The sequence below is a fragment of the Diadema setosum genome, chromosome 1, assembly GCF_964275005.1.
Source record: "Diadema setosum chromosome 1, eeDiaSeto1, whole genome shotgun sequence".
NCBI lineage: Eukaryota > Metazoa > Echinodermata > Echinoidea > Diadematoida > Diadematidae > Diadema > Diadema setosum.
This window is the reverse complement of record NC_092685.1, coordinates 26,369,243-26,513,421: the sequence shown is the minus strand read 5'-3', so window position 1 is coordinate 26,513,421 and position 144,179 is coordinate 26,369,243. Positions and strand designations below refer to the sequence as shown.

Here is a 144,179-nt window from a genome sequence, read left to right as displayed (position 1 = left end):
ATAACCTTTTTAATAGATTGTCCAATTTTACTCAAACTTCACCGATGTCTTCCACCAAAATTTCTAATAATATGCAATTTTTACGACTGATATTTCTGCATTTTGCTCAATCAACATGATTTATGTTTTGGGTTTCATTCCACTTTAACCGCTTTCAGTGAAACTCACCTTGACCCTGCAGTGGTGCCAATGCACTTTCTCTGGCTTTATGGTAATGGGTGCATGTAGAAGCTTTTTGGTCGTTAAATGAACAGGGTGCTGACATTTCAGCTCATTATATCCCGATCATCCCCGCAACACAAAATGTCCTCTTCTTGTTGTTTTTCTCAGTAATAAGAAAGATTTCTCAGTCCATATCATTCTCAAAAAACGACAGACCAATCTACTTATTATAATACGTCCATTCAAATCGTACGCACGCATCATTGGGTAAGTTATTCATGAAAACTAAAAAGGTAACCCCTGGCTACCGTCGTCTATTGAGAATGAGAAGGGCGTTAAGTGGTCTTGAACACTATGGGTTTTGTGGCAACTGAACGCCCTTATCATTATCAACAGACGCCGTCATATTTCACGGTCACAAAATGGTGTTGGCGGAAAAAACCCAAAAAAGTCCTTGAGTGACTTCAGAGAATTGGAAGGGGAAGGCTTTGCTGTGAATTGATAGCTAATCACTCGCACTAGCGCTAGACAAAGTGAAAAGATATGAATGACTTTTAGTTGTCTGATCTCTCAGTATTAGCTACCATGCGCAGATGGTATGAAACACGTGAACATTGGCCTCCTTGTTTATTCTGCTCAATGCCGTCACAATACAAGATATTGGCAAGAAAAAGCCATGCAGTGGATGTTGACCGAATTCAGTTCTGACAAAACAACGGACATTAATTATGTTGTTCTCACTTATTGTGCGTCCCTTTTCCTTTTTTCTCTCTCTTTCTCCTCTCTCTTTTTCTCTTTCTCATGTCTCCCGGCTGTCCCCTTACCACACACACACGCACACACACGCACACACACATACACTTCATATGTACATATATGTATATATATATATATATATATATATATATATGTATATATGTAATTATATATGATTATATATGCATATAATTTATGTTTACATTGTATCTTTGTTTTCTTTTAGGCTTCACTTTTAACTATAATGAGCATTAATAGCGGTGAGTATTGGCAAACTCCAACTGATGAACAATATACACCAGATTCAAATAATATGAACATCGTTTTCCACATATCGGTAGATGAAATGAAGTAAGTGTGTGTCTGTATGTGTTATTTGAGTGTGTGTGTGTGTGTGTGTGTGTGTGTGTGTATGTGTGTGTGTGTGTGTGTGTGTGTGTGTGTGTGTGTGCATGTGTGTGTATTAAAGGGAGGGGTAGCAAGTGACTGATTTTAGCGTAGAAGTGACGTTCTTAAATACAGTCTGCAACATGGTGAGCAAAGGGGTGTAGGATTCTACAGAATCTCTGTTTCCCAGTGCTATGTTCTCCACTCCCCTTATCATCTTTCAAGCTTGTCATCTCCTCTTACTGCCTAACACACCGCGACTCAACAAGGACGACATGCAGACAGTGAGGGATGTGGAACGTTAAAGGGATGGAGTAGTGATTGAGGTGAGGATTCAGCTTTCAACTTTTTGCGAGATACTTATCTGCTTATAGAAATCACATTATGAAAATGTAAAAAGAGCATAAAAGTCTAGAGGAATTCAAAGTTTATTTGATGAAAATTGGCTTTGAAATGGCCGAGATATCCACAAACAGCAAAGCGATCCCAATAAAAGGTGGTTCCCACCTTTTACTAGAATCGCTTTGTTTTGGATATCTCTGCCATTTCAAAACCAATATTTATCAAATAAACTTTGAACTCCTCTTTAGAATAATAAGTTTTCTTATTCTATAAGAGGTTTCATCATAAAATACGATGGAAACCTGAAACTCCATCTCAACCGAAAACTGTACCATCCCTTTAAAAGATACTATACTCTTATTCTCTTTTCAATCAATGTAGGAGACGAGGGGGAGTTTCTGGGGGGCCCGTCTTTCCTGCTCCCTGTGGGATCCAGGGACAACGCCGGGGGGGGGGGGGGGGGATGAAAAAGGGTGGGAACCAGCGAATACATGTATTTACGGTCTTAGTGGTTTGTAAGTGTCCCCCCCCCCTCCCCGAGTTTACATGTGTTTTCTCTTTTTCTAGTCAAGAAATATTCGTTATTTTTCATAGCCAAAATATGGGCGAAGGCTGGGATCACGGCCTCAGCCCTTTTTTCCCTTTCAGTTTTCCTAGGCAAAACATGTTATACACAAACATGCACTGTGTAGGACTCATGATATACAACTCACAATAAGCACATCAATATCGGTGTATGTGACGACGCAGAGCATGATATGCATAGCGTAAACGAGATAAACAAAACAATACAAAAACACAAAAAACGAACAAAATACTCGGATCACTTAATAATTATTCCAACATCGGCCTTGACGGCTTATTTTGATTGAATTCATGTCCTCTGAAATTAAACATTCTCCTTCTTGCTGGGACGAGGATATATTGTATCTTTGGGAAAGAAATTGCATCAACAGCGACAAATTGCACACTGCTATAATATGAACATGCCATTATTAATACAGGCTAATGATAATCCATAATGCTCGAACTGTCATTACTGTTAGACGCAAACATAGTTCCCTGTTGCATGCGATGTGACGCAGGCTGTAAATGCGGTATATGAAATAATCCTATGTTTAGACGTGATGTCGCATGACTTTAGAAGAACGAGAACAACAACAACAAGCGACCAAGAAAAAGGACAAACACCCTCAAACGTGTATTACGCTAGAGTCTTGCTTCAATTCGCTTACGCATGCCACTTTTGTTTTTATTCTTTTTTGTTTTAGCGAAATGTGAGCTGTGTACGGCTTTTGACGTTCTTTTAATCGTAAGTCCTATTTTAGTGATATGATCGATTCTCATTTAAACGCCCCCACAACCTCATAGCGTAAACCACTGATATGTTAGTAATTTAAAGCTTATTGACGGCGATTCTTCTGTCATCACCTTATAGCCGGAAAATAAAATGAGAGATTATTGAACGATAGTCCTTGTGGTCCCCTGATATCACTTGGGAGAGAGCACCTGGGAACTGTACATTGAAAGGTATTAGCATCCTAATACAAGCACGTGAAATTTTCACGGCTGCCTGCTGGCTCTTATAATTTAAACGCCATTATGATATTATGTTTTTGTGTTTTATTTTGCTGAATAAGTGGCCTGAATTGGCCTCAATCAAAAATCAAAATGCAACGGTGTTTAGCACGGTTCCTACAAAACAAGAACAACTATAACACAGTGGGTGGCCAAGGAGTTGTTGTTGTTGTTTTTTTTTTTTCTTATAAGTAGGTCTACCGGTATTCATAACTGTAAAAAGATATATTTACATACATTATTTTGATAAAGATATGTGGTTAGGTAGGGACCTAAGATGATGCGTCAATTAATCAATTATTAAACTTTGTCAAATATTATGTCTATAATGTAACTCAATAGAATCAGCCATCTTTTTTTTTTTTAACTGGGTACGCAGTTTTGATCTGAGACAATCTCTAATAATACATTATGTATGCGTGTGTCTGTGTGTGTGTGTGTGTGGGGGGGGGGTTGTATAGCAATAGTCCATGGGAGTGCAAAGAGCGTTGCTGTTCTATTGTCTTAGCTCTGTTATGATTTCCTATAAGCTATTGGGTTATGAAAATGTGCAAAGACCAGCTCTCTTCCCTACTGAAGCATGTGTTCTGTCTATAGGTATTTAGGTTCTCTCAGTATTTTTCCTCTCGTGAATAAAACCCCTGAATAACCTAACTTTCTTAACAGCCATACGAAGATCTCTTCTGCTTTCTGTTTTCTTCCTACTCATCATTCATGCGCATAATATACCGTAGCTCAGGACACGCAATAAATTTTAGCGATATGGTATGTCCTTAAGATAACTTTTGCTTTAAAACGCACCTACCGGACTATTTTTTTTTTAGGTGTCTCACCATCCTATAAATGGACACGGGGCATCTGGATCTGCAGTAAGCGGACGTGGAAGCTAATGACACTCGAATCTCTCATGTGGCGTTAGCTGGCGTTGTATGATAAAAGGCTCTCGTAATTTTGCATGTGAATTTCGAAGAGAGTGTCAAACAGAGGCCAAAGTTAGACGTGGCAAAACGTCATTAAGTCATCGGGGAATTCCGGGCTCTGAGGCTATATCCATCAAACACCGAACTCGAATGGTGGTTATTTTAATCATGGACTATGAAGGACAGATATGACCAAAACAGAGACTAAAAGGGTACAACTTAAAAACAAAAGTGGGGGGAGAAAAAATAATTTCCTATTCATGAATAAGTTGTTTTCTTAAATGTGATATGATTTATCTTTTTCAGTTCTTCTTATTCATTAATTCTTTACTGTTGAAGCAGAATTTATGTCAGACAAAATTTAATTCACATGACAGATAGTAGGTGTCTCAGAAACCCTGTGGGCATAGTTGTATCATATATAGATCGGCATTTTGGTTTTGTCTTTTTGCACACCAGAACTCACCACAATCCAAGAAACAGTATGCGTGCAAGAAGGAGGAGAAAAAGAAGAAAGAAACGTTTGAGATGTCGGTATTCAGAGAGTTAAATTACTTCTTGACGGGCCAAAGAGCGATGATCGCAAAATGTTCCCTCGCCAACACTGCACGTAAATTTGGACACTAACGTGCACCCCTTTGCTGGAGCATAAAGTAGCCATTGGCATTTGCAACAAGCAATTCACTTCGGGGCGGGTTATTTCGAGTATAAATTGCGTTCGCAGATGCGCTCAAGAAAGGCTAAATGGCTTCTTTTCTGGCTCCTGATATTCTCGACCATGTTAACACAAGTCGGATGATACCTGTAAGAAGGATTCGTAGAGGGACGATCAAGGGCTGTAAATCATTCCCTGAAGTTTCTCGATCGTAGTAGACATCTAAGGTGACTAAAAGACAAAAACAGAGTGAAGCATGATTACACTGTATAATAATGTGTTGCCTATTTCCTACGGATCTCCATCAATAGTACATTGAGATTACTAGAGTATACTAAGAAGACAAAGATTTTTTTTTTTTGCATGGAGGACTATCATACCGAAATGTCCTCAAGGGGGATGTCGGAGGTTGAAAGGTTTCACTTCCGGTCTTTGCCTTGCTCCTTCACTCATCCTATAATTAGGCTCATTATGCTTCCATTCTACTCGTCTGAATATCAATCATGTTTAATTGATCCGGATGACAGTTGATATTTGCGGATTTCTTTAGGTTCTTTAGGTGGTTACGTCTTTATACCTGTGGAACTTTTTTTTTCTTGGCTTGCGGACGGTTTTCTTTTGCTCTGCCTTTGATTCCTTTGTTTCTTCTTGTCTTTGAGGACGCATAATTCACTCCACAAAGCGGTGTGTACGTGCCCGATGGGTTTGTGATTTCACTATGCAAAGAACCGATGATTATGTCGTCTGAGAAGCACGCATGCCGGGATGTGTTTATGAAATACTAGCCGTCCTCGGGATATCGAACTCCCCTCTCAAGGCGCTGCCATCTCTCTGTCGCATACAAATTGCTGCAGGATGAATATGCACCAACTCGCCCTTGATGGATGTTCCCGGTACACGTCGTAGCCTAGAATCGCTTTCTTGGAATATATCAATGCCTCCTGCCAACTAACCCCATTGCCATCTAAAGAAAAAACAAACAAAGAATTAATATCCATAAATCAGAAAAATCAAAGAAACAAACAGACAAACGAAGTGATAATGATGGTACTATGATCTCAGTCCAATAAAATGCCCCCCCCCCCCTAAAACAAAGACCGTCGGTTCGATTTCAGATTCTATATCGATGTTTTCACGCTTCGGAGGAGTGCCGCCAGCGAGCTAATATAAATACTTCGGAGAAATTTGCCTGCCCTTGTCCTCCGGTGCAGGATGCACTAATAATTATTGATTATATATTACATTTTCCCTTCTTCAGGTTAAACTGAGTCGTCAGGTGTCACCTATAGCATCCTTCCCTCAACACTGATGGAATTAAATCGTCTACTTTATGATACTCTCCTTGAGTAGAGAGAAGTGTAATGCGCATTATGCCAATCAAAATTCTATGAACACAGAATTGCTGGGTAAACGGCGTTAGTTGAGTTTCGTTTGTTTTACAAATATGTTTGGCTTATAAATAAAAGACATTGCCTCACTTTGACTTGTGAGTGGGGAATTGAGTCACTCGTAATCTTATGTATCATTGAAATATTCTTTATATATGACCGTAAAAAAATCAAACTTTTCATAGTATACACAGTAAATAGCCGATTATCATCATCATCATCATCACCACCACCAACACAATCATCATCATCATGATCATCATCACCACCACCACCACCACCATCATCACCATCACCATCATCATCATGATCATGATCATGATCATCATCGCAATCATGGTCTTTCTAAGCCAGGGCAGCCTCTTCAGTATTGCCACTATGCTGTTTACCAGATAGCCCTGTCATTATTATCATTATATCACCCTATCATATAGCTTTGACACGTATATACCAATTTTTACACCGGAGTGGACAGGGGATATGGTGAGTAAAAACAAATTGTCCAATAATAAGGGCGTAGGCTCTTGACTCGACGGGATTCGAACTCGGGACGTGTGATTTAAAGTTAAGAGTCTTATCTGGTCATTATACACATAAAGCCACTGACAGACTGAGAAGGCAAGAAATGATAACCAAACATTGATAATAATCTATCGATTCTTAACCAAAGCTTTTTCTAGTGATCATTGTGAGGCTCATTAAAAAACACACACAAAGGGATAGAGCAGAAGAGGAAGAAAGGAGTAAGTACTTGAGATCATAAATGAATGGCTCAAGAAAAGGGAATCAGTGAAAGTGGCACATAAAGCTTTTAAAACGAGAGAAAAGAGTAAGCCTATTACGTATAGGAGACAGGGCTAGACAGGGAGGGGAGCGGAGACCTTAAATTAAGCAAGAAAAGGAGTTAGACGAAGAAAAATAAAGAGGATAGAAGGAAAAGAGGAGAAGGAGGAGATTGATCAGAAAATGTAAATGAGATATGTCAATGTTACATGAAACACAAGGGAGAGAAGACGAAGAACAAAGAGTGAGACGAGAGGGGAAAATTACATAGATGCAGGCAGAAACTGAGTGAATGATAAGCACGAATGGACAAAGCGAATGGAAAACGGGTTACATCTTATGCAGATGCATTATACCGCGGCCTGAGGTTCCATTGTTATTGCGAAGACGAGGGCTGTGTCTTTACTTATAACACGATAATTTCAGAGTCTCATTTATAATGTACAAATTTTGGAAATTCTATCGTCATCTTAAATGATACTGATTGAGTAAAACTCCTGAGGGATTGTTCGATGAGTTTTGACATGCCAAACTGAAATGCAGACAGGAAACTGAAAACAAAGCATCCCCACTAACTCCATTATAATACATACAAGCCACTCTTTCCATACAGTAAAACCATGTATAGGGGTTTGCTTAATGACATACAATATTGTTAGCATAATACCTCTCCTGTGCATTTTACATTACCCGTATCAATGGAGAAAAAGAGTACAATATTGTTTCCAATATTGTACTCTGCTGTCAATATCGCACTCAAATGTTTCTTTATACGCATGCGCAGTATCGCTTGCAAAGAAAGCAAAGTGCAGTGGCATTGCGCGATGAGGTTGAGAATTGCGCGATGAGGTTGAGAAATGCCATAGGAGTACACGTAAATCGTCTGTGCTGTCTGCGGCAGTCGCTTGCTGGTACTGTACTGTACTGTGCGTAGATACACGTCCGTATACAAGTTGAAAGGTTACATTTTGTAAACAATATAATGGTGAGTGAAACCCTTTTCATTTTTTTTTTGTTGGAAATTGAATGTGGTGTTGTCGTGGAAAGTGGTTTGTATGTATAATAATAAAAATACTGGATTTCTTTCGTGGTATATCAGATATATTGCATTTATCAACATGAATATATCTGATATATAAATATTGAACAAGGCAAACAGGTATGGTCATTATCGCATGTTGTAGTGTACAGCATTCTGTGTGTGTGTGTGTGTGTGTGTGTGTGTAGACATACAACAGTTGAAAATACAAGATATCGACTGATCACACATCAAAATAATTTAACCAGGAAGCCATTTAGTAGCATTTTTTTTTTTTTTTACACAGATCCATGCAACGACATGAGAGGATTAGGTGGAGGAGTTCGAAACCCTTTAAGAGTTGAACCACATACCTCCCGCTGCATCTCCACTTGAGAGTGATTTGTGACTATATCTAAACTCGTTATTTTACATACATTGCAATTTACCCAAAACGAATGAGCATGAACGAATGCATCTACGTAAGATGTGAACCTATTTCGCGAATGATGCAGCGATATTAAATCGTTTTCAGTTGAGGATCCTTGCGCATCGCAAACGGATTATTTTCATGAATTATTCACATATCCCCAACCGGTTGATATCTGTAAATGTAATTTTGATGGATTATTAATTTGTTTAGTTTGGTTTTGTGGCTTGCTTTTGGCAATAGCGAGAGTTAGACTTGAGAGACGCACGCTAAGACGACGCAATATCCTGGGCCCATTTCATAAAACTTGTCATCAGAGACAACTGCCACATTTCTATGACAAATTTGCTCTCAGCCATTCAGATGCAAGGATATCAGTAGCTTGTCACATCTATGACAATTTGTCACTGATGACAAGTTTTATGAAACGGGCCCCAGACAATGGAAACAGTTGTTTCGCGCATGTGCAGAACACCATTCACCCCCCTTCCCCCATTAGCGTCGTCCTGGCGTTCGCGTCGTAGATCTAAAGCTCGCTATTAATTTTCATAGCGGGGAAGTAAAGTGGAACAGTATAGCCAAGTTCGGTTTGATGGCGCGTGAACTCGCTATACTCTTCTGCTAACACGAAACTTGAGCAGACACATTCCGTTCTCGCTCTTACGGCTCTGTGATTGGACAGCGTGTCATAGAAAATAGATGGTTTGCCTCATGGCATTTTAAGACACTATCAATGTGTCATGAAGTGGGTATAGCCTATGAGTAAGCTTGGTGTGCACTCCGCCTCACCCATCAGTTGAAGGGTGGATGTAACGCCTGTAAGATAGCTTTGTTTTCATAGTCGTGGGAGTAGTTCACTGGAGCCCATGTTGGGCTCATCTTCAGTTTGAATTTCCAGGGTGATGTCAAAGTCAGAGATGGAGCTCGTGTTTACGATAACTCGTAAGCGGAATCATTCATCGTAACGGAGGAGTACCATAACAGTATGTCAATCGTGATAAATATCAAAGAGCACCTATCTTATCTAAGGCTACGGTCACAACTCAGAGGGGCGACCGACCAATTTGTAGCCTGCTCGGTCGCCGCTGAAATTTTGGCACCGCCAAGCAGTTTTTGAAGATGTCGAGCATACTGTAAAATCCAAGCGATGCCTTAGCAATGCCCCGTTGATTTCCCCTCGGTCACCGGTCGATTTTAGGTTAAAAAAAAATGCGAAATACGGGGATCTTCTCCGCGCAGAGTCCGATCAGTCACCGAATGATGCCCCATCGGCAACTGGACGATCTCCCACCGGCCATCGCCCGATTTTAAAGAAATCGCTCTGCCACTGACGGGTGATCGATGGTCATCTACCGGTTTCCCAACGGCGTACCGGCGGCGGCCCGCAGATCTCTGCCGGATATTTCTCACGAGCTACCTGGGTATATACCTATGTGACTTGGCCATCAACAACAATGCTTTTGCTTTCCATCAGACAGAGCAACGAGGCCTACGATGCTGTTAATTCTACCTTAACGACCACGACAGTGAGGCTTACAAGCCCATTACTTTTGTGAAGACATGAATACATGAAATTCTGTATGCAAATTAACAAATAACTTTCGCCGCCGAAATTTTAACTCCGCGTCCAAAATTCAGCGGTGACCGACCGATGCCCTAAAAATCAGTGGTGCCTGGTCGGTCACCGGTCGGTCATCGGTCGGTGTCCATCGAAATTGGCTAAAAATTCGCCGACCGGTCGCCGAGCAGGCTGATTTTGGGCCTAAAAGGGTAGAATCACAAAGAATGATAACGTTGATGAAGAAAAAGATATCGTGTACACGTGTTTGCATTTGATTTGCAAAACCGCGGGTCCGATATGGCAAAAAGGGGCAGTTGCATGTTTACTGCGCTGAATGTAAATAATATTAGTACATGATGTTCACTGCAGGACTTTAGCAGCATAACCTCATGTATGAGCTGAAGTAATACTTGCTTAATTTCCTCTCGTTTCATCAATTTCTCTCTTTCCAACAAAAATACTAAGTATTTTCTCTTGTAAAAGTACAATTCAATCTAAATACTTCGAATGCGTGTTGCCCGTGTGCACACAAGAAGGACTATTTCAAAAATTATACCTTCTTATGTAATAAGTTATGTATTTATTATAATGTTTACGCAACAAACTAGTCCAGGCCTGTCTACTGTAGTTAGAGGAAGCTCCGGTTGTAAGGCGAAGAAAAGCCTCAAACCTATAACGAATACAAGTTTGATGCATTACTCTTTGAGCTTGCACCATCAGCAACTTGATCAGTTCTAGCTATCTGTTTTCTTGCATTATGATATTTTCCGAAATCAATTGGAAGTCTAACGACTTAACGGGCAATTTTTAATCAAATTTTTACTGTTTTGCTTATCAAGCTTTACTTTTCAGGCTGACTTTTAACGAGACTGGAATTACTTTTTGAATTCCTCGGCAGTCATACATAATAATTATAATGTATTCGCAGTTCCACGACATTTGCTCGTGAGACAATACTTGTTCCCATGAAAGTTATATCTGCACGCCAAGTCAAGCATAAATTCTACCCACAAACATAACCCTAACCCCAATCCTAATCCTCGCATCAAAATAAACCTAAAACCCGATCACAACCCTAATCCTTACCCTAAGTCCTTGGAAAAAAAAATAAGACCGGCGGAGCAATTGTCGCAGGAGCAAATGTCGTGTCACCAATTTCGCACCTATTCCCAGATCAGCACCAGCTTGAAGCTATAACTGAACCGCACACACAAACAATCACAATACATTCATGCACAGCCAGTGGAGCTCGGTGCAGACAAGCGATTGTTAGTATAGGTCATAAACAGCGGTTGTGAAAAGTAAATTCGGGCTTTACCAATATTGTACACAAAAATAAAAGATTAGCCGGGCGCGATAGAACTCAAGCCAACATTTTGACAATGGTCCGTATCACCATTCTTTTATAACTTGACCGATATCACGGCCGCCACACCACATCATCTCCTCATCCGAGCCCATGCTACGCATGACACGCAATTACAGCAATTAGTGATCAACAAAAAGTAGGGGTTATTTTTTTTTCTTACACGTGATATTATTCTTTAGCATGCGATGCACATAGAAAGTATAGGTTTAATTTACATGGTCTGACGATGTATAGGCTTCCGTGAAAAGGATAAACTGTATTGGAAACCATTCTATATCAGAAATCAAAACACATGTTTTGATCATAATGTTTGACCTATCATTTGATGGAAATGATAATGAATTTGAACTTTGAACTTTGAACCTTCCTCAGCGTTGATGTCTGTTACGAGCAAGAGGTGTATCGCCGGGTTCCCCCCCCCCTTTTTTTTTTTTTTATAATAGACAACCCTTCAAGAGGGTCTCTTGAACCTGTTTATATTATGTCAATTATCTTGGGAACCAAACAAGCATAATCACGGAAATAACCGGTTTAATTAAGAGACCGATAAGTGGATAATGTCCTCTGCGATATTGAGTTGTTTCTCATTGCCCGCAATGATTGTTGGTTGACTGAACGATTTACTTGTTTGTGTCATTCGTGCCGCCCATGGTGCGATAAAACCGTCTCACAGAGCGATCGAGCAAACAAAACTTCAAGGAAATCGGGCAGGCGGGGACGGTTTCCGGGATGTCGGGACTGCAGACACCCGCGTGATTACCAGGGACCGCATAATTATAATGTTGGCAATCAAATCTGGATTGTAAGCAATATGCTGCATAGGATTACTAGTATTCGGCTTTTTATATTTTTCCCGCACTGCTGCTTTGTTTCTCATGTTGTGTCCTTACATTAAACTTGATGATGCCAACCAGTGGCGTATCTAGGGGGGGGCAAGGGGGGCACGTGCCCCGGGCGCCACTCCTTGGGGGCGCAAAAAAAAAAGAAGAAGAAAAAAAAAGAAAAGGAGAAGAAGAAGAAAAAAAAAGAAAAGGAGAAGAAGAAGGAAAAAAAGAACCAAAAACTCGCCCGGAAGGCGGATGGGGGGGGGGGCAGAAAACCAAATAAAACAAGATAAAAACAAAGCATGATGATGACGCGGACAAAATGACAATGTTTATTGTGTTCACACAAAAATTCCATGTTCTGTGAGCTGAAATACAAAAATTTTCGGCTCGCTCGCTGCGCTCGCTCGCCAAAATTTACATAGAAAAGAAGGTAAGAACAAAACGTGATGATAACAAAATGACAGTGTCTATTGTGTTCACACATGTCATTTTATATTTAGCAGGCAAAATGTTTCACGGAGCAGCGGCTGCAATTTCTTTCATTCTGAAGCGATCGCCAAATGGATCAAAAGAAGGCGCCAACGGTTTCGAACATACGGGGGGGGGGGGGGCGCAAAAAAACCCCGAATCAAACAAGATAACAACAAAACGTAATGATGACGCGGAAATATACAAATTTCAGCTCACTCGCTCGTACTAATTCAGAGTATTTTTTCAAGTCCTCAGTTTATTGGTATAAATCGCTATCTATAAGGCCGTCGCTATATCTTGATTAGAATTGTAAGATTTAATAAGCAAAAAATGACAAGAGTTTCATGATTTGTAAGCTGAAATACAAAAATTTTCGGCTCGCTCGCTGCGCTCGCTCCCCAAAATTTGTATAAAAAAAAAGAGAAGATAAGAACAAAACGTGACGATTACGCGGACAAAATGATGATGTCTATTGTGTTCACTCATGTCATTTTATATATAGCAGGAAAAATGTTACACGGAGCAGCGACTGCAATTTCATTCGTTCTGAAGCGATCGCCGATTGGATCAAAAGAGGACGCCAACGGTTTCGAACATACGGGGGAGGGGGGCGCCAAAAAAAAAATAAAAAAGATAAGAAAAAAAAAACCCGTAATGATGGCGCAGAAATATACAAATTTCGGCTCACTCGCTCGTACTAATTTAGAGTATTTTTTTAAGTCCTCAGTTTGTTGGTATAAATCGTTATCTATAGGGTCGTCACTATAACTGTGAGATTTAATAAGCAAAAAATGACAAAAATTCCATGTTTTGTAAGCTGAAATACAACAATTTTCGGCTCGCTCGCTGCGCTCGCTCGCCAAAATTTATATAAAAAAAGGTAAGAACAATACGTGATGATGACGAGGACATATACAAATTTCAGCTCACTCGCTCGTACTAATTTAGAGTACTTCTTAAAGTCCTCAGTTTTTTGGTATAAATCGTTATCTATAAGGCCGTCACTATATCTTGATTAGAATTGTAAGATTTGGTAAGCAAAAAATAACAAGAATTCCATGTTTTGTAAGCTGAAATACAAAAATTTTCGGCTCGCTCGCTGCGCTCGCTCGCCAAAATCTATCAAAATTCATTACATTTAAATCGCCCTCAAAAGATCCCTTTTAAGTGCTTGAAAAAACATCATGTGGACTTTGTTTAAAGTCCCTACCGGGATGGTGTTGGGGTTGAACACTTTTTCAGAAATTAGGGGCGCAATTTTCGTGCTTGCCCCGGGCGCCGTTTTCCCTAGATACGCCACTGATGCCAACTTTGATGTGTTTTTACTCAATTTGGCAAGAAATGCCATGCAATAGTAAATTACTCGTCGGGCAATACCAACTAAAGTCCCAAGCTTGAAGGCAAGCTTCTAACCTGTCATTAACCTTGATAATCTGAGGTATGACCGTAAATGCTCCATTTATTTTGAATTCAACTAAAGAGAATGAAATCCAAACATTATGTGGATTCGGGTGAATGCAGTAGAACACATCGGTGACGTTTTAGGAAAAGAGGACAATCCGTTCAAAAGTTGTGATTTTAAAAAATTTCGGCGCTGCCATCACTGGATGAGACGACTACAAGTGTTAGTGACGTCACCACAGGAAAACGATAAGAAGAAAATTCGCAGAGAATTCAACATGCTTTAACTTTTCAAGCATAAGGAAAGAGCACTTGATTTACCTCTTTCAGAAAGAATGGGAATAATATTACCCTTAACAAATGTCAGTAACAAGTCGAAAGACATTTTGTGGAAAACTCTTTATTCTCTCTTGTTATCGTTGTCCTGTGGTGACGTCAAAAAATGTTGTAGTCTTCTCATCCAGCGGTTACGGTACAGAAACGTTTTAAAATTCATAACTTCTGAACGGATTGTCCAATTTTCCTCAAATTTCACTGATGTGTACTGCTACTACAATAACGTTATACATTCACTTGATTCACATGTTTATTTGGGTTCTATTCCCCTTTAAGCAAACTCTTATTTTCTACATGTGACGCATGGCATGCATGACTTCAGTGAGTGGTGCCATCAGGTACATGCATTCTGGTGGCGTCACAGAAATTGACATAAGATGCCAATACAAATATGGATTTTTCAATTTCGTGCAAAGTTGGCCCCGAACATGGTCAAAAGCCGATCAAACAGCCGAAGCAAGTACAGAAGATTACACGATGGTACCTGAACACTCATAAGAAGGCTATATACTAGTACATGAAGATATGCATCTTTATTAAGAAGTTTATACCCGAAGTATATACGAAAGGAAACGAAGTTACTACCAAAGATTTTGCCACCGCACGAAAGTTGGGAGTTGGAGCCTGAGAAACTCCATCGGCGGTCATGCGATGGGCTAGATGGTTTCACGAATGACGGTATGTTGAAATACGATTAGAACCGCGAATTTGAACATGTTCTTTATCGTGTTCACTTCTTTGCTCTATGGACCCCGTCACATCTATGTTGCTAGAGTTGGTATAATTATGCTTTCTGGCATAATTTTAGACGCTTCAGCATCTGCCCATAATGATGGGCATGATTTGTCTATTTTTAGCATATTATCGCAGGCGCTTTGTGTACTGTGCTACCTCTTTTTTTTTGGGGGGGGGGGATGGGGGAGGGGGTTGGTTTGTTAGTTTGTCAGGTGATTTATTGACGAAATTGACAATAAAAAGTTGTGAAGACCTGTTTTTCGTGTTTTTTTGTGTGTTTTGTTTTGCCGATTAGAGCGACACAGATCGGTTTGGAGCATAGAACTTGAGAACCTTTGTTTTTTCTTTTTGCTTGTTAGCTGATTGGGCACCACAATGCACCACAATCTATTTTATTTGTACATTTTTTTCCCTTGTCAGTTGATTGCGTGTGACATAATTTCATGGCAATTTAACATAATTTTAGGCCGCTTCAAGCACAATCCCACTTTTTACGCTGGTCACACTCATCCATGAATGAAATATGCACCGGTGTTACCTCTGTATTTTGCACTGAACACAACATTCGTCCCATGAGAGAAGGAATCCACTTGAAATTATTTCCTAAATTTGAAAGGATCTACGCTGGAATACGGCTGACAAAAACCGCCGAGTCAAAGGCCGCTGAAAGATTCAACTCGCGGTTTAAAGGCATAATTTACCATTTGCTGATAAAACAAAAACCCAGCATTAGTGCTTTTCTATAGTTTTAAAATGTGAGTTACGGATAGAAACAACCACTGTAAAAATTTGAATCCGTATCATCGATGTTAAGTATTGTTAAATACACAAGATGTGAACAATACTTAATGTTTCCAGACTAAACCGTCTACAGTTACGGTTTATTAAGAAAATACCGATATCTCCTTATATTTTAGGCTTTATTGCGAAAACTTTATATCGTAGGAGGCTTTGTGATACAACAGACCTTCACATATGCATCAAATGTGATATCTTATTTTTTTTTTTTAAATCACTGCTCCAAAAGGTAAATTGGACCTTTAATCTGCTAGTTCACCATTTCTGGTGTGAGACGCAGAGTTTTTTTTGCACTGAAGGCTATCTCGGGTATTGCTTTCCCATCTCACTTATGATTATAACAGGCAATGTTGCTTCTTCGGTAGACGATAAAATAAAAATGGCATGTTTACACGCAGTGACGACGGTCTATTGTGAAATCGATCATTCCTACAATACGTATCCTTTGCTTAGCTGTGTCTTTTGTCTTCTATGTCCAGAGAGAAAATAATGCTAAAATAAAACAAAATTAAAGCAATCCAAACCAAACCAATTGGTGGAAATGTCCCGACGAGCACAACAAAAAAACAAAAACAAAAAAACAAAAACAAAAACAAAACCAAAACACGAAAATAACCGCAGAAATTAGCAGAAAAGGTCGATGATGGATTGAAATGCTCTACAGTGATACTTACATTCTCATCCTTACGAAAAGGAAATAGTATGTCCTTTTCGTATGTCATTCTTCCTCTGCTAAATAGATAAACAGACAAAAACAGGGAAGACAGCTGCACCCTAGTTTCCATCATCGTCAATGTTCGTTAATTGTTTATAGTTTCATACTGCTACCCAATTACATTAATTGAATAATACTACAAATTCTTGTAAGCATGGTAAAGGACAGGTTTCTTATCTCCATACTTCTTGTGCACTCTCAAACCACCTGAGAAATAATCTTCAAGATTGCCGAATCCAAGAAGAAAAGAAGACCCAAAAAGCAAAATGCAAAGAAAAGAGAAAGAAGGAAAAACATCAATATTAGAGCGCGACTCACATCATTCACATCATAATATTATACGGAACGTTCCGAGGAAATAACGCAGCATGCCTATAGGAAAATTTCACATCTACAAGAAATCTTATCCGGACAATATACAGTGTGCTTTTTCATTGCATTAGCGTGCAATTAGGTATTACGTCAGGAGCCTTATTGTTTGACCTTATCTCTGACTCTTGCATGGCGGAATGTAATTGCCGTGTCTCAGCAGCAGGAGGTCACAAGTCGACATTGCTCCGTTTCCAAGGAGTGATTAGGCATCCCTTGCTATATATCTTGAAATTGGATCATCTTGGACTTTAGAAAAAGAAGGACGGCCGTTGCCGAGAGATGATGTTCGTTAAATCCGGATGTTAGTTGTTCCGGAGCACGCAAATTCCCGAAACTTACAGATGTTCGGAGGTTATTACTTCAAGAAATGAAATAAGGTTCGTTATTCCGAAGGTTCGGTAATCCGAAAATGAAGTAAGGTTCGATAAAATGAAACGGATTAAGGTGCGTATTAACGAACCTTCGGAATGACGTACCTTCGGAGTTACGACCTTTTTTTTTTTAATTTTCGGATGAACGAACCTTCGGAATAACGAACCTGATTTCATTTCGGATTAACGAAATTTCGGAATAACGAACTGTAACCCGGGGGTGTCAAGAAGGGGCATGTTGTGTGCAAAGAGCTGGGAGAAAGACTCTCATCTCCTCGGTATATTACATGGAAGAAAGGAAGAATGAAGCTGTTGATAAAACCACATCTTCTTTGCCTCAACTATGACAATCGCAGTAATGATGATAATGATGACGATGATGATGATGATGATGATAATAATGATGATGATGATAATAATTATGATGATAATAATGATAATAATAATATCATTATTATTATCATCATCATCATCATCATTACTATGGTAAGAGTAGCAAGGATCATAACAATAAGAATAGTGATAGCAATAACACTTGCAATAATAATGTTTATCGTAATAATAATAATAATGACTAAACTTCTTTAAGAATGAGAATGATAAAAGTTATTGTGATGATAAGATCAATGAGTTTATTTACTATCGTAACAATGACGATACCTACAATGCAATGGAAATAATATCATTTGAATTGAATTGAATGCCATTCCCATGGCTAATATCAGTTACAGTGTAATTGTTGTTTGTTACCATCACTTCCTCTTTTTTCCAATCATTTGTCATTTTTAGAGTTTGGTTTATATCTCTATTGCTCCTATTCTCATCATATTATCATGACGCTAAAGAATAACATGTCGTGCCCTTAAAAGGATTGCATTAAAGAGTTTTTGTTCTGAGGGTTCTGTTTTTGCTTCTGTTTTTCCGAATAATGTTGATCATGATGGGCAATGCTGTTTGCCTTCTGAGAACAGCCTAGCCTGGCCCAGACATTGATAAGTCATATCTCCTTCTTCTTTTCGGGGAAGTCCCTGAAGTGCACAGTGCGTGAGAAACAATAGCATTATTGCGATATCGGGTCGTTGTTGTCTTTTTTTTTCACTTCCGACATTGACTTTTCCGGGAAGCATGTATTCCGACTCCGTTCGCACACACCGGCAAGTCATTACAGCTCACCGGATATTCTGTCGCCCGATTTTATGTATAGTTCCCCTTGTCTTTCCCCTTTTTCCCCGTTAATAAAATTACAACTTCCGTCTCAGTTATATCATGCGCCTGTTATGTGTGAGCCAAGGTCTGCAGGTAAGGTCCCTTTATTGACGTACTCCCCAAACACATACACACATACACGCATGCACACACACACACACACACACACACACACACACACACACACTTTTTTATGATATTCTTTATTTGAATTTCATGCGATATCAGGCTATTTTCACAATGGAATTAATATGAAAAACACACACACACAGAGACACTCGCACACACACGGACAAACACATTTAGAAACTTGAGGACATAACATGAGGGCTCAACATAACGTAAAGCAAACACATTACAAACTACACAAATGAACGCGTGTTAATCATAGGATTGTGTCCACACAAAAGGCTATCACGAGTAGATAACAAAAAAACTGACCGAGGATGTGAGCATTTGCTTATACCCCCATTCCACATAGATTTTCTCTCATCGGTCACTCATCGGAAGCTAAGTTTATCGATTCCGGCTACCCACCGAAGTGTACGTATCGGATCGCACTCAGATGAATCCGACTTATGTTGGTCAGTGTCAGACATGTCGGGCGGTGATCCGATGAGGCAAGATCGTCCAATGAGGATCACGCGCGACATGTCTGACACTCACCTGATAGTCGACCAAACGAGTCGGATTCAACAGACTGCGATCCGATACACTTCGGTGGGTGGCTGGAAGCAACAATCTTTTGCTTCCGATAAGTGACCGATGAGAAAGATTATCTGTGGAATGGGGGTATAACTGAGTGTGTGTATTATTCTATGTTTGCCAGAGATAGAGATAGAGAGAGAGGGAGAGAGAGGGGGGGGGGGGGGGACTAGATTGCACACATAATACCATGCCATCTCCAGTGCCATCTATATACTTTCCACCGATTTGATATGCGCTTTATTACAAGGAATAACATTCCAATGAGGGCAAATAGTCGTTCGAATCGCCCTTTCCGAGCATACCACGCATTCCCGCATCGTCGTAAAGCTTGCACGAGGTCGCGATTTGTGCCCAGCAGTTGTCTTTGTCAATCCTGGGATTATGTGCACAGACAATGATGGCTCATTTATTGTATACGCAATGGAACAGAGAGGGAGTCTGCGGTTAAAATGTATTTCAGTTTCGGTCATATTGCTGTTCAGTATATCCTGCATGAAATATTATATCCAAGAGCGACGCGCGGAGCGGCGCTAGTTTCCTTCTACGAATCCCAAGTATGTAGGGTAGAAGTCAGACCAAAGTGTTTCCGTCGTTTTAAACGAACATCAATGATCAATGAGAGAGAGCGTGAAACATAAATGAAAGAAATCTGTACACGTGTAGAGAGAGAGAGAGAGAGAGAGAGAGAAAGAAAGAGAAAGAGAGAAAGGGAGAGAGAGTGTGAAGGTGGGGGAGGGGAGAGAATGGTGAAGTGCAGGCATGTGAGTTACAATTTCGATCCTGTTTGCCATAAATCCGTCCCCGGTTTCATTAAGGCTTGAGATTTAGGGTTTGTGTATGCACCGTGATGATGACGCAAGCTTTCGACGAATTGCGTGGCGAGCGCAGTCTATACCAGATACGCCATTTCACGTCATTTTTATTTATATGTCATCTTTTGGAGTTTGGGAATACGCGTTTGCTATGACGTTTAAGCTGTAGTGGTGATTTGTTTTCATATTTTTCTCCATTGTATATGATCCATGACTATGGAATATCATGAAATAGATAGATGAAGCAAAAACAAAAAACAAAAACAAAAAAACCCATACACAAAACGACTGTTTCATCAAAATATAGCATCCTAAACAGAATGGATATTCTTGGAATGATGTAATGCCGGATATAACGTAGCGATGCATACCAGCCTACGGCAAAAAAGAAAAAAAAAGAAAAAAAGAGAGAAAGCACAGGAAATGTTTGTTCTATCTCTACCTAGAAGTAATTATATATCAAGAACTTTAGAGCATGTACTCTTCCCCGTCATAGTTGTGGACCCAACTGTCTACGAAACACTATTTATAATATTTTTTTCGATAATATACGATGATGGATTTTTTTTTAAATCTCCTCCCTGAAGTAATCTCTAATCTGCTTACTGAGGAACTAGAAAACGACCGAATATAATGCATATTGCTTATGCATGAATAAACTATTGTTTACTTACAAATCTTGTGAAAAAGAAAATGGTGATGCAAGGATATGTTAGTGAGCACGAAGAAATATATATATATATATATATATATATATATATATATATATATATATATATTTCGCATGGTTAGGAAGTATCAAGGATAATTATATAAGTTAACTAATGATATTAACCGAATGAAGAATGTCTGCTTTTGTCTTGCCAAAATTTGTATATGAAACTATTTGATCTTTCGTATGTTCAATTCATTGTACAGTGTACATGTACATGTTCATATATACGCGTGAAAATTGTGAGCGTTATCATCATCTTACAGCATTCGGTTTTTTTAAGATATCTTCAAACAACGGCACCACACTTTCACAGAATTTGAATAAAACGGATGACCCCGATGGTCTACGTACAAAAGAAAGAACAAGTCAGAATCATCACTACTTTACTGCATCTCTGCGGTAATTTTGCTTTCTGCTCTTAGTTTTCATTTCCATCCGTACTTTCTTTTCTGGTAGTCTTTCAAAATGCCTAATTCACCACAATCTATTAAAAGTATTTCGTACGGCTGGGTTTCCCCCACCAATTTCATTCATTTGTTATTCAATTTCATTTTAGAAGCATTCATTTTCGTCAAATTGCTGAGGCATCGAAATCCCGTCACTCAAAATTCACTTTTCTTCGTTCAAATTGACAAATTCGGCAACCAATTTCACATTTGCGCACTTTAAATCACTGAATGCGCATATATTTTCGGGAATGTTATTCAACTTTGGTCTCCGTCTGTCGTCAGCCTTTCCGAGCATTCAAATTGGCATATGAGCAAACAAGTCCATAAAAGAAGCATTCAAATTGAACCTGTGCGATGTGCATTCAAAAGCATATAACTTGTACTGCATTTTAAATTTAGTATCAAGAACGTCTACCTGTGGATCACACATGATGATGCAAATAAGTATGTAAATTTAAATGAAGATCACAAATCAGTATGATGATCATGGTTAGAATAAAGTTGTAAAATGAAACACAATATGATGATTTTAATGAAAATAAAGATGTAAATTAGAGATAAAGAAAGCCATGTGGTGACATGACGATAAGAGGATTTTATATTCAAGTTTATTTAACATGTTTAGCAAAAGGAAAAAATCTGGATATTCAAATGAACAAATGCTGATAATAATGATGAAATTTAAGATAAAAAAACAAAAGTCATATTCAATGATTAGCTGGACATGATCACTCTTGCTTATTTGTAATAAACGCGCATTACAGAACTGAATGCTCAAATGTGAATATCGCTTGCTTAAAAACGAAATTGAAAGTGCTTATCGAGCCCCTCGTACTAACTTGAATGCAAAAACTTGGAATTCCATGCCCAAAACACGAAACTGAATACTTACATAAGAATTTGAACTTGTGACCACTGAATTTGAAAGCATTAAAAGTGAAATCGTTTGACTAAAGTCACTACACTGCTTCAAACATACGAATTTGAATGCACATGAAATTAAAATGATAGGCATTTTCACAAAATGTTATCACTAAATATTCAATAATGGTAATATTGGTGATACTCTATATAAGGATGCTTAATCATGTTTTACAATCTTTAATTAGCCATTTAGCTCGCTTAGACATATATATATATAGCAGTGCAGCACTGAAATAAGAACAAAAAAGTACCGTTCATTAGAGAAGGAGCATTTGTAACTAGAAAAGCTTGCGTTGAGGAGTAAAATAAATAAAAGAAGACACAAGGCACAGACACAGACGCAAACACAATCATGTTGGAAACAGTTGATAGGTTTGATGTGCAATTATGTATCACATATCACTTGAAACTTAGATAAGGCTAATAATCATATTCGCCTACTCCTAGCAGAGAGCAGTGATTTGTTTTATTCAAATCCAATTCGAAAATTGATTGACTAGACAAGACATGCAGAGACAGGGAGAAAGAGAGATCGAAAGGACGGGAGGGAGATAGAGGGATAGACGAAGAATTATCTTCAGAGAAGGAAAAAAAGGGGGAGAAGTGAAAAGGACTGGTAGACATGTTCGAGACAGACAGACAGACAGACAGAAACAGACAAACAGACAGAGATGGAGGGGGGGGATGGAGAGGGAGATTTCTCTGCATGAGCCTCATGCAGAGCGGATTCGAGAATGTAATTCCATCTCTCATCCATCCAATACATCAGCACAGAGCAATATTCTCTCGAAGATAATAATATCGCCGCGTAAGTCGTATATGAGCGTGGAAGTATATTACATAAAAGGCGAAACCACGCGTCGAAGCGTGCACGCTGACATCTCACAAGTGGCTCCGCGTGTAAAAACCCACTGTAAATCCAACTAAAGCAACAGGTGTTAAAATACAACCAAACGTATGTCATTTAGAGGCCCTTAATGTCAATGGTGATGCCAGTGATTTAGTTCATTAAGTATAAAAATCCATGATGCACGATTTTCATCCCCCGCCTATCTACTTCAGATAGTAACTTAGAAATAGAATGGTATGATATGAAGAGAGTATCATCACTGCATACGTCAATTAGTGCATAAATCTACGAGGGTGTTTGAATACTGCACGAGCGTGAGTAAGTGTGATGTGTACATGAGCCTGTTTTTCTGTGTAGGGCCTTTATATGATAACAATTACTTAATGGATTGTCGTAATTTCCACGGCATTTTTTTTTTCTTTTCATATTAGAGGACGTTCCTTTCTAAGTTATACCTTTGTATCGCACAATATTCATCTGCCGATTCAGTTAATAATTGCGTATGTTTGTGTGTATGTACGTGTCAGAGAGAAAGAAGATGCGTGTATGTGTGTGTGTGCGTGCGTTTTTGTGTGTGTCTCTGACTTGACTACTGAGCTGTTTAGGGCATCTGTTCTAAGAAAAATTCCCAATTACTTTTCATCGAAATCAGTTTGTTTTGTGTAAAGGAGGAGACGGAAAGGAGAAAGATGAATGATAAGTTTTATTTTAACAAAATAATAATTGCTCGGACATTGGTGGGAAAATGCGAGAGCAACGCCTTTGCTTTAGACTTTGCGTTGTACACACAATCATGCCGATTGAATCATCATCAATTCATTGATTTGTTGGGGTGGGCGACCGTGTCTGTGCGCGCGTCTGCATGTATTTTAACAAGCATGCAATATGAGGGAATGCCAACACAAGACTTCGCCAGTGCATAAGGTGAGGGTTAGGATGCTGGGCTTCACCTTACTCATACCAAGACAGAAAATTTGTTGTCATTCATTAATGTCCTCCAAATATCATGTTCGTCGATACCTTTCAATCAAACAAAGTGCTTTCTTCAACTGCGTGGTTTCCTCCTGTCTCTGTTTGATTTTCTCTCTCTCTTCTTCCTCCCTCATCACATTATCTCCTTTATTCTCTCTTTCTTCTTTTTTTTTTTTACATTTAGAGGCCCTTAATGTCAATGGTGACGCCAGTGATTTAGTTCATTAAGTATAAAAATCCATGATGCACGATTTTCATCCCCCGCCTATCTACTTTAGATAGTAACTTAGAAATAGAATGGTATGATATGAAGAGAGTATCATCACTGCATACGTCAATTAGTGCATAAATCTACGAGGGTGTTTGAATACTGCACGAGCGTGAGTAAGTGTGATCTGTGCATGAGCCTGTTTTTCTGTGTAGGGCCTTTATATTATGATAACAATTACTTAATAGATTGTCGTAATTTCCACGGCATTTTTTTTTCTTTTCATATTAGAGGACGTTCCTTTCTAAGTTATACCTTTGTATCGCACAATATTCATCTGCCGATTCAGTTAATAATTGCGTATGTTTGTGTGTATGTACGTGTCAGAGAGAAAGAAGATGTGTGTATGTGTGTGTGCGTGCGTTTTTGTGTGTGTCTCTGACTTGACTACAGAGCTGTGTAGGGCATCTGTTCTGAGAAAAATTCCCAATTACTTTTCATCGAAATCAATTTGTTTTGTGTAAAGGAGAAGACGAAAAGGAGAAAGATGAATGATAAATTTTATTTTAACAAAATAATAATTGCTCGGACATCGGTGGAAAAAGGCGAGAGCAACGCCCTTGCTTTAGACTTTGCGTTGTACACAAAACCATGCCGATAGAATCATCATCTTGATTTGTTGTGGTGGGCGACCGTGTCTGTGCACGCGTCTGCATGTGCTTATTCTAACAAGCATGCAATATGAGGGAATGCCAACACAAAACTTCGCCAGTGCATTATAGGGTGAGGGTTATGATGCTGGGCTTCACCTTACTCATACCAAGACAGAAAATCTGTTGTCATTCATTAATGTCCTCCAAATATCATGTTCGTCAATACCTTTCAATCAAACAAAGTGCTTTCTTCCCCTGCGTGGTTTCCTCCTGTCTCTGTTTGACTTTCTCTCTCTCTTCTTCCTCCCTCATCACATTATCTCGTTTATTCTCTCTCTTGTTTTTTTACCCTATCTTTTCACAGAGGTGAATCTATGAAAATGTGAATGAGAGAATTGCTCTTGACATGCACGGTGTTATAGTGTTGTTGTTGGTGTTTTTTTTTTTTTTTTTTTTTTGCACACAGGAACGATAGGCAACAGTAGGAACATAACGCTAATACATGTATAGGTACAGTAAAAGGTATAACCTGAATATATGTAGATTCATTTCATTTTTTTTTTTGCCCCTGATGAAAGCGTAAATGAAGATGTATCATTACTAAATACCATACAGAATTGTTTGTTGATTTTTTTAAAGGAAATGAAAATGAATTTTCTCGGAATATCATGTTTATATTATTCTATGTTATGCCCTAAGAAACTAGCAAACTTAATACCATGTTAACCAAAATGATCAACGTCGTTCTCTCTCAAATTCGCTCTGGATGAAAGGAAAGTTACAGCATACTCTCAATATCATGTAAATATTTTCTTATGTTATGCCCTAAACAACAAACAGCGAACATAACAAACCCATGCGAGCAGCGTCGTCATAGGCCCTTGAGCTTACTCAACTGAGTAGATCATTATTTCAGGTTGTCAAGAAATTGTTTGAAAAAAAAACCCAACTCTGATGTGTAAACGATTTGACAAGTGATGTTGTCATAATTCGATACACGCGTCAAATTATAGGACAAAATCATTTACAACTATGTTAGATATGTAACCGATGTCGATATATAGTTGTTATATATATATATATACAGGTATATATATATATATATATATATATATATATATATATATACAGGTATATATATATATATATATATATATATATATATATATATATAAACACGCAGGTAGACAGTTTTAGAGAGAAAGAAGAAGGGAAATGATAGAAGAGGAAGAAGAAAAGAGTGGGAGATCGGACGAAGAATTAAGTGTACAGTGTGTGCATTTGTGTGACGTACACGTTAAGAGTCTGTTTCTGGGCAGCATAATAATGACTGATACGGCACAAAGCAGTGTTATGAATATCACAATTAAAGAGCTTAGCGCCTGATAATGCTTTCCAGTCCATACAAGTGTTCACGATAGGTGTGGTAAAAATTTTCTCTAGAATTAAGATCATTTCCATTTTTTTCTTTACGTATTTTTAGCTCATGTGTTGCGTGTGTGCTTTGTTCAAGAGCGCATTATACCCAAGACTGTTCGCACCCATTCCAAACATCTGGAAAGTATGATTGTAATACAAGTATATACACCCAAGCCGTCATAATCTCTCGTATAGATTTATTCATGTTCATTTTAGTAGAAAAGAAATGATAACAACTTTAATTCATTTATGGACATACAATCACGCATAGCAGAAATATTGTAACCATTGTAGCTGATATGATAAGCTTACCACCTATTACGACTTCTTTTTACAGAATTTTCTCATTTATATCAAACGATGTTTGCCGTGTCTTACGAATAATCGCCATTTTAGCAGTTGTAATATCTGTCCGATTACAAGGTGGCAAAATATATAGGATGTATGATGTAACTCGTATACGTCTTTGCTTCTATCCAGAACATCATTTATTTGAATCTTCTTCACTCCAGAGGATGCCTATAGCATATCAATACAAGCTGGATATTTTCTTCACAAACTGCCGAGACAGCGAGATGAGAGAAAGACGATTACTCTATAAGAAATCCATCAAGTCGAAAGCTTGCATGCCAAAGAACAGACTAATTTCTTGTTTATGACACAGAGGCGATCAACGAAGTCTCATGAAACGACAATCGTTCTGCTAGTTGGTTTAAGTGTCAGCCAAACCCACACAATCTCTGTCCAGCCGTTTTCGTTTAATACGCCCATTTGCGTCCATCATGTGCGCATGCTCGGCAGAAAACCGACGTAATTATAACCCTTTGATAACGTGACTGTCTCGTTACCTGCAAGTTACTGCGTAAAACTGCTGTTGGCGTTGCTTTTGTTTTGACAAGTAAAAACCTGACCATGGGATGAGCGTGTTCCGCATCTTATTATAGCCATCATATTCTCACGGTCTTGATTGATTCAGAAACTAATCTAATTACCATTCCTTTTATGCTCAGCGCTGTTTTGTGCGATGAATGTGAATCATTTCTGCATAATTCCACGCATGCCAAGGAGTAAAAGATCTCACTGAGAATTCTATAGCAAATAACTACTCTATGGCTCAAACTACGTGTATATACCCACCAAAATAAAACTAATTTGATCGACGAATTTTGTCCACTGTATTACGTCAGATAAAAATACCACGTAATAAAATTCATTTACTGGGAAACAGTTACGATATTCAATCATTTTAGTATAATGATTCGGTAAGGTGGTAATTATGGACTCGACGTTCCTATACAGGAAGAAACAAGTCATTCAGCGTAAGTAGATTAGCAAATATATTTTCTTTCTGAGAGAGAGAGAGAAAAAAAAAAGAATATTACATCAAGAAAGAGAGAACCGGCTTTTGTCATAAATATAATCATGAATATCATTTTACCTGTAAAAAACGGACATATGGTTTGGTTGCTTCATCTGTAGCAGCAATTCAAATCAAATCAAACTGATATAAATGCGCGTCAATATACAACAGGATTTGATCTGAATTTTTATGCAACCGAATACAAGAGGACTGCGGCAGGGTTACAAAAACAGAAGGATGGTGTTATACTAAAACAGAGCGAGCAACCTTATATCGAACATTTTCCCGAAGCTCCAGTTCCCACGCCGGAGGCATTCTTTTCTTAATCATACGCAAGATGAAAATTATTTACTCGAAATTTATCACATGAGTTATTTATTATGCTTTTTTATATTCATTTTTATGCACAATAGTTGATTTTCAAGAACAGCAGTGCCACCGAAGAATCAAAGCCGGAGTTTCTCTTGCTCTACCAAATTCATAATGGAAATTGTGACATTAGGAAAAGACAAAGAAGGAAATAAAAGAGTATGCAATTTTATAAAAATATTTGAACATGATCCAATGCATCAGGTGAAGAGTTTGTCATGTAATTTCTAATTATCATCACGTATAAAATGATATGCTAAGAGTATGATTTAGAATAACTGACTGATCACGTCGCATAAAATACAAAGAAAAATATGCAATCTTAAAATAGCATTGTCTACATCAAATGGTCATGTAGAAAGAATTGTTGCCGCGATTGAACGACTTCTACCTTATAAAAAAAAAAAAGGTCTGTTGACAGCAGACGTGCTCTAGAGATACTTTATCGTAATGATCTATATGGAAGGGGATAATTGCTCTTGCAGCTCATACATACGACATCTATGAGTGCACACCATTGACGGATACCATCCTTTACCTGTCGTATAGACATTCGGCCCACAAATACCGTCGAAGGGCAATTGACTGTGATCACCGCTAAGCAATCAAGTAGGATCCAGCCTACCATTAGCCCGTCACATCGTATTAATTGGGATAATACGTGATCAATACCTCGTTACTCGATATAAAAGCTTCGGACATGTCCAGCATGTCGGCTGTATAGAAGTACAACAGCTAGGACCTAATGAGTTCGCAATTAGCGACGGCCCTCTTAAAACTGTCAGCCGAGGATGAATCTGCCTCGTAAAGCGAACATTATAAATATAGATCCACTGGCAGGCTGGGCGGGGGTGGGGGACTGCAGTGTTATTTTTGCAACACGCGCACGGAGCAAGGTTTGCTTTGATTAAGGTAATATACAACTCTTCATCTTCATTAGTTTGATTTCTATGGAGCGTTGAGACAACAAGAAAAAAGAGATAGGAGGGGGTTAGCATTTCTGTCCAGTGTGAAACCACATATTACCTAATACAAACCAGAGCTATTTTCGTCAACTTTGGCATGTCATACAAAAACAAGACGTTTTCAAGCCAGCCAACCTGTCGAATATACGTTGTATTATAATATAATGGACCATGTGTAAATTCCCAGATATCTAATCACATCTATCAACCGTCGATTTTGGCTTACTTAATGCATTGATCTTCTTTGTGATTTTTTTGCGTCGTTTACTTGACCACCGTCGAGGTTACACCTCTCATTTGCCAGCAACGGCAAATATCCGCTGCCATCAGCGGCTTTGTCGAAATAACCCCTATCCGAGGAAACATTGGACTGCTTCGTGTTGTAACAATGACCCACGTGTTTATGACAATTTTCTTGCAGTTCTTCGAGTATTTGTACTCACCTTTAGGATTAACATTTATCATGCAGCTTACATTATGGCCATTGATGACCCTAAATTGAAACAAACTATAATTACATTTGCCAGCAAGTTGTTTTGCTCAGTTTTTTGTTCAGTTTTTACATTTTGATAAATTGTTAAGAAGACTTTTTTTTTCACTTGCTATTTTCCCCAGACAACAACGAGGAAGACAATTAGGTAACAAAATGGTTTCGAATTGTACAATAATAAGTTAAAGTGACATTTGACATTGCCAATATAGAGAAACATACTGTAGGAAGTATCAAGAAGTATTTGTTTTTTCCTGGCATGACATCTACAGACAGGAGTATCAACTTCGAGTCTATACTACAATCCCTTTAAAACACGCTTAGGTGAAAGTGGCGGGAGTCTAGGCGTCAAATCGCTCTGGCCATTCATCTCGACTTTCAGCATTTGGTCCGAGGAGGGCGTGTCCTTACGATGAGGGTCGATGTCGACATTGATCTGCGTGGTGCTATTGATGCTGATCCGCAGAGATGCCTGATCCGGGCAGGTGTCGGATTTGCATGGAATTGGAGAGAGCGTCTCCGTGCTGCGGCTTAGGAACGTCAAATTTAGCAGATTCTTCGCCGTTGGGTTAGCCAGGTAGTTCATGGAAAGTGATTTGCTGATGTGTTCCTCCGGCCTTAACTCCTCCGCAGAGTTGGAGCTGTGCTGGTAAGTTGCTCCGTCGAAACTTTTTGACTGCCTGTGGTTTGATCGACGATTGATTGCGGACAACGGGCGCCTCTGCACGGTGATTGCAGAGGGTTTTGTCCGCTTAACGAAGGCTGCGCTGACAGGACGTGAAGTGGAATCGCGAGCGCATAAATCCTGTTCGTCGTCATGGCAACACAAAATCTCCGAGGTAGTCACCTCGGGGAGGCTGGCTCTCTTATTATCTTTAAAGTGCTGCTTCATACTGGAAATATCGTGTATGTCTTTGATCGGATGCAGAGCGTGAAAGCGGCGAGATAAAACCTCAATGTGAGGTTGTGGATTCTTACGGTACGTCGGAGGGGTGGGGACCGCTATCTGTCCACTCTGAGACTCTTGTCGGGGAAACACCTCTTCGGTTGAACTGTTCTTGGTTGTTCTGCGAGGACTACAGCCATCCGAGCTAGAACAATTGGACTCGAAACTTTCGTGTTTGTGAATTTTTGATTGTTCTTCCTCTGCACCTGCACTTGAAGGACTCGTTTCTGTTGGCTTCGATTGCCGTCGAATTTTGGGCAGAAATACCTCCATATCAGGAGTTGAACATCCGCTCTCTCTGGCCCACTCTGCAGCAGTCATATTTCGAATTTGATCTCTCTGCTCAAGCGAAGCTTTACCCTCGTGAGTCAACAATTTAACGCACTCCATGAACCCACCTTTTGCCGCAATCAACAACGCACTCATCCCTTCCGCGTTTAGCTTGTCGACGTCGAGTCCCAGGCGGCGGAACGATTTAGTCAATATGGCGATCCCAGCGGCGTTCCCGACCGACGCGCAGTACACTAGAGGTGTGTTCCCATTATTATCCACCAAGTTCGGATCGACGTTATTTTTCACCAACGCCTTGATAACATCGTTGTATTGCATCTCTGCTGCGTAACTGAGTGCAGTCCTTCCCATGTTGTCCTTGTGGTTGACATTAGCCCCGTGTTTGATCAAGAGATTTGTCGCTTTCATTCGCGTTTCGCTGTCGTCAAGTTTGGCAGCTCTGATGAGCGGCGTTTTGCCATGGGCATCGCGAGAGTTCACGACGTTGTGGCTCTCAACTGCGTCGAGGATGAATTTTGCAAGGTGTATTTTGCCCTTAGCCACGGCGTCGTGGATAGCAGCCCCGCCGGATACTTGTCCGAGGCTCCCGCGACGTGCTCGCTCGCGCACCGAAGGTATGCGACGAAAGATAGAGGACATGGTGGGGGAGCCACCGTCTGTATGACTAGACATTCTAAAAGTGGGAGAAATCAGGCTTCTCATTCACTCAAATGGGGCTGAAAACAGCGCTGGCTTCTCCGAATTCCAGTGATAACACCAGTATCCTCATCGATGGACTGTAAGATTGTATATCCCCCAGATGCCCAAGAGCAAATATTGATTCAGTTCGTTATCGGGCAAGTTATCCTCTAAAAACGTGCTCCGTCTGGAATTAGACAATTCAGCCGAAAAAAAGGAAATACGTCAGTCCCTATACCCAATCAAATGAAGAATGCACTAAAACATCGAACAGCGAGTAGATGATTAATTGTTCCGCTCAGAAAATGCACAGTGCTTTGGCTCTTCTCGTGTTTGCCAGCTAGTAATTCTCGAACGGATGATGGTAATGCTGCTTGCCTGTGTGCTGCAAGCTAACGCAGTTTCCCCTCAGCAAAAGGCAACCGAAAGTGATGTCCATCTTCGCTCTACTGATACAACTCGAGTCGAGCGCGAGAAGTTGACTTGAAAGGCAGAGGCTGAGTGAGTGTCGCGCGCATGCGAGAGGCTATACGACGTGAGAGATGCTTTCTTCGCGCGCGTGCGACACGCTTCCGCGACACCGAATAATTCATTCCCGTTCTTCCGCGGTGAATATCATTATCAACATCGATTTGGCGATCCAATTTGTTTTCCGGAAACGAAACCGCCTTCATAACAAATACACCTGGCTCTTACCTGCCTGATCAGGTATTGACACTTTGATCGCCGATTATAGATGAAGACATCAAATTGGAATCGATTCTACGATCGTTTTCTGGTAAAATGATAGATTTCGAACCAAAGATAACATTTCCAGATAGGAAATACAAGTGGCCATTTTCGATTTTGAAGAGAGGCCACGGCAAGCGCAAGGCGTGTAGCCGCATCTTCTAATCTTCACCGAAATAACAGTGTAATATCATGCCTCAAACTCTTGCACGTCGCGTTATAAATGTGAGGGAAATATGTGTGTGTGTGTGTGTGTATGTGTGTGTGTGTGTGCGTTTCTGTGCGTGTGTTGGTACTGTGAGTTGGTAAATATATGCATGTTTGTACGCTGTACATAAATGCAATGTGTGTGTGTGTGTGTCTTATAGAATCAGTTGTCTACGGAATTATTTGAGCAGAAACATTTAATTTTTAATCATTTTTTTTTTCCGGGAAAAAGCACATACGCATTAACATCGATTGTAATGATTGTCATCTTTTATACAAGGATTTTCTCAGTGCACTATACAAAATCTATCTTATCACAACTGCGTCTGGCTACTTCGAATCTTGACGACACATGAAAAAGGCACTGCGTTTCTTTATGGCTGTGCATGCATACGTAAAAAGATTATTCACCTCCAAGACAAGATCCGATATTTTTCAAGAGACAACCGAGGCATTAACTCTGTGTTTACAATAAATAATACACTTGAATATTCGCCTGGGCATTGCAGCATCTGAACTGGTAACACAACTAATGTGTCTGCTTACACTCCCTCTATGTTTATATGAATGCATGTGTATGTACGTACTTATATATATCTATATTATCTATAGTGAAATATATTAATGTATATATATATATATATATATATATATATATATATAAACTATAATGTGTCGTTTTATTAGATGTGCAGTAATATTACATGTTTATGTATATGAAGTGCTTCAAATTCTTGAAATTCTTCCGTCGAGACGTTTTCATTGCAACTGATTGACTAATTGCCATACATCGACGCAAGGGCGCCGGAAGCGGGGGGGCAGGGGTGGCACTTGCCCCCCCAAACAAAATGTTGGGGGGGCAAAACGAGTTTTTGCCCCCCCAAAGTGCCCCCTGTAACAAATAATCAATCACTGATTTAAAGACCAAAATGAACAATAAAGGCATATTTCTTGTCTAAATGTTGTAATTTCATAACTGAAAATGCAAAAATTTTCGCCCCTAACGGGGCGAAAATAATACACTAACAACATACATTATTGTATCTATACACTAATAGTAACTTATGAGTAAATTTAGTGTATACTAGTAGATGGTAGCCTCGTGTCCTCGAGTGTGCCCGCTGAAACATACCTTTAGTAAACCTTACATTTTTCATTTTCTTCTTTGCTTTCTAGTAGTATAAGAATAGTTTGTTATTGTTCGAACGATGCGATCACGTTTAAGCTTTTAATGAGTACATTTCAGATAAATTGAAAAGTGAGAGTGGCTCGCTCTATAAAAGCGACGTTTAGACTCTGTTTTTACAAAAAGTCCCTACCGTGGGAGGGGGTATCCCCCTCCACACCCTCCCCCCCCCCTCGGTCGCTTCGCTCCCTCGACGAGGATCTCACACCATCACATAATATACCCCCGTATGTTAAGATCATGGTCCTTCCAACGGATTTTTTTCAATATGTTAATTCCCTAGAAATTTGCTTTTAAATGTTCTATAAAGGCGACTTTTATACTCTGTTTTTACAAAAAGTCCCTACCGTGGGAGGGGGTATCCCCCTCCCACCCCCCCCCCTCGGTCGCTTCGCTCCCTCGACGAGGATCTCACACCATCACATAATATACCCCCGTATGTTAAGATCATGGTCCTTCCAACTGATTTTTTTCAATATGTTAATTCCCTAGAAATTTGCTTTTAAATGTTCTATAAAGGCGACTTTTATACTCTGTTTTTACAAAAAGTCCCTACCGTGGGAGGGGGTATCCCCCTCCCACACCCTCCCCCCCCCCCCCTCGGTCGCTTCGCTCCCTCGACGAGGATCTCACACCATCACATAATATACCCCCGTATGTTAAGATCATGGTCCTTCCAACTGATTTTTTTCAATATGTTAATTCCCTAGAAATTTGCTTTTAAATGTTCTATAAAGGCGACTTTTATACTCTGTTTTTACAAAAAGTCCCCACCGTGGAGGGGGTATCCCCCCTCCCACACCCTCCCCCCGCTCGGTCACTTCGCTCCCTCGTCGAGGATCTCACACCATCACATTATTATGTACTCCCGTATGTAATGATCACAGTCCTTCGCACTGATTATTTTCACTATGTTTAATTCCTTCGAAATTTGGTCTATAAACGCGACTTTTGTACCCTGTTTTACAAAAGCTCCCTACAGTGGGGGGGGGGGGGGGGGGGGGAATCCCCCTTTCCACCCCACCCCCCCCCCCCCCCCGCTCACTCGCTTCGCTCACGCGCCGAGGATCTCACATCGTCACAAGGTGCCCCCGTTGAGATTTTGCCCCCCCAAAACCAGAAGTGTTCCGGCGCGCTTGTGCGTGTGTGTGTGTGTGTGTGTGTGTGCGTGTGCGTGTGTGTGTGTGTGTGTGCGTGCGTGTGCGTGTGTGTGTTTGCGTGTGTGTTTTCTTGCGGGTGTCGTGCTTTTTATTTCTATATGGGAATACAATTCAAATTGTCTTTGTTCATCATGCATTTTTCATTAACATGTCATAACATTTCAGTTTCTACTCCATGGTTCAAATGGGGTCCTGTAAACTGAATGTCATGCAGCTCACAACGTTATTCTCCGGTAATGACTCTTTCTAATAAGCAGTCTCGTCGCCAAAGTGGTGTTCATTTATTTCAAAGATTCCAGCAAGGGATATGGAAGCTCTCCGATGAATCTCCAAAAGTATTTATTTGTCATTTAAAATGAAGAGGTCATAATGGTTTTCTCTCTCTCTCTACTCTTTTCTTTTGAGTCAAATGAGTTTTCTTTTTCTTGTTCTACTCGCAGCCCAGATGATGGGGCATCTTCTTCTTCGAACAGACCAGCGACCGTGAGGCCCTTAGTACCTTTCCTTCCCGGAGACATCCCCCATCAGCCATCCCCGCGAGACGAGTTGCACTACCGCTTACCCCCATCGCCATTAATCAGCACTTCGCATTTATTCATTCATTCTTCTTTTTCTCCCCCTTCCATCCAAGCGATTTAGAATTTCTCATTAAGTGGACATCATCCAATTTTCTTCAGTTCCGCTGAGCACCCCGGGAGGTTTAGTGTCCTGGATGAACGTTTATTCACTGACGGAAGCAAAATTCTACATGGGGGGGGGGGGGGGGGGTCGTTTTGATTTGCTATTAGTCCCATACAAAATGCACAATTAAAATGCACAAACACGTGTTCTCCCAAATTTCCCACTGATCGATTAGCAAGGTAAATGCAGAAACAATATGTAGAGTCATTTTTTTTTTTTCATAATCGGAGAAAACACTATACACACGGTGGTTCAGAATGATAAAGTATATACGTACATAATGTCACAATTTTCATCTAAGTGTATACCAGCATAAGCTGGTATACTATACGTTTGTGAACTTGATTACCGTTTCATTAGATGAGACGCCGTCAAGGGAAATAAGAAGAACACGTATGAATGCACCATGAAGAATACAAAATTATAGGCCTACATGATAGTGCCTGATAATACATTTTTTCAGTAAATTAAATTCATAAGATTGACGACGACATGATCAAATGAATTCATTGGATGTAAATTATTTTTAATTTGCGATTCTGATACACTTCGACAATAGAGATTTTGTTGTCTTGTTATAAAAAAAAAGAAACAACATCAGTTGAAGATTTCAAATCAGCGTTCTGATGAGACGGCAAATTTAAAAGGGAGCATTGCTTGGTGGTAAAAAAAGTGCAAAATGTATTTCCTCTTTATTCAATTCTGTTCATCTCCGTCCACGTGTTTTGCTAATGAAGGTACACAAAATACACAACAGTATAATTATTGATGAAATGTAGTGAACATGAATACAGATGGTCGATAACAGAGTGTAGTGTGGAGATATCAAAGTAGACCAGAGGCATGATGGGACTAGATGGTTTGCTTGTTAAAGGGCCCCTTCAAAATAGCTGATGTCGTAGCGTTACGGAGATGGGATAGAAAAATAGGAGTACTGGCCAGATACTTAATAACAAACGACTAAAGAAAAAGGATAGAATACTTAAAAAAAAAACTAAATAAAACAAAACCCGATCGATTATAGAGAATGAATCGAATCTTTATTTTCCAATTTGAATATGACATACTCTAGAATGATGATTCAAATCTATTCTGTATCATGGAATATTATTTCAATCTCAGTCTGTTAAATACATTCAATTCTCAAACGAATTGTTATACTGTTCATTGATCTCTGTAGATGTATGTCACAAAAGTAACTTGTGTGAAAACTGAATACAACTAATCAAATGAAGACAAAGCCCATCTGGACCTGAAAACAAGAGATTGTGGATTCTCAGGTCAAAGTCCTACAATATTGTCCTGCTTTCCTGCAATGTTGGGTTAACTGTATCGCAAACGGACACTTTGAATGAGAACTGTGTAACTGGACACATAGATAAGACTATGAATCTTATATGAGAATGATCAGCATCATTATTATTTGTATCATCAGTTTCAGAAACACATCTATAAGAAGATTTTCGCCACTCTTCTTTCGTGATGACCAAGAACTCTATGAAATCTAGCTGCTCAAAAGAGGACCCGTTTGTAGCTATAAGAACACAAGAGCAAAAACAACTTCTGAATAACAGCAATCGAGTAAGAACAAGGAAGGGGAAATAGAATAAAATAATATATCAAGGAAAGCAGTCAACAGACATTCAATAAGACAGTAATCTGAAGAAAGAGTGGTAGTCCTACAGTGGTGGTCTGATCAAAAATGAAATTGAACCGATCTGTTTCTCATACTGAAAAATGCCTTATGTACATATAGCTCTTGTCAAGCTTGTTTTGTCAGATGAAATACGCAAATCCACTATGATTAGTGTCTCTTTTATTTTGCTTGTTCTATAGGAACGCACAGTAATACAACATTTAAATCCTTCTTAGCTCGAAATGCATCCGCCAATTTCCATCAGACAGGAATCTCACGGGGTTTGAGACTGTTTAAACGACGGGGTATAGCCTTCTCGGTAAGGGTTGATTTGCGCTTGCTCGCTAATAAGTGTATATTGCATATGCATGAACGAAGTGCGTTCTTTATTGATTCAGGCGGTTCGTATCAAATGCATGTCTCTGCAATCTTATCGCATCAGCTTCAAGCGTTGCCTGGCAACCCAGGAGAAGGTGGCAACATAAGAGGGTAATTGCATGGGAGGAAGCCTTGAGCTATACAAATTAACGTTTGTTGTGTTAATAATAGGAACATGGACAATTCCATCCTGATTGTAACATGGGCAGACTGAAAGGATGAATGCTTATCTTATAATTTTCATCTGAGTTCTGTCCTCACCCCACCCCCTCAGCTCTTAGAGGAGGAAAAGAAAAGAACGCATGCTATTTTGGTAAAGCGACTGATTTATTTGGTTTGCTCATCATTTTATGTGCCTTGTTTGTGAGTGATTGTGTGTGTATGTGTGTATGTGTGTGCGTGCGGGTGAGTGTTTGTCTTCATTCTTGCAGTCTTTCCACAAAATTAGTACTGAAATAGCTAACACACAATACTGCCCAACTACTCGTACGCTGTTGCACCAGTGAAAAAAAAAAAGTAATTTTGAATGAAACTGAATGAAAACGTGCACATTATTTTGTAAGGAGATGTACATTAAAATCCACCCAGAAGACGAGTCGAGTCAATCTTTATTGGCCCCTAACACTGCATCTGTGAACATACGACAGACAATAGTGATGACAATAATACCGCTGACGTACTTACGTAGATCGCTTTTTCAGCAATGACAGTCACCCGACCATCATAGCTGGAAGAACATTTTCAGAGCTGATGACATGTCGCCCACATTCTGCCTATGGAAAACAGAATCAACAATGCGGAAGTGAGTCCCACACTCTTTCCCGCTAATAATGAAATCCCGTCCCCCGTCAAGACACTTGATTATTTTCCCGGGGAGAATTTTACCTCTTGGTGATGGGATTTTTTTTTTCTTCTAACCGCTAAAGCGTCACCCCCGCCGAATTGCTGTCTATAAGCCCGGTGACGAACAACTGCTAAGCCAAATTTATCTGGAACTGATCTTCAGCCCCGAAAAAAACCCTATTTTTTACTTTCATTTCTTGTTCCGTTGGATGTTGGAGGATTTATAGCTATTTTAGAATGTTTCCAAAGGAGGTAGAAGTAGAAGTTATTGCAAATTCCAGCGTGAGGTTTGCAAGAAAATGTAGGGCTGTCTGCTGGGTCAAGTGCGGAGCGTTATTGGTACGGTAAGATATTGGTGGCGTGATCATGAATTTGGGCTGTCCCGCTTACTTCAGGAGTCGCGAGCATGGATGACTTCCTAAACCTGCTTTAATACGGTCTGACTTATTTATGGTACATCATTTGAGTATATTCCTCCTCTTTTCTTGGGGGGGGGGGCAAGATGGAGAAAGAACGATGGATTTTATTTCAAATTGAATTGCAAAACCGTACAGGTGCAGAGGATGTGAGGCATGCTGTCCGATGCAGAAGAATAAAAAGAAGAAGGAGAAGGAGAAGGAAAAGGGGAAGACAGACAAAATAGAACATCAATAACGTTAATGTATGAAGCGCTTGCTACGTGCATAAAACATCGATGCAAAATAATGTCGCCTAGACGCTATCATATTACATCAGCACATCATAGTCAATACGGCAGAGATCTCTCACTCAATAAGGCAGAGATCACGCATTTGTATTTTTATGGTTGACCATGTACCACATCATCATCAGAAACGAAGAACTGGCAATTGATTATATGCCTCCGAGAGAGCTCTGTATTCAGGTTTATACTCTTCTGTAAAATCAGTCTAGCATTATGTTATGGAAATTGGACGCAGTGAATACGAAAATAATGACTTGTTTTGTTGCTGTTGTTATTTTTATTGTTGTTGTTATTTTTGTTGTACGCCAAGGGCGTAGTAACCAAGTATAGGAATCAGATAATGCGATTATGGTAATCGCCTCTCTAGTCTTTTTATCAGTTGTTTTTTTTTCTTTTGCATGAAAGGCATAATAACGTATACATATACATGTATATACGATGATATTACTGGATTGATTGACAGACATAAATATGAAGTGAACTTTTTAATGTGCATTAAGGTATTGACGATTTTTCTTTCCAACTACAAGGACCTGTCCCTATCATATACGTCACAATTCCAATACAAGTTATTACAGCTTCAACGTAAGCGATTTCAATGAAGATGACTATCAATAATGGGAGACATGTTAAGCGATGACATCATTACCACATCTAATGCACATGACATGTGATTGTGATACTTCATGTACAAGTAAATATAAATATGTGAGGGCGTGCGTGCGTATGTGTGCAGGGCCCTGTTTCATAAAGCTGTTCGTAAAGTTACGAACAACTTACGAGCGACTGGTGATCAGTTCTGATGTGCTATACTTATCAGAATTTCCATAATTTAGCACAAGAACTGATCACCAGTTGCTCGTAAGTCATTCGTAACTTTACGAACAGCTTTATGAAACACCCCCCAGGTGTGTGAAAACCCGACGGAGCTACATTAGGGTAACTTGCGCTTTCTCTCGATTCAACTCATCTGGTTGAGCTGTTTATGTTTTCTGTGCATCAAAGTCAAGTTAATTGAACATGGGTACATGGCTTGCAGTACGCGTCTGTGTAACAGTACAGACTCTGTACTATTGTTCGAGATGCCAATACATGATGGACAAACAGGGGCAAGCATTGTTCTATCAGCGACAAGGAGATAATATTAATCATTCGTCTTCAAACATAATACTGTCAGAGTTATCTTTATACGAAAACACAACAACAAATCTGCTTCAGTCTTGATTCAATCTGGTTCCCTATAGGAGACTGACAATCGATAACGTCTATGTAGGCCTACTTCAGCTGGGTACGTGACGTGCTTCAAAACTCTGGTCATACCATACCCCCTCTCCCTTCATTAAGGAATGTAAGCGATTAAGTCATCAGGCTCCTGTAATGTTGCTATCTTCCCCGGTCTCTGCTGGCATACTTTGTTCTTGAAGATTCGTTCTTGCCAATTGTGTCATTCCAAGAAATGAAATCCCCACCATCATGTTTATTTACTTTGTCTATTTCAGTTGCATGACAGTGGGCAAATGAAAACGAATGGGATTATGACATCATGATTGTGTATTATCATGTAGTCTGTAGATTGACAGCCTCACGTAAAGTCGTGGGATAAAACCGTATAAGCTCTGCTATGTCGTTTAATTATTGTCAGGAGAAACTGCGCCTTCCTTTGACTATCTTGCATGTCAAGTTTATCAATGTAGGTATGATAGCTGTTGTTTCTGCACAATGATGATGTTGCACATCCCGTACGTAATGCGCCTATATCTGAGAAAACCGGTATTTCTAATAATCAATCCGAAAAACTAGGTTAGAGAAATTATGATTAACACTTGATCATTCTGCGATAAATTACATGATAAATATCTCCACATCATCTTTAGATCGTTGCTAATCTTCATGTCACAGTAATACTGAGAGAGGACACATTTTCATCATTGTGGCATTGACCTTGTGTTGGTCTGTCTAAAAAATTAACGGTTCATAAGGCAAAGTGTGCAAAAACAGGCAAATGCCAGTGGGCTTCGTCGTCACCAGAGAAAGGCTGACAGTAATCTTTATGGAGGTGGGGCAAGGCAGATACTATGTGCCACTTATAAGAGAAAGGTATCACTACAGCAGGAAAGGGATGAAAATGTGTGCCACTTTTACAAACTTTCATGCATAAAATAGTACTCAAATCCAGTGGACCACGTGTCAGAATCCTACCGCTGGGAATACAATATGCTCTATTTTTACACACAGGCCCGGCCAACTCGACTGAGAGCAAAATGCTCCAGCGGTGAGCCAGTGGGATTGATCACCGTCTTTTATTGTTTACGACTGTCGTCTGCTTTTACTCCTACGAGTGTCGTTTACGGCGCGCTTGCAATTTTCCTTTCGAAATTTTTTACGGACGAAACGCTACGTCACAATGCCTTTGCGCCCCTTATCTATAGTTACAAAAAAAGAACAAAAACAAATGGCGCAAGCCGAAATGATTGTCCGTCTGTAACCTAGGGTTGATGAAGAGATGGACCCTGAGCTGTTCCCAGAGCCAACAAATTCACAACCCTACCGCCCTCAACGGTGATAACTTTCATTATTTTGCATGTTGGGTTGCAAATGGGTTAGAAAACAAAAACAAACACAAAAACAGACAAACAGGCGTGTTCTTGAACTGTTATGTGGCTGACTTGTACTTTGTACTCATTTCTGTCATCTTTGAAGTTTGTTTAATTAGAGAACGTGTTAGATTGCCCAAAACTATAAAATCATATAGGGTGATAGCCACGAAGAAATTACGACTTTACCCAATTTCATCTTTTGTTTATGTAACTTTGTTTGGGAAGCTTTCCAAAATAAGCTGCACAAGATGGTGAGCTGGTCCTAACATGGCAGAAGAATAGTATTTTTGTTACGATTTATTTTTGATGTGGTAGGCCTGCGTTTCTCACAATCATAAGGCTGCATACGCAGACTGACAAAGTATAACAGCAATACAGTAACGTTGATTTCTAGCAGCCTGCTAACAGCAATACAGCAACGTTGATGTCTAGCAGCCTGCGTTTCATAATCAGTGTGCCAATTATTATTAAAGGCTAAATGAAAGAGAAATTTTTAAGTATGAATGTAGGTATAACAAAATGAGTATAGGTTAAAATCTCAAATTTTTAAGCAGAATGTGATTTGCTCAGAAACTGTTTTGTTGTTGTTTTTTGTTGTTGTTGTTTGTGTCATTCAAGTGAATATAACAGTGACCATCCGCATTATCAGCTAGAGCCATTTAAGATATCCTGCTTGCCATTTTAAAATTTCAATTTCATTTTTTTTTCAATTTCAATTTTATTTCCATTTCCATTGAATAAACAGGAAAAATCATATACAATACATTTACAGAACATATTTGTAACAATTTCAAAGAAAACGTACAAGTGAGGCGTAGGACAAGAAGAGGCGTAGGAAGAGGAAGGAGAGCTACGGCATCTACATCTACATCTACAATCTAAAACGATAAACCCTTAAAATGACGACATGGCAAGGTTCGATTGAAGAGCAGCGCTAGCACTAAAGAGGCTAATCTGGGTAAGTAAGCTCATGAGTTTTGCTGTTGTTGTCTTTGTTTTTGTTAACAAGATCGAATACTATCATGTAGACAGTATGAGTTATAGCGGACGTGACGCATTCGACCTGCGCCACATCACACTGGGCTTACCTGGAGAGGTTACACTTCGTTATTCAGAAGGAACGTTATTCCGAAGGTTCTTTAGTCCGAAGGTTCGTTATTTCGAAGGTTCGTTATTCCGAAGATTCGTTATTCCGAAGATTCGTTATTCTGAAGGTTCGTTAATCCGAAAATGTGATAAGGTTTAATATTCCGAAGGTTCATTAATCCGAAAATGAAATAAGGTTCATTATTCCGAATCTCGTTAATCTGAAAATGAAACAAAGCTCGTTATTCCGAAGGTTCGTTAATGACCCTATTTCATTTCGGATCAACGAACCTTCGGAATAACGAATCCTATTTCATTTTCGGATTAACGAACCTTCGGAATAACGAACCCTATTTCATTTTCAGATAAACGAGCCTTCGGAATAGCGAACCCTATATTTCATTTTCGGTCTAACGAACCTTCGGAATAACGCCACATAATGTTTGGATTAACGAACCTTCGGTATAACGAACAGCATCCGAATTTATTCCCTTCCACTCCTTTTTTCCCATCTACAAAATTTGACGAGAACGAGAACCTTGTTTTTTTTTTTTTTTTTTTTGCATGCTTGAGAAAATACTGCGCCCTATGCTGCGCCCATATGAAAGGGAATGATTAACGGGATCGTGTAGTTTTGGTTGAGACCTAACTTAAGGTTTCTATAAACATTTTTGGTGAGATAATGAGAAACCTGTTATGAATATCAAAGAGCATGTCATCCTTAAAAAAAAAAGCATTCAATTGGTTTTGAAATGGCTGAGATAGCCAAGACAGAGCAATCCTGATAAAAGGTGAGTCCCACCTTTTATCACGATCGCTTTGTTTTACTTTGTTTTGGGATGTCTCAGCCATTCCAAAACCGATTTTCATCAAATAAACTTTGAATTCCTTCTAGAATGGTATGCTCTGTAATATTTCATAAGTGTTTTCTTTGTATTTCGCAAAAACTTAAAAACCCAATCCTCATCCCCACCAATACTATACCATCCCTTTAAGGTTTTTTTTTGTTGTTGTTGTTGCTATCTCACTACAACAAAGTCCACACTGTTCCCAAGTTGACATTAACACGGCAGAATCAAGCCAGAAAGTTTAATTAAAACCAAATTTCATATTACATTTCGTTCTTTTTGATTTCTGATTTACTTTACGTTAAAGTTATACTGTTAATACAACACAATGCGTGGGGAAAAATCACCATCGCAGATTGCCGGTCTAGCAAGGTGCCCCCTGCTTCACACAAGACAATGAGGAGTATAATGTCATTGTATAGAATCATGATGACTTGGACGTTTAATAAATAGGCACTTAAATCAGAACATAACACGAATATGGTCATAATACAGTGTACATGATTATAGATATTGTACTTTTTGCACGAAAACGAGAATGAAAGTTAGAGGTGAGCTATAAGGAGATAATCCAAGCATAAGACACTAAGCTTGAATTAGTACTTGTTGGTAATAGACTTTGTCTATCCGGTGGGAAAATGCATGAAAACGGGAAATAATACGCGTGTGTATTGATTATACTCGGTAATGTCTATAGAGGGCGCGATTACTATTGAATTATCAGAGCCTAAGGCTCTGTGAATCATCAGTGATAGTAACATGAGATGAGACTGTTTCAGCTTTGAATAAGGCACCATCGCTCACACGGATCTTTGTAGAAATGTTTTCTACTAGTATTGTATGCTGAACCCTTTGCCAACAATTTCATGTTCAATAGTGACACCTAAGATATAGGTATACACCCAGGCCAAATGCTCACTTTCATGTCTTTTCTCATAAGACTGCATGGTTTGGTAACACATAGTCTTTTAGCAACAAACAGCATGAACTTTGTTACTGCAACAAAAAGATATTATGGCCGAGGTCATTTGTTCTAAGCCCAAATGAAAATTTTTAGTAGCAGTCAGCGATAATGACCTGATGTTCTTATTGGGAAGGCAAATTTAACGCACTTGCTGTCGATTTACACAAGATTATGATGAAAAGGTCAGGCACGTTCTCGATGTTAGTAATTTCATTTCATTCTCACATTCATTTATTTTCAGTATCCAATAATAAAAAATTATTACAAAAAGCCAATATTGATTTCCGCAAAACAAAGGAAAACGTATGTTAAGATAATACAAGTGAGTAATTACGGAAATGTAAATGACAATAACATAAATAACAATAAGCCAGTGCTGCTCAACCAGTGGGCCGGAATTTCTTCCCATGGAAAAAAGAAAAGAAAAGAAAGAACAAAAAAAAAAAAGAAGTATTCGATCTACACATACCTTAAAAAAAACAACAACAACAACAACAAAACAACAACAACAAACAAACAAACAAACAAACAACAACAACAACAAACTTTGTAGGAGCCAAAGTGGGCCTCGGGTAAGAGAGCTGAGAGGCGCCGACGTAAGAAAACATCACACTCTCTTTTGCGTTTTTCACACTAAAGGTTGATGTCTATCGCCTTGAGTAATTTGTTATGAAATGTAAACTTTTGTTATTTTGTTTTCTTCATAACATGCATTCGCTTTCAAGGGGAATTCCACCGTGCGAACCCCATACAGGTAAGTTTCAAAGAATTGGGAATGTGACGCACTTCCCTTTTCTCAGAACTCGGCCTTCGTTGCGTAACTCTCGTAGATGGCGCTCGTTCGCTGTCTTGCCAGCTCTGAAGTTATCGGTCAATAATTCTCGACATTATTAATGTTCCAGATGTGACGCGCCCTCTACGGGAGTATGCGTCCATTAAATTTTACGAAGCGGGTCAACCCCACAGAACAGGTATTTTATATTATGAATAACATTTATAGATGTGGGGCCCATCACTGGTTGAATAACATTTTCAAAAAATATGGGCTTATTGTATGCATAGGTATGGGTTTTGCTGTGAACTGCTGAAGTATATTTCACAAACAGTGTAGGCCTAAGCGATGTCGCTACCACTTCCCCCATGCACAGTGTATAGGCCTACTATTTTTTTTTCACAATATACATGTGTATAACAATTCCATAGTAGGCCTACTTTCCTCCCACAGTCATCAAGATCTGAATTAAATGTGGAGGAGGTTGAAATAGTAGGCCTATAGGGTACTGAGATGACCACAAATTGAGTTCAGTAAAATTCAAATCAAATCTTATTCGAGATCCAATCAAAGCTCAAATCAAATTTTCAAGATTCTAACTAACGCACTCATGTATTCAGTACCCGCTGATCGTCCCTTTTTTATTTCCTTTTGTATAGACAGGATTAGCTTTCCAGTCTTGGTTGTTGAGTAGGGGGGGGGGGGGGACATTTCATGAAGCATTTTGTCCGACAAAGTTGTTGGACAAATTTTCTCTCAGCCAATCACATGCAAGGATTTCAGTAGCTTGTAACAGTTTGTCAGAAAAATATCCGACCAAACTGCCTCATGAAATGCCCCCAGGGGTAATTGCGTGGGCTGATGTAATTCATTGGATATGAAACGAAGAGAGCAAAATGCTTAGTGTGTCCAAATCCAGTGGCGGATCGGTGGGGTGGGGGGGGGGGGGGGGGGGGAGGCACCGGACCGCGCATCCCCTTTGGGTTTTGCTAAAATGAAATTGTGCTGAAGTTGCACCAAATTTTTAGGTGATCCGAGTATCCTCTCGGATCACCTTCTGTATCTGTACGGATTCTTTCTTCTTCTTTCTTTCTTTCTGGACAAAAGTTGTGTTTCGATTAGCTCAGAAAGTGTTCCTCCTATCAATTTCAAAATTATACCATATATGTATCGTGTCCCAAAGTCGACAAATTTTATAAAATCATAGTGATCAGTCAACCGTGACGTCACTATGACGTCATTATATGAAAACACATTTTCATGCATATCTCATTAATGGAAAGGAATTTTTCAATGAAATTTACGTCATATATATTTCAAGTCAAGCGCATTCTACTCATATTATCAAAATTCACATTTATTATTAAAAAGTGCGCGTACGCGCGCGTTGAAATATTTGTATGCTCAAATCGACCTCAATTTTTTTTTGCACACGTTTCAGACCATTTGGAGCATTTTTTGAAAAATTGAAAAAATTGGACGGACGCGTACGCGCGCGCACATATACGCACGCACAGCTCATATGCAATAGAAATTTCCCGTTTTTTCACACGGATCGAATGTCTGAAATGTCAAGGAATGTTTCTACCAAGTTTCAAGTCAATTCGACTCAATATGACGTCATACGGGCCCGTCAAAGTTGAAATGCCGCGCGCGCGTCAATGGCGATATACAGTGCAACAATGCCAAAAAACTGCCAATTTTAAATCCGATTTTACTCGTCAGGATGGACGGTGACCCCCCATTTTCTTTACATATTTTGAAAGCTGATGAGTTGTACATATCATTTCATGGGTTGGCGATACTGAAAAAATGATTAAAAGATATCAAATTTCTTAATAAAGTAAAAAAAGTAAATTTTCAAAATGACGTCATCAAATTTCAAGTTCATTCGAGCTTATCTCACTTATCCTTTGCCAATTTTCACACAAATTTCAGTATGTTGTAGCTTATTAAATGATCTTTCATTGATATAATAACAGCATTTTGATTGGATGACGGCATCACCTCGTAAAAATGGATTCAAAGTAATCTTGTCAAATTTGACCAGTTTACGTGTTATCTCTATGGGAGTGCAGTTTTTCTGGAATTGAAAATTGATATGACTATATTTCTCGAGCACTATCTCACTTATGCTTCGGTGAATTTCTCCCAAATTTTAGTATGTTGTAGCTGAGACTTTGGGCTATCGTAAGTGTGCCCTTTATTTTTTCATACGACGTCGGCATCACGTCAAAAAATTTGGTTGAAATTAAAGCTTATCTTCGATGTATTGAGATATTTCTTCCTTTCTGCAACTTTCTTTGCAATAACTCAAGAAAGACAGCCTCTATCACCCCCATATTTTGCACATGTTTAGTTCATGTTACGTACATTATTTCATAAAATAACAACTACTTGATCGGACACCATCTTGGGTATGTACATTAGGCTCAAAGGTCATAAATATTTCATCCTGTATCTTAGTAAATACATGTCCTATCTTTCCCATATTTTGCACACGTAAAGACCATGTTACAAGGATCATTTCACAAAATAACCACTTTTTGCTCAGATGCCATCTTGTCTGTGCAAAGTGGGGTCAAATGTCATATGTACTTTTTTCTGTATCTTCGTTATGACGTGTTATCTCTATGGGAGGGATTTTTTCTAGATGTGAAAGTTGACATGATTGTCTTTATCGAGCACTAGCTCACTTACCCTTCGGTGAATTTCTCCCAGATTTTAATATGTTGTAGCTGAGACTTTGCGCTATCAGAAAAATGCCTTATGTTTTTCATACGATGTCTGGATCATGCCAAAAAACTTGGTTGAAATTAAAGCTTATCTTCGATGTATTGAGCTATTTCTTTCTTTCTGCAACTTTCTTTGCAATAACTCAAGAAAAACAGCCTCTATCACCCCCATATTTTGCACATGTTTAGTTCATGTCACGTACATTATTTCATAAAATAACAACTACTTGATCGGACACCATCTTGGGTATGTAAATTAGGGTCAAAGGTCATAAATGATTCATCCTGTATCTTGGTGAATACTTGTCCTATCTTTCCCATATTTTGTACACGCAAGGACCATTTTACAAGAATCATTTCACAAAATAACTACTTTTTGCTCAGATGCCATCTTTGGTGTGCAAAATGGGGTCAAAGGTCAAATATACTTCATTCTGTATCTTCGTTAGTGCATACGGAATTCGGTACCAAAGATGGCAGGTCTGACTCCCTTTTCTAAATGAGACTCCAAACATCACATGGCCAATGTCCTCTCAACACAGATGAAACCTGTATGGTCATGCCTATTGGGATCAGTACTCAAATCATTGATTTCCCAATAGATCGGATCACCTAATTTGTCAGTGTTGACAAATTCCGAGTCTAGTTATTTTTGCTTGTCAGCTGAGGAAACACGGAAGTGACTTTTTTTTTTTCTTCTTACTTGCTTGTAAGCTGATTAAACCTAGTGGAGCTACAAAATAGCTCCATGATTAAACCCAGAAACAGGGCACCCCTTTTTACGGAATTCCTGGATCCACCCCTGGAATGAAACTGTTCATAAAATTGTTTTATCCGTCTCTTCTGAAACAACCTATTGCTAACCATATAGGCCCAATCAATAGGGGGTTCCTACACATCCTGTGGGCATGTAAGATGATACACCAGTGTAGCCTTTTTCATTCACAATTATACCTTTAAGATTTCTTCTTCTTCTTCCAGTAAAGTACAGACCGCCGTTGGCGTATCATCGTACTTGTGCTTGTCAAGTGCCCAGATGAAAAGTGCGAGTAAAAAGATGAGATTCTATATGTGCAGTTAAAAAAGACAGAAGAGGCTTAACGAGAGCCTGATCTGTTGCACCCCCTGTTTGAAGATCTGTAGAGAGGTGCTTCTACTTATACTTGGTGGTAAAGAGTTCCATAGTTTAATTGCGTCAGGAAATAATGTCTTCTGATATGTCTGGGTTCTGGCATACAGGATTTGAGATTTGTTTGGATTCCCTCGTGTAGATGCTCCAGTGGCTGGTAAGAAGTGATCATCCGGAATGTCAATCAGCCTGTGGATTATGGAGTATACACTCTCTGCTGAGCCCTTCTCTCCTGAAGAGTGGCCCACTGAAGTTGCGTCAACATGTCAGTTACGCTGCTTGTACGGCTAAAATCTCCTACAGCAAAGCGAGCGTAGCAGCGTTGCACCATTTCCAATTTCATTTAGTTTCTATTTTGTGTCGGTGGAATGCCTTATTAACTTAAGATAATAACTTTAAAGCCTATTTTAATGATGACTAAGATAACTATGATAAAGATTTTTGCAGAATGCTTTGGAAAAAAAAACCCTCAAGTTATCATCGCTGTCATTTTGCATCGGTATTGATGATTATATCAGCTATCAATAATTTGAGAAAATTTTCTTAACTGGCGTGTCGATGCATTGACATAATCAACGCAACGAAACAAACAGTAATCATCGGTAGGTTCTCTGCATAATAATGGTTAGTCATGAAATTAGGTCCTGCAGACTTTTTATTAGTCATTTACTTATAACGACTACCATACTGATACCAGCCCTCAATGGGCGAATGGTTCAACTGCCAGTCTGTCCTCGTCCTATCGAATCTGCGCCTTCGACGTGCGTTGTTGATCGACGACTAACGACTGGCCTCTGTGTGCATAGTGTGTGCAGTGTTACGGTACCGTGTCCGTGTATTGCATTTTGTACATGCCTTTTTCATTCACAATTATACCTTTAAGATTTCTTCTTCTTCTTCCAGTAAAGTACAGACCGCCGTTGGCGTATCATCGTACTTGTGCTTGTCAAGTGCCCAGATGAAAAGTGCGAGTAAAAAGATGAGATTCTATATGTGCAGTTAAAAAAGACAGAAGAGGCTTAACGAGAGCCTGATCTGTTGCACCCCCTGTTTGAAGATCTGTAGAGAGGTGCTTCTACTTATACTTGGTGGTAAAGAGTTCCATAGTTTAATTGCGTCAGGAAATAATGTCTTCTGATATGTCTGGGTTCTGGCATACAGGATTTGAGATTTGTTTGGATTCCCTCGTGTAGATGCTCCAGTGGCTGGTAAGAAGTGATCATCCGGAATGTCAATCAGCCTGTGGATTATGGAGTATACACTCTCTGCTGAGCCCTTCTCTCCTGAAGAGTGGCCCACTGAAGTTGCGTCAACATGTCAGTTACGCTGCTTGTACGGCTAAAATCTCCTACAGCAAAGCGAGCGTAGCAGCGTTGCACCATTTCCAATTTCATTTAGTTTCTATTTTGTGTCGGTGGAATGCCTTATTAACTTAAGATAATAACTTTAAAGCCTATTTTAATGATGACTAAGATAACTATGATAAAGATTTTTGCAGAATGCTTTGGAAAAAAAAACCCTCAAGTTATCATCGCTGTCATTTTGCATCGGTATTGATGATTATATCAGCTATCAATAATTTGAGAAAATTTTCTTAACTGGCGTGTCGATGCATTGACATAATCAACGCAACGAAACAAACAGTAATCATCGGTAGGTTCTCTGCATAATAATGGTTAGTCATGAAATTAGGTCCTGCAGACTTTTTATTAGTCATTTACTTATAACGACTACCATACTGATACCAGCCCTCAATGGGCGAATGGTTCAACTGCCAGTCTGTCCTCGTCCTATCGAATCTGCGCCTTCGACGTGCGTTGTTGATCGACGACTAACGACTGGCCTCTGTGTGCATAGTGTGTGCAGTGTTACGGTACCGTGTCCGTGTATTGTATTTTGTACATGTATACAGTATTACGTGAATCGAATACGAGGAGGAATCTTCATTGTTCGCGAAGTTGAAGAGCGCACGAATGTGGTAGAGCTCTAACGTTATAATTTACCCGAATGTTTGGATAACTGGATTTCGGTAAATTCTGTGCCGTTGATCCAAACTGTTTCAGCGAGTAGAGTTTCTTCTGGATCAACTTATATGTTCACTTTTCACGACGATACTTTGCAGTATTCAGATGTTTGATCAATTTGTGAAGGCGGGATTGATCGTCCGTAGTCAGGTCACAGCACAGAACACGTCTTGCGATCTTGTCTAGCATGTTGCTTGCATGGTAAATGTTACACTTCATAACAGACGTTTTACGTGCTGTGGTCGTATTCGGAGGCACTGCAGGAACGGCGGATACATCGACTTCTTGCAGATATTTACGACAACAGAGCAGCGCATGAAAGGGATTGGAAGCAGCGGATAAACCTCTCACAGAGTTTGACGGAATGTCGAATTCCAGGTGAATTTATAGACGAGCTCGAGTCTAACGTTACACTACAGCCTAACGTTAGATCATGAGATCTAACGCAGTAACAATTAACTTTGCTCCATTCTAGACTCCAGTAGATTGCTAGGAAGTCCACTTTTAAACATTAGCTGTAGAGTCTAACATTAACAAACAAAGCCTAGGTTAGCATTGTTAGGTCTAACGTACATGCGACCAGCAGCAGCCCCAAACGCGCAGCGTAGGGGCTGCGTACTGACTGTCTGTAGCATTTCAGGATCAAGGAAAAACTAGGACTTAAGGAGTAATTTCTAGATCTACCGGCGCGAGAGGGGCGATATGATTCAAGTTTTCAAAATTCTTCATGGTATTGACAGATTAAACCCAGAACATTTCTTCAAGAAACCAGAGTATCAGCGTACCCGTGGTCATTCATTTAAACTCTTCAATACCCACCGGAAACTTAATGTGAGAAGTTGTTTCTTTAGTATACGTACTATCGAGTCTTGGAACAAATTGCCGGAATCTCTTGTGACTGTGCCAAATATTGATATTTTTAAGTCTGGATTAGATAAACTCTGGCTAGACAAAAAATTTTATGTAATCTGACATCCACGCACTTATGCATACACTGTATTAAGTCGCGAACCAACGACGAGATTATCCTGATGTCGACCGGGAGATCACAGGACTACCTCACTCCCGTATACCAGATGATGATGATGATAGGGTGTAAATTTACAGTGTAACAGTTTTCTAACCATCCCAGATGTCTTTCAAAACTAAGTTTCCCGAGGTACCTTTGTAGACTTCACCGTACATCTATGGTACACTGTAGTAACGGTTAAATCATCAGTTGTCATCGACTGTAAATTTACTGTACATAGAATCACATCACATAAAAGCAAGCTGCCCATGATTCAATCATAACACCATCCAAAATTTGACCGCCTGCTACTGTAGTGGCACATGTAAAACCTTTAGATGCATTTGCGTGTGGTCTAATTTGGCACAGGAGGTCAAACCTTGGCATTTTTGCTTTAATATACTTTTTATTTCGTCTGTTAATTTCTTACCCTTCAAATCGGGGATGCAGTAGGAACAGAAGCTCCTAACCATGCTAACATAAGTCTGTTTATCAGAGTAAGATTAAAGGAATTCACTCGGGGACAATGCATGAACATGAATAGACTGGTGTTACATCACCCATGGTGTCTATTTTTTTCTTCAGCAGTGCTGTCCAACACCCACTGATGTTGACTGCGCAGAGAGAGAAGTCAGAAGTTTGGCCTAGACGTAGAACTCTAGTTGTTTTGCTGTTGAATGTAGTGGAGTATCTTTGCCTTTAACTATACACAGCCATGTCATGTGCATGTCGCTGTACATACACCTTTGCATGGCACGGTCTCTTGTCAGGCTACCGTGTTTTTAATGTCTGTGAGACGGAGAGTGTGATTGCTGATGGATATTGGAACTAAAGTTTTACATGTATGTTTTATAATCCACTCTGTGATGGTCCTGACCTTGGTATACAATGTTTATGAGTGCTTGTGAAATGTAGCACTTTAGACTAGCAGTTTTCATTTGCTGCGATTGGGATGTACCGGTACATTGTACATTGTAGCAGGGAGGTACCTCCCTGATTGTAGCTGGTACTTGTAGAATGGAGACAATTATATGTAGAATCTTTCTGGCTGGACATAGGACTTAATGTACTCTGATGGATAGGCGGCCCGTAAGTGCCTTGCAAAATGTAGCAATGCGTCTTACAACTGCATGGCAGTTGCAATGTTTCCTAGCCCAGCTAAGGTTTCATCCCCCTTTATTAACTGGCTTTCATACTTTCAATTCTCATTTGACCTGTTCTTCATCTACAACTTAACCAAGGCTGTGAGTCCTTTGGGAGTAGTGGCTTGGCATGATTTCAGGAAAGGCACTTTTTATTTTAATACATTGATGAAGGTCTAGGAGGGGATTTCAGGCAGTCTCGTGTGATTGATCACTTACAACCATTAAATTCTTCCTTAGCGAACTAGCAAAATAGATCATTTATAAGTCAAATGAATGCAAGTAGAAATGCATGCACAGAGGGAAAACAGAATAGGCTAGGAGGATGGATGTAAGTTTCTATTGAGAAGTATGCACTATCTTGTGTTAGTGTTGTACAATGTACACCGTACATTGTAGAATTTTGAGTGGTCAACATTAAGATATTGGTATATTACACTGTTGTTAAAATACCATACCATTACCAAGAGATCATTGTGACAACTGCATATTACCCTTTTTTTTTGGGGGGGGGGGGGGGGAAGGGGGGGGGTGGGAGGGGGCAAGATCAGAAAGTGTGAGTCACAGTTGCTTGGTGAGAAGGCCATGAGTAGTTTCTGCTGTGCAGCAATAGTCAGGTGTGTGTGCTCATGCACATACACACACGCACACCCAACTTTGTATAGCATTCCTTGTGAGTGAGGAAAATCAACTCACAATGCCTGCACTGCTGTGTATTACCGAAGAAATGTAAGGAGCTTTCCACAATGTGTACACTCAACAAAGAAAAGGGAATGTGTGATGACTATGTCAAAAGTACATGTACAGCTGTTTATGCACAAAACTGTGGCTATAGAAACTTGGTTGTGAATTGACATAGAATTATGTACAGTGTACAATGTAAGGAAATCATTCAATGATTTTATGCAGATATGTGAAGTCAGTCAGGACTGCAAGAATGAGGCTTTTCACCGAGACACTCATTTTGAAGACTTACACCATTTCTTACAGTCTATGAGTGATGCAGACTTACACTTCGTACACTTATTTTGCAAGAATTGCACCACTTCTCTCTTATTTTCCTCTGACATTTTTCTGCATCTGACTTTTTGAACATTGGATGTACATGTACATTGTAGGGTGCAGTATTGCTTGACTTTAAAAACTTGTACATTCTGAAAATTTTATTTTCAAATAACATTTTCCTTCTTGTTCACTTCCTTGCTTTGTCCACCATCTAGCCCAGAGTCTTCCACAACCAAGAAGACCTACGGCATCACCTCGGCCATCAGCCTTTCGGGTCCCCGCCCTGAGGACACCAGGCAGACTAAGGAGTTGATTGAGGCTCTGAAACCTCACGGAGTCTTTGAAAATGAAGAAGAACTTAATCACCGGTATGTTGTACATGTATACACACCTGTACATGTGCCAAAGTTTCTTACCCGCGTTGGATGAAAATGTGGAGCTAGTTTTGAACCTTTGAAGGAGTCAGTCCTATACATGTACATTTCTTCAGACAGAGAAGACGTACAACGTACTGTAGTCTGCAGTCTTTATGTGAATTATTCCTGAAGAACTACCACGTATGCTTGTGATAGGGGAATGCATGGTTACATTGCACTCTTCTTTCAACCGTTTTGTCAGTTGATTTTAAACTTCACACATCCTTGATGATCATTTCTCTTAATAAGCCAGTTCATAATTAGCTCGTGTACACATTGGTACAAACTATGTGACTGTGCACCTCAAAACGAACATAAAGTCGCACACACTGATTTTGCGTGAGGACTGAAAATAAGTGAAATGGGTCAACCTAGCCGAACTTGACTTTTTCATATTTTCTGAAAGAGCGGGTCTTCTTTTACATTATGCTAAAATTTGGTATCATAAAACGGGCAGGAAAGTGTGTTTTTTTAGCAGTTTATCTTGAACATTTTTGGTAGAATAGTGTGATTAGGTGTGTCTTTAGAATCCCTTTTTCATTTATCCTTTTTTTCAAGTTAATGAGGCATGCTTAATTTCAGTTTAATCTGATAATCCCTTCATTGCTGTTACTCTGGTGGTTTACTTCCTGTTTTTTTGTCCCATTCATCGCACAGCCAGCACGGTTTGGTAAAGATTAAGCGCTTGAATAGACCTGTACTTCAGAGCCTCTTTTCTCAGTTCGCACTTTTCCTGAGTTTGTGCTTTCTTTCCAATATTTAGATAGGTTAGGAGAGTCCATTTGATTTGAGTTATACATCATTTTAAAGCTTAAAGTCTGCTCTTTCAGAATATGGTCTTAACTAAAAATTCATGTCTGGCGACTTTTTGTTTGTTTTGAGGTGCAGGGTCTCAAATGACCTCTCTTTTTCTCAGTTGGTTAGGTACTTCGCTCGTTTTCAAAGCGGCATAATGCATAAGTTTGCCTGATGTATGAAATCAATTTATGGAATTCACGTTCAAACAAAGGATGAGCTTGCGTTTAGAGCAGGTGATCAGAATACTCCATCTGCTGACAATTTAGCAGGCATCCATTTCATTGTTTTGTATTGAATGCAATAACAGCCTACAAAATTCCCTTTATATTGCGAAATACCATTCTTGCTGTCCAGTGGATGTACTGGCAAGCACCATTTAGATAAGGATCACATGAATAATCATCGCATTACAGATGCTTATCTCAGTGAATTTACAGACCAAAATGCCTGTTGGTACAAATGACCTTTTTCTACTCATGTGCAAAGTGGAATTACGAATTGGTCTTTTGTCAACTTATGCTCTATGCATACTATAGAGATCGTTACATGTATGATTCAATTTACTTTTGACTGTCATTTGGGAAGGCTGCTCAGGTTTGATGATGTCTTTCTCACTCTTTTGCAACATAATGTAGGCTTGTGGTCCTTGGAAAGTTGGACCGCATTGTCAAAGACTGGATACGGCAGGTAGCAGAGGACAAGAACATTCCACCCAATATTGCCGACACAGTGGGCGGCAAGATATACACATTCGGCTCCTACCGTCTTGGGGTTCACACTAAAGGTTTGTTACAGTCCTTTGTGATGGAGGGTCAGTGACAACTGCTCAAAGGTGGACACAGCATTAGCAAAAATGATGTGAATGTTACATGATTTTTTATTATGACATCATTATTTCACATGCAGTGTTGGAATAGAGAGCATGTTAACCCATATTTTGTGACGTGATGGTACAAAGTTAATCCAGATGATGAAGTCTAGTGGTGATGGCAAAGATAAAGGCAGTGATGATATGGAATGATAATTGCAGGGGTCTGTTAGTTATTTTTGTCACTGCATAATTGTGACTCCTTGTCGAAAGTTTAAACAAAGGAATTAAATCTTACTGACTCTTGGATGGTTTTTTTAAATTGGCATCACAGTATGCATTGTGCAGTAATGTTTTAATTTTACAGGGTTCATAACACTTTGACATTTATATGCCAGTCTCGTTAATGGCTATAAATCCTCCAGTGTTTGTGCTTAGGATGAAATAGTGTGTTTCTGTAGTCATGATAAATTGAGATTTTGGACGAGAAAGTTAACTTTTTTTTTCTTTCTCAGTTAAAAGATGTTATCTTCCTCGAAGTGTTCGTGTGGAAGCATTCATTGCTAACCTTTTGGAGAAAAGTGGAAAATCTGTCTTGGCTGAACATGCTTTTTTCAAACTGAAATATAAAGAGGCACTGTCTGTAATATATCATGACTGTGGATTCAGAGAACCACTTTTCCACTTGATCACACAGGTGCCGATATAGACACTCTTTGTGTGGCTCCCATCCACGTAGAAAGGGCCGACTTCTTCAAGTCTTTCTATGACATCATCAGGGGATTGCCGGAGACTAAAGACTGCAGGGTGAGTAGTAAAGGGTATTGCTCTCCACAATTTGAGAAGAATGAGTACTGGTAGGGAGTTTATAGTTAGTTGTACAGATACATCCCTTAAAGTTGAGTTAGTATGTATGTAAAATAATCAGCTGGGAATTATTGTGTGTTAAATGATTAATAGATGTAGGTAGCACATTGGGACTTGTAAAAGTGGAACTTTTCATGCATTTCGTGCAGTTAATGTAGTACAAAAAAAAAGTGCACACATATGCAGTATTTTGCTTGTTACTGTATATGTAATATTACATATACTTTATATCTTTGATTTCAAACTAGGTATATCTTAGGTATAAATGCCATGTCATTTGTAGTATTCTTCATGCTTTCTAGTTCTGTAGCTTGAGTGAATTCGTTGTTGTAATGCTGACCAGTTACCGTTTACTGTAGTATGTGCTTGTCAAAGTCATTGACCACTGTGGCAGCAGTTAGCTGTTTGATGTGCTCACTTATTCAGTGTGATTGTCCGTGAAATTAAAAATGAGCGAAATTCATCTTGCCCAGTTGAGTGCGAAAAATTACTTGTGCAAATATTTCCACTTTTACAGCTTACTGTATCATTCTTGATGCTAACCTAATTCCTGCTTTCATGTGGTAGATATCGCCCAAGAACATGCTATCATCACACCGAATGCTACTTATTATTTACTGTACACAGTGTATTCTACTTTGGCTGGATGAGATTTGAAAAACGTTCCAACCCCCTAGTTAACATACATTGTAAGTGATGAGATGTAGGACAGGACATATTTAAATGAGAGGTCCTGGTTTACAAATACATTACAATTGCCACATGCTTTTATTCACAATTTTGAAAAGTGATACGGTTTCTGTAGCGCACATATGTTACCTGATGGCTTTTGCAGTTTCATATTGAGTCAAAATTTATGTGGCTGTCCAGTGTGAAACTTTTATTAAAAATGCCAATGATACAGTGTACATGTACATTTATTGAATTATTTGTTTCAGGGTCATTATCAATGTGCAAGTTAGTTGTTGTTATTTAGTCTGTGTATATTTTATTTTCCTCCTCTTCCTCTGCCAGGCTGTGGAAGAAGCCTTTGTACCGGTCATCAAACTTGTATTCGATGGCATTGAGGTGAGAAGCAGCTACAGCGTTATTATTCTCTTTCTGAAAATTAATGTACTAGTAACTGACTGAATTCACCTTTAGCAACTGGTAATCATTGGAGGGTAAACCACTTAAATTTGTCATGCAAGATCTTTACTTGTACTGGAGTTGCAATGCTGGCCATGCAGAGTTTCTCCGTATTGGCAGGAGGCTCCCTGAAGAATGTGATATCTCGTGGCAAGAGAAAAGTTTTATGTACTATTTAAAAAAGATTCCTTGATCTGAGAATTCTGCCGACTGAAATGTGTGTAACTTGCAAATTACAGAAGGTGAAGCATGGGGATCAGGGGCAGAGCTCACAAGACCCACAATGGCGTGAAGTTCAAAGATCTTTGAATTTGGGAGGAATCATCCACAAGGGTAGAGAATGCAGAGTTATTCAAGAGCTACATGTGATCCCCCTTTGGGATCTTTGGGTTCAGCTACATAGAACTGGAATACTGAATTGGAGTCATTATTTCTGCATCAAGGAGAATGGGTAAAGTGCATCGTGTGTACATACCTACATAGGACAACTACATTGTAATTACTTAAAGGCTCCAAGAGACAGTTACAGTTCATTTAATGACATGCCATCAATGGCACTTCAAAGGAGTTGAGATTGGATTTATCTCGAAGGACTGCTGACCCGTTATGCCCAGGAGGCTCTTGTTTGTTGCACCATCTAGATCGAAATTGCTTGTTTGTGTGTTTTCCAATATGATGTTTTTTATTGATACCTGTAATATTCTGTTGTGTAATGAGGGTGAAAAGAAATTCATTTTGCTGTGGATCATGCAGAAATGGACTCTTCATCTTGTTTAAAGAATGGTTTGGAATAATAGCATTACTTCTGCTACCTTCTTTGTGACTGAATTGCCTCCTCCAGATGGATATACTGTTTGCCCGCCTGGCTCTCCGTGTCGTGCCTGAGAACCTAGACCTCACCAATGATTCCATTCTCAAGAACCTCGATCAGAAGTGTGTACGCAGTTTGAATGGTACGTGGCACATCCTTACTACAATCACCTTGCTCTCCACAAAACTGTGTACCCATTGTGGAGAGATGTCGGAGTCAGCACATGGGAATTTTTGGCTGTTGTGATACTGCTGAAGCATCAAAAATTCACATTGTTGTGGGAGTAAGATTTTGTATGCACAGGGATATTATTGATATTTTTATTTAGCTGAATAGATAGGCTCAATCTTGGTATCCATTGTGTGCTTTTGCTTCAAAACTATGAAGAGCAATGCTTGTGAATGTCAGTACAGCCCTTGAGACTTCCTTTGCCTAAAACAATAATGAATGACCTTTCTTAGCTTCCTTCTTGTCAGCGGAGTCACCTGTGCAAAAGCATTGCTTGGTATTTAAACGTCCAGGTTGTGGACTGGAAATAATTTCCCAGTAAGCATTTCATTATTTGAGCAGTGCTCTATCAAAAAAGAAAAAGAAAAAAAGGGAAAAAAAGAAACCAGAAAAACAGAAAAAAAAAAAAAAAAAAATGCTTTCAGTGAATGGTATTATTAGCTTGAAGGTTTTGCCCTGCTCTTCAATCTGAATTGTCCTGTATCAATCAGATGCTTGATTAATGTCATTTAAACATATTCACAATACATACATCAAAGTAAAACTGTTGAGAACAGGGATTCAAACTGAATTGTGCAACATGAAGCTACATTACTCTTAATTTTTGTGGTCGTACAAGTAATTCCTTTTGCAGTGACAATATTTGTGAAGGTTATATAGCAAAATAATGTTGACTAATGTGCTGTTTCTTTTGATTTGCAGGTTGCCGTGTCACGGATGAAATTCTGAATGTAGTCCCGAACAAAGAGAATTTCAGATTGACGCTACGAGCAATCAAACTTTGGGCCAAAAGTAAGCTTGCTGTACAGCATTTAAAATTATTTGCTTCTTGGGACAGCAGAGTTTAAGTTCTCTTTTACTTCTAAAAATCTTGAACTTCTTTTTAAAAAACTCTGTGGCATTATGTATAGGACTTGATTTATTTCAGATACTTAGTAATTGTACTTCTTGGAGTTCTCAAAAGTGACTTACGTAAACCTTCAAAGCAATTCTTTTTTTTTTTTTGATGACTAATGGTGTTATGATAAAGTATTGTGTGAATTTAGGTGGACATACAATTCTGAAACAATACAGTAGTATAACATAATGAAGGATGAGCACTGTGTACTCCATACAAAATTTGTTTGGATGAACCGCTGTGTCGAATATGCCCGCCTGTACTATTAAGATATCAACGTAGTGACAAAACATTAGGAACATATATGCTGTCAGGGCACAAGACCACACCATGCTGGCATATGCTAAGTTCAAGCTGTCTTTTCAAATGATGAAAATAAATTGCAATGATGACACTTAGAAATGCACTATTCTTTACATAGTCAGATAGCATTATGATGGTCAGTGTTGACCTAACTGATATGAAAGGAAAGAAGTGAAAGAAACAAAAAGCTAAACCATTTATCTGTAGGTGAAAAGGTGCTCTGAAATGTGTCTCTCTGCTTGACAGGTAAAAGAAAAAACACACAAAGGAGTAAAATATATTGCATATAATATTGCACATTAATATATTGTACAAGTATTTACTTACGAATGCTTTTCTGAAGTTGCATTGTATATACAGACTAAAGACTTCTGTGGCATATTGTATGATTGTAATCCTTATGGTGTAATGAGAATGTTTTAATATGTAAGCACATATCAGAGAAGATTAAATGCACTGCTGAATCCATGTGAATACCATGCATGTCAAAGTTGAATACACATGAAAGTCTGTAAGTACCAAGACATCACCTTTGTGATATTCACTTAGATATTACCTAACATACAATGGTTCTTTCTCTTTTTCCGTCAACCCCCCCCCCAAAAAAAACAACAACAACAACAAACATGACAATAATTTGAAATACAACCTCAAACCCAATCTCACAAAACAGAGAAAGGTGTGTATTCCAATGCTCTAGGATTCCTTGGTGGGGTGTCATGGGCCATGCTGGTGGCAAGAACTTGTCAGCTGTACCCCAATGCTGCCGCATCCACTCTAGTCAACAAGTTTTTCCTTGTCTTCACAAAATGGTGAGTTTTGGGGCCCAATAACAGTCCAAGAGGGATTAGAAACAGTCCAGCAAGTTCATTCACTTCTGTTCGTTTTTTTGGAATTGGAAATTTGCACCAAGTTATTTTGTCTACATATGAAAATGTGACACTACATCACAAAACTGCCAAAAAGTTGCCAGACATCGATTTATAGTTAAGGCCAGATTCTGAAAGAGCAGATTGTAAGCTTTGCAATGATCTATAACTCAATACAAATGGACTCTCCCAACCTATCAAAGTAATGGAAAGAAAGTATGCATTCTGGACAAGTGTTTACTGAGGATAGAGACTTTGAAATGTAGGGTCTACTCAAGTGCGTAGTCTCACCATGCTGTGCTCTGTGCAATGAATTGAACAATAAACAGGATGTAAAACTCTGCAGCAACCACAGTGAAGGGATTATCAGATTAAGCAGATTATCTCAGTTAAGCACATTCTATTCATGACTGATACCAACTTTAAACACAGTAGCACCATCTTTTCAAAAGTTATTCAGTGTTGAAAGTGAAGAGGATGTAAACGTTTTAACCCTAACTAGGCCGGGGGGGGGCCTCCGAGGCCCCCCCCCCCTCGACGTTCCGCGCGATGTATCGCTAACGCGAAAAGCTATCGCCGCGACGTTTCATGACTTTTTTCTTTCAAGTCTCCCGCATCTTTTGACACCAAATTTGCGATGCCCGGGCGCGCCGTTCCGAAGTTGCGCATAAATATGTATGTGCATGTCAGACCAAAAATTGCTCAAAAATGTGAATTCGTGTACAATTTCAATGCAAACTGTGCTTTCAGGCAAATTTCATAAAAGCATGATTATTTTGGGGTTTTATTGATTGAAATCAATTCATAACATGTTTTCTTGTTCGGAACAATGTCGCGGACAAGTTTCATCGAAAAAACAATGAAAAACATAAAGTCGAAAAAACAAAGAAATACATAAGAAATTCAAAAAACAATAAAATACTTAAGAAATTTTTTCTAATGGCGCAATTTTTTTCTCTTATATTTGCTCAGGACACTAAAAAGAATATTTGCACAAAAAATGTGCCCATTTTGAGCTTTATTTAGGGATTTATACCAAATTGTCTTATTCATGCATCATTATGCATAAATTAGCATAATTTAGCATAAATGATAATTTTCAAAAAATCTAACTTCGTGGTACTTTAGATTACATCACAGGCAATGTGTGTGCCAATTTTCATCGCGATCGCGCGGTCGACGGCCGAGATCTGGAGGGGGGGGCCTGGGAGGCCCCCCCCCCCCCCCCCCCCCCCCCCCCCCCCCCCAGCTCTATGATCTACCTAAATAGCCCGGCCTAGTTAGGGTTAAAAGAATGAAAAGGGTCCTCTTTGACATACGTAATCACATTAGCTGTTCGCCAAAAGTGTTCTGGGAAAACTGCAAAAACAAACAAACAAACAAAAACAGTATCCCATTCATGTCATGATCCCAAATTGTAGTATAATGTAGAAGAAGAAACAAACAAACAAAAACAATATCCCATACATGTCATGATCCCAAATTGTAGTATAATGTGGAAGAAGAATTGCTCTTTCAGAAAAAAAAAAAATTAAGATTGACTAGGTTGACCTATTTCACCTATTTTGAGTTCTTGCATGAGTTCAGGGTGTGCAACTTTTTGTTGGTTTTGTGATGCAAGGTCACATTCATCAATAAAAAAGAATTTAGATCCTGACAAGTATTTAGAAGTAAGTGTTCAGACAAGTTTCTGTTGTAAGCATGCGATTTGTTCACTTCTTCACGTAGTGTCAGATAATCTTAGCCTTATGGAATGATGTAGTTTTGACCATATGAGGTGTGAAAGCAATCCTACATTTCACAGGTATGTGTTATACTGGGCTATATTGACATGAGGGACCCTGCCTAATTTTAAATATCAGGGTTCCCACAGTCATGGAAAATCCTGGAAAAATTTGTGGTCATGGAAAGTCAGGGAAAAGTCAGGGAATTTGGAAAATTTGTGAAAAGTCATGGAAAAGTCATGGAATTGCATTTACCTCTTGGCTATGGCAGCTTTCCAGTTTGTCGTGTCTCGCAACTCTCATACTCTGTGGTCATACTCTGCTAGTATAATTGGTGTTCATGATTTCCATTTTTCCCAGTTTTGTGACATCCCAAATTTTACATAACTCCCGGGACATATACTAATGATAATAGATGTACATGTCATGAGTAAGATAGTGGGTGGAACGGATGGCTGCGAGGGGAGGTGGAGGCCATCATAACGTGTCTTGATTTTGGAAACCGTGCCAGAAAGGAAGTCTTGGAAAGCAGCAATTTAGTCATGGAAAAGTCATGGAAAAGTCATGGAATTCTGTTTTCAAATTTCTGTGGGAACCCTGAATGTTCTCAATAAGTTTGGAAAAAAAAACCACAGAACCACCAAAAATCCAAAGGCATACATTGCAACTACAGTGCTCACAGCCAGTCAGGTGCAAAGAGTTATTCAACATTCTTCTTTGTGACAGATTGTGTAATTTGATCATACAACATGTAACCTTTCAATGATTAGACGAACAATTTCTCTTTCCATTCGTCACTGGACTAGAATAATCATTCACATTGTCATTTATCATTATTTTTTCCCCAGGGCGTGGCCGCAACCAGTGTTACTGAAATCTCCGAATACATCCACTGACCTCGGCTTCCCAGAATGGGATCCAAGGGTGAGGATATTTACCTCATCTTCAATATTCTCAGTTTTTGTTTTTCAAAGACACTCTTCTCTGTGTTAGTTAAAGGTCAGAATCCTAAATAAAAATTCAAGCAGGCCCCCATCAGATAACATCAATAGGCGTTTTCACATCAGCCCGATGTTTCCAAATAGCGCGCTATTTTCTGACTTGGGAAATTAACCCGAACATGAAATAGCGCGCTATTTGATAATGTGAACACAAATTAGCGCGCTAATTGTATCGCTGTGATCGAGAAAATTTCTCGAGTCCAACTCGGGAAATTTCTGAAATAGCGGGATAGTAGCGCGTTATTTGATAATGTGAAAACGACTTGAGAAATTAGCGCGATGCATCCCATCATGCCTAGCGTGTGTGACCCGATCGATCGAGGCATACTGCACACAAATCATGAGGAATTTTTGAGAGGGCACACACATTACTGATGCTGTTTGCACATACTCAGCTGTCGAATTAGCTCGAAAAAAATTCGGGCTAATTCTCTTCGGGCTGATGTGAATAAGAAATGAAATGGCGCTCTAATTCGCAATCGCGAAAAATATCTCGAGCTTGGATTTTTATCGGGCTGATGTGAAAATGACTATTATTTTTTTCATCATGCTCATTTCTTTGTTATTACAATATGATTAGTAGTATCCAACATTTTCTTTGAGAGGTAATTAGACTTGCAGGTGATAGACTTATGCAACATTGATACATTGTCATTTAAGACCAGAAAAGTGGTGTAAACTTGCTGACCTTGTCAAGTTTTGACATGCCGTGGCTACTCGGCTGACAGTGTAGCTGCAGCTTTATGTAGAGTGACCAGCCACAGAGGGTAGGCATTGAGCATCTGAATGAAATGCAGTTGACTGTTATCATAGTGTTGATGTGCAGTGTACATGCACCATACAAATTTAGATGTAGTGCGAGGTATGGAGGGAATGCTAAAGACAACATTCAAAGCTATAACAAATCTGTGCTCCAGTGGCCATCTTGCCCAATACAGACTCAGTATTCATCGCATAATCGGGCATCTGATAATCGGGAACCTCGCTTAAATGACGTACGCTTCCCAGAAACATTTCCAATGCATGTTATTTTCACTGGATAATCGGGCGGGGACCTCTGATAAACGGGACAATTTTTCTTCAAGCGATCTTTGATTTTTTTGATATTTTACACAAAAAATCTACCAAAATACCACAACAATTTTTCAAAGATTCCCTATCAGTTGTCATTTACATCGAACTTACAAAGCAAGCTTCGGACTGGTGTGTTTTGACCTCCGTCCATCCAGTACACGTACATGCATAGCCACGAAAGCACCGTGTATAAGTATCCATGCCATTGCGAAACACATGCTTTCGCGAACATTCTTCTCCCCTACATAAGCAAAGCCATGTGCTCGCTTGCAATTCCTCCTCAGAGAGTTGACAGAAGAAGAACCCAGTTGCGATTACTCTACAGTACATCATTGCGAGAATGCAGGGAGAGCTAGAGGGTCGCGCCGAGGGGTAGCGTGGTTGTGTATTCATGTACATGTACAGTACGTCAGTATGCATGTGTGTGTGTGTGTGTGTGTGTGTGTGTGCATTACATGTACATGTCATATGCAGTTAGTGTATGGTGAGTGCTCATCGCGAAATCAGGCACCCCGCTCAAAGGGGCCGTGTTTGCTACTTCCAACCTGTCCCGATTATGCGATGAATACTGTATTCAAAGTTCTCTTGGAAATGTCTTGTGTCACAAGGTGAACGTGAACGACAGGTTCCACCTGATGCCCATCATCACCCCAGCCTACCCACAACAGAATTCCACCTACAATGTCTCTGTGTCAACCAAGACTGTCATCGAGCAAGAACTCCAAGCAGGTCTGTGTTAATTAACGTCATACCTTCCAGAATGTACAGACTTTGAAAAGCTTTGAGGTCCGTAACTTTGATTTACCTATACTTGCCACTTCCAATATGAAAGTTCAAGTTTGTAAAAAAACAAAAACAAAAAAAACCCTCCACAGTATTGATGAAATATTAAGGCACCCTACTGTAGTTTGAAATGTATATCATTAGAATGCAGAGATCATGGGCTTGAATATTTGATGAGAACATCAAACACTTACAAGCAGTCATTGCTTCCATAGCAGCAACACATAAAACTCACAATTTGATTTATTTGATATGTATACAATGATAACAATGAGTTTGCGTCAAATTAAGACAACTGTCACTTCGTCACCAGGTCCATGTAACATGGGTTACAGAATAACTGTTTGAAATTGCAGTGCCACATCACAAAGAACAGATACATAGTATAGTAATAATACTGAAAATTATAGATTACTTCTGTTATAAGCATCATGTAGTAATTACATATTCAGCATCTCTTGTAGTTAAACATATTGGATACCTATTTAACTCCTAAAATAATTATATTTGTCATTTTATTTAACTCAAAATGTCTGTGGATAACAATACCATGGTAATACAGTGGCAACAATAATATATTCTTACTTGGACATCACAGTGATTATTCTAAATATAAATGCAAATAAAATGACGCATGCATGTTTGTACCTTTATTGCCTCAGTCATTATCATTTAACATTAGTATCTGAAGTAAAATCCTGTAATTGTATCCATTTTCTGTTGAAAATAAAATTACAAATTATGGCTCAAGTAAATGAAATATAATTTGGTAAATGTTAATATTAACAAATGGACCACTGTGGATCTGAGTGTCATACTCCCCCCCCCCCCCCCCCATGCTTGCTATTTTCTGGCGTAGAATATTGAAAAAACAAATGTATGGTGAGTTTAGAAAGAGTCTGAAAAATGAAATCGGATTGACTTTGAGCTTGCTGTTTGGAGGATTTGTTTTAGGCAGTATCTATCTTTCTGGTCTAACGGTATTAGGCCCCATCCCCCAACTTCTGTTGCATAGAAAGATGCTGAGTACCCCTTGTCCTGAATGTCCCTCATGATTGAACAATACTTTTCAACTTTCCTTTGTTATGCATTTTCTGATTGATTGATTGATAGGAAACGTATCTCATTAAGAATCATCCATGGCAACCCACAGGCTGAGTTGCAGACATAAAAGAAACATAGCTTGGTCGGATTTGAAAGGGATAGTTGACTTGATAAGAGTGATATTTTTTTCTTCTTCCTGTAGGATGACTGAATCTCCGTTCAGACTTTAACACAGAATATGGGGAGGTATTGTGCCTCCAACAATTTGAATGCCCATCTTAGTGAGTGTATATGTTCCTGTTAGGTTTTCAAGGAAAGTTTTGTGCATGTACCTCAGTGTGTTATTATGTTGGCACTGGTATCTGCCTAAAAAGACTGGACAATTTGAGAATATAATGTTGAAGGGTGCCTCTGGTGCCATGGCAGGGTATGCATGCATTTATCACTTTGGCATTTACCTCGGGTGTGCCGGTTTGTTTAGGAGGGAAGCAGCCTGTTTCTGCTTTAGCGATAAAACTTGTAACTTGTTTTGAAAGGTTTTACGTAATCGACTTCCAAGGTAAGTTCTCATTTTCCAATAACAGCAATGATGCAAATTTTCCCTGTACTAAGCAGTGTGCTACTCGAGCAGACCAATATTTCACTGTATCTTCCTGTTACCTGTTTAACAGTTTTCTTTACAGTGTGCCTTGGGCCTGTCTGAACACTGATTGAGTTTGCAACTTTACAATGAGTAACATTACATTGTGCAGCAGTTGACTGTTTATGTGACCATGACTCTTTCAATAGCAGAGTCAACTGCCTGATTAACAACAAAATCATCTCTCGCCCTCAATCTGCTGATAGTGAGAGATTGAGATTGACGGCAGATGTCAGATAGTCCGGGATATTGAGACCTATCATTTATGTAGATTTGTATTGTGTTGCCTTGCTTCATGCTAGGTCTGGCAGTAACCCAGGAGATCATGCAGGGAAAAGCAACGTGGGAAAAGCTCTTCGAACCCTCCAACTTCTTTCAGAAGTACAAGTGAGTAGGGAAAAGGCGTGTGGTCATGGGGCTAAGGATCCCGTCCATTCTAACTACAAGCTTTGATTACCATGGCATCCAGTGCTTCACTTTTCATTATTCATATTTTTACTTACGAGCGTGCTTTGATTGCTATCAATCCTCAGCAATACATACCTTTTTTAAAATTTTGTTCAGAAATGAAATCAAATGTTTACTTTGAGGTTTTTTGCCTTAGCAATCAAATTGCCAATACAGGATTTTCAAGAACAGCTGCATAATGGTCCTATCATTCTATACTTACAGTATTTGTAGAAGTTCGAGCCAAAGAATATTCCACTCTGTGTGTGTATAGCTTTACATTAAGGCTTACATGTTTGCCTCTTATGCTACCAGAGCTATTTATTTCAACTCTTATTTCAGTTGACTGGGTGAGGAAATTAGCTGGCGCTTCAGTCTTTTACTTACCTAGTACAAAGATGGAATTAACTCTGCAACAAAACAGTGTGGTTGCAAAAATTGTTCCTGATTTTTAACAATGTCCCCACATTACATGTTTCTGTTTTAATGTTACCTTTGAGCCTTGCAAGTGCTTATAGGCTGTGTTTGAACAATGTATGTTAAGATCTATTTGTTATTTATTTTCACCTAGGCAGCAATCATCTTTTTCTGTTGAAGGAACGACCAGTAAAGAACATCTCTTTCTGTATCTGGGTTCTCTTCTCTCCCGCTGAGAGCACGTATGCGTGATTTTTGTTTTCCTTTTTGTTCCCCCCACAGACACTACATAGTCTTAATAGCGAGTGCAGGGAACGAAGACCATCATCTCAAGTGGTGAGGACATGATGCTCTGGCTGTCATTTGTGTTGGCCACAAACACATAGGACTGTTTGAAATGTGCTGCAATTGAATAGCCACTGATGAAAAAAGCTAAAACAAAAAACAACCATAAGGTTATCTTGTGCAAATTCAAACGCAGGCAAAAAAGAAAAAAAGAAAAGAAAAAAAAGAAAAAAAAAAAGATGAGTGTAAAGCAATTGCTGAAATGCAAAACATTCTGCACAGAAATTCGCAGTAGCCACATAACACGCCCATGAAAGTTAACATTAAAACAACTTTGTATGAGATACATTCTTCTGATGAGTGTAATGCACATGACCTTCATTTGTCATTGTGTGTAGAATGGTTTACGACCTGCCCACCCACTGTCTGGAGTGAGGAGGTGGTGGGAATTTGTGGGAATTCCTGCATCAGACTTTTCTGCTGGTATACTGCTACGCTAAACAGTGCGTGCTATGGCAGGTGTGACTGTATAGGGAAACTAAATGCTTTGTTCTTTGTAGACTTGTATTTGAACAAAAAATGATTGACTATTCTATATAAAGAGAATAGTGGGGTCATGACAGAATACTATATACAATTGAAGATGATATTTTGTGGTGTATTTAATGTCTATAGCAATCAAACCAAATGTGAAGCCTTTTTTTCCTGACAAATATACAGTGTGTGTGCAAGGCACAAATGTTTTGCTTTATGTGTATGCTTTGAAATTTCTGTATGACAGGGTTGGTCTGGTGGAATCCAAGATCAGAGTTTTGGTAGGTAACCTGGAGAGGAATCCGCACATCAAGCTGGCCCACGTCTACCCCAAGTCCATATCACAAAGCCCGGAAGCTGGATCAGAGGAGGAAAAGTGAGTCTCTTGCATTCTAAGCATGTCATTCTCGGCACGGGCATCTTCTGTTGAGATGGGTTTTTAGTGCAGAGATGAACCCGGGCAGTGTGATACGTTAACTGCTTTGTGGCTCACAAGAGCCAAAGGCTATACAGTCTGACCTCTCCGATCCAGCATGCCTTTATCTGGATCTATCTGTTATGCGGATGCCATCTCGGCGTGTTTTTCTTTTTTTTTCAATCTGATAATTACAGGTAAAAGTGGGACTTCAAACTCAAAAATTCCTACACAAACTCACATGAATTACAGTTTGAGTTGTGTATATTATTCCTAAACTGACTAAGATATATTAACATTTAATTTTCATCTAAATAACATGCTTTCAGACATTCACTACCCCCAAATCACCGCAGGAACATGGACAGAAAAGTTTTCATCAAATCAGGGCCTGGTACAGGCGATCGTTCATTGAGCAAATTATCACAGAATTCTGAATGCAGAGCAGCTGACGAGGATGTGCCATGTTCATGCAAAATTAATACATGTAAGGATGACCTCGATTATCCGGCCTCCTTTTATCCGGAAATCTCTATTATCCGGACCGGACGCTTTCATGCAGTGAAGGACTTTTTTTCTATCCAAAAATTGAGAAAAAAACAGTGACTTTCATGGATCTATTTCACTAATTTCATAAGATGTGCATGATAGGTTTGTCAATATCTAATGAGGTAAAACATGTATGATTTTCACATAAAGATATACTTTATTTTTGTGAAGAAGGGACTACAATTTTGCACAGGCTAGCATAGATTACACCACCATTGCGGGGTACGCTACCTGCCTAGCTGCCCAGTGCACTGGGACGGCAGCTTGGACGGCAGCTATATGCATTAACATTGTGTCTCCCTTTTCCGGCCAATGATTTGCTTATCCGGATGAGCGCTGGTCCCGACATGGCCGGATAATCGATAGTCGAACTGTACATGTAGCTACCATTAGGTAGGCAGCTGTGTGTATCAAACACTGAGTCTCCCATATCCGGCCAGATACCTTATTCGGATGAGCGCCAGTCCCGAAATGTCCAGATAGGAGAGGTCAGACTGTATTGATCTGGGCAGGAATCATTCCTCAGATGAGGAGGTACATTTATATTTGAGTGATACAGGTGGCCCCCATCAGGCCATTGGGAAGAGTTGTAAGTGTGTGATTTTGAGAGATTTTCTCCAGCCTGAGAAGTCGTATTGAGCACTGAAGTTCAAACCATCATATCTCTGCCCAGAAATACAGGTTAAATATTGTACTTCAAGATACCTCTATTGGTACAGTGTAATGGGTAGTATCTTGATTTCATTGGCAAATTAAATATTTGTGAGGATTTAAGATCAGTCTAACCAAAACTCATGTTTTTAATCCTTTATCCCCATCACCCCCCCCCCAAAAAAAAAAAAAAAAAAAAAACCCACCAAAACCCCAAACAAAACATAGGCCCGATGAGTATTCTACACTGTGGTTCATTGGACTGGAGTTCCAGCCGCTCGGCCCATCCACCAACGTGAACCTGACCCTGGACATTCAGTTCTTTGTCAACACGGTTCACCGCATGTCAGTCAACATCAAACTCCTTCAAGAGGGCATGAAGATTGAGGCCAAGCATGTCAAGAGGTGGGAATGAACTCTGTACAGGCAGGCTAACAGCATTTCCGTCTCACTCTAGGGAAAAACATAGATAGCTGATGGCTAATCATATATTCACAATAAAGTAATAGCTCTCTCAGTGACATAATGGTGTAGAAGAGCATTAGTGTTGTAACATTCGTGGGATTAAATCACGGTAAAGATGCAGAGCTTGTATATTATGCTGACTAGCTCATAAGTTACTAGCTATTGAAGATGAATCATCCTTTTGGGCCAAACTGAAAAGTAGCAAGGGTCACTTCATCTGAGGGGTCACAAGCTGCAAAGCCAAAGATCACAAGCTGAATGCTGGGTAGTGTTCTTCAATTAACTTTGTTACACATGCACCACTGTTGTGCATTTTATGTTTTTTTTTTTTCCTTTTGTTGTTATTGTGTGGCAAGACATTTTACAGAGTGCAATGTAAATTAGATTGAATGTTAATAATGTCTTTAAACAAGTGTTTGATAACAGAACAACTTTTTTTTTTTGGGGGGGGGGTGGGCTTTGTCTCGAAAACAGTTTATCACTGTGACTCATTGGAGTGCTGCTTTTGCTCCAAATGATATAACAGAGATATCAACTCAGGTTAATCAGATTCCCTGAGAATATTTTATTTAGTATAATGAGGAGACGATATGGTTTCTTTTTTTTTCTTTTTCTTTTTTTTGTTGTTATCTCAATTAATGATTTACCCTACATTTACACACCAGGAAACAACTGAGCCAGTATGTCCCTGCCAGCATGCTGAAAAGTAAGAAGAAGTCCCTCCCTTCCACCGATGGTGGCAGTAGGGGGAACACCCCCAAGAACTCTTCCTCCTCCGACGTACCCTCCTTGCGCCTCACCCCGTCTCCGTTCAGGACTCAAGGCAGCATCAGTGATGACGAGTTCCTCTACGGTGCCTCGCCCACCCTGCCCTCCCCTTCCACCACCAGCCTGGAGCGTCAGGGCCGTGACAGCCCCAATGTCATATCCACCGAATTTGACCTGTCTGGGGGCCAAGCCAACTCACCAGACACTCAAGGAGAGGGTGAGGAGCCACCCCAGGTGTTTCAGTCCCCCAAGTCGAGCAGGACACAGCCCACCGTGGAGCAAACCAGTACTGAAGTGGGCATCGAAGGACCAAAGACAGAAGAACCATCATCTCAGGTGAGCTGTAACCCGAGCGTATTCCATGCCAGTGTGAATCCTCTGGAAAGTGAGTAGTGTATAATCATTTGCAACATGATGAATGAAGTTCAGTAACTGTTACTATGAAAAAAGTGGATATTTTTGCGCAACTAATTTTTCACGCTCAGTCGGGTAAGATGAGTTTCGCATGTTCTCAATTCCGCGAAATCAAGACATGAACTACTGGAACATATGGCAAGCAAAAATATTTGTTTGCTTTTATTTTCGGGCTGGTTTGTGGTTGTGCAAAATGCACAAAAATTTCAACACTGAAAATTTCCACTTTTACAGTATTTTGCAAGAAAACAAGAACAAATATTTTTGGTGATAGTTATGTCAGGTTTCATACAGACTTTGTTTGTTTTTTATTATACCTGTGTCAAAATGCTTGGTCAAAATGCTTTATTTTCAAAGTATATTTTTGGTAGAGACTAAGGGGAGCTCTTCTTTGGGAGATTTCTCAATGCCAATAAGGATGAAAAGATTTCATGTGATATCACTGTATGTGGGTCGTGAAAAGACATTGAATTTTATTGTTTACATTTCTCAAGTAATGTACATATCTTCAGTTACTTTAGAAGGTAAGCAAACACGATTTTTTTCTTTTTCGTGTTGAAAATAATTTCTGTCCTGTAATCACTTCTTGAGATATCTGCAAATATGATATGTCAGCTTTGATGCACACAGGCTTGGCAACTTGAATAAAAGTATCTTAAAAGGGTGCAGAATTAAATTACAAGATACCCTGCAAAGACCATTATGCCATGATTGATTCTTGTGTAACAACATGTAAAATATCATTTGGCAGGAACAACAAATCTCTACTACAAGTGATCCCCAGGTACCAGTCATTGAGGTCACAGGACCAACGGATCATCCCGAAAGGCCAGAGGCGCCCTCACAAACTTTCAAGCGCCCGTCGTCCCCAACCCCCATCCCCACAGAATCTCCTTCCAAGAAAGTGAAGACGGAAGGGGAGGAGGAGGAGGAGGAGGTTACAGCGGGCCATGATGACCAGGTCACCAAGGAAGGGGAAGCCCAACCATTGGAAGACAGCCAACCATTCAAGCGCCCCTCCTCTCCCGTGCCAACGTCGGAGTCCCCTCCCAAGAAGCTGAAGACGGACAACGGCTTCAAGGGGGGCGGAGAGCCCACCCAGCTGACAACTGACTGCAGTGAGGTAGGGTGATTGCTTGTTGGGCATGAGCTCATTTTTGACCCTGCATCACAAAATCAACAAAAGTGGCCAGACATTGATTTTTTGTTGAGGACAGATTCTGAAAGAGCACACTTTAAGCTTTAAATTGATGTACAGAATTCTCCTAACCTATTAAAAAACAACAACAAACAAACAAACAAACAACAACAACTGGAAAGAATACTGTAGCACACACTCTCTCTAAAAGTGTGTAATGAGAAAAGAGGCTCTGAATTATAGGGTCTATTCAAGTGCTTAATCTTACCAAGCTGTGGTCTGTGCAATGAATGGGACAAAAACAAAAACAAAAACAGGATGTAAAAGTAATTAGCAACAACGAGGGGATTATTAGATTAAACTGAAATTGAGCATGCTCTGTTAGCACATTCTATTCATGACTAATACCAACTTTAAATGCAATGTCATCATCCTTTCAAAAGTTACTAGAGTTGAAAGTGAAGAGTGTGAGCAGCGTTTTAAGAACTGAAAGAAGGCCTCTAGGAAATACCTAATCACATTAGTCTACAAAAACATGTTCTAGAAAAACTGCTAAAAGCACAATTTCCCATTCACTTTATGATCCTAAACTTCAGAATAATGTAGAAGAATTGTCCTTCAGAAAATATTCAAAACTAAAGATTTACTAGGTTGACCCGTTCCACCTACTTTTGCATCCTCACGTAAAATCGAGCGTGTGACTGTTTGTTGGTTTTGTGATAAATAAGCAAAGAGAGATTCATAATGCCCTAACATACATTTTCCTTGCATACGTTTTGTGCTTCAGGTTCCGTTCTTCAGGAAAAATGCTTGTCATTGCTACATTTTGCTACGAAATGTACTCTCCACAAGAAACAACTGAACAAGAGTCAGAAGATTTAACTCTGTATCACCAAAGCTATAAATATTTGCTTCTGTGATATTACAACCTTTTCCCAGCTTTGTTTTAATATCCAATACACCTTTATGCTCAGGATTTGCATTTTGATTTTCTTATGCAACAGAATGGTCAGCAGAGTGAAGATGCCTGTAGTCCTCAAGCACTACCTCGATTGGTGATACGACAGGTAAATGGCCAGTGAACATTACTTACTTTTGTCCAAGTTTTGAACAGCAGTATGTGCATTTAGCGTCAAGTATTCTGTAATTTCAGGGTTTTTTCTGTCATTATGTATGATATAGTTACTGTATACGCCATATATTTCGCAAGTCTAAATTTTTGCGAATCTGGAATTCCCGACGATTTCGCGAGTGGTTAAATTCGCGATCGTGGAGTCCTGTACTCAACGGAGAAATGTACATGCGTACGTCACATCCACATCGGGATCAGAGGCAATATTTTCGTGTGTCTTTAATTTCGCGAATAGCACCCAACTCGCGAAATTAGTGAAAATAAAAACCTTGCGAAATATTTGGCGTATACAGTACCTCTGCCAAGGGAGGAGGTTGAAAATGACACAAAGAACAGAATATTGAATTTTGGTAGTGATCCAGAAATCTTTCTTGATTTTATGAAGGATTTTCGATATTTTGGCAGGTAGGGTCAATGAACTTGGGAGTTCAAGCTGCATATTTTTGAGGTTTTCATACGCACACTAGAGTGCGTGCTCTAGTTTCTACATAACTGGTCCTAGGCGAGGCGTGCCATGCAGCTGGTATTGATGATGTAAGAGAAGGTTTCCATATTAGGAAATGGGCGATTTTCAGCATTGCATATGTCTGGGGAGAAATCACTGATCTCTATCGAAGAAGATTATTGGTGGAAATTCACTGCTTTGCTCTCAGAGTGCTTTTCTAGTGTCATTGTATTTTGAATGGAGAAGATACATAATTTAGATATGTGAATGTTTTTCCACTGAAAAGTTGAAGAATGTACATCTGAGCAAGCACCAGATTTAGTGAACTCCACAGAATGAAATCTCAAATTTTGGTTCGACAGAATTTGTGGTCTAAGCCAGAGAGGTGTAATGGGTTTGTTTTGTTATTGTTGCTACAAACTATGTCTACAACAAGTTAAATGCAATGACCCTTTTGTTTCTTGACATTTTTGCTTGTGGAGTAGATTTTATCTTTACATTTCTGCTTGTTAACAAGGCAAGTATAAATTGTTGAAATTCAGTGAGTTTCCTAGTGCATGTTTCAGACTAAGCATTCACTCTTGACCAATACCTATATGAATTGGTGTATTTTACAGCTAATTGTGGCAAATTAAGGGTTCATTCACTTTCACCAGAGTAAATGGAACACTCCTGGTTGTAAGTCAATGAACCAAATTTTATGTTGCTATCATTTGTGTGATTCCTGTGCCGATTCAGGTACTGGATGCATAACTGCACAATCCTGCCATGCTGTTTTAAACATGAGTGTGTCATATCTCAAAATGGTCACAGATGCGCTGTGGGCAGGGCGTTGCGTTATCATCAACAGCACCCGCTCGGTGAAATATTGCCTGATGAGCTAAACCAACCCATGCGCTGTAACAATTAAGTTGGCTTTGAAGGATGGGATTATTGGAAATAATGTCTTTTCAACTTGGTTTTGAATCTGCTGGGGTGGGGGGGGGGGGGGGGGGGGAGGAGCCATCAAATTCACTTGTAGACTTTTCAGCCCATTCCCATGAAGATTTTGAAATCCTCTGTATGGAGCTTTCCAATTTTTCATAGGTATTGGGGTAAATACAGTCACCCAGAAACATTCAGTTCCCTCAGTGGTTTCTGAGTAGTGCCAAGTTGTTTTGTGTTTGAAATTGCATTAATTTTGTATTCTTCAAGAGAAAAATTAACCCTTGTTTTGTCACATTCAAATGGATGTTATTTAAGTGAAATCTAGCAACATCTGGCCAAATTTTCTGTTGATTGAAAAAAAAATGTCATATATGACAACTTTTTATCTGTATCCAGCATTTGTAAACTTGAATAGCTGGAAGCCAAGGTTGCAGTTGATACCAAAATGTTTGAAGTAGCGCCAGGGAGCCCTGATGTCTGCCGAGTGGTGGAGTTTTGAGTAATTTAACAAGCTGAGGAAAAATGATGCGCCCTTATACCCTTTGCAGAATGAAATTGATTTAATGTCATGATTGAGTCCACAGTCTAGCCATGCAGCTAATTCAGCAGAAGTTGAATGCGTGATGCCATTTTCTCAAAAGTAAAGCGTCAATGAAACTCACTCGTGGTTGCACACATACTCTCCCTCTCTCTTTCCATTTGTTTTTCCTTCCTTTCTTTGCCTTCTTCTGGCATGAACCTCACAGAGAGTTCCGAGCGGAGAACTTCCGGATATGTCATCCCCTGTTCCTGTCGCGTCCAAAGTTCCCATAGCGAAAAACGTAATCAGATTGAACTTGAAATGAACTCGTAGTCTCAAGTTTGACCACAAGTCCCGGGAATGTGTGTTTGAAGCCTCCATTTTCTGCTTACCAATGTGCAGTGGATGGAACTCAAGCCAATCTTGTGAAAGGATTTTTTTCCTTTTTTTTTTTTAAAGTGATTGGACTTATCTTCACAAGGATTAACCGTATGCTTCTGAGAAGCAAAGGTAAGGAACACTGCACGCTCGTCACTATATTCATTGGATGATTAGGTTCATGTGTAAACTTATAATGAAAAGAAAGTATGTAGCAACAAGCAAACCTGTCTTCTTAGGTATTTGATAGAAATGTTTGTAGTTAATCGTGTTAATCATATTGTAAAGTCCTTATAGCTCTAAATTTCATGCTGGGCATATAAACTGGAAAAGAAATGCAAACAGACAAAATGATTTTCAATTTATTTTATTAATTTATTGATCTATTTTTTTTTTTAAAGTAAGCATTTCACCTTCCACCAAATGCTGAAGTCATCTTAAATTCTACTGTAGTCAGGATTTTGTATTTAATAGAAAAACCAAAACAAACAAAGAATGCCAGCATTTATGTTTGCTTGTAATTACACTTCGTAGTAATATATTTCTATGTCATCTCCTTTTTATGTCTTTTTCCTCCACACTTGTTTTGTCTTATGTAGAAAAAAAGCAACTACAGAAAGAAGCTATATTGTAGTAATTACTATCTATCTGTGTGTTTATGGTACAATCCTGTAATTTGTGAATAGTTTTTGATACTGACTGAATAAAATGGGATTTATGACAGTGACAGAAAGGTTCCCTAGTCCTCTGTCTTTTGTGTAAATGTGTTCATTAATTTTGCTAGTTATGAAATGGCTGATGTGTGATATATTCTTTAATGAATATGGATGTAATCATTTAGCTGCAGATTTTCTGGGTAATCTTTTTTTTTTCCTTTTCACAAAGAAAGAAATAACCATAACAAGAGAAATATCACTATGTCATTAGTAGTGGTAGTCTTTAGGCACAATTTGCATAACTGTACATCCAAAGTGCGAAGTACAGAAGCCAGATATACTTGATTTTTGGAGCAGGTGATGTCACCGTGTGTTGATGGTACGATATGTTCCAGTGAGTTAGGGTTTGTTTTGTTTTTGCTTATTTTTGATATATTATATCCCTTCCCTTGTATATTTATGGTTCACTCCTTTCCTGTGGAGTATCTGATGCACAAGGTGCCACATGGCTAGAATTATATGGAAATGTTGAGATTTAACGGGGTGGAGTATGCTTTGCACTGACTAATCTTTGGTCCATGGTGGGGGGGGGGGGGGGGGGGGGAGGAGGAGAAGGGGATTGCCAAGTCATTGGCTGTGCGTTATATGGATTTTGACCATATCGAAAGTCCAAGTTGGTTTTGTATACATAATGCACATGAAATTATAAAACCATCCTAAATGTCTCCAAGATGAGAAGCTTGAGGCAGTGGTGTGTTAAATAAACTTTTTTGGGAGACAAAAGAAAAATCTACAATTTTTCAAGCAGTGCATGGAATTATTTCTTACTTAATGATATGTTGTAGGTATACCACTATGTATCTGGAAGAAAGAAAGACAGAAACACCCAAACCTTCCTCCCTTTGTACCTGCCATATAACAAAAATACTCACTTTGCAGCGTTTGGTTGTAATTTAGTAGCCCAGTTGGTATGTGACATCTTGCCTTATTTATTAGATATTGACAAGTACCCACATTGTTATTGACTGGCAAAGTTTCTTGTAGTCTATGATCATCTCTTTCCAAGCCCTACATATCAAATCAAGGGGCTTGTCAATTTGGCAGACAATACCTCTGAATTTATACCAAACCATGTGCAAAGTGTGATAAATTAAACTGTTTGGAGAGGGATGCTCTTCTACGCTTCTGTCTTGTGCATTTTGTTTCAGAAATTGACAATAATGGAAAGTGAATTCAGCATCTCTCTGGATTTTAAGCATTAATAGACTATTAATGTGCCAAATTTAGTTGTAGAAGCATTGATTACAGTGTGTCTATGTTTTGCATTCTGCACAAATTTAAGCCATGAGAGAATATTAGTTCAGCAAATATATATGGAGCAGAGCAGATGGGGTAGTTGTGATTCAAGTGCCATATGCATTGCACAGGAAGCTCCTATCAAAAAAGAATGCCAATATGTATCATATACGACCTCTCCGGTGAAGATAGATAAATAATTATTGTACTTTACTGAAAGTCTTGTTTGGATGGACTTGGAGGGGATAGAGAAGTTAAAAGTCTTAACAATGCACTGAAGCCCGCAGAATTTTTGTATGTCTTTCGTGACAGAATTGCAGTTGGCATTACTTTGTGTGCTCTGCTTTCAGTAGAACCTGTGAGGACATTCATCTTTGCAACAAATTTAAAGTTGAATTGCTCAGTTATGTACCAGCATACCTTGCAATCCATTTATTTATGCATATTTTTTTTTGGGGGTGGGGGGGGGGGTGGGGGAGGGGAGGAGGTCAAGGGACATTAGAGGGCATTTCTGTCAAGCAAATCTTGTGATTTAATCTGTGTTCGTACAGAGTCTTACCACACTATGGTTGGTGACTGGGTGAACACTCTGTAATCGTGCAAGAATGCAGGTAGGCAAGGGTAAAGACAAAATGGACTCCGTTTGCAGAGTTCTGAGAGAGGCTTGAATGCATTTTTGAAAGCTGTTATTTGGAGTACATTCAAAAATACTGTCATTAATTGTCATTGTACCTCATGATGTTTGGTTTTCATAATGCTTACACATTTCATTTACAAAGATATTATGATTGCTGCTCTTCCTGTACAAAATGTCTTGTGTCTGTAGGCAGCCTTTAATTTGCATTCTGCACAAAATCTAAGAGTGATGTTATTCACGTGCATGGCATATAGTGGGTATGCATGATTTTTGTGACTGTTGTTTTGACTTGACTTTTACCTGTATGGAAGGTCATGTGACCTTTGTCTTTTGCTGCCTTACTTCTGGTACTGTATGTGGTTTATTTATTCATTGGCATGTTCATTTGTAGATATCTATTATGTACTTTCATTTAGAGCAAGTGATGAACTTAAAAACTTTTTTGTTCACTGGTCAAAGGTCTACCGATAATCATATATGTTTTACTGCCCCTTTTGTGTTTGTGTTGGCATTTCTAGAATAATGTGAAGATGTAGGTTACTCATGACAGTGGATATTGGCATTGCACAGCCAGATATGGATGTGTAACCATAAACTAGAATGTTAATTTGATGTTGCCCGGATTGAGGACCGCTATTTTGGGGTCAATACACAATATGATGTCATAGCTTCTCTTCATTCATGCACACACGAGTGACAGAGGGGGAGTGGCAATCATCTACTGGCGACGATGATTATACATTTTGCAGCCAATCAGAAGATGATCCAGAGGACAACAGCAAACTGACCCCTCCCCTCTTCTTTTTCCTAAGTGCTTTGGATATTGTCTTAAACGTGTCTTTAAAGGGATCCCTTTTGTCTGTATATTGATCAGTATGCACGTAGTGATGATGCTATTGCTCAGGGAGTAATTATCCAGACTCTCTCATGCGGTAGTGGCCTTTTCTCGTCCAAAAACAAAACACTCTTTTCACTTGTTGTAGTCATTAATTGTGGTTCATGTGTTAGTCCTATACTGCACATTAAATAACATTTCATAACCTGAAAGGTGAATTCAGTTTTTTAATGTTGTGCTTGTAGCACCTGTTCTCTTCTTTGTTTTTCTCTCTATGCACATACATTTGCAATGTCAGGTGTAGCGTCACCAAAATCTTTTTCATCATACTAGATATTGTATGTTTTGCCTGGCTACATTAAGTGCCAATATATTGCATTGGCTCGTTTTTGACTGTCGGCACTTTTCTATGGACATGATGTTAGACCTTCCCCAGTCATTTATGTGTATTGGTGTGTGTCTATGTGTGTATGTGTATGGTGGGGTAAGAAGGGAGAATTATGCACAAGGCAAGCTCTTTTGTGATGGAGATGAGTGTTGTACAAGGATATTGTAGGTGTACTGGCATAGGAGTGCTCCTCATAAGTCATTGCAATGACAATATACAAATAATGCACAGGTCTGAGTGTGTCAGTTGGAATTGGGCGCATAAAGTAACTATGGAATGTTTAGGAATGCTTAGGCTAAATTCCATAGGTACCGCATGCACACTATAATTCCTACTGACACACCAAAAAAAATGTGCATCATCTGTTTTATAGAATGGGGGACGATTTTCTTGCCAGAAATTTTGATCATGTAACCTGATGGCAGATTTTCTGGATGTATTTCCTTTTGGCTTGCCATAGACGAAAACCATGGATCCAGTACTTCAAAAGCATGCATCCAGTAATTACTGGATGCATCGTGTGCTAGCCAATAGGTATCTCTTACTTGTAATAAGTGGGGAAACAATTGCTTAGTCTGTGAGGCAGTATGTGGCCAGTAAAAAGCGACACGGCTCTCGACCAGTGAGATTGCAGGATCTGCGCTACGCATTCTATAAAACCGTTTTCATCACTCTTTTAAGAAGAATTGGGGAAAATGCCAACAGAGGTATCAACCAAGAGGGAAGGGGTGTTTCTGGGAATTATTTTGTGGCTGATTCAAGGGTCATTCGTTATGATACTTCACTAACCTGATGAAAAATGTTTAAAGGATGAATAATCAAAGCTGTATGTACTGAAGATGCAAGTTTGTTGTGCACACAAGGACCTCCTCTGGCCCTCAAATTTTGTATGGATCAGTCCCCCTGCACAATAGGCATACAGTATTTTGTTTAGTTTTACAAAGGACAAACTAAAGCATAATGCCATGTGTACATGAGTGTATATTCTGATTGACATGTGTACATTCCATGCCTCCCTCTCGGGCACAATACTAGTGGCTATGATAGTCGGGATAGGCTCATGCTGATGGACACCAAATTCTAATCACTCCATGTTTTCTTAAGCTTCACCTTTCACTGCTGCACTTTTGTTGTTGCTGTTGTAACTGTACACTGTGGAATGGGTGTCGATGTTGGCTAATTGTGCTTTGAGTGTAAACAGGAAAGCCTGTTATATCTGAAACCGGTGACAAACATCCGTTCCAGCTCTTAGTTTACATAATCATAGAAAGTTACGATTACAGATTTGGGTGTGGTACCAAACTGTATTGTGTATGTGTGCGTGTGTTTTTTTTTTCCTGCTTGGATGTTACAACTCGTGAAACATCAGTTTGGGCGAAAAGTGCTTGATGGTATAATTCTAAAGAATAGCCGTTTACCACTGTACACACTACACAGTAGGTATCCCTCCCAATAGCCACTATCATTTACAGTGACAGTAGCAGTGGATACAAGTAGTTAAGGAAGCTCCTCAGATGTGCTTCACGTCTGATAATTATAGTGGTGTGCTTCCTTTGTAAGAAATTATTGTCAAGTCATGTAACTGATAATATGTGAGTGTTGATCAATGTCAGTCTCCTTGAATTGCTTTTGTGGAACACACAGGCAGGCTTGTAAAGCACTCCCTGGGCATATTGTATCAGAGTTGCTGCCCTCAATGCTCCTACACTGTATACCTGTACAGTTCAACCTCAATGGAGCTGACCTGGTTCAGGTAGAACAGGTAGAAACACCAATAGTCCACACTTGTCAAAGTGTGTATCAGTCAGTTTCATAAAAAGTTTACATTGATAAGATTTAGATACACTGTACATGTACGTCTGACTGTTGCGATGATGTACAAACTCTGCCCTCATTTCAATTTTGCTAGGTCCCTTGTAGGTTCTTGACTCCCAATTGCATAGACAGTTGTAACATGTTTGAAAATGGCTGGAGAATACTTTCTGTTGTAAACTCTTCTGAAGCAATCAAGATTTTCTTCAGTGTGCCTGTTTGTATCTTCAGGTAGGCCATGTATATTAAAATATTTGTTTGATTATGAACAAAAGACTTAAACTCTGGGCAGTACGATGACCTCACTTTAATTTTAGTGTGAGTGCACAGTAGATTTTGAGTCATGTGCTGTTGAGTACTGTATACGCGGAATATTTCGCGAAGTTTTTATTTTCGTGAGTTGGGTGCTATTCGCGAAATTAAAGACACGCAAAAATATCGACTCTGATCCCGATGTGAATGTGACCTATGCGTGTACACTTCTCTGTTCAGTACAGGACTCCACGATTGCGAATTTTACCACTCGCGAAATCGTTGGAAATTTCTGATTCGCGAAAATTTAGACTTGCGAAATATATGCTGTATACAGTATTATGTTCAGTTTCACAATCAAGTTTACTGTTAATGGACAATGTTATAAAACTATATCCAAGAACTCAAAGAGAAGTTACACTTTTTTTTTTAGATGCACAGTATGCAGTATGCATGGAAATCTATTACATGTAAACAGGGTTGTACATGGGCTCATGATTATGTTAGATGTTTATTGCAATGTCTGTATACGTGAAGTAGTTGTGTGAAGTTCTAAGCAAACTGGACACTGATGTAATACTTGTGGGCATAGAAAAATTTGAGCTCATGAAAGGATAAGATTTCAGAAAAATGCTAATACTACCACAAATAGGACACTTTAATCTTTAATGAGTTCCAGTGTGGACAGTGGATTTTATGTAGACTATTGCTTCTAAAAGCAGAACTTGTTAAAATGATGTATGCTAGCTAGGCAAAGCCATCATCAACAATGCCACCATTGAACAATGCATTTCCTTTCACGCAAAACTTTGTGTAGGAGGAGGATGTGTTTGTTTTGTAATGTTTTGTTTTTTCTTTTGAAAGGAAAAACATTTAGGTAATGGGAACAAAAGCAGTAAAAATGCATGATGCATAGTGTTCTAGGGAACATAGTAATATTTTGTGAGGTTGTTCATGACAGAACCCACAGAAATCATTTAGGTTGTAGCATAGACAGATATTATATGTGACAGTTCTTTTTCTTTCCTGTTCATTATATGATCATATATATGAATAGATTGTACAGTATAATTTGTGTACTTTTTAATAATTGAAAATTAAAAAAAAACATGATAGATAATGAAGTGTACAGGTAATCCAGACTGATGTTTAGTAAAGTTTGTGTGTGGTAACACAATCTTATTATGTGTATGTGTCTGCCTGTGTGTTTGCAAATGTGTGTGTTCATGTGTTTATGTGGATGTGTCAAAACAAAACTTATGTCAGAGAATACACAAATCTTATAACACCTGACACACACCAACTGGGCAAAATCATTATTGTGAAGATGTGGTTCATTCCATGATCGATTCTGAAATCTTCCAAGACTCTATACAGAACACACCAGGAGGCAGGTCATCAAGAGTTACCACCACTGGAAAGACAGTAATCCTCTTGCAAGCCTCCAGAGTTTGCACAAAATTCACCTTTTATCCGAAGATCTTAGCAGACTCCTTCCTCATGTCAGTCAGAAACTGAAGAACACTTTCCTTTGAATGAATAAATATATATTATGTTTATTATATTTATGTAATCTGATGAGGATTTAAGTCCATGAGCTGGTTCCAGTACACAAAAGATGAAAAGAAGAGATTGCCATGCATGGATTAGCATCCAACAACTTCATGGTTGCACCAAATTTCAGACACATCTGGAAACTCTGAATGTGCACGGTGTGTTCAAAATGTGATGTAACCATTCGAAGTACAACCATGTAGTTGGATGATGATACATTACAGTATTTTTTTCATAATTTTGTATTATATCTATTTACTTATATCTATATCTATATATATCTATATATATCTATATATATATATATATATATATATATATATATATGTATTATATATATATATATGTATATGCATATGTATATATATATATATATATATATATATATATATATATATATATATATATATATATATATATATATATATATATATATATATATATATATATATATGTATATGTATATATATACTCCTAGATGGGTCATTTGGAAGACATTTCCATTTGTTTTATATGCAAATTTATTATATACATGTTCAATGGCAGTTTACGCAATGGAGACACGAAAATTGTCTCCTTAATGACCAGTTGTCTCCCTAATGAAGACACTTCCCCCCAATATGTCTCCCTAAGGTGCCAACTAGGGATATATGCATATGTATATATATATATATATATATATGTATATATGAAGAGTTTGTTCGCAAAAACCGATAAGTCCATTTTTGAAGATTTTGAAGTTCGGTCTCTGTCATAAAGTACAAAATAATACCTTTTAAATGATATATTGGTCACTACATATAAAGGTACATTTTTGAAGTTATGGTGAAAAGAAGCAAAAATTTTGTTATTATTCTCTTTATTTTTCTTGAGCTTTAATCGCAAATATCTCCATTTGGCAAATTTGGACTTATCGGTTTTTGCAAACAAACCCGTCATATATGAAGGGTTTGTTTGCAAAAACCGATAAGTCCATTTTTGAAGATTTTGAAGTATGATCTCTGTCATAAAGTACAAAATGATACCTTTTAAATGATATATTGGTCACTACATATAAGGGTATATTTTTGAAGTTATGGTCAAAAGAAGCAAAAAATTTCTTATTATTCTCTTTATTTTTCTTGACCTTTAATCGCAAATATCTCCATTTGGCAAATATGGACTTATCTGTTTTTGCAAACAAACTCTTCATATATATATATATATATGTATATATATGTATATATGTATATATATATATATATATATATATATATATATATATATATATATATATATATGTTTGTTGAGGATTGATAAGTGTTAGATGCTGTATTGAAGTATGTACACATTAATGACCGTGCATCACAAACGAACAAAAAGTCGCACCCCTTGATTTTACAGGACTAAAAAAAAAGGTGAAATGGGTCAACCGAGTCAATCTTGAGTTTTTCATATTTTCTGAAAGAGCTTTCATTTTACATATTATTCTTTAGTTCTTGATCATAACATGAATGGGAAAGTGTGTTTTCAGCAGTTTTTCTACAACCTTTTTTTTTTTGGGGGGGGGGAGAATAGAATAATCAGGTATGTCTCAGAGTCCTCTTTTCCTTTCTTCAAATCCTTTACACATTCTTCACTTTCAAGTCTAATAACTTTCGAAAGGATAACTCTACTGCTCTGAAAGTTGGCATTAATCATGGACAGATTGTATCGATAGAACATGCTCAATTTCAGCTTAATCTGATAATCCCTTCATTGTTGTTGCTCCGGTGGTTTACATCCTGTGTTTTGTCCCTTTGATTGCACGGCTAGCACGGCTTGGTAAAGATCAAGGGCTTGAATAGACCCTCTACTTCAGAGCCTTTTTTCTCCGTTCACACTTTTCCAGAGTGTGTGCTTTCTTTCCAATACTTAAATTTGAATCGAGTTATACATTATTGTAAAGCTTAGAGTCTGCTCTTTAAGAATCTGGCCTTCAACTGAAAATCCATGTCTGGCGACAATTTGTTGGTTTTGTGATGCAGGGTGTGTGTGTGCGTGTGCATATATCATATATATATATGTATATATATATATATATATAATAGATAGATAGATAGATAGAGAGAGAGAGAGAGAGAGAGAGTAGAGGCAACGGCGTAGCCAGGATTTCATCTTAGGGGGGGCGGTTAGTCTGCGAGGGAGCGAAGCGACCGAGCCCGAGCGAGCGGAGCGAGCGAAGTGGGGGGGGGGGGGGGGGGAGGGTGTGGGAGGGGGGTGTCCCCCCTCCCACGGTGAGAACTTTTTGCATTTTGATGTTGTAAATGGTGCAATTTGATGCATGTTTTTGCGCGTTTTATCGACGTGAAACAGTCCCACTTGTTTAAGGTAGCAGTTTATTTTGATGTAGATTATTATTGAACAATTTGCCTATAAAATGGTATAATTTAAATACACTTCTTGTATTGATTCTTTTCACTGAATATCATGAACGCGACTGAACCCGAGCGAGCGGAGCGAGCGAGGGGGAGGGGAGGGTGTGGGAGGGGACTTTTTGCATTATGATGTTGCAAATGGTGCAATTTGATGCATGTTTTTGCGTGTTTTAACGAGTTGAAACAGTCCCACTTGTTTAAGGTAGCAGTATATTTTGATGTAGATTATCATTGAACAATTTGCCTATAATGGTATGATTTAAATACACTTCTTGTATTAATTCTTTTCACTGAATATCATGAACGCGACTGAACCCGAGCGAGCGGAGCGAGCGAGGGGGGGGGGGGGGGAGGGGAGGGTGTGGGAGGGGGGTGTCCCCCCTCCCACGGTAAGAACTTTTTGCATTTTGATGTTGCAAATGGTGCAATTTGATGCATGTTTTTGCGCGTTTATCAACGTGAAACAGTAACACTTGTTTAAGGTAGCAGTATATTTTGATGTAGATTATCATTGAACAATTTGCCTATAAAATGGTATCATTTAAATACACTTCTTGTATTAATTCTTTTCACTGAATATCATGAACGCGACTGAACCCGAGCGAGCGGGCCGAGCGAAGGGGGAGGGGAGGGTGTTGTTCCCCCTCCCACGATGAGAACTTTTTGCATTTTGATGTTGCAAATGGTGCAATTTGATGCATGTTTTTGCGTGTTTTAACGAGTTGAAACAGTCCCACTTGTTTAAAGTTGCAATATATTTTAGGGATTATCGAACAATTTGCCTATAAAATGGTATCATTTAAATACACTTCTTGTATTAATTCTTTTCACTGAATACTCGTATCATGAACGCGACTGAACCCGAGCGAGCGGGCCGAGCGAAGGGGGAGGGGAGGGTGTGGGAGGGGGGTGTCCCCCCTCCCACTGTAAGAACTTTTTGCATTTTGATGTTGCAAATGGTGCATTTTGATGCATGTTTTTGCGCGTTTTATCGACGTGAAACAGTAACACTTGTTTAAGGTAGCAGTATATTTTGATGTAGATTATCATTGAACAATTTGCCTATAAAATGGTATCATTTAAATAATCTTCTTGTATTAATTCTTTTCATTGAATATCATGAACGCGACTGAACCCGAGTGAGCGGAGCGAGCGAGGGGGGAGGGGAGGGTGTGGGAGGGGGGTGTCCCCCCTCCCACGGTAAGAACTTTTTGCATTTTGATGTTGCAAATGGTGCAATTTGATGCATGTTTTTGCGCGTTTTATCGACGTGAAACAGTAACACTTGTTTAAGGTAGCAGTATATTCTGATGTAGATTATCATTGAACAATTTGCCTATAAAATGGTATCATTTAAATAGTCTTCTTGTATTAATTCTTTTCACTGAATATCATGAACGCGACTGAACCCGAGCGAGCGGAGCGAGCGAAGGGGGAGGGGAGGGTGTGGAAGGGGGGTGTTCCCCTCCCACGGTGAGAACTTTTTGCATTTTGATGTTGCAAATGGTGCAATTTGATGCATGTTTTTGCGTGTTTTAACGAGTTGAAACAGTCCCACTTGTTTAAAGTTGCAGTATATTTTAGGGATTATCGAACAATTTGCCTATACAATGGTATCATTTAAATAATCTTGTATTTATTCTTACGCTGAATATCATGAACGCTGTCTGTTCAGCAATCAAACAGAAAAAGCATGCACACGAGGGTGTAGATAGGGGCATATCCCCTCCCACACGAAGTTGATTTTGCGTTTTCAGACCTGAAATTCAGCGATCTGGTGCAAATTTTTGGTGCAATATTTTTCATCGAAGTGTTAAAATCACGGAATTTAGCTTTTATTCCGAATGTGCACCATCTGTGTGTATGTATAAAGTCTAGTGAGGTAGAGCTTAGGGGAAGGGGGATTCCCCCATTTTTAGAATTGAAATAAAGCGATCTGGGTATAGCCACAGTCTACTTCTATGCATGGCGGAAGGGGGGGGGGGAGGGGCGTGCGAGCAGGGAGAAGGCGTGGGCGAGTGTTATCTCCACCCTTCCCTTCCGATGGAGCTTTTGCCTTTTTAAGGTTGAAATTGAGATATCTCGTATACGCATATTTGATGGAATCAACATTTGGGAAATCACACACACAAAAAAAAATGATGGGGAGGGGGACTGAGGGAGGAAAGGGTCGATTAAAAGGGGAAATTCCCCTTATACATGAGGGAACCTAGTGATAAGTCTTGTGCACTCAGAATTATTCATAATTTTTTGGTAAATCTAAAAAGTGTACTACTAAGCTAGGGAAAGAGGCACAGAGGGGGAGGGTTTGGGAGGGGGATACCCCCTCCCAAGCACGAGAGATTTTGCATATTTTGAATTGAAATTCAACGATTTGGTGCACACTTTGAGTGAAATATTAAAAAAAAAAAAAATCTTATTGATGAAAGGTTGCAAAGGAGACCGGCTTCATGTGCATGCATACAGTATACACGCATTTTTTTTTTCCGCCTCCCAAATCCCCGGTCCAAATCTTAGGGGGGGCGACCGCCCCCATCGCCCCCCCCCCCCCTGGCTACGCCAGTGAGTAGAGGGGAGGGAGGTCTGAGTCGGGTAAATATTGTCAGCTCTTGATTTGATGCTACTAGTACACGTACAGTATGACTAATATAATGTTTACTGCAACAACCAGTTATAGATTCAAGGGTACAAATACATTTTCAATCCTTTCAGTGCTTTGCAAATGGGTTTATGCCACAGAATCACAAAATATTTCACCATTCAATACAGAATCACAAGTGTACAGTGCCTGAATATGGAATCTATAAATATAAGTACACTTTGCACTTTGTACAAGTTACATAAAATCTCATGCTTTTGAACAAAAATATTAAAAATCAAATCAAAACACCATCTTGCCATTCAATTGGAAATTTTGAATGCATGGCTTTAGTTCTTAAAAGAATACTGTATTGTTTGCAAGAAGTGTTGTGATCAGAGTTACATCCCATCCACTGGAAAGTCATTCATGCAACTGTGCAACCAGTGATAATTCTGTTAAAGGTCCAGTTTACCTTTGGGAGCAGTGATTTCATAAATGTTCAAGATATCACATTTGATGCATATGTGTAGGTCTGTTGTATCATAAAACATCCTACCATATGAAATATTTGCAATGAAACCTAAAATATAAGGAGATATCAGGGTTTTTCTCAATAAACCGTAACTGTATACGGTTTAGTCTGGAAACATTTTTATTATAACTATTGTTCACATTTTGTGTATTTAACAACACTTAACATCGATTATACGGATTCAAATTTTGACAGTGGTTGTTTCTATCCCTAACTCACATTTTAGAACTATTTTAGAGCACTAATGCTTTCATCTGCAAATGGTAAATTATGCCTTTAAGGAGGGCAGAAGTATCCACAACAGAACAGTACAGAAACAAAACATATCTACATGAAGCAAGAAGCAATTCCTAAAATCCAGTACTTAAAGAATGTACACACTTAGATATACACATTTCTATACAATGTACAGTACAATCATGGTGCAAAGAATTCCTTGGGCCGCCAACAAATAAATGTGTATTTTTCCAGGAATTGTATAAAGTCAAGTTGATCTCTTGACACATCTTTCTGTAATGTATTGATGATTATGCATAACAAACTCAGATACATTTGTTTAGAAGCACAAGCAAAGGGGCAATGTAGTATGGTAACACACACTTTGAACATTAAATGTTTCACTTGTCCAAAGCACTTATGACACTGAAAGGGTGAGGGGGGACTTGCATTTAAAAGATTTGTGAAAATAAAAGATAGGTGAAATTGAAAAGTTTAACTTGATTCCTGTCATTCTGATCAAGTACATAAATAAGGATTGCTATATAAGGTCATAAAATGAAGTCACTTATATCTTATGCTAAATAGCATCAGTTGTGTGGATGCAGTAAATGCAAGGGTGACTATTTAAAGTCAGCTTTTGAAATGTAGAGAAGACACCTGGTGATTGTAAGGGAACCATTAATGTCACACAATCACGGCTAAAGATGCTTTAAATACAGACAATGTAGCTTGAGAAAATACTTAAAAATACTCTCTATTCTTCTGGGGGCCACTTTGGTACAACCTGTTCAGTGGCTGCACATGTTGAGTGAAATAAGAGCTCCCCTTCTCTTTGTTCTTGCCTTTCGCCCATCTGATTGTTGGTGTCATCATCGGAATGGCCAGCTGACACACTATGACGTGTCAACCAGGAGTGCAGTGCTGGTACAACGCGAGGAGATCCATCATCATCATTTTCATGGCTCCAGGAATAAGAACTGGTCTGCGAAGGTGTACTGAGCTGTGAGAGCTCCCACCACCAGTTGTCATCATCAGTGTCTGCTGTATGTTCTGGCACCGATGATGTCGTCATTACATTAGTCACATCACAGGCATCTTGATCATCAATGGAAACGACTCCTGTGTCAGATGTGTCCTTGCTCTCACAAGCCCCAGAGGGCACCTGCTGTGTTTGAAAAGGTTCATCATGATCACCTTGACCTGTACAATTTTCATTTATGGGAATTATTTGATCACCTGTCTGCTCAGCATGACTCGTATTCAGCTGGGGCACTGTAGAGTCTGGTGGTACGAATGTTGATGAATATGTGCCTTCATCTTTGTTCACTGATGAAAGGTCAAGGTCATCACACCAAATGTCATGATAACTCCTTGTGTCATCATAGAAGTCAGTGCTTGAGACGGCAGGACAAAATGTTGTACAGTCATCCGCCTGGTGCCATATGCTACAGCAAGAACTTGGCCTACATGCAGTGTTTCTGTGATCACTGGATTCATTTGTGCTATCTTCAGTAGATATTGAAGGATGATAGAAAGTACTGTCTTGTGAAATATCTTCATATTCTGGGAGAACTTCAAAGCAATGCAAATCGGGAACAGCATAGTCATGTAGAGCCATTTTCCAGAAATCTTGCTCCAGACAAGATAATTATGTAAACACCGTCAACCCATCTGAAAAGAAAAAAAAAATATGCAAACACCACAATGTCACCATTTTATTTAAAGGACACTGAATTCATCTGTGCTCTGTGATTCATCTACAACTTGTATTACATACTTCTTGTAATAATTTCTACTTTTACTCTAGCAACTAGGTTTCTCTAGTGGTAAATGGTCCCCTTTGCTTTAAAAAGAGAAAAAAAGTTTAAACTTTGTAATGTCCATTATCTTTTTCAGACAAGTCGAGGCATTTGCCACTCTTTTATTGTTAGTTAGACCAACTAGAATTTCTAGGATCTACCAGTAGGGTCTAGTCATTTTTTATTTTGCCAGTTTGCCCAACAATAAGCATTCTTGATTAATCCTTAGATTACAAGAGTTATTTACTGAACAGAAACCCTGAATCTAGACCTAAACCAATTACCTCTTTAATAGAATCTTATTGCTAATCCAATTTCACAGTAACGGCCATCCATAGCTTGAGCATGATTAATTCAAACTTTGAATTTCTGGATCCACGTGTCAACACGTTAGTCGATTCAAAATAGAAGTGCAACGTTTTGAAACACCTCTCAGGTAGGGCACTGAGCAGTGGTGCTCCATCTGCTTTTTTATGACACTGCTGCAGCGTTAGGTCTAGAACCTAGAACTATAGAAAACTGTAAGTGTAAGAAGTAAGTTAGAAGTCTAACAATGGACACAACTTGGATTTGAATTAATGCAAAGTGTAACAGTGTTAAGCCAAACAACTAACATGACAAATGTTAGCTCTTACTTAAAAACTTTAGCCCGACCAGTTTTTACAGCAACTGGGCTGTGTATTGTCTGTTAGAACTCCAGTTAACTTTAAAACGTTAAAAACTTGTGTCAGGTGTGTGTTACAACGTAAACTGTAACTGTTAGTGGTATATCTAACTACTTGTATAATGTTGGGTATCTAGTACACTAGTCATTTTGTAACGAAATGACATTTTGTAACTAAATGAACATTTTGTCCACGAAATGATAATTTCGTTAACGAAACGGTCATTTTGTCGACGAAATGACCAATGTCGTAACGAAATATTCCATGCGACACTTGGCGCTCCATGGTTTTTGTCCATGGTTTAAACAATGGTTTCATTTGTACCACCTTCGTGAATTCGGGCCTAATGTTAGAGGTCTATTAAGTAGTAGTAGATCTAGATGTCTAACGTTAGACCTGACTCTAACGTTTACGTTATAGTGGTAAAGACTAAACAACAAAACTTGATCACCTTGTCTTATTAGGCTTTTAGGTGTCATCTGAAGAATCTAGAGAAAGAATGAAACTCTTCTATAGACTCTAGTGGGTCTAACGTTAGTTAAGTTAGTGTCTACTATGCTAGACTTTAATGTTAACATGTTAGATCTAACGTCAGGATTCAATTAAATTGCCCATAGGGCTCTAGGGTACTAGAATCTAGACAAGTCTAACAATTAGAGATCTAACATAGGCCCTACGTGTTAGGTCAAACACTAACGGTTAGGCCTATTAACGTTAGACCTCTAATGTTACTAGTAATAGGGGCCTTAGGTAGACCTAACGATAACATTAGGTGTTCTAGTCATTAGACAATATAATTTTTTTTTTTATGACACTAGGCCCTATCGGCCTAAGTTAACGTTAACACGTTACAGATTGTTCAAACCACGGATAGAACCTTTAACGTTTACGTTAGACCTGTCTGTGGCTGTGCATTCTGAAACAGATAACCTACCTAGGTTCTAGGCGTGTAGGGCCTGAAAATTCCTGTTTTGAGGAGGGAGAGATACCCAGCCAGTCGTGCCTTAAGTGTTAGAGAGTCTAACGTTAGAGTAAAATTTGGACTGGAATTTCTTATCTAATTCTAACGTTAGCTTTGCTGATGGGCGGGATGGTCTAACGTTATATTTCTACGTCTGTAACTGTATGACTGCATTTAGAGCTCTAAATCAAACTCTAATTAGAACTAACGTTAGGCCTAACACTTAGCGTTAACTGTTGATGTTACAGTTACACCCAGGGAGCTGCATCATTATTATCAATGACCATTATTGGCATTAATTGCATTGGCATTTCCATTTAGCCTGCGTTTGCCATAGGCCCTAACTGTTAAGGCCTAGAATTTAGATATCTATAACTGTTAGCCATAACAGTAGGTTTCTGTTGGTGTAACAACTAGGGTCTAACGTTAACTGATATGTTACCAAAAGTAACCGTTAGAATTTTCTCAGCTATCTATTAGACCCAGGGCTGCCAACTCTCACTCACTGAGAGTGAGACTCACTCATTTTGGTCCTTTCTCACTCTAAAACTTTATTTCATTTGCATGCACTTCTAAAATTTTCTAACGTTATTGATCTCACTCATTTTGACTCCTAAATTAACGTTAGGCCTAACGTTATAGCATTGGCCTATGAAAGTATGTGAGTCTCACTCTCAACTAACATGTTAGTTTCCAATGTTGGCAGCCCTAAACCGTTAGACCCTTTCGAAGTCTTGTCAGAAATTCAGATTAAAATCGACAAAGATGATTGCTGCAGTTACACGTTAAAATGGGCAGCATCAAAACTACAATGCATAGACCAAAAGGTCAACACAAAATTGTCACTTACTCCGAGACTCAAATTTGCCTCGTCAACCGTACCCACTGACGACATCTTCATGTGAGCGATACCAAAGATCGTACGATCTTTGGCGATACTATCTATAGGCCAGTACCGGTCAGTACCGGTGTTCGATACATGTTAACCTCCATACGATAACCATTGACTGATCATAATCGAAATGAGTGTGATACGACAACGGCGCTTTCGATTTGCACGATTTATGTTGGCTATGCTATCGATCTGATGGGGGCGGGTGGGTGGGGGAGTGCAGTGCCGTACGGCACGACACGGGGGGGGGGGGGGGGGGGGGGGGTGGGGGTGGGGGGTGCGTTTCGGCGCATTGCGACCGGCCTTGGTACCACGACTGGGGGTTTAGGCCTATTCATTCTTCAGGTACAGCGGTAGTAACCAAAAACGCTTAACTATCTTTGGTAGTAACATTGTCTTTGAGGCATTTTTGTTTGTTTGTTTGTTTGTTTGTTTTACGCAACATGTAGGTTACCTGCTTAAATATTACGGGGTGATCGAAGCTCAGCCACCACTCACGGTCGCCAAATGCTTATCATCAATAATATAGGTCTCACTTGTTGGAAACCAAATGGATTTCTTCAGCTGACAAGCAAAAAAAAAAACAAAAACAAAGAACAAACAAAACAAAACAAAAACAAAAACAGCAAACAAAAACAACAAACAAACAAACAAGAAGGCCATTAGCACAACTTCTGGTGCCACTTCCAGGTTTCTTCAGCTGACACTAGAAAGAAAAAAAAAAAATCTTCAGCGTAATAACAAAGCCTTACCGCGCTCACACTTCAAGGTTTTTATTACTTTCTAGCGCCACTTCCGCACTTCCGGGGTAAAAAAAAAAAAAAAAAAAAAAAAAGTGGGGGGGGGGGGGGGGAGGGGCAAAGTGCATGTGACACCTAATATGTATTCCTGTATTCATGGTGCAAAAAAAAAAGTGGGGGGAGGAGCGAGCCCCCCCCCCCCCCCCGGCCGCGTTTTTTTTTGTTTGTTTGTTTTTTTTTTTTTAAGACGGCACAGATTGGGGCATGGCGCGTGTTAAACCTCTGGGAAAAACGTCGGGTTAGGGTTTTTGGTTAGGGTTAAGGTTAGGGTTAGGGTTAGGGGTTAGGGTTGGGGTTAGGGTTAGAGTTAGGGTTCGGGTTAGGGTTTGATGGTTAGGGTTAGGATTAGGTTTAGGGTTAGGTTTAGGGATAGGGTCCCCAATAGATAGGGTCCCCAATCTGCGCCGTCTAATAAAAAAAAAAAAAAAAAAAAAAAAAAAAAAAAAACACGCCCCCGGCCCCCTGCGGTTCCGCCGGCCATGTTTATTACTGTATATCAAACACGGCAGCTCAGATTTACACTTCTGCACAAAAGCCTACAGTGTGTACTTTGGGACGGGATTGACTTTCCTAATTTATGCTTTTATTATCATCAGGTAAAGTTTCCAGTTCTCTTGATTCAATTCAATTCAAACAATATGTTTTTCATATAAAGTAGCCTAATAGAGCCTCATTGGCGCCTGCAGAACAAATAAAACATGAAAAGAATTTCAAATCACACAAACTTCGGTAATAATTTATCATAGTAATTTCATTTACACATGTATATATTTTGATAAGGACAAGTAAAGCAACTAAGCTTTTATTTATCTTTTTTTTTATTGTAGGCTGCCAATATGGAAAAGAGACATTTCCAAGAAGAGCATAGCTTAATAAATTTTGTGAATTACTCTGTCGTTATGGGCATAGGCCTATCTCAAAATTTGTCAGAGACTCCATGGTGGCCTAGTAAATGAATTCAAATCTTGACATAACGTCAGACGAAATGGACAGAGAGAAAATGGTATAACAAGGACAAGAACGAAAACAAGGACGGAACAGGCAGGAAAAATAAACTAAAGGAAGAGAAGGAAACAAAAACGAGTGATCTACCTAGCTCTACCTAGTGAGGTTTTTTTTTTTTTTTTTTTTTTTTTTTTTAAGATCGCCAAGGCATGGGTAAAAAAAATTAAGCTTCAATGAAAATTTGCCAACTAATGTTTATATCATATACAATAACATAAATCATAAACAAACAAAATATATCGGATATTGTGTTAGCGTGAGAAATAATGCTCAGATTGCTCAGAGAGATGGCGATATAGAACCCTGATCATCAAAGGCACGATAGCGCCTGGGGAATTCTTTAGTAGACTCAAAGACAATTTGACAGCTGTTTGTCTAAAATAATGTAGCCATGGAACTCCATCTTTTGAACATCTTTGGTAAGACGTCATATTTAACACCCTTTGAGGTAATCGCTGTACAAAAGACTGATCAATGAAAGACCATTGAAAGATCATTTTCACAAAAGACTGCCGAAAAATAAACTATTTTCAACCATTTCAAGGTTTTTGGAGACGATGGAGGTCACGAAATTCTCTGAACAATCACTCAGGTAAGACCTCGGAAATCAATGAAAGTTCACTGTTCGAAGATCATTGCCATTGCGAGCATTGAGAGATCTGTCAATTTGTATACTAGTAGTCGTTCAGTGGTCTTGAAGTAGACAAAAACAAACAAAAAAACATGAAAGGCCATGCGCCAAAACCAATTTTGTACAGCGCCATCTCTTGTCAATAATATGTATATCAGCACAAAATGAAGGAGGAGCGGCTGTAACCCCAGAACTTTTGCGAAGTGTGAAGGAAGATATTTTTGAAAGCAGATATCAACCTCAATGAGGTAAAAGAAATCAAGATGTGGCACGAGGCAAGAAGGCAGGAGCGGTTAATCCGCGGAATGATGGTGGACTACAAGAAAAGAGCGGAAAGGAGAAGAGAATATTATGAAAAGATCGTAAGTTACCGAACCAGCTACCACGTACGTAGACGTACCATCCAACTACTCAGTACACAAACAGCTAGTGCGGGATCGCCACAGCGTTTGTGTTGTGTGTACACTACTGTCGGGTAACATGCCATATGCATATAGGCCTAACGTTACTGTTTTTACCGCTTCCGTGCTTTGCTGCGTTTAGCAGCGCTGCGCGTTGACCGACAAGTATGTCTAATTAATAGCGCGAAAAACTTCTCATTTATAGTAATGACATTTGCTGGGTCAGTTTTTGAAAAACTGACCCAGTAAATGTCATTTTAAATGAGGAGTTTTTCGCGGAATTAGACATACTTCATTACTTGTGTAGCTTGTCGGTCAACGCTGCGCGCTGCGAGCGAGCGTTGTAGCACCTGCCTTTCGCGTTAGGTTTTGATGTCCGCCGACACTCTGGAGAGTTCGGTGATGATGGTAGCCTTTAAACAAGGCGACTCGCTCTGCGTGCCCCCGTATACCTATAGCGCGTTTACCCCACAAACCTGTTGGCCGGCGAGTGGAGCGAGCCGCCTTTATCCACTCGTTCATCAGGGATGTGTACTTATATCATTGTTGTTGCTTTATATTCTTTGACAAATTTGCGTACAAATTTGACACAGAAAATACACACGGCACCAAGGCAAGCCGCACGCGCTTGCTAACAAATATATATTCTTTTGACAAATTTGCGTACAAATTTGTTAGCAAGCGCGCGCGGCTTGCCTTGGTGCCGTGTGTATTTTCTGCGTCAAATTTGTACGCAAATTTGTCAAAGAATATAAAGCAACAACAACAACAAAAGTACACATCCCTGAACGAGTGGATAAAGGCGGCTCGCTCCACTCGCCGGCCAACGTACAGGTTTGTGGGGTAAACGCGCTATACGGGGGCACGCAGAGCGAGTCGCCTTGTTTAAAGGCTATGATGATGGTGGTGATGGTGATGATGATGAAGCAAAATATTTCTAAGCAAAGCGCTATTTATCTGTAACATTAAACATAATGAACATTCAAATATCTGTTACATCATCTGTCTGATGGTGTCAGCTCGAGTTTTGCCAGTCGGTGTGCTCAAAATGTCAAAGTTACTGGTCAGAAATTTGATTATAAATACCATTCTGATAATGGATCTAGGCCCTAGGACCTGCATGTACTGTACACTGCTGTCTACATGTGATGTGCTACGTGTATATGTATACACATGTAGTATGTTGCAATAACTTGTATGTATTTCTCTGTTGAAATGACACCAAGCAGAGAATACCAGATAGTACTATAACTATTAAACTTTGTTCCTGCATGTAGATTACCACATTTTTTTTTCTCCTGATAATGGGAATAATTTGATTCATTTTGATTTACACTGAAAATTTTAGTGGTACAGATGTGTAACTTGAGCTGAAGCTGCTATTAGGTACAACTTTATGTTATAGTGCATTTAATACACTGTATCTTTTTGCCATTCTGAGACTTGAGACACTAAAATTTGTAGGGCCTACATGTTCTGTATCTGAGCTGTGCCAAAAGCCAACTTGGAGTGGTTGTTGGCTTTTTAGTTTGCTGCTAGACTACCGGTACCCAAAATTCTTCACTACCTGATAAACCTGATCATGTACTGTAAAACATGATATTTTTGTGGCATGAAATTTGTGCAAATTGGAGCCAACAGCCTTTTTTGCAGCATGAAATTTTTGCGAGTTGCCTCTAACATTCAATGCATAAACAAGAACTTTCGTGTGCATTTTAATTCGCAAATCTTGGCTCTCGCGAAATTAATGAAATCAAAATGTACGCGAGCATTCTTCCTTGAACCTTGAACCTTGAACCTTGAATGAGTACTCTCCCAAAAGCGAAGACGCTGTCCTGGAGGGGGCTGTGCTGTGCGGTGTGCTGTAGCATGTGCCTGTGGTGACGTGAGCTCAGGTGCATCTATATACAGGTGCAGGTGCTCGGTGCGGGTGTGCCTCTCATTACAGCATCTTAAGAGTAGGGGGCGGCGCCATCTGTCTAATGACAGGTAGGGCTGCACTCCTAAAGGTCATCAAAGTACCTGATGTTACTACTTTGGCAGGGAGAGTGTTCCAAATTCTTATGGCTCTGGGGTAAAAACTGTAGAGGTGGCAGTTGACTCTGGAGTATGGTTGGAGGTATGACAGGTTGTGGTTCCTTGTGTTATTTTGTGCTATCCTGATTTCTTCTGGCATGGTTATGTTGACAAAACCATAGTGGATCTTGTACAACATCTCGCTTTGATGGAGGATGCGACGATGCTGTAGTGTATCCCAGCCGAGAGAAGAGAGCATGGGGGTGACACTGGATTCCCTTGAGTAATCATGGAACACGAACCTGGCTGCTTGGCGCTGGATGTTTTCTAAGATCTGGCTGTCTTTCTGGGTATGTGGGTTCCAGGTGCAGGTTGCGTACTCAAGCTGAGGTCTGACGAGTTGGTTGTATGCAGCTACCTTCACCTTCTTGTCACATTTGCCTAGGGTTCTCCGAATGATGCCAAGGGTTCTGGAGGCCTTAGCCTGGGTTTTCTGCGCGTGTACACCCCAACTCAGGTCACTGGTAATTGTGACACCTAGGTATTTGTAGGATTTTGTCTGCGTTACCTCTTGCCCATGCATGATGTAGGAACATGTCATTGGTTTACGTTTGAGGGTGATGGTCATGTGTGCACACTTCTTGATGTTGAAGGCCATGTCCCATGTCTCTGCCCATTTTGTTAGGGTTGTGAGGTCTTTTTGGAGGAGTTCCTGGTCACGTCTTGATCTGATGCATCTGTATACCACACAGTCATCAGCAAAGAGCCGGATTGGTGATGAGATCTCGTCACAGATGTCATTTATGTATACCAGGAAAAGGGTAGGTCCAAGGACCGACCCTTGCGGCACTCCAGATAAGACGTCAACAGCTGAAGATGAAGAACCATTGATGGTTACTGTCTGAGACCTTCCCGAAAGAAAACTCTTAATCCAGAGCAGAGTATGGCCACGTATACCATAGAAGTCTAGTTTGGAGATGAGCTTGCAATGGGCAACCTTATCGAATGCCTTGCTGAAATCAAGGAATAAGGCATCAGTCTGGTGTTGTTGATTGATTGTTGAGGCCCAATCATGAATAGCTTCAGTTAGTTGGGTTTCGCAAGACAGGTGTTGCCTGAATCCATGTTGGTTCTTCACAAGGATGTCATTGATGGCGAGATGTTTAGAAACATGACTGAGGATAAGATGCTCCATTATCTTGCAGCACAAGCATGTCAACGATATTGGTCGATAGTTAGCTGGATTACTTTTGTCGCCAGATTTGTAGATACTGGTAACCCTGGCTTTTTTCCAGTCTTGGGGTATCTCGTCAGTTTCATAGGATTGTTGGAAGAGGTGTGTGATGATGGGCGACAGCTCTTCAGCATAGTCGTGTAACATTCTGGCTGGTATTCCATCTGGTCCACTTGCTTTGGTGGTATTCAGTTGCTTCAGCTGTTTCAGGATGCCCGATTCCCTGATTTCGAGATGTTCGATTGAGTCATATGGAGAAGGACCTTTATCAGGAAGTTGATGTGAGTTCTCTCTGGTGAACACTGATGAGAATTGAGCATTTAAAGCATCTGATTTCTCTATATCAGTGGAGTAGTATCTGTCACCGACTTTGAGGGTTGGTATGCCAGCAGATTCTCTCCTCTGAGACTTCACATACCTCCAAAACTTCTTTGGGTCAGTTGTTAGGCTGTCTCCGATAACATCGTTAAGGAAGCGACTGTGAGCTTGGTCTGTCATACGTTGGACTGCATTCCTCTTGCTTTTGTAGGTTGCCCAGTCTTGGGGAGATCGTGTCCGTATTGCACGTTTATACAGCCTATCCCTCTTGTTCATTTCACGGGTTAGGTGGCGTGTGATGAATGGATAGCTGGGTTTGGTTCTGGACTTCTGTTGAGGGATACTCTTCATGATTTCTAAGAGAGATGTCTTGAAGAACAGCCAGTTCTCCTCAACTGTTACATGATCGGGTTCCCTGTTGAAGTAATGATTGGCCAGGACATTGCATCTTTCCTTGATAACTTCACGGTCAGCCTTGTCATACTGATAAATGATCCTGGCTGGTTTCTTCTGTAGTTTAGGGACCATGTTGATGCTGAAAAGGATGATGTTATCGTTTTACAGTATACAGTTTTTTACTTTCAGGAGTACAGTAAATGGCATGGGAAACCAGAAGAGGCAACATCTGATGCCATTATAGGCCTACATCATCAGGGGTCGCACTATTTTTGTAACTAGCCAGGCGGACTACTTAGAATCAATTTTGACACTGAAGCAATATTTTGGCTAGCCAGACGGACTAGTAACTTCAGAATTTTATGATTTTTAGCTACAAAATAGTCCGACGTGATTTTGGGTGGCCAATGGCCAGCAGACCATCGCCAATTTCGAACCCTGTACATACACATGTAGTCTTCTAGAATCATCTTGCTTTGCAATCTAAATTTGACATAGAAAGTTCCATGCTGTATGGTGCTTTCGAAGCTAAAATCACAATAAAAAAACAACTGAATTTTTTTCATATCTCTTTTGTCCATTTTGTTTGACTTTGTTATGACCTTGCAATCCTTTTTTTTTTTTTTTTATACGTATAATTTGTATGTATATTGGTGAGGAAGTTGAATAGTGACCAGGGTTTATATTAATCATTGGTGGGAGAATTTCCTGATCATGCTCAGATGAAACTCTCAGTGAAGTGGGTAGGGGAAGGGGAGACGTTTTGTAATGCTAGAGTCATCTTTTCTATCCTGTTTTGAAAACTGTGTCCACTAATTAACAGCAGGATGTTATTCCATTGACCAACAAGACACCCAAGGCATCATGATATCAGGCAATTCCATGAGAGTAATGGCACGTGTGTGTATAAAGTTTGGGATTACGCAAGATGAGTGAAATTTGAGAGATGATTGTTAGAGCTGCCCATCTACCCTGGCAAGTACGAGTGTAATGAATTGAAGAACTTTCGAAGATACCAACTTTTGATGATAAGCTAACAATTTTGGGGCAGTGTTGAAAGATCTTTTTCCATTAAATGAGTGAATGAAAATGACACTGAAAAGTAAAATGTGATTGGGTATCAAATGTGGTAAAATTGAAATTCCATATTTTGCTGTGTGTGTGTGATTGGATGAAATTGAACAATTGGTGATATATATGCATGTTGAAAGCAAGGACCTTCAAGTTTTACATTGTCAAAGTATGCCAACTTGTCATAAGCTGTATCTTTGCATAAATCCTCTCTTTTATCTTCCTTTGGTGAATACTGTGCAGAAACAAGATCCTACTCAATTTCTCAGGCTTCATGGCAGATCATCCAAAATCCATCTCGATCCTGCTGTTGCTACTTCTGCTGAAAGCCCAGCAACAATGTGAGTACCTTGTTTACACACCAGACAAACAATGCTATTATGTCTGTATACAGAAATCACAGCGCATAGCACTGCATAACACTTGATGTCGGAAGTGTGTGTAACTACATCACAACAAAAAGAAATGATTTATATGGATGTCTCAAAGCAGACTACTGATGCAATGTGCTTTTCTTTCCATATGATTTCTGATAGGAGAATATGAATTGACGAAATATTTCACTGCAGGTTTCAAGATGACTGTTTAGGTATTCATGCTACACTTTAGGTGTATGTATTACATCATTAAATTATTATTATTATTTTTTTAAATGAGGCTGTAAAATTCATATGATGAAATAATGGACTACCTGCAGTTTGCTGGAAGATTTGGTATAAATCATTCACACACTAGGTTTGGAGCTATTCTGTGCATTATTTTTATTGCGTAAAGGTGTGTTCACTTCTCTTGTCATTTACTACCTGCTTTCATAAGTATGAGGGGCATTTTTGCCTGGCTAGGCTGAAGGCATGTGAGGGTTGAACGTGTCAAAAAAAGATGTTCAAATGTCTGTTGTAGTTCAACTGCAATATTTATTTCACTTTCCAGGATGCCATGGCAGGGAGACTCGACCCATATGATAGACAGGTTTGACGTACGCGCCCACTTGGACCACATACCCCAACGAACTCCGGAGCTGCCAACGCTGGATGAAATCCGCGAGGAGCAGAGCTGCAACTATGAGCGGTATCGCACTCTCGTTCACAATGACCATGCTGGAAGTATGTACACACCTTTGATTAGGGAAGATTTTTATCATGAGAACTGGCCCTCTCGAATGCCCCAACAATGTGGCATTGTGGCACAAGTAAACCCCCGTAGAACATCAAACAAAAATAAGAAAAAAGTAAAAATGGTTTCTGTCACGGTGGTTTTATTTTCATGCCTTGAGGTTGAACCGCGAATTTAACATCACACGAAAATGTTTTGAAATGTCGCACGAAATTAACCACGTAAGGAAATGTTTTGAACTTGCCGTTAGTTACAATGCACATGCACACACGAAGATTCCGCGCATTGAGTGTATTGATGGTCAACACACACAGCGATACCACGCAATGCAGGTACAAGCATGTTATAAAGTAATTGAAAGACGGGATTTCAGGTAAGCCTGCATTTAATTGTAACTTCTATTTAATAAATAAAATAATAATTTGATTATAGTTTGGGTTTCATGTGCAAAATAAAACAGTTTTTGCCGACTGTGAATTCACAGATTTTGCTGACCACGAATTTAAACATGCGCGAAAAAGTCGGCACCGATGGAAACTGCGAAAGTATCTGTACGCGAAAGAAACCACTTTTACAGTATTTGGAAGCTGAGAAGATACATTGTATATCTATTTCATTTTGAGTGTACAAGATAAAGCACTGTATGCCCAGATCTTCATACTATGCTTTGAGATATGGAAGATTACAATTTTAAAAGAGCACATGCAGGTGTAGTGTCGCATTTCTCCTAAAACCGCTGTACTGTCTGCTGTTATTTTCGTGTACAGACATTTTTGTGAATGAAGAAGTCACAGACATTTTTGAGAGATGTTTCTTTCGCGATTTTGGCATAGAGATTATTGTGACTGCGCGCCACTCTACTACGCGTGGGGATATTTTTGCGTGTTAGATGCACGGCCCAATAGTGATTTGTGAAATTCATGAAAGTTTAAAACCCTCGCAAAAGTGACAAATCTTGCTACACATTTTTGATATATAACAATAAGGGGCTGCCTAATTCTTTGGGATGCGGCATATTATTTAGAAAGACACCACAAACACATACATGTACGCACAAACCTACACTCTTCTGCTCGCACATACGAAGTACATGTAAATCAACCCTGTGAAATATTTGTATTGAAATCTGTAGGTAAGTTAATAAGTCAACATGATTTTGAATAGTGCTTCAGACATACACATTTGTATCTGAATTTAACTTTCTATAATACTATTTGTATTAAATGCACTAATTTTTAATTTGTAGCGTACAACATGGATGTGTTCATTCCTTCATGTCTACGTCCATATTGTGAAGCATGCTGAGTGACAGACTATTTTGCTGTAGACAAGGACATACTTTACACTCACATAATATATGTGCATACACCAGTACAGATGTAGTAGACTTTTTGAGGCATGCTGTACTCTCTCCAAATTGGATTGGATTTCAGCATCAGCACATCTAGAAATAGACTTATTTAATTAATGTCAACTTAATGGAAAATACACAACAAAAACTGAGACTTTGGTCCAATAATGTCACAGCAGAGTTTTCTAAAACTGAAATTGGTTTATTCAAGGTTAACTCTATTTGGAGTTCAAAATGTGTTTCATATGTACTGTATGTTGCTTTAGATAAAGCATGCAGCAGCTGAAAGACAGATGATAATACTTCAGTTTTTCTTTTCATACAGTATACATTAGCTATCCTCAAAGAAGTATGGTTGGTAGAGTATCTGTTAAACTGTCTGCCAGTTGATCACCATGCCATGGTAATTCCATGATGTTTTCTCCCAAATTCCTGATGATATATATTTCATATCAAGCCCTGTATGAATTGATCGATATTCATTTGTGACTTCCTGTTATATTGTACTTAATGGGAAAAGTTATCTGTGGAGTGATTCTACTACCTGTTTGTTTCACATTTAAGACATATGTTATGACTAAATTGAGAGTCAGTTATAGATATTATTTATTTGCTTTATTGCCACTTGTGAGTACTCTATCATACTATGTGTACATTTGATCTGCTGCAAGTCTCTTTTGGCATGACTTTTGAAGTATTGCAAGACATTACATAACCAAAATCATTGCATATGATTTTACCAAGCAACTTTCATATTTGTATTCTTTTGCAGTATCTGAAGAACAGTGCTTACATCAAATTTATGTGGAAGAAATGTTTCCAGAAATCCAGAAGAAACCTGGAGATGAAAAAGAAAAGTGAGTTGTGTTCCATTTTTGTTGCTGTTGTGTGTTGGTGGAATTACATCCTGTTAATTACATAAAGTACATTGTGTTAACATTGTTGATATTAATCACTTACCCTTGATGCGATAGAAAACAATGGAAGGCATGTGTCAATCACATGCATGTTTAGTTCACCAGATGTTGGATGTTATTGATTTCACTGACCTGTTGGTTATCCCCTGACCTCTCCGTAATGAAGAGAATTGGGTATGTACTCTTGCTCAAATAAGATTTCCACCTCAAGTGTGATACTTAACCTGTTCCTTTCGGGTGGTTCCTGTAGGGTCAACTCATAGATGGGAACTGAGAATAACAGTTTCCCAAAATGTACACATAAATGTCTGTATTCATGGCCTAAATCCATATTTGTTAGTTTTATACTGAGTTGAAAAATTACTTTCATCTAAAGATTCAAGTTTCTGCTATCAATATCTGTTCTTTTTTCTGTCTCAGAATTGCATATTTTTGTGTAAGTTACCCTTCCCATCACCTTCTTTTGCAGCCAAACTTGTGTTAAGATGTATGTTGCAATCGAGGCTAAGTTCACTTTTGACTTTCGCTGACCCCATTTGGTTGCCTTTATAGTGTATAGCAAAAGAATCTGTGAGCCCAGCACTCCCTCTATTCGTATCTCACATCATATTGATATTTTGCATTCTTTGATGGTACATGCAGTTGACCGTGGAAAGGGAGTATACGTACTGCTTGACTGTTTTTGCAGAAGGCATATTACCAATCTGTCCATTCTTTGTGGATGGGCAAAAAGAACACCATCTGGGGACATTGAAGGTTTTTGGAGAATTACAGAAGGGAGGGATTAAAGTATTCATATGATATCTTTTGACATATTTCGATGAATAGACTAGCAGCTATGCGAGCCGCAATTGGCTTCTCCTATGATGAGGGTGGAACGACGTTGAACACACCAACGGAAAGCAAAGAGGAGGATGCGACCGAAGAAGGAGATGAAGACCTTAGTGACAGCGACTCAGACGTCAGTTTCTCGGAGATTGATTTAGGTAAGTTTAGATTAGGTGAATGGAAGCAGTCAATAATCTACCACCACCTATCATGATGAGGGATGTACATAGTGTACTATGTCCATGATACCACAAGGGTTGGCATAATGACTTAAATAATATGGAGGCTGGTGTTTACTTAGTATTTCATACATGTATGACCCCATTTTCCTGAGAACAGTAAACAAGTCTTCAAATCACCCCTATGAAAAGTCATTCCTTTTTCTGTAATGCAGCATTAAGAGAAACACAGTGATACCTGCCGATGTGATTTCTGAAAACCAGTTGGTAATTTCTCGTGCTCCCATTTACTTAAGCTCCCTCTGAGAAGTAGCCACTGCACTGTACATAAAAAAGGGGCAATTTAGCTAATGTTTGGATGAAATATGGGTTGTGTAGGAAGATGACAGAAAACACTGCAAATTCTGCAGGCAAGACAGTGTTGTCAAGTACATGTTTGATTGAAGATGCCTCTCTATACCCGGAGGTTCTGTGAGTAGTGCATTAACATACATGTGTCTTGCTGTATCAGTGTTCATCTGTGTTATTGTTGTGTGACTGATTTACTGTAAATGACTTGAAAAGTACTGATAATGTGAAATACACCGCATACATCAGGGACGGATCCAGGAATTCTGTAAAGGGGAGGCTCTTTTTACAAAATTAAAAGGGAAGCGCTTCCCCATTTTTTTTTTTTTTTTTTTGACAAAAAATAAAGGGGGTGCGCCCCCCTCTGGATCCGCCACTGTACATGTAGGAAGTGAACTCATGTTTAGTGCAATTTTATAAGTAGACTGTGGAGGATAGATAACTATTTTTTTTTTTTTTGTGGGAGGGGGGTTGGAGTCATCAGATTTCTGTTTTGAACAGTAAGATGAAATTGTAAATGAGAATTGTTGGTCACTGTGCATAAATCAAGAAATATTTCCTCAAATATGCCAACTGGTGTTGGCATGATAAGGCATTTGACTGATTTGATATCTGACTAATTCTTTTTTTGAATGAGAGGTCAAAGTTATATTTTAAGATTTTCTGTCTGTGCAGTAACTTCTAAAATCTTTCACATTATATCTTTATTTGAAAAGAGAAAACAAATTGATAAGATGCAAAAAAAAAGAAAAGAAGAGAAGATAGTATAGTATAGTCTCGGAGGAGTCAGAGTAGCAATTTACTAGAGGGTGGCAATGGTCATGTCATCACAGAGGAGGGTCTCAATGAATTTAAGTGGGCGTTGACCCGAAATTTCAGATTACATATATATGCTTTACAAACATAGTCACAGAGCTATGAGTAAATGTGGTAGAATGAATAAGAAGCAAACAAACACTTTGAAGTGTGATTAATGTAATGATTTTGTTCATCTCCCCTCATGTAGATGTTGTCATCGATTTGGATGACTTGACTGCTGAACAGAAGAAACAAGTCAATGTCTATGGAGAAAAATATGGCATGGCCCCTGAAGCATTCACAAGGTAAATCTGCAAGGCTTTTATTGTATCCCCCGAACAGAGTTCGGAGGATACTATGGATTTGGCCTCGTCTGCGTCTGCCGTAGAGATTTTGTTGTGAGCGCTCTACTGGCTGCAGTTCTTCTTCGATCATCTTCAAATTTGGTATGAAGGTGTATTGTGGTAAGATGAAGAAGCGTATTGTTTTTGGTGATGGCGCCCTCGCTTGTTCCGTCTTTATACATGAAAAGGTAAATTTAACAGGGTCTGCTTGTGTGTGCGACGCTGGCATTGTTTCTCGACCGATTTTTTAAAAATTTGGTATGTAAATGTATCATAGTCTATACCTATTGATAATGCTGCCCTCACTGTTCCACCTTTTACAGGGTCAAAGGTCACCCTGATCATGTCAAAATTTGCAGAAGTGCTTATTTATGCAATAACTTGATTGTTACTCAATGGATTTTATTCAGACTTGCTAAGGAGATGTATGGGTGGTCATTCTACATGAAGGACACAACAGTTTGTGGTGACAGCGCCCTCAGTGTTCCGACTTGGAGGCCATGTCACATTTCTTGTATATGCTGTATAAGGCACATTTCTTGTCGGATGTTATTCAAACTTGCTATGGAGGTTTATGGGGAGTTATTCTAGGAAATGTAAAGTTTTCATTGCCAGCGCTCTCATTGTTCAAACGTTTATAGGATGACATGTCATATTCCTTGTATGTGCTATATATACCAGCCTCATTTCTCATCGGATTTTATTGTATCCTGCGACAGTTGCCATATTATACGACATTCTGGCCTAAAAAGTAATCCAGATGAGGTATGGGAGACGGGTTCGGGGGCTACATGTGCTCGATTGCGAGTGCTCTAGTTTTGATTTGATTTTGATGTTATATCTAAAAGAGTATAAATTTTGGAATCGTACATAAATTTTGTTGTTGCCAATCAAATAAAGTATTTAAAAGATATAACAATATGAGTTTTCGGACCTGAATTTTCACTTTGTTTGAATGAAAAATTTTGTTATAACCATGTCAGAGTTACACTCAGCTCAAATCCATGAGCAGACACACACAAACACATCTAAGATACATGTATAAAGATTTTATGATTGGATAACATGTATTGATTTCATTCATAGAAATCTGAATTGTATTTGTGATACCATTTTCTACAGATATTTCATGATGACAAATTTTGCAGCAACTGGTAGTGATTACTGGTAGCAATTTATATTAGAAGTGATTACTAGGTACATTTTTGCTGTTGTGGTTGGTCCAACAATATATTTGCAATCATGTAAAGAAAAAGGTTATAATTACAGACAGTAAATGAGACCTGCTCCCCTATTCAAAAATAATCTTTGTGACTACTTTTTCACAATACATTCTCTCACTCGAGACCTCTCATTGTGTGCGTACTGACTCCAGTAACAGCTTTCCAAGATTTCTCTTGCTGTGATAAAACCTTGTGTGTACATCAGTAATGTCTGGGCCCCATTTCATAAAAGGTTGATACGATAACAACTCTTGCTGGAATGGCAATTGTCACGGTAACGTCAAGAATCCAGCTTCCTGATTGGCTGTTGCTATTAGAAGTTGCCATTCCAGCAGGAGTTGTCATCCCAGCAGCTTTTATGAAACGGGACCCAGGTGTACGTATGTTGTGGCCTGTTTTATTTTTCTTTCTTAGTTATCAGGTATTTGTTGTGCCATAGCAGGTATTAAACCATATACGTTATGAGGAAATAATTGTCTTGCATTTAATTGCAGAATGTTGGAAAGAGAACGGGAGGAGGCAGATGAGATGAAAAAAGCAAGAGAAGATGAAGAGGAGAAAGCCATGTATTCAGTAAGTATGCAGGAAATTAGATTGAATGCAGGTTGCTGGCTAGACAACAACAACAACAACAACACCACCACCACCACCACCACCACCACCACCACCAACAACAACAACAACAACAACAACAACCACAACAACAACCACAACCACCACCACAACCACCACCACAACCACCACCACAACCACCACCACAACTACCACCACAACCACAACCACCACCAACACCACCACCACCACCACCACAACAACAACACAGTACATTTGAACTGCTCAAGAAGATATATATATAAAACTGTGCTTCGTGCACTGATGCTATGTTTTATTTGTGAGGAACATATCTAAATTCTCCTTAAATGACCGTGTATGTGAATGCAGCAAACATTCATAGACCAATTTGATCAATCACTTTAATCCCCTCCCAACAAATGGCCAAACGAAAGATGAAAGAAGGGACAGGAAGGTTTTGTTCTGGACAAATATAAAAGCAACAATAACAAAACATTTCACAGAGTTGGTGACATGCCATGCTGGTGAATGATTTTAATAGAAGTTTCGTTAGGTGTTTATATGAGTGTATTGAGGCAGGACTAATAGAATTTTTATTCCACTCACAGCACAGTAAAGTGCAGCATACTGTGATGCATTCAAATAAGACTATTGGTGCATTTATCAACTCACTTCTGGTGTAGAATTAAGGTTTCCAAACCACTTTCTGGGAGATTTGGGCAGATGATAAATGCAAACCTGTTTTGATTATGGGGTGAGAAATGCCGTTCTGAATACCAAAAAAGAGGTGCGATTGCAAACATGCTTGAGCGGAAAACATGTTTCTGTGGAGATGACAAATGCAAAGTTGTTTTGAAACATGTTTATAGCTTGGACCTGGCCACACCAACCACTCTCAACTACACATCTCTGCTCCTTGGGTCAAACTGCACAATGGAGCTGTGCAGAGACAAGGCCTCCCTCTTGACTCACTATACAGTATGTCCCCCCCAAAAAAAATACAATCAGATTTTGGCATTGATAACACCCAATATGATTAAACTGTCTACATGCTTCTTCAAGGTCTTAGAAATATAACATCTTAGCTCTATTTTTGCAGAAAACCCTATTCAATTTGGTAAAGCGGTCACAGAGAAATGTGGATTGTTGTAAAGCATGTCATGAGTCTGATTCTTCCAAGTTTAGTACTTCGATGTTCATGTGAGTGGATACAATAGACAAAACTTAGAGGGAAGAGATTCCTGACATTCTCTAAATATTCCTCATTTCTCTTTGACCATTGAAGCAAATTGAATGGGGTTTTCTGTAAGATGTGGGCAATGAGTTATAGTTTCATACCCTGAATTTGTATTTAGATTGATTCACTATTTCTAAAGAAATCATTGCGGAGCTCCCGTTGTAATTTTTTTTTTTTTTTTTGACATGTGGTACAGATGATAAGTTCAACAACTGGAAAATGGCGATCCAAAAAGCCTTTGCAAATGTGTTTTGATTTTGGGTATTGAAACATGTTATATGGGAAAGATGATAAACGCAGCCTCCGTTATGGTCATGGATGTCACTTCAAACTTTAAGTTGTGTGCTTCGTTATGTAAAGGAATATGCCCCTCAGTGAATCTGGATAGGGTAGGTTACAGACAATCATTTCTTCCTCTATCTGTCTGTCACAGGGAAGAAAGTCTCGTAGAGAGAGGAGAGCCATCATTGAAAGAAAGCTTAAGGAAAGAAACAAAGCTGGAAATAGTCCACCAAGGTATGTATTCTTTTCTTTCTCTCTCCGTTTTAAAGGGATAGTACAGTATTGGAGATGAGAATTTGGCTTTTAACTTTTTGTGAGATACCAAGAAAACGCTTATGATATAGTACAGGGCATACCATTTTAAGAGGAATTTAAAATTTATTTGATGAAAATCGGGTTTGGAATGACTGAAACATCGAAAACAAAGTAAAACAAAGCGATCGTAATAAAGTGTGGATCCCACACTTTATGAGAATCGCTCTTTTTGGATATCTCGGCCGTTTCAAAACCAATTTTCTTCAAATAAACATTGAATTCCTCATAGAATTACATGCTCTTTCATATTTCATAAGAGGTTTCTCATTATCTCACCAAAAAATGTTAGAAACCTGAAACTAGGTCTCGACCAAAACTATACGATCCCTTTAACTTGTGATATCTATACAGCAGAATATTGTCAATGTGCATGGTGAAATTTTCTTTTATTTCAAATGAAATTTATAATATTACTGTATTGGAGGCGCTATAGTATATAAAATGTGGACTCTTCAATGAGTCACCTTGGCCTTTCAAAATGATGAGCAAGCTTAAGCTGCTACTTTGTTCTCTGTTTGAAGCATACTTGAGGGCCTTATCAGTATATGAGTCCATAATAGTGCCAACTTTGGTTACAATCTGTAGGGACAAGGGGAATTGGTTTAAAATCTCCTCACCTCTTTCTTCCATGTCACATGAGATGGCCACAACAATCCAGCCCTTCAGAGTTAAAATTTGTGTAACGCCATTCATTGTATTGATTTTAGTGGCATCTTACGAAACAAAACCCAATGTTAAACATGTGGAATGCACATGCATAGTGCTGTAAAAGCTGTTAATTTTTGCCAGAGTTTAATTTTCGTGAATTTCATAAATCAATTTTGAGCCACAAATTTATCTTCACACAAGAAAATTTTGCCATGTGATGCACTAGGGGAGTGTACAGACAGACATTAGTGCACTTACGATAGCCTCGGTGTCAAATTGTGAAAATGACATCTCTCAAAACTGTCTGTGACCTCCTCCCTCGCAAAAATATCTATGGGTGAGAATAAAGGCTTTACAGTACAGTACACTAGCATTACAAGGAGAACACAAGTGAAATGATAGGATGCACCCATCTCTTCTCTCTTTAACACCATTCCCAGCTATGCAGCCCGTGGCAGTCCTACTTACGCACCCTACCACCGCAGTCACTCCAGGTCGTCGTCCAGCAGCCGGGACAGCTCCCCGGAGCAGCCGGGCAAGGTCACCTTCATCACCAGCTTTGGTGGGGAGGATGAGGAGGATGAGGAACGTGGCAAGGACCGCGCCGACAAACGGGAGTCTTCAAAGAAGAGGCCGTCGTCGTCATCATCTTCCGCCAAGCCGACGTCATCGGCCTCGTCGACTTCCGCCAGATCGTCTTCCAGACGCTACGAGGGCTCGGCGTCATCCTCTTCTCTCACTTCTACCACTGATTCTCACTCCAAATCATGGTCGGTGTCTGTGTGAAATCAGCCTAATTTGAAGTCCAGATGATAGAAGAATAGATAGACAGAGATAGAGATAGTAGATAGATAGGTGAATAGATACGTACATGTAAATAAACATATTAATAGAGAGAAAATGAAGGGGGAAAAGGAAAGGAAAAACAAACCTTCTAAAGTAATAAGTGAAAGTAATACTTCTCATATTCAAAATGATATGACACTCTGAAATAAAACTTCCAAGACTCTGGCATGTTCTCCTATTTTTGTGATAGATTTTCGTTTCTGTAACATGCTCAAGAACTTTCCAGTGCAGGACCAGAATGGTGTTGCCAAGCACAGTTTCTGTTTTTTTCAGATGCCATAATTTTTTTTTTTTTTGTATTTATTGCATAGCAAATTTCTTTTCTTTGAGATAATATATATGGACAGCATGAAACAAAATTGAGTAAATAACGGCTGAAAGACAAGATAAGAAAGGCCAGAAAGCAAGAAAGTTGTTATGTGCCGAGCTACAATATGTTTGCAAGCAAATGTTTACTAGTACATTGGTCAGAGTATTGGAGTTGAGATGATATGGCTGATGACAATTGTGTTGCCACTCAATGATTACATGGACTATTGGAGAACTGAACTGGATTATGTGAAGTGCACTTGTATGTGAATCTCTCCTAAAATGATGCAGGCGTCGGAGGGACAGGAGGAGGTCTACCTCGCGATCAAGGACACGCTCGAGGACGCGCTCTCGTTCCCGGGACCGAGGCAACTCTCACCGTGCATATGACCACGGCTCCAGGGGCAGATCACCTGCAGACTCCCGGGTATCTTCCCGGTACAGACGATGGTCCAACTCGCGCAGCCGATCCCGGTCGCGCTCCAGGTCACGTGAGCGGTACAGGACTTCAAGGTCAGATTTACACGACAGACACAGGATGAGCTCTCATGCTGGATACAGACGCTCACGGTCGCGATCGTTGTCGAGGGAGCGCCATCGCTCCCATCGCCATAGATCGAAATCGAGGTCCAAATCTCGTAGCAGATCACCTGGGAACATGACCATGAATGCGGTTGGGACGCTTCTGACCACATTAAGGTGTGAATTGTTCCTTTTTATTCTGGGATATCCTCCTCTTCATTCTTTCAACCAAGAGTATTGATTATTGCAGGAAGAATTAATATAGACAAGTGTGAATAAGGAATATGAGATGGTTTTGCATATACGAACAGATCTGAACATTAAGCGAACAATTGTCTAAATGTTCGTTTGAAAACAAAATGATAGTATAAAGAAAAATGCCACCACAGTACAACACATTGTACACCTGAAAGCAACACCAAAAATTCTTCTGTATGGCCATCAATCAAACCATAATATTCTGACAAGTGTGGGGAAAGTCCAGAACTTAAACAGACACAAGAAGAAGCAGGTAACTTGTGGAAGTAAATGAATGATATCCCTTCTGTATTACTCTTTGTTTCTTCCAATTAAGAACAAGGTATTTCTGTGCCATTAGTTTGGGTGAGAACAAGTCTGGTATTCATGATATGTGACAGAGAGACATGCACAAGTTGTATTCATGCAAAGACTGAGAATTTCGCAAATTCATCACAAATGTTTGTCACACTTGGGACTAATAATGAGCACCTTTTTTTTTTTCTTCTAATGAAATGAATGCCACAGTTTTTCATAGAAACTCTCCTGCTTGTGGAAGGCAACTTTCCTTAAAAGACCAGGTAACATGGGGATACCATGGAGTGGGAAGGCCGGACCTGTGCTGATATTTTTGAGAATCCCTGTAATGAATTGTGTATTGCTCTATCAGTGATCTTCTATGTGATTACACACACATCCGAAGAATCTCGACTAGAGTCGACCATGACCAATGAGCTTTGTTCTGATGCACGTTCCTGACGGGTGCTGTTTGTGATTGCAAATGTACCCTGTTGGGCAGCAAATTAATATCAATTCAGTGGAACCACTCGTGTCTCCCCACGCTACTTGGCGGGTGTTTCATAAAGCTGTTCGTAAAGTTACAAACGACTTACGAACGACTAGTGATCAGTTGTTGTGCTGAATTATTAAAATTCTGATAAGTATAGCACATCAGAACTGATCAACAGTCATTCGTAAGTCGTTTGTAACTTTACAAACAGCTTTATGAAACGGGCCCCAGGTCTGTAAGACTTAGCTCAGCAGCTCATATAATCCCTCCTTGCATCTCTCTCTCTCTCTCATATGTCATCTACAGGAAAGATCGAGAGGAACCAGCAACAGCCAAAGCTGCCCCCTCCACCACCAAAGTCAGTACTCTCTTAAACTTCACTCTCTGCTGGCCACACTTAAAAACCAACCTTCTCGTGGCTTGGGCTAGGCGGTGGCGGTGTTGACTTACCAGATGACTGATGGGGGAAAAATCGAAACGAAAGCAATAACAGAAAAAGCGATTGTATTAAAAAAAAAAAAAAATGCCACCACACTGCAACCCCCCAAATACAGCTGAAAATGACATCAAAATACTTCTGCATAGCCATCAAACCATGACTTACTGACCATGTGGGGGAATGTTTTGAGAGTAAGGACCAGAGCTTCCACCAAAAACAAGGAGAAGGAGGTGACTCGTGGAAGCAGTGAAAGAAATCTCAAGGAGCATACAGAAAACTCAGATTAAATGGAATGGGATGAATTTTGGGGCTGTCAGCCTGTCTCTAGACTTTCCACAGCACATGTGACATTCCCTAGCTCCGCTTTAAGCTGTTTGAGATGTGCGATACCTGAGAGGCTTTCCTTTCATTAGCCTACCCTTACAAAATCAACAAATGTAATAAGAGTGAAAGTGTGTCTGTGTGTGTTGCTGTGTGTGTGTGTTTGTGTGCCTGTGCCTGTGTGTGTGTAAGAGAGAGAGAGAGATAAAGAAAGACTGGAAGGTAGATATTGCAAAATTGACACCACATTTGCAAAGAAGTTTCCAGATACACTGTCAGAGCTGACAGTGCTGTGATGAGCTAGATGATATGCTATCTCAGTCCAATGCATCAACTTATTGCCAAGCATTTTTATACTCTCTTCTGAATGAGCTTCCCAAGCAAATTCACTTATCCAGGCAGAGTCACTTAAGTTCATGGATTTGCTTTCTTATTTGATTTCTGCTACTCAGTTTTTAGACAAAACCTCAAATTCCATCAACCAATGCGATATGAATATGCACTGTGTGGTTAGTTCTGAAACTATATATCTATTCATCATGACAATGCTACCAGAATGGCCTTGGTTTCGTTGTGAATTCTCGTCATTATCGTTTGTTCACAGAACTTTCTGTTCTTAGTGATTGATATTTTGTACTTAAATGTCCTTGAAAGTACTTGATATTTTTTTCTTCAGTTTGTTGTTGGCAGTCGAGTGTTATCTCCTAACAAATGTTGCTGCATTCCACAGCCCAAACTGACTCCACAAGAGAAACTGAAACTCAGAATGCAGAAGGCACTCAACAAACAACGTAAGTAATTAGCAGCCCTGTCTCCCCCTCCGCACAGTAACTCTTCCTGATGTAAAGCGTAACCGCAGAACTGACCGTGTCTGCCCAAGATGGTCTGGTTTGTATGAATGGCTCAAAAATCTTGGAACGTGCTGATGTGTTTGTCATCTTGCCATCATATGCAAAGTGTGAGGCTTGCTTTTTATCTGCTGCAATTTCTTGTAGCATAGACTTTGCAACGAAAAACGGTCTCCCTCGTCTGAACTTTGCATGTGTTTCATCAAGCAGTGCAAATAATTTCTCTCTATACACAACATATAATTTCAATAGAAATAGAATGGAATGTTGATGTAGTGACTAGTGCATCTTTGTGCATTTTCTGTGTGTGATACAATTTCTGCCATGTAATCTTCAGAAGAGCCGAGTGACAAGGGGCTTTTCTCTATGTACAAGATGTACCGTATTGATTCGCAGACATGCTCTGACATGTCCATTTTTGCACCAGGCCTCCTTTGCAAGAGTTGTAATGCCACATATTTTGAAATGTCATTATGAAGTCATTAGTGAAATGATGGCGGCTGATTATTTCCTTCCGCTGCCTCCCCCGCCCCCTTAAGTGGAGATAGTACTCGACACAGAAACTTTCATTTTCTTTTGTGAATGCCACTAAAAATGCCGTGACAGTATATACAATAGTGGAAGTGATGCTTGTAGTGAAATGCTGCTCCACTCTCAAATTTGACTTTAATTGACTTGAGTGAAACCAGATTTTAAACAGAATGGAGGAGTTTCATTAATAAAAAGAGGATAAGATAGAAACTGTTCAACTCAAAATTTCACAGATTCAACTCAAAATTTCACAGATTCATTACTTTTAGTCGAGATTTAAAGGGCATTTCTGGACCACTTAAAAGTAGTCTGAAAAGATAGAGTGAAGTTTTAATCAGAATCAGATAAAGATCATGGAAATAATGGAATTGAGAAGTTTTGCGTATTTAAACAAAACTTCATGAACAGTCAAAATGAATAGGCAAATTAGTGAGTTGGTGATATTACTGCCTCACAACTTGCCATATTAGAGTTTGTACATAAAACCTTGAAATTTCCTGGTTATAATTGTCCAGATGCAGTTATATACCAGCTACAAATAGCAGTACATCTGACTGATGATTATTTTGACGTTATTCAGTTTTGGATAAAATGTTTTACACTTTTAAAGTAGAAGAAGAGATTTTCTTCACTTACTTGTTCATGATCAGTGGAAAATTGTGTGGTGATGACATCTGCTCACCTGTCTGTGTTGCAAAAATTAGGAAATCTTTGCAATTTCATTAGTACCTTTATTTTTAATCTGATTTTTATAAAATGTGAATCGTTGTGCTTCTAAATTGTCCTGTTTTAAAAGAAACAAATGTCAAGTTATTTTTGGTCCAGAATTGTCCTGTAATGAGGCTCTTTAGCGCTGTGTTTGTTTGACTCATCAAAGTAAAGTTGATTGTAGAGTAGAGTTTTGCTTTGGTATCTAAAGGAACTTGCTTTTTACCTTGTCCCGCCTATATAAACTGCTTGCCAAACATCAGCTGATGTGGAAGTGCTTGCCCTGATTTGATCTGCAAGCTGTAGCCTGTGCACAAGGCAGTACAGTTCATCACAGAGTGCTTGTACTGCTGTGGCAGTCCCAAAGAAAGAGATTATATGCAGGAAGACATCTGTTAGAGCTGCTTTTCCTCAATGAGGTGTATGACAATGTGATTGGATGTGGTACTGAGTGTAGTAATGGTGAATTAAAAAACTAGTGCTGGAGTAGATGTTAGTTTCATAAGAATATAACGTATACTTTATACTATCCTCTCTGATTTGTACTTTTTTCTCTCTCTCAATGTGGAGATGAATTATTTCCAAAGATGAGAAACAAAGTACCGTTATACCATGGTAATGTGACCTTGCTTAAATGGAGCAGCAAAATGTTGGAAAGAAGTCTGTGATGCGGTCTTAAAAAAAAAAAAAAAATACTTCGAGTGAAACACAAGATATCTGTCAACATCAGAACACAAACACTTGCCCAGCACTGCTTTAGAACCAAAATCTGTGGTAGGCGACAAGTTACCCACTACGTTATCAGACTGACATTCGTTTTTGTTCACATTTGCAGATAAAGCAGACAAGATCAAAGAGTACCAGAAGAAGTCGAGCAAAATTCAGGAGCAGGAGGTGAGTGTGTATGTTTTAGAATTTAAACATTTTTTTTTAAGAGACCCTCCATTCCTGGAATAGTCGTACACGGCTACATTCAGTACAGCTAGAAAAGGAGACTGAAGAATGCATGCTTTCACTAATATGTTGAGCTTATCTACTAATTCATGACATTGTGTAGTAATAAAGTAATTTATGAGTGAATGTACCGCTAAGGATTATGTTAGAATCTGAAAATTTTGTGGTTATGTGCGGACATTTAGCTGGGTCACTTCAAAGTGTGCAACGTAATGAACAGTGAATACTTAATCCAATGTATATTTCAGTTGAGGCAGCTGTGTGTAGTGAGTTTTAAGGCAGATCCATGGGTCATTCCTGCAAATGAAGTTGGCACCACCCTAACTGCTACCAGTAGCTTCACAGTCTCATGTGCAGCTTCTCAAGGAGGCATTCTATTCTTTACCCATTGCTAATTTGTATCACTCTTCTCTGTGTGTCTGTCTGTCTGTACAGGACAGGGACAATGTACTGAGGGAGCAGGCTCGGAGGATGCGCATGAGAGAACGAGAAAAGTGGGAGAAGGAGCGAGACAAGGAGCGTGAAGTGGAAGTCCGCCGCTACAGAAGACGCTCAAAATCTCGCTCACTGTCGCGATCTAGGAGTCGTTCCTACTCCCCTCCGCCGAGACGCAGTAGGGCACATTTGCACATTTTTATTTGTTTCTCATTCAAAGTCCATCATGACACCAACCTCCCAGAAGACGGCAGAAACTAGTTTGCTCGAAAAGAGCAGTCTTTGGATTTTGATTACTCGTTTTCCCTTTTCTGTCTGTCTGTTTGTCTGTTAGTAGTGTTACAAGGTAGATGTCGGCCCAGATATTGATATGCTTTCAAGTCTGAATGTGATGAATTGGAGAGAGGCACTGTAAATCATCCATACTTGTTTGACCGTCTCATCATCTGAAGTAAAGTTTTTGTGGTCTCCCTTGACCATAGTGGGGCTCTGAGAAGACTTGGACTGAAACTTGGATTGTTTGTGTTTTTAAGGATAAGAGAATAAAGAGATTTCCTGCTTTATTTGGTTTAATTTATTATTCTTTTCTTTTCTTTTCTTCAAGTCTTTTGAGTCGGGTGTTTTATACTGACTTATTGACCGTTTTACATACATGAAAATAGAACTTAGTTTAGCCAGGAGTGTAACAGTTATTTGTGAACATTTCCGGTTTCAAACATACCAGCTGCTATAGCAACATTTCTAGTTGTGGCATGTAATGGTTGGTGTTTCTTTCACTGCCTTAGTTATATGAGACATGTGACACATTTTTTGTGAAGAACTAATTGACAACCAACACTATAATGTTACTGATTCTAACAGTAGAAGAGCATATTCCCTGTACCTGTGTCAAATTAGCAATCGAGATCAGTTACAGTCTTACATCTTTCAATTTCCTGGTTAGTAAGGCTTCTAAAATCACTCCTGGTTTCATGTTTAGTTTGCTCTACTACCACAAAATGCCAATTAGTCGGCCAGTGGTATACATGGAAATAATTTGCTTGAGTGACAATACCAGAACCTGAAAAATTTTGCTTGAAGTGTGTCTTTCTTTTCTGACAATTGAAACAATGAATAGAGCTGTATAGATGTGCAATGAGGTATTGTTTTTAATTCTCTTTAACCATTCTTTATCTATTTTTTTGTCTTTCCCAGGTTACCACGACTCCCCATTGGCAAAATCAAGATATCGCCGATCACGGAGCAGATCGATCTCCCCGCCTTCACAGTATAGATATTAGGTCAAGTATGCCAGTGACTTGAGGGGCAGGATTTCTTTTGGGATGCGTGGAAGTGTGATGACATAACAAACAGCTAGAGCAAAAAACAAACAAACAAAAATAATAATGAAAGAAAATACACGAAAATGATATTGTATATGAATATAGAAATAGAAACAAAAAGATTCTGTTGGGTCATGCTCATCGTTGGGTATATAGTTTTTCAAGATGAGACTGTTAAGAACATAATGTTTCCACAAGTAGATTTAGATCTCTCATTTCAACCCACTTGAAATCATTGAATCGAGGGCTTCTTTTATCAATTGCGTAAAATATCTTCATAAGTCTGTCTGTCAGTCTGCCTGTCTGTCTGCCTGTCAGTATGTCTATTCTTCTGTATGCATGTTCAATGTACATGTATGTATGTATGTTTGTGTGTATACATGCTTGTATGTACAATATGCATATGTGTGTGTATGTATGTATGTATGTATGTATGTATGTATGTATGTATGTATGTATGTATGTATGTATTTTCTCTGTCTCTTCCTTTGTTGGTGTTTGATATCCCTTTCCCCCATGTCTGTCAAAACCCTTTTTTTTTCTCCCTACTTTTGAAACCCATCAATCTACAAATGAAAGTGATTGATTTCAAGAGTGTTTGTACCATACTTCTGACAAATCCCAAAGCTATCTTGCTTCTCAAGAGCTTGTGTGGCAAGTATGATCATTTCTAAAGCTCAGAAATGAAGCACAATTTCCTCATTGACATCTCATATTTTGGTTATTCATGTATTTTTCTTCGATTGTTGGGGGGGGGGGGGGGGGGTGCAGTATTTGTATTCCCGTGCCCTGCCCTTTTCCCCCACTGTATGCCAGTTATTTTCATGAGCTGTTAGTTTACAGCAGGCTGATAAGAGTGTTGAGTGCACAGAGTATTGACTCAAAAAAGGATGTTGTTTTCAATTTGTATATGAAGACTCGAAATATGAATAATGAATTTGAGTGAATACATTTCGACCGTTGACAAAAATGTAGAAATTGTGAGAGTACCAGTGTGAAGACTGTTTAGGAAGCTTTTTACACAAAAGTATAAAACAATATCTGTGTGTTCAGTGAAAACATAAAAATGACACGTTATTCGTATACATATTTCAGAAGTCCGTGAGGAGCTGTGCTCAAGAATTTGATGACATAGGAATAGTCAGAAATGACATGATGCCATCTAACTTTGCTTCATTTTTGTTGTTGTTGGGGGGTGGGGGGGTGTTATGGTTCCACAAAAAATCTAAGCTATGACTTTCTTAGTTCAGCAGTCCATCATGAAACCATCTGTTTACTCAGCTGTGAAAGAATATCGATGTGTGGCTTTTGGGCAACATTCAAAAGTTCAGTTCTTCTGTATGATGCATTGTTAGTCATTTATTTCGTTTATCTGTGCTTACTAGGTTTGGGATATACTGTACATTCCCCCTAAATACACAATGTTTTCCTTCTTGTGCAACTCAATTTTCACATTTTTATGTCTCCGCCACGAAGTGGTGCCGGAGGCATTATGTTTTCGGGTTGTCCGTCGTCCATCCATCCGTCCGTCCATCCGTCCGTCCTTCCGTCCGTCCGTCCTTCCGTCCGTTCTTCCGTCCGTTCGTGATGAATTTTGTGGACAGCGCAACTAAAAAACCTTTTGAGGTATCCTAATGAAACTTGGCATGTATGTGTATTAGGGGGTGAAGTTGTGCCTATCAACTTTTGGGTGCACATGCTCAAGGTCAAAGGTCAAAAGGTCAAGGTCAAATACATAAAATTTCACTATTTCCACCATATCTATGCAATGCCTGAAGATATTTTCTTGAAACTTAATGTGTACATGTATTATGCAGTTGAGATTCTCTGGTGAAAGTTTGGGGTCATGAGGTCAAAGGTCAAATGGTCATGTAAAAATATTAAAATTTCACTTTTTTCTCTGTACCTTGGAAATTGTTCAAGGTATCCTCATGGAACATAGTGTATATACATGTACTGACTGGCAGTGATTATCTAGAGAATTTAGGGTTCATGGGGTCAAAGGTCAGGGGTCAAAGGTCAAGGGCAACACTTCAAAATTTTACTATTTCCCTCATATTTATATAATGCCAGTAGGATTATTTTTTTTTTTACACTTGGTGTATGCATGTATAACCCAATAGAGATTCTCTGGGAAGTTTTCTTTTTTTTTTTTGCTTCAAAGGTCAAAAGGTCAAAGATCAAGTAAAAGTGCTTAACTATTTCCTCCATATCTCGGAAGTGGCTGAAGTTACCTTGAAACTTACTAGTATATTTATGCATGTTCTGCCTGACAGTGATTATCTTATGAATTTTAGGGTCAAAGGCCAGATGAAAATGGTAACAATTTACTATTCAGTACAGAAATTGCACTTTTTCTCCATACCATGAAAATTACTCAATGCATAAACTTATGAATGGGTCAAAGTCAAGGTAAAGTCCTAAAATTCCCAAATACATGCTCTCCTATTCATCCACTTAGACCTAGGTCAAGGAAGGTGAACAATCAACACATTTGTGACAACCTTGTCATTTTAATCATTTTGCCAATTTTGTGAAAATGTAATCACACATTGTCCACATGTACTATAGACCTATTAGGAGAATCGTGCATTATGGCGGAGGCATACCAGTCGCCATAGCGACATTTCTAGTTATGTTTTGATCTGTTTTTGTCGTAAGTACTTTCTTTTGTGGTACATGTTAATGCAGTCAAGGGCAAGTTGCGCATTTGCTCTCCCTTTTATCAGACAAATTGTAATGAAATCGGGCATATTGTGGTTGCTATGTTTTACATCTTTCAGTTTTCATGTAGGGCCTACACTTGACACTTATCATTGGTGAGTGTCTCAATATGAATATATGAATCTGTTCATATTCAAAATACAGTGTATAAACACACACATATACAAAACTTGATATTATTTTGTGTAATGTAGGGCCAGTCACTTGTCTGTCAGTCAGTGAAATTAGCATGTGCAACAAGTTAGATTCCCTTATTCAAATATGCAAACACGTGAAAACACAAAGACACAACTTGATATTTTGTGTAATACATCTATAGGCTTCAGTTAGTCATTGAAATCAACATGTGCAACAAGTTAGATTCCCTTGACGAAAAAGCTGTAGATAGGCATCAAAAGCACGAGTCTTGTTTTGATATAAAGCTCATTGGGCACTGTCAGCATATTGATTACAGTGGTCAAGCAGTCAGCAACGTGCGTAGTAGAATGGCTACAGGACAAGTTTTCCTTCAGAGAGATGTAGATTGAGTGAATGCAGCAATGATGAATAGAATGCATCAGTGAGAGTTTGAGGGAAATCAGACAATCTGTTCAAAAGATACAAATTTTTGAAGTTTTTGCTCAGTCACTGCTGGATGAGGAGACTATTACAGCTTGTGATGTCACATGTGTAGAACGATATGAAGAAAATATAAAGAAAATTCAACATATGTTTGCTTTTCTCTTATAATAAAGAACACTTGCCTCTTTCAGCAGATGGGCAATAACATTACCCTTTACATACATTAGTGACAAGTCGAGGAAATGTACACTTAAAAAAAAAATGGTGAAATTGTCTCTATATTATCATTATATGAATTGTTCTACGCATGTGATATCATACACTGTAGTAGTCTTCTCATCCAGCAGTGACTGCACGTACTTTATAATTTGTAACTTTGAGCAGATTGTCCGATTTCCCCCAAAATTTCACTGATGTGTTCTACTAATATTGCTGCATTCATTCAATCCATATGTATATGAAGAGGACTTGTCCTTAAAGGTGATGTGAGCTGGAACTACTGGTCAGTGATCCCAATCTTTAAACTGAACAGTGCTCGCCTCAGGCAGGTCAGTTTGGCGTTTTCTGGCCCTCAAACAAGCTAGAAGCTACCCATGTCCTAACGTCATGTCAGCCTTTCCTGTCACTGATACAATTCATACACGTACACCATATCTCCAGAAGCTCTCAAAGTGATCTTAAAGGGGAAATCACTCGATTATTAAGCTGCCTTTGATAAAAGAGTCAAGTTTGTCAAACAGTGCAAGTGTTGTAATCAATCAAAAATTATTACATGGAAATATTAAGATGCATGGAGCAAATTTCGGGGAAAATTGATTTCCGATCTTAAAGTATCCCTGTCCAAAAATTTCCTTAGGAAAGATGCCTCTTGAATAAGTCATTATTGCTTAATTATTACAACAGAAGAACAATTTCGTGTGAAGGGATATATTTCGTCTTTAATTTATGTGTCAGATTTGTACGCATGCAAAGGGTACGAGCAAGACCATGACGTCATCACCTAATTTGCATGTGTGACTTTGATACACAAACTGCAATGGGAAGACATGTGAAACTTCACCGTAGGCAACTGTAACCATTTTCCCCCTCACATTTGAATGAAGCACTCAATTTTCAGTGTATGAGATCTTATGTCTTGTAAAATAAACAGTTGGGACATAGACGGGATCTCCACACCAACGCAAGTAGTACATGTACGTGTACTGTATACTGTATAAATGCGTGTAGGGAGGAACACTAAGTGCAGTTGGCGCACACATGACACCCCCATTGCGTTACCATAATACTGTACACCAGTACACGTACAGTATATTTCATTTTCGAGTCTGGACAAGCAAAGATTCACGCTGGGTACTAGATTGCCATACAAGGTTTGACAGGGCAGAGGAATTGAGGAAAGGAGTTGCAGTTCTGTCAAAACTTCACTCCAAAGCAAGTGACGACTACTTACGTATGGCACGCCGTCTATGTCCGTACACATGTAGTGCACTCCTGTCATAACGAGCATCTTATTATTCATAACGATCTATGTATACCTTACTTGTTCGGCTATAACGAGACTTCGATGTAACGGAAAAAAAAAAACCCCTCCAAAATAAACACTATACCGAAGACTTCGTTTTAACTGGAGTCGCCTGTAGAAGAAGAGGGAGGTAAGGGACAAATCATTAGCATGGGATGTACATGTACGTACAATTTTACAATATTTTGTCATTTTTTTTTCTTAACATCTAGAGTCCTACTTGAAAAAACGGGGTAGTACGTGTATTTACATTACCCTTTAACTACACGTACTACAGTACTAAGCATAGACATGACTTCGCGGGAAATGACATTGTAGTGGACATGTACTGGTACTGCTTGTATCGAACAGCGCGCCATAGTGTTTTGGCATCCTATCACGTGACTGGCTAGCACGTGGCGTTTAATGAACGGGCCCTAGAGTAGAGATTGTTTATAAGGACCTTGATATTTCATACTTCTAGAGGTTTTATAATTGTATACTTTATAATAATTGTATCTACAATTTACGATACTTTGCACCCTCTTTCCACGACACTGACATGTAGACTGCATGATGACTTGGGGGTTTTTATGGCATTTTGCTTCAAAGACGCATTCATCAAAACAAACTGATAATCCAGCCAATAAGGGTAGCGTGGAAATAGTGGAATTGTGAGGAAGTTAATGCGACTTTACATCATGTCTATATTATTTTTTTCTCAAGAGTAAAAAAAAAAAAAAAAAAAAAAAAAAAAAAGTACGCCGGTACTGATGAATCTCTGTGCATGTAAGTATTGGTCATATACTGATGCAGTGTGTGAATGTCCGTACCACCTCTGTACTGGAAACGAGCAGGACAAATAAAACATTGCTTGCATTCGCTCCTAATCTTTACATGCAGTTCGGTTGTTGAGTCTGCAAATTGTCGAGTGTATCTTTTTAAATACATTTGTATGTTCATGTATGATTTGTACATTTGTGAGGATTCTGCTGGCACAGAATCAATGATTTGACGGCGAACGCGTTGCATACACTTGAGAAGTGTTCTACCGCGAAGGTGGTTTACCCTGATAAGAATTCGTCAAAACCATAACAGGTTACGGTTTCAAGGTTATCATGCCCACGGCCCGGAGATGTTCCACACTCGACGCTTTGTTTCCTATTAAAGGGGAAATCGACCCTCAAAGTTAGTTTGTGTAGAAGCAGACAAATCAGAGGAACTGGGCAGTGAAAGAGCATATTCTGATGAAAACTGAGAATGTTATGATTGTTGTTATGATCAATTCAACACTTCTGTGATGACACACATTGTTATAATTCAGTTAAAAGAAAAAACAAAAACAAAAACAAAACAAATCTACCCGTGGGCTGAATTGTGGACATTTTTTCATGAAACCAGATTGGAATGTGTTCGAAATAAAAGATACACAGAACAATGTAATTATTATTACTGATATATTACTAGAAAAAGAAAAAAAAAATCCCCTGTAAATTCAACTTCATTCCCAACAACTTCTGCTTTTCGGAGTATTTCCCTCTTTTACATTTATACCTTCCTCGTCCACTTTTCCGTCAACCTCATCCTATTCTCTCCAGCAATATTCAAGTTATCTTTTATCATAAATGTATTTACGTTACTATTGTCATAAAAAACAGTGTATTCTAATGCTTTAACAACAGTCAATATTATATTCAAAAAGATATTACACAAAAAATTGTCAAGAAAACTACATTGTACTGGGTATTATATATGATATGTGCAGTATGTTGTACATTAAATTTTAGGCATTTCAGAAATGTAGAAATATAAAGATGTCGCTGTGGCTATTGGTAGGCCTATGCCTATAAGCAATGTCGCATTCTCTAAATAAGTCGATGTACAATGTAGTAACCTTGACAATACATTGTTGTGAAAAAAAACAACACCCAACAACAACTGAATACTGTAGCCAGTATAGGTCTACTGAGTGTACAAAGGGATTAGACTGAGATAACTGACGCACACAGCGTTACTATTCAACAACTAAATGAGGTATGTATGGGATGGTGCCACTTTGGAATTCGCTTTGTTTTGCGTAGGGCCTATACTTTAACATTTCCTATTAAGTAGATTTTCAATCGTACAAGCATTGTAAATATTTGTACATGTATAGACAATTCAGTACAACCCCAACCATTCCATCATCAATAACAAAACAAAAATGGATTTTATGGAAGTATATGCACAGGGCAGAGACTCATGAGTTGCCAATTTGCGCTTATGTTGATCACAACTTTGAAAAAGCATAACTTTCTTAGTCTCGATCAGGGAAAAGGACCTCCGTGAAGGGAGAGGTTGAACATGAAGGTCAGATAGGAAATCCACCCCAAAACCAAATTAAGTTCCAACTAGTTCCATATACTGTATGTATATATATATATATATATATATATATATATATAGTGTGATGATGCTGATATTCCTACCGCACGCCTCTGTCATCTTAAGTGAAATTATAGTTGAGACAATGTAGATAACAGAAGATGTCGCTTGAAACCGGCAGAGTTGTGAAGCTTTCGACCGACACATCCCGCCACAAGACAACCACAAGACATCCAGGCAACGCAAACGTCTGCTTAGCAGACATTAAAGCTGAGGAAGACCACGGTCGAAAGCTTCACAACTCTGCCGGTTTCATGCGACATCTTCTGTTATCTACATTGTCTCAACTATATATCTTTATATATATATATATATATATATATATATATATATATATATGATATATTCCCTACAAAACGATACAAAAATGACAAGACTCGGATATGAAGTAAGGAAGATATGACATTTTGAACTGTCACATTCCCCCCCCCCCCCCGGAAAACATTCCTTGACCAGTCCTTATGAATATTCAAATCAGCAAGTTGACGATCGATGTCATTATGCTCTCACAATTCTTATTTATTTCATGATTATACAGAAATAACAAAAAAACCTCCATATTTCAGCTGTTATGTACCATAACTCGTCTAAAAACCACCACCAAAAGTGTTAATTCATATACTGTATCTTGGTATGGGAACGTGCTTTTACTTGTATTAGCCAAAAATTTTAATTTTCCCGAAATTCGCTATCATATACAGTGTATAACATACATTTTGTGAGGGCATTACTTCAACTCGCTCATTTGAATACAGTGTATCCATAAGGACTGGTCAAGAAATGTTTTCTGGAAAAAAAAAAGTGAAATTTCGAAATGTCATGTCTTTCTTAATTCTCATCCGTTTTTTTTTGTTTTTTTTTTTGGTCATTTTGTCCCATTCTATAATTTGACTACGGAATATTTATGTCGTTCTTTTGAAATTAATTTTTGTGGTGCATTTCTTCTTTAAGCATAAGCAGTCCTACGTGGGCCATACTAAAAAGCTAACGAAAGAGAAAGGGGATAAAACCCGGGGATAAAAAGAATGAACACTAAATTCAAACACACATACACACACACACACACACACAAACGTCATCCCATGGTTAGTGCAATGTGTAAAGAACGTTTGTGGTAGGATAAAGGGATGGAACAGCACATTATTGGTGGAGATGAGAATTGGGCTTTTAACTTTTTGCGAGATACCGAGAAAACACGTGATATAGTACAGAGCATACCATTTTAAGAGCAATTCGATGTTTATTTGATGAAAATCGGGTTTGGAATGACTGAAACATCCAAAAACAAAGCGATCGTAATAAAGTTTGGGTCCCACACTTTACATGTATTAGAATCGCTCCTTTTTTTTTTTTTTTTTTTTTTGATATCTCGGCCATTTCAAAACCAATTTTCATCAAATAAACGTTGAATTCCTCATAGAATTACATGTTCTTTCACATTTCATAAGAGATTTTTCATCATCTCGCCAAAAAAAAAAAAACAAAAACAAAAAAAAAAACCTGAAATAAGGTCTCGACCAAAAATATACGATCCCTTTAATGTAGCTGACATTTTCATACACCGTACATTGTACTGTAGACAGTTCTCGGTTCTCAATGTGCCACCATTTTGTAGGCCTATCTGTGAAGTGAAGATTTTTTTTTTTTTCCTGATCGAGTGAATAATCAAGATGGACGCGATGCATGAAATTCAGTTTTAATCATGTATTAACAAGACCCATAATGCAGGAAAGTACATGTATTGCGAAATACGTTGTATAAACCCATCACTCTCGTGTTAAGTCGCTTCCTGGTTACCTGTTGGATTCTGTTTTCGAATCTGTTTAAACTTTTTGCAACGCCTTAAATGCTACATTTTATACGTACATAGAATTATAACAACTTTGCATGCAAGTATTATATATAAATATATAATATGTAAACTTCATGGAAAATGAAATCCGTAGTTCATAGTCGCCCTACATAGTAAAGTGGGGGAGGGGTTAGTTCGCGTGTGACGCTACAGAATTATCGTTAACCTGATAGATCACAACTTCAAAGAATTCGTTAGAACTTGCTCAAATTTCTTCCAGTCTGATCCCCTAACTTCCCTGCTTCTGTTCGCACAATCTAATTCTCGGGGTGGATTAAAATTCCTTTTAAAAACAGTAGGCCCATCTCGTAAGCGAGCTCGTCAGGGGGTCCCCACGTACCGGGGTTTTCCTGTACATGACAGTACATGTACAATATACATTGTAGTGTATTGGTGTTTTGAATAGGTTGTGTTCTTGCATCTACTGATGCTGCTTTTGGCATGTCGCGCCTCCCGACACGTGGGTGTTAGAATTGCTGTGGTGCGTCGATTTCTTTGAACTTTAAACACAATTGTAATGAATATCTGCATAGACCTAAAGGTCGGCACGCACGTACCGATATTGATCTCGACCTAAAATGTATGGTAAACACTAGGCCTAAAGGATCTTTCGGTTAGCATCAGACGGGCCTTTACATTTTAAAGTTCAACAAAAGCAGTCGTGAAGGCAATGTAAAACTATGTTTCCAGTTTGAGATATCGTCACGTGACTGATTGGTCTGATCAGCATGAGTTCAGTCTCGTATCTTAGACCTAGTCCTTAAGCCATCAATATTATTAACGAAGACCCATCATTAGGAAACGGTTGCTAATAAGTAACGGCATAATTCTCAAAATACAAATTGTATTTGTATTTTTTTCCATACATTTCATCATCGTACAACCAGGACAGTATAAGGTTATTGCCTCTGAAATCGAGCCACCACAATAATTAAGGAGCGTCTTCAATAATTTTTCACACACTCAACCCATACAAGCTTGAATCGAAGGAGAGAGAGAGAGAGAATGATGTCAAACTTCAAAAGTGTGCAGACAATATTTAACGTCTAGAGGATCCACCTGTTCAAAAAGTTCCGTTTTCGCATCACGTACATAGTGCCTGGCCCACAATGTTGAATAAAATAACCCATTTCGTAAATAATTATAAAGGACCATTAAAGGGGAAATCCAGTCCAAATATAAGTTTGTCTGATAAGAAAGAGTAGAATATTACGAGTTCAACCGTATAATTTTGATAGAAATTGGATGAAAAATAAGGAAGTTGTGACATTTTGAAGTTTCGCTATTTTAGAGGAAATAGTTCTGGAACAGTCAATATGAATATGCAAATGGCAAAGTGAGCAGGCATGAAAATGAGCATGTCGTACCCTCACAACTTAACATATAGTTTGTACATAAAACCGAAATTTCCAGTATTTCATTCAAACGCATATATGCCCGAGGCTCAAATCCTCGTATGATCTAAGTGATCACTATTCTGAAGTTATTCAACCAGGAATATATGTTTCACACTTCAATGACAGAAACATTTTAATTTTCGTCACTTCTTGTTACGTACACGATCAATGGAAAATTGCGAGGGTATGACATTGGTTACCTCACTCATTTACATATTCATATCCACTGTACAAGAACTGTTTTGCAGAAATTAGCAAAACTTCAAAAGGTCATAACTTCCTTATTTTTCGTCTGATTTCAGTCAAATTTTTATTGTTAGACTCGTAAGATTTTACTCTTTTTTTTTTATCAGGCTAACATATTAGACTGGATTTCCCTTTTAACATCTATAGGATCCACCTGTTCAAAAAGTTCCGTTTTCGCATCACGTTTAGGCCTACATATGCCTGGTCCACGACTTTGATTCAAATGACCCATTCTAAGGACCCGGAGTAAAAAAAACATACAGTTACACACCTTGTATGCAATTCATAGTATGTATTCTCGTTTGTGTAGTGGAACAATGCAGAGTTGTACTTTTATGTATAAAACACATCTATACGGCGATCTACTTACTATTGTGCAGTGTACCATTCTACAGAGCGAATGATTTTCAAAGGACTAGAGGTGTGTAGGCCGACGACACAGGCCGACACAGAATCGCTCTGTGAAAAGCTTTTACTTCACTTCGACGTTCATACTCGAATTGAAAGCCCAAAGTTAGTAGGGCCTACATTGGAGGGCATCAATAGTCGACAATGATAATCAGACCATTTGGTCTAGGATATGTCATCATGCAACGATGACTATTAATGACAAGCAGCAACATCATCAACAAGAGCAAGGTCTTTTGAGCACGACCGCGCACAACACATACACACAAAAAGAATGTCCATGGTGCCAGCTTATTCACGTTATCCTTTTAGCCATAATTTCACTATTTATGCATGATACCTATTGTAAACGTATACAAGTATGTTATACATGGTATAATGCATTTATATCCATCTATATATATCTATATATATATATCTATCTATCTATCTATATATATATATATATATATATATATATATATATATATATATATATATATATATATAAGCTATACTAGTGTACTGTACAAGGAGACGCACGTTTAATTGCTTAAACTTGCACACACTGACATCAAAATACAATGTACAGTATAGTGGTGGAATTGTTTCATTCATCTTCAAAATCATATCACAGGCAACATTGCCAACCACTTAAAAATGCACTAGTTCATCACTAGGAATGTGCGATGTAGGTAAGTCTGCTGTATAAGATTCAGCTAGATTTATCAGCTAACAAGCAAGCAAGCAAAAAAACAAACAAACAACCAACCCAACCCCCCCCCCAAAAAAAAAAAAAAACAACAAAACAAAACCAAAAAACAAAAAACAAAAAACCCTCTGCTACAACTTGCAATCGGCTTCCAGTCAACATCGACTAACAAGCACGACAAAGAGAGTCTAGTCATTTTTCCCCCCGCTTCGAGGTCAAAGAAAGGGGGGGGGGGGGGGTTAGGGCCAAGTGGTTAGACCGTATGTATTCCTGTGTAGTATGATTAAAAAAAAGGGGGGGGGGTCCCGATTCCCCTCCCCCCCCCCCCCCCGCTTGCACCCCTGAAGCCATATTGCGTCCACAAAGTGTAGGCGTGTAGGTTTGAAGAACAATGTAATAGGCATATAACTGACATGAACATTCAACACGCACACAACTACATGTATGAAATAGTGGGCCGTATACGAAATTGATGTGCCATCGGATTACATTATGAATACTTTGTCTAAACATTACAGGGGACGGGGAAAGCAATTTGTCGTTATATACACATAGAAAGGCCTGATTTTTTTTCCCTTCTTGCATGTCACCTTCTCGTCTAGCACAGATTCCAGTAGATTATAAGTTCATCAGGAGATATTGTTTATAAAATGCATTAAAACTACAAAAAAAAAAAAAAATATAGGGGATATAATGTATTGCCTTCCTATAATGTTCTATATAGGCCTGCTGGACAGTGGTTACTCATAATGAAATCACATGAACAATGCAGCGAGGATGGAATTGTCATTTGCGAGCAATGGCGTCGCGTCAGGAAATATTGCTCTAGAATTTTGCTGGCTGCCAACAGCGCTGTAGACTAAAATGATGTGTATTTTTGTAGATCCTCGGTAACAACTTTTTATCTTTTATATATATATATTTTTTTTTACATAGTGTATATAAGCCTAACACTTGGGCCGAGATAATGATATTCTCTCAGCGCTGGCTTTGGGAAACTATTAAAGGGGATGGCTAGTAACCGATCAGTGGGAATCAGTGGGAATACTGAGGGATGATTGTTCCAATCCTTGTGGGATTCATTTAAGAGTACACAATCTACTGTTGTTATGTGAAAATTATTTGCTTTAGAACGGTCTCATATTCGAGTAATGTGCAGATTAATGCCCCGTCACTGACCAGGCACGCTAACCTGGAAACATTAAACTGCACATTACTTGAATATGAGACCATTCTGAAGCAAATAATTTTCACACAACAATAGATATATACTGTACTCTTAAATGAATCCCACACGGATTGGAACAATCATCCCCCAGTATTCCCACTGATTCCCACTGATCGGTTACTAGCCATCTCAAGCCTATAATAATCTCTTCGGTAACATAGAACCCCCGTGGGGATGTCAAGCGTGTATTGACACCACTTTAAAAAAGACAGTTATACAATGTATCTGTATATTTCCATAGACAGTGGCGTAACTATTTGGGGGGGGGGGGGGGGGCACGTGTCAAGCGTGTATTACACCACTTTAAAAAACACAGTTATATAATGTATCGGTTTATTACCATAGGCAGTGGCGTAACTATGGGGGGGGGGGCATGGGGGGCACGTGCCCCCCCCCCCCCCCAATCCGCTGGTTAAAAAAAAAGCGAAAGAAATATAGTTACCAACAGCAGTTTTTTATGCCTCCGCCACGAAGTGGTGCCGGAGGCATTATGTTTTCGGGTTGTCCGTCCGTAATGAATTTTGTGGACAGCGTAACTAAAAAACCTTTTGAGGTATCCTAATGAAACTTGGCATGTATGTGTATTAGGGGGTGAAGTTGTGCCTATCAACTTTTGGGTGCACATGATCGAGGTCAAATGTCAAAAGGTCAAGGTCAAATACGTAAAATTTCACTATTTCCACCATATCTATGCAATGCCTGAAGATATTTTCTTGAAACTTAGTGTATACATGTATTACCCAATTAAGATTCTTTGGTGAAAGTTTGGGGTCATGAGGTCAAAGGTCAAAGGTCAAAAGGTCAAGTAAAAATATTAAAACTTTTTTCTCTGTATCTTGGAAATTGTTCAAGGTATCTTCATGGAACATAGTAGGCCTATATATACATGTACTGACTGGCAGTGGATATCTAGAGAATTTAGGGTTCATGAGTCAAAGGTCAAGGGCAACACTTCAAAATTTTACTATTTCCCTCATATTTATGCAATGCAAGCAGGATTATCTTTTTTTTTTTTACACTTGGTGTATGCATGTATAACCTAATAGAGATTCTCTGGAAGCTTTCTTTTTTCTTCTTTTTTTTTTTGTTTGCCTCAAAGGTCAAAAGGTCAAAGATCAAGGGAAAGTGCTGAACTAACTTTTTCCTCCATATCTCAGAAGTGGCTCAAGTTATCTTGAAACTTACTGCGTATTTATGCATGTTGTGCCTGACAGTGATTATCCTATGAATTTTAGGGTCAAAGGCCAGATGAAAATGGTAACAATGAACTTTTCATTATAGAAATTGCACTTTTTCTCCATACCTTGAAAATTACTCAATGCATAAACTCTGAATGGGTCAAAGTCAAGTTAAAGTCCTTAAATCCCCAAGTACATGCTCTCCTATTCATCCAATTAAACCTAGGTCAAGGAAGATGAACATTCAACACATTTGTGATAAACTTGTCATTTTAATATTTTGCCAATTTTGTGAAAATGTAATCACACATTGTCTACATGTACTATAGACCTATAGGAGAATCGTGCATTATGGCGGAGGCATACCAGTCGCCTTAGCGACATTTCTAGTTGGACTGTAAAATGTCAAAATTTTCAAGCTCGCTCGCTCGCATTTATTGATATGCAATTTTCCTGATGTTGCTGGCAGTAATTTGTCGTTTCACACTGTCATTCCATAATCAATGTAAGGAAAAACTGTTAACATGTAGTAAACATTGCGCCGACAAGAAAGATATGAGTTTTTGCATCTGAAACATATTTTTCGGGAAGATATTAATTGGGTAAAAATGATAACATGTATTCAAGACACATGAAAAGAGCATATTTCTTCAGGCGCTGGCTCGCTTTCGCTCGCTCGCACACACAAATAAGTGAAGTAAATGATGATTCTGGATATATGGAATGACTTTAGAGGGTATTGTTATAAGGTATTCGCAATAAATTATCAGCAATACCAGCAGTTATAGCCTGCAACAAGAGATTGGAGCTACACGTCCTGGGTTATCAGAAAGAACATTCTCTTACATTATATATATGTGTATTCCTGAGCGCTCGCTATATACGCTTGCTCGCGCATATAATCTAATTTCGTAGTGAAGAACATGATCATAATTGATAATTTATAATTAATGCAATATTGGGATTATGTACATATTAATAATAATAATCATCATCATCAATCAATCAATCAATCAATCATTTATTCAATGAGCGCAGAAACTATGTTTATATAATTCTACTGCAATAATATTTCACATTCCTCGAGTAAAACAATATATCCATTCCATTTTCCACAATTATTCAAAGTTAGAAAATCATTAAAAAATCTACCCAAAGTATGCATGAAATCGCACGATGACCAACATAACATAAAAAATCTCCCTACCGGGGGAGGGGGACACACCCCCACCCCCACCCTCGCTCGGGCTTGGTCGCTACGCTCCCTCGCTTTGCGCCCCATTTTACGGCAGTCCGGATCTGCCCTTGACTATACGTACAGTCAAAGGAAGAGTCCTATTCGTGGCAATGTTGCTCAATGACTGCGCTGTGGCATGTATCACATTCTCTTATGTATTGTAGTCCCCATTAAGTTTGCAGACTGACAGCACACACACATTCACACGCACGCACAAGCATACAAACCCTCAAAATTACTTTTCCACGAGGTGCCCCCCCCCCCCCATGTCTTGACCCACGGTACGCCACTGACCATACGTAGATGGAAAAAAAAATTATATTTATGAGGATTCATAAAATTTTGACAATCGTGACAATCGAAAAAAAAAACAAAAACAAAAAAAAAACCAACCCGCCGAGTGACGTCACAAAAAGTTTTACCAGACTCCTTTATTTAACAAATCTCTCCTGGAGAGCCACCAAATTTAATGTTCAGTACGTTTCACTCAAAAATCCACACAAAAGACGAATGATAGTTTTGATATCATGTTCATTAAAAACTGAACGTATCACTGTCTTTATTGACACACAAACATCAATAAATACAACATATTTCTGTCATTTCGGTAGATGTGTAAACGTAGATGTTTAGAAGTGTAAAACTAAGGGTTAAAACTGCTGATGTTTCAGGCTCGAGTACACACTCGACTATACCTTGTATTTACACTGCATCTACAAAACTGATCGAGGTTTTTGTTTTTCGAGTACTCGAACACCCATTAAAACATTCATGTAATTATCAGTAGGCCTACAACGATCTCACAATAGAGGCTACAGCAAGAATGAATGAAGCGACGGTCTCTTTTGTTGAATACATTTTAACACTTTCATAACCTCCGTACTGTATTTATTTTGTTCAAAGTAGGGGTCCCTTAAGCAACGGTCTCCTAAAGATATGAAATTTAATCCATATGAGTCAAGGCGAAAATGTTTTTTCCCTTTCGCTGACCGCCATGAAAAGTATCCGCAAACAACCTGTGGACTAACAAAACAAAGAAGCAACATGAAAACTAAAATACGATCCTACGTGGGTTTACCACACATCACTCCAATGTAAACAAGATGAATAAATGAACTAGTAAGACGGATCTTCAGTATTTAGATTTTGTCGTAACATAACCACTATAGGTCTTGACCGATTCGGACTGCATCTCTGTGCATAATGGTTGGTTTGCTCCGAGACGTGCATGAACTCGCCACACCGGCTCATTATCATGACATTCAAACTTGATTGATGAGTAGGCCTACCTTTCAAACTCTGGTTTATTTGACAGAAACAACTTGCTGAAGTCTTGCTCGACATGTCTTATGCTTCAAAACTGGATTCCAAACACAACATGTAGGCCCTACTGACATGTATTCAGGTGGAAACATGTGAATCGTTTAAGGCGTTTACCTATAATACTTTGTTATTTAAAGGTCCGTGAGGGGTGGATTTGCATAGGCCTACATAGAACCCTCCATCAGTGTGTATGCCTATGTACATAATAATAGGTAAAACGGCTTAATGGCCGGTATCCCTGACATGTTCTATTTCACTTATTTGTTTTCTGAAGACCTATTATAGACAGAAACTCTTGCAACCATGTGACATTCTGAATGGCTGAATTCACTTTATTATTTGAAATTAGCTTACATACTGAAATATACTGTACATTGTCTTGTCTCGCCCAAATCTGGTTAGCGCGTACAGCCTTTATGAGTGCAGATCAGCAGAATAAAAGAAGAAGATGAAGAAGAAAAAGGAGAAGAAGGAGAAGAAGAAGAAGAAGGAAGATCAAATACGATTAGTACACCAGGCTGTTGGGGCACAGGGCCTACAGGTGAGTCTTTCATTTGCCGGCAAGACTGGCTTATACATTGAAATATTATGTGAACAACAAACACACATTACGCAATGGATGGAGATAATACACTTATGTGAACGTTCAAACAAAATGAAGGAAACCGCAAGCTTCCGATCATAACACGTACGTCGCCTTTAGGAATTGTACTCCGGTTCTCACAGCCTCGTCACCTTTCTTCTGGACGCTAGTACGCCTTACTACTATTTTACAGGTAGAAGGGATTACACTTGCATTAAAAACCTTTGTTCCTGTAGACGAGGGCATCAACAAAGATAGAACTGAATGGACTAAGATACACCACACTCACTCAAAATATATTATTTCGTGCATTTCATAATTTTTTTTTTTTCAGTTAGTGAAAAATGAAAGCAAAGAAACAATCACAACAGCACTATTTCAATGCAGATGTCTCGGCTGATGTGGCTTGTGCTTTTTCCCTCCTCTTCCGCTCCCTTTCGGTGTGTGTGTGTGTGTGTGGGGGGGGGGGGTGTTGAGGATGGGGAGTGTTAGAGAACGCAAGTAAATGGGATGTATTTATGATCGCTAAACCATGTTATCAAGAAGTCTGTGTAGAAGGCACAAACGGCCACATTAAATGGACGAGGCTTCATGAATGGGCCTGCAGGATGTCACTGATCGCGCTAGCAACTATTATCGACGGTGTTAGTCAAAGACTTTTCGACATGCCCAACATTAACATGTACCATGTACACAACTACAACAGGTAGATCTTTTCGATGATGTTCTTTGTATTCATTTCACGCCAGTAACCATTGACCTATGTAATAATCTAACAGGAGACAATATAAACCTATCTGAAACACATTATATACATGATGTAAAGGCTTTGTGATGAAATCTCTCCCAACTCCCAGGTAAAGCGAAGCCAGTCGCATGAATAATAATAATAAAAAAAAAAAAATTCGAGGACAGGTCAGTCAACCCTATTAAAGCATACAAATCTCTTGCTCAGAAACATTGACGTGATTTAACAGAAGTTAGTTTTTCCCATCACACTCCTTGCGCACACTTTATTTCTAGCTCTCATATGCGTATTATAATTATGTTGTAATTTATACTACCAAGATTCAGTTAAAAATCAAACGTTAACAATGATTCGGAGTACAATAAAAAAAAATGGTAAGCTTGCAGGCAACTGCTTTCGTAGCATGAATAAAGGCACCTTATCTCTCATAATGTGTAGGTAGTATTCATAATTTACCAAGATTCAGCCAACGGTTTAAATCGAACGATAAAGTGGTTCGGAGTACTATAAAATGGCAAGGTTGCAGGCAACTGCTTTAACAACATGAATAAAGGCATCTGTTTCCATGTCGTGTTCTCACTTTCTATATGTACTTAGTATTCCATTTTCGACAGGAAATGTATGCCGGGAACGTATGCCGAAACAGTGTCGACGCACATCTTTGGTATATATATATATATATATATACATTGTACTGAAAAATATATCGCACCTGTACTGCACGGTGCAGTTAAGTGACAACATGAGAAACATAAGGCACAATGCAAGGCAAAAACAAAACAAAAACAAAACAATATTAGAGTATGCAATGGTAAATTGACAAAAGTGAACTACGTCATAAATAAGCTGAGAATGGAAGACGAAAAATATGCAGTCTTGAAGGGGCATTACATACACCAATTAGAGCTTTAGACGTTTTCATCCATACCAACGACAATGCATGTATGATTCTGCCCGAATGCAAAGTTGGTTCAAATACTTGTTACGCACTTGGGATTAAGTACAGTGTTAGAATTCTTTAAAACAAACCAAAAGGAATGGTAATTCAATATGCCGAAAATATTCCATTAGAGTGATTGGGTTGATCACACACACACACACCCTATTTTCAAATATTTTAGTATCACTAATAACAAGATCTGTAGAAAATCAATTATCACCAGTATTCAAGTATTTGTTAAACACGGCGTCACTGACACTGCGTGATACATAGCCACTACGCAAATTATCAAATCTTCACAACTTGTTAGATTATAATATGCATCAAATCTAAACTCCTCAAAATAAGTTCTGCAATTGAAGTTTGATATATCATATTTCTTTTATATCCGCCTTCATTAAATATGACATCATAAGAGAGCTGAATTATTGTCTTTAATATCACACCTCACTTGCTATGATTGGGTGTTCTTTGAATGTGCAAAACAGCTGAGCATGGGTACAGATCAAAAGTGAACAGTCGCAATAATTCTGCTATAACTGATAATGTACAGTTTTGATGAAAAAAGTCACTGGAATAAGCAATGCTGAAATGAGAGCACTTTCAAAAATTCCCAATTCCTAGACAGTAGATGACTGTTTGGTCAACCTTTATGTTTAATTTCAATCTGCAGATACTACTGCAGATTTTAATTCATGGATGAAGCCTGGAATCTAATGATAATCTCACAATGCTATCTTTTCAAGCACATTCCTTCCCTGAAACGACAAAGCAAATGGGAATTACACTGTTTGACATTTCACGTGTGCTCTATTTTGCAACATTTCACATTTGACCTTTCCTCATACTCAGTCATACTGTGCATTCCAAGAATACCCAATCATAGCAAGTGAGGTGTCATTTTAAAGATAATTAATCAGGCTTTCTTATGATGGCATATTAAAACGGATTGACGAAGATAATGCGGGTATAAGAGAAATATGATATATCAAACTTTAGTTGCAGAACTTATTTTGAGGAGTTTATAAGGCGGTTAGGCAAAAATTGATGAGAAAAATAAAGATACAAATTCTATATGATTATTCAATGATGAAATCATGCTGTAAGGCATTCGGGGATGTCCTAGCTGATTTAGACATAGCAACATGTGGTATTAATTTCAATAATCCGAGCCGATAGTACAATGAGGCCTCTCTGTTCACCATCATCTTAAATTAAATCATCTGCTTTCCGTCTTTTCTTTACACTATTAATTAAGGGAACGTTTGGTAACCCTATAAGAGTTTTTTTTTCCTACTTTAGGTCAAAGTCTACGAATGATTAGACTATAGATTATTCATGCAAGGTACCCACAATATGTCTTGAACTTAGACCAGTATATGGTATTGAATTTAAAACTCTACACAAAACAAGCCTCTCTTCTTATCATCGTCTTAAATCGTCGAACATTATAAGCCTACTTTTTGCATGTATGCAACAAGGCACTTTTATTTCAGAGGCACGAAGATCAAATTTTAGTTGACGTAGAAATGGCACTAATCTACATGCAGAAGTATAGGCTTTCGTTTTATTTCATAATGAACATATATTACCAAATTCTACAAAAATGCAGAGCCTTCAAAATTTGATAAGTAGACATTCAAACTCATGCGGTCTTGTTTGCGCAAACCGACAGACAGGACAACTGGTGACCGTCAATCTTTCAATGTTACACTGCAATGGGGTGTTTTAATTTCTGTTTAACGTTTCTACATGCTTGTATTGTCATTTACACCCATCAAACCTGAGAAGGGAATCCATTTGTACACTATCGCGAGAAAGTGAAAGAGAGAAACAAACTCCAACATACCACTCACAAGATCACTTCATCATCAAAAGTTCAAACGATTAGCAATCTGTACAAATTACTCAGCCACGTCAAATAATTTAAAGCTACACAATTTACTTAAAGGCTTCTCATAATCTCGCGTCGCGCAGTAAGCTACTGTATCAGACGACATAGATTTTCCCAAGAAGCAACACGATTGTAATCATGATACACAGGGCGCGACACATCGCAACATGTCCATTCGTAAATAATCCACGATCATTAAGCATGGTTATATAAACATAGCACACAATGAACAAAAGATGCAATTATACACAGCAAACTATCAATCATAACTAAATAGGAATGATTTACTGATGGCTTAAAGGACAATGTCCGATATACTAGTATTCACGTTATTGAGAGGTGGAAGCCCCAGTCATTATTTTGTGACATTCTTACGAAGAGCATCAATAATAATAGAAACGGTCTCGTTCAACCGTACATTTGACCACCTGAGCGGCAAAAGAACAGGAAAATGCAATTTCTGTGCCAAGCGCTATGATCAAAGGGAAATTAAAACACTGCTATCGGTCCAATCTCCTCTACATCTAAACCTAGATTCACTACTCCTGAATACATTTTTTTTTCCCACAACACACGCAACAATCGTTTAATAAGACAAAAATGGGATTGTATGGATGAACGCAGTAAGGCCCTACTTCTAGTATACAGTAGTCAGTATTCTAAATGGTTGAAATACCCGGTTACCGACTCTAATTACTGATCACACCTTTAAGATGAGTTCTAGTTTTCAAAAAGGCAGCATCCCGTCCGGCTTGATCGAAGAACACAGCCGCAACAGATGGTATAATGCACATGCATATCAATCTCTGGAGACGATCATTTCCACAGATGCGCCCGAGCAGGCACGAGCCATAGTATATGGTACCTGTGCTGACAGGCTTACGTGTAGTTACACATGTCGTCAGACCATAGAGACAGCGCTGACCCAGACGAGACATATACACTGTAATAATAATAATGTCATATCCCATCATGGAGCTCCATGATCCCACTATCCAACACAAAGTTATCATAACTCTCCCGTCGGTATAGCAAGGAGCTTTGAAGCGTTTGAAGCTCCTTGCCGGTAGTGTTCTAAGGGTAAGCGGGATATTGGGGAATGCCCGGCCGAATCTGTGATTGCCGCTGTTGAGGGAAGATCGAGGTCGAGCACATGTACCAAAGGGATCGGATGACAAGATAAAACTGAATAAAACAATACAAAACAAAGCAGAATAACACACCTAACTAAACACACACAAAACAAAACAAAACAGAACAAAACAAAACAAAAACAAAAAACAAAAGCAAAACGCGACGGCCGTGTAGAATAATAATGTTAGCATCATCAAATCGTAAAAAAAAAAAAATTGTAGATAATAATTATTAGAAAATCAATACTTCATTTAAGGGCTGTCAGAACAAACGACAGAAAATAAAGAATTGAATGAAAAATGGCATTTTCGTCATCATCTTCTTCCTCATCTTTTTTTTCCCTTTCATGATGATAAACTGAGGCAGGATGGTAAAGCCTGCTCATGCTTGGATACGCTCGAGAATAGAATTACATAGTTCTACCACGTGTTGCTTGATGCACTTACCGTGTCAGATGGATAAATATTGGAGACCTTTCAAATACAATCACTACGCTAATTCACACTCATGCAGCTAATGCAAAGACAAAGGCGTTGGATTACTAGAGAAATAGAGCGCAACTCGACATAATATCACGTAGCGTATCATTATAGAGTTAAGAAAACACTTGCATACTAAACAGTAGTATTGCAGAGAGTCAAGGTCAAACAGAGTCTTCGGGGTTTGTCGGCTTTATTAAGGTAGACGTGAGGCCAAGAAAGGGCGGGTGTACATGTCATCTATATAGCTTTAGCTGTCCGCACTCTATTTGTTGTGAGTGAAGATGATATACGCTGCTGTTGTGCTCTGTACGTGTGACGTGACTCTGCCAGACAAATCCGACACCGACATAATAATAAGCCTTACGCATAAATGAATTCCTAAAAAAAAAAAAAAAAAAATCACAAAAATCTTGATAACGCAATTTTTAGTTCATGAGTGCAGGGGATGATGGTATTGGTATGTCATAAAAATACGTGAATGCATGGTGCAAGGCATCATACTTAAAAATGCGCATCGCACAGTGCGCGCAGCATTACTTAAAGTAGATTCAAAATGCGTGATCAATCTCATATCATAAAGACATGATAAATTATGCCCTATAGTTTCAATAAAGATTGGATTGGCGTGACATACTGACTGAGACGCGAGAAACAGATAGGTAATGTGGTAGAGATACATTGATCACTGATGCCATGATAAAAAAAAATGAAACAGGTCTGTGGGGTAACAATGTGGATAAATATAGACAGCCAAGGAAAACA

The 144,179-nt window shown here is 38.9% G+C and overlaps 3 protein-coding genes across 4 annotated transcripts; 2 read left to right on the top strand and 1 right to left on the bottom strand.

Annotated features, from left to right (window-relative positions):
* Nucleotides 1–29,773: 29,773 nt before the first annotated feature.
* On the bottom strand, nucleotides 29,774–31,384 carry LOC140228989 (uncharacterized). Its single transcript, XM_072309255.1, has one exon. The coding sequence runs from the start codon at nucleotides 31,382–31,384 to the stop codon at nucleotides 29,774–29,776; it is 1,611 nt and encodes a 536-aa protein (XP_072165356.1).
* Nucleotides 31,385–51,253: 19,869 nt separating this feature from the next.
* LOC140235163 (poly(A) polymerase beta-like) lies at nucleotides 51,254–78,314 on the top strand. 2 transcript variants are annotated; one of them, XM_072315209.1, is made up of 18 exons: nucleotides 51,254–51,446; nucleotides 54,440–54,592; nucleotides 56,074–56,222; nucleotides 56,944–57,053; nucleotides 58,128–58,181; nucleotides 59,083–59,194; nucleotides 59,983–60,072; nucleotides 61,155–61,293; nucleotides 63,923–63,998; nucleotides 65,758–65,878; nucleotides 67,919–68,003; nucleotides 68,763–68,816; nucleotides 69,547–69,675; nucleotides 71,143–71,319; nucleotides 72,045–72,483; nucleotides 73,313–73,684; nucleotides 74,704–74,766; nucleotides 76,950–78,314. In XM_072315209.1, the coding sequence occupies exons 1-18, from the start codon at nucleotides 51,433–51,435 to the stop codon at nucleotides 77,046–77,048; spliced, it is 2,436 nt and encodes an 811-aa protein (XP_072171310.1). In that variant the 5' UTR covers nucleotides 51,254–51,432; the 3' UTR covers nucleotides 77,049–78,314. The 2 variants fall into 2 exon arrangements, with proteins under 2 accessions (XP_072171310.1, XP_072171303.1); XM_072315202.1 differs by lacking the exon at nucleotides 51,254–51,446 and adding an exon at nucleotides 54,198–54,236.
* An 18,885-nt stretch (nucleotides 78,315–97,199) lies between these two features.
* LOC140228981 (uncharacterized) lies at nucleotides 97,200–121,219 on the top strand. The gene is made up of 15 exons (XM_072309242.1): nucleotides 97,200–97,374; nucleotides 102,692–102,789; nucleotides 103,379–103,551; nucleotides 105,685–105,769; nucleotides 106,658–106,815; nucleotides 108,191–108,287; nucleotides 110,044–110,122; nucleotides 111,793–111,875; nucleotides 113,045–113,374; nucleotides 114,051–114,458; nucleotides 115,615–115,666; nucleotides 116,799–116,859; nucleotides 118,991–119,049; nucleotides 119,545–119,722; nucleotides 120,739–121,219. Exons 1-15 carry the CDS (start codon nucleotides 97,276–97,278, stop codon nucleotides 120,822–120,824), a joined length of 2,046 nt encoding a protein of 681 aa, XP_072165343.1. The 5' UTR covers nucleotides 97,200–97,275; the 3' UTR covers nucleotides 120,825–121,219.
* The last annotated feature ends 22,960 nt before the right edge of the window (nucleotides 121,220–144,179 follow it).

Excerpts from the sequence above, each read along its gene's own strand:
- LOC140228989 (XM_072309255.1), bottom strand. The coding sequence starts at position 31,384 with ATGTCTAGTCATACAGACGGTGGCTCCCCCACCATGTCCTCTATCTTT.
- LOC140235163 (XM_072315202.1), top strand. Across the intron at positions 57,054-58,127 it reads CGGAGACTAAAGACTGCAGG|GCTGTGGAAGAAGCCTTTGT; the intron begins GTGAGTAGTAAA and ends TTCCTCTGCCAG. Across the intron at positions 63,999-65,757 it reads TCCCAGAATGGGATCCAAGG|GTGAACGTGAACGACAGGTT; the intron begins GTGAGGATATTT and ends TTGTGTCACAAG.
- LOC140228981 (XM_072309242.1), top strand. The coding sequence starts at position 97,276 with ATGTGGCACGAGGCAAGAAGGCAGGAGCGGTTAATCCGCGGAATGATG. Across the intron at positions 97,375-102,691 it reads GAGAATATTATGAAAAGATC|AAACAAGATCCTACTCAATT; the intron begins GTAAGTTACCGA and ends AATACTGTGCAG. Across the intron at positions 116,860-118,990 it reads GAAGGCACTCAACAAACAAC|ATAAAGCAGACAAGATCAAA; the intron begins GTAAGTAATTAG and ends TCACATTTGCAG.